Genomic DNA, 142,473 nt, shown 5'->3' on the forward strand with positions numbered 1-142,473 from the left:
AACTTGGGGAACGACTCCAACAACCCCGACAGCACTTTAGAGGGGTTTCGGAGCATTTTATTTTATATGCAATAGGAATTAGGTGATTTTGCCCACGGATTTTTTACGTGCCGGGGGGCCGTGTCAACATTTCTTGGATTCTTCCATTGTAGCATCCATGACGACTTGGGGAACGACTCCAGTAGCCCAGCGGCGCTATAGAGGGGTTTAGGAGCATTTTATTGGCGGCGCAATATCAATTAAGCAATTTTGCTACTTTTTCGTGTGTGTTAGCCTACGAATAATTTAGGTGCCGCTGGTACGACTCGAATTTTCTTCCTTTCTTCAATAGTAGCGTCTGCAAAGACCTAGAGAACGACTCCAATAGCCACGACAACGTTTTAGAGGGGTTTAGGAGAATTTTTAAGAGACGCAATAGAAATTAGGCGATTTTGCTAGTTTTTCATGTGTGTTAGCCCACGGATTTTTTACGTGCCAGGGGTCCGTATTGAATTTTCTTAAATTCTTCCATAGTAGCGTCCGTAACGACCTGGGAAACGACTCTAGTAGCCCCGGCGGTGCTATAGAGGGGTTTTTGAGTATTTTATTGGCGATGCAATAGGAATTAGGCAATTTTGCCAGTTTTTCATGTGTGTTAGCCCATAGATTTTTTAGGTGCCGGGGGTGCGGTTCGAATTTTCTTGGATTCTCCCATTGTAGAATTCGTAACGACCTGGGAACGACTCCAGTAGCCCTGCGGCGCTTTAGAAGGGTTCAGGAACATTTTATTGGCGATGCAATAGTAATTAGGCGATTTTGCATGTTTTTCGTGTGTGTTAGTCTAGGGAACTTTTAAGGTGCCGGGGGTGCAGGTAGAATTTTCTTGGATTCTTTCATACTAGCATCCGTAACAACCTAGGAATGGCTCTAGTAGCCCCGGTGGCGCTTTAGAGTGGTTTGGGAGCATTTTATTGGCGACGCAATAGAAATTATGAGATTTTACTAGTTTTTCGTGTATGTTAGCCCACAGAATTTTGTATGTGCTGAGGGTGCGAGTTGAAATTTCTTAGATTCTTCCATTGTAGCATCTGTAATGACTTGGAAAACGACTCTTGTAGTCCCGGTGGCGTTTTATAGGGGTTTAGGAGCATTTTATTGGCAACGCATTAGGAATTAGGCAATTTTGCAAGTTTTTCGTATGTGTTAGCCCACAGCATTTTTAGGTGTCGGGGGTCCGGGTCGAATTTTCTTTATTTCTTCCATAGTAACATCCGTAACGACTTGGGGAACGACTCCAGTTGCCCTGGCAGCGCTATAGAGGGGTTAGGAGCATTTTATTGGCGACGCAATAGGAATTAGGCAATTTTGCCAGTTTTTCGTGTGTATTAGCGTAAGGATTTTTTAGGTGCCGGCGGTCCGGGTAGAATTTTCTTAGATTCTTCCATAGTAGTGTCCGTAACGACCTGGGGAATGACGTCAATAGCCCCGGCGGTACTATAGAGGGGTTTAGGACTATTTTATTGGCGACGCAATAGGAATTATGTGATTTTGCCAGTTTTTCGTGTGTGTTATCCCATGGAATATTTAGATGTCGGGGGGGTCCGGGTCGAATATTCTTGGATTTTTCCATAGTAGCATCCGTAACGACCTACAAAATGACTCCAGTAGCCCTGGCGGCGCTTTAGAGGGGTTTAGGAGCATTTTATTGGCGACGTAATAGGAATTAGGCGATTTTGCCTGTTTTTCGTGTGTGTTAGCCCCCAGATTTTTGAGGTGGCAGAGGTTCGAGTCAAATTTTCTTTGATTCTTCCATAGTAGTGTCTGTAACGACCTGGGAAACAACTCCAGTAGCCCCGACGGTGCTATAAAGGGATTTAGGAGCATTTTATTAGCGACGCAATAGGAATTAGGCAATTTTGCCAGTTTTTCATGTGTGTTAGCCCACAAAATTTTTATGTCCCGGGGGTACAGGTCGAATTATCTTCCATTTATCCATAGTAGCATCAGTAACGACCTTGGGAATGACTCTAGTAGCCCCGGTGGCACAATAGAGCTATTTAGGAGCATTTTATTGGCGACGCAATAGGAATTAGGCAATTTTGCCAGTTTTTTGTGTGTGTTAGCCCACTGATTTTTTAGGAGCCGAGGGTCTGGGTCGAATTTTCTTGGATTCTTCCATAGTTGCGTCCGTAACGACCTTAGAAATGACTCCAGTAGCCCCGGCAATGCTATAAAGGGGTTTAGGAGCATTTTATTGGCGACGCAATAGGAATTAGGCGATTATGCCAGTTTTTCTTGTGTGTTAGCCCATGGATTTTTTAGGTGTTGGGGTTACAGGTACAAAATTTTCGTAGATTCTTCAATAGTAGCATCCATAACGACCTAGAGAACGACTCCAGTAGCCCCGGCGATGCTTTAGAGTGGTTTAGGAGCATTTTATTGGCGATGCAATAGGAATTTGGCGATTTTACGAGATTTTCGTGTATGTTAGCCTACGGATTTTAAAGGTGCCAAGGGTTCGGGTCGAATTTTCTTGTATTCTTCCATAGTAGAATCCGTAATGACCTGGGAATGAATCAAGTAGCCTGAACAGTGCTTTAGAGGGGTTTAGGAGCATTTTATTGGCGATGCAATAGAAATTAGGCGATTTTGCAAGTTTTTCGTATATGTTAGCCCACGGATTTTTTATGTGCTGGGGGTGCGGGTCGATATTTCTTAGATTTTTCTATTGTAGCATCCGTAATGACCTGGGGAACGACTCCTGTAGCCCCAGTGGCATTTTAGAGGGGTTTAGGAGCATTTTGTTGGTGACGCAATAAGAATTAGGCGATTTTGCCAGTTTTTCTTGTGTGTTAGCCCACAGATTTTTTACGTGCTGGGGGTCCGTGTCAAATTTTTTTGGATTCTTTCATAGTAGCATCCGTAACAACATGGGGAACGACTCCAGTAGCACCGGCGGCGCTTTAGAGGGTTTAGGAGCATTTTATTGGTGACGCAATAGGAATTAGGCGATTTTGCTAGTTTTTCGTGTGTGTTAGCCCACAGATTTTTAGGTGCCTTGGGTTCGGGTCAAATTTTCTTGTATTCTTCCATAGTAGCATCCGTAATGACCTGGGAATGAATCCAGTAGCCTGAACATTGCTTTAGAGGGGTTTAGGAGCATTTTATTGGCGATGCAATAGAAATTAGGCGATTTTGCCAGTTTTTCGTGTGTGTTAGCCCACTTATTTTTTACGTGCTATGGATCCGGGTAGAGTTTTCTTGGATTCATCTATAGTAGCGTCCGTAACAACCTGGGGAAAAAACGACTCTAGTTGCCCGGCGGCGCTTTAGAGGGACTTAGGAGCATTTTATTGGCGACGCAATAGTAATTAGGCGATTTTGCCAGCTTTTCGTGTGTGTTAGCCCACAGATTTTTTACGTGCCGGGGGTCCGTGTCAAAATTTCTTGGATTCTTCCATAGTAGCGTCCGTAACAACATAGGAAATGACTCCAGTAGCACCGTCGGCGCTTTAGATGGTTTAGGAGCATTTTATTTGTGACGCAATAGGAATTAGGTGATTTTGCTAGTTTTTCGTGTTTGTTAGCCCACGGATTTTTTAGGTGCTTGGGGTGTGGTCAAATTTTCTTGGATTCTTCCATAGTAGCATCTGTAACGACCTGGGAACTAATCCAGTAGCCCGAACAGTGCTTTAGAGGGGTTTAGGAGCATTTTATTGGCGATGCAATAGGAATTAGGCGATTTTGCCAGTTTTTCGTGTGTGTTAGCCCACGGAATTTTTAGGTGCCGGGGGTCCAGATCGAATTTTTTTCCATTCTTCCATAGCAGCGTACATAACGACCTGGGAAATGACTCCAGTAGCCCCGACGGCGCTTTAGAGGGGTTAAGGAGCATTTTATTGGCAAAGCAATAGAAATTAGGCGATTTTGCTAGTTTTTCGTATGTGTTAGCCCACAGATGTTTTATGTGCTGGTGGTTCAGGTCAAATTTTTCTATTGTAGCATCCGTAATGACCTGGGGAACGACTCCTGTAGACCCGGTGGCATTTTAGAGGGGTTTAGGAGCATTTTATTGGTGACGCAATAGGAATTAAGCGATTTTGCCAGTGTTTCTTGTGTGTTAGCCTACAGATTTTTTATGTGCCGGGGGTCTGTGTCAAAATTTCTTGGATTCTTCCATAGTAACATCCGTAACAACATGGGGAACGACTCCAGTAGCACCGGCGGCGCTTTAGAGGTTTTAGGAGCATTTTGTTGGTGACGCAATAGGAATTAGGCGATTTTGCTAGTTTTTCATGTGTGTTAGCCCACAGATGTTTTAGGTGCCTGGGGTCCGGGTCAAATTTTCTTGTATTCTTCCATAGTAGCATCCATAATAACTTGGGAATGAATCCAGTAGCCTGAACAGTGCTTTAGAGGGGTTTAGGAGCATTTTATTGGCGATGCAATAGAAATTAGGTGATTTTGCCAGTTTTTCGTGTGTGTTAGCCCACGTATTTTTTACATGCTAGGGATCCAGGTCGAGTTTTCTTGGATTCATCCATAGTAGCGTCCGTAACGACCTGGGTAACGAACGACTTCAGTTACCCCGGCGGCGCTTTAGAGGGACTTAGGAGCATTTTATTGGCGACGCAATAGTAATTAGGTGATTTTGCCAGCTTTTCGTATGTGTTAGCCGACAGATTTTTTACGTGCCGGGGGTCCATGTCAAAATTTCTTGGATTCTTCCATAGTAGCGTCCATAACAACATAGGGAACGACTTCAGTAGCACCGTCGGCGCTTTAGAGGGTTTAGGAGCATTTTATTGGTGACGCAATAGGAATTAGGCAATTTTGCCAGTTTTTCGTGTGTGTTAGCCCACGGATTTTTTAGGTGCTCAGGGTCCGGGTCAAATCTTCTTGGATTATTCCATTGTAGCATCTGTAACGACCTGGGAACGAATACAGTACCCCAAACAGTGCTTTAGAGGGGTTTAGGAGGATTTTATTGGCGATGCAATAGGAATTTGGCTATTTTGCTAGTTTTTCGTGTGTGTTAGCCCACGGATTTTTTAGGTGCCGGGGGTCCAGATCGAATTTTCTTCCATTCTTCCATATCAGCGTACGTAACGACCTGGGAAACGACTCCAGTAGCCCCGGCGGCGCTTTAGAGGGGTTAAGGAGCATTTTATTGGCAAAGCAATAGAAATTAGGCGATTTTGCCAGTTTTTCGTATGTGTTAGCCCACCAATTTTTTATGTGCCGGTGGTTCAGGTCAAATTTTCTTGGATTCTTCTATAGTAGCATACGTAATGACCTGGTAAATGACTCAAGTAGCCCCGGTGGTGCTTTAGAGGGGTTAAGGAGCATTTTATTGGCGACGCAATATGAATTAGTCGATTTTGCTAGTTTTTCGTGTGTGTTAGCTACAAATTTTTTAGGTGCCAGGGGTTCGGGTCAAATTTTCTTGGATTCTTCCGTAGTAACATCCGTAACGACCTAGGAAACAACTCCAGTAGCCTCGGTGGCGCTTTAGAGGGTTTAGGAGCATGTTATTAGAGACGCAATAGGAATTAGGCAATTTTGCCAGTTTTTCATATATGTTAACCCATAGATTTTTTACGTGCCAGGGTCCGTGTCGAATATTTTTGGATTCTTCTATAGTAGTGTCCATAACGACCTGGGGAACGACTCTACTAGATCGGCGGTGCTTTAGAGTGGTTTAGGAGCATTTTATTGGCGATGCAATAGGAATTAGGCGATTTTGCAAGTTTTACGTGTGTGTTAGCCCACGGATGTTTTAGGTGCCAGGGGTCTAGGACGTATTTTCTTCCATTCTTCCATATTAGCGTCTGTAATGACCTGAGAAACGAGTCCAGTAGCCCCGGCGGCGCTTTAGAAGGGTTAAGGAGAATTTTATTGGCGAAGCAATAGGAATTAGGCGATTGTGCCAAAATTTTGTGTATATTAGCCCACAGATTTTTTAGCTGCCGGTGGTGCGGGTCGAATTTTATTGGATTTTTCCATTGTAGTGTCCCTAATGACTTGGGGAATGATTCTAGCAGCCCCGGCGGTGCTATAGAGTGGTTTAGGAGCATTTTATTGGCGATGCAATAGGAATTAGGCGATTTTGCTAGTTTTTCGTGTATGTTAGCCCACAGATTTTTTAGGTGCCCGGGGTGTGGGTCGAATTTTCTTGGATTCTTCCATTGTAGCATCCGTAACAACTTTGGAAACGACTCCAATAGGCCTGGCGGCGCTATAGAGGGGTTTAGGAGCATTTTATTGGCGACGGAATAGGAATTAGGCAATTTTGCCAGTTTTTCGTATGTATTAGCGTAATGATTTTTTAGGTTTCGGGGGTCTGGATTGAATTTTCTTGGATTCTGCCATAGTAGCATCCGTAACGACTTGGGGAACGACTCCTGCATCCTCCGCGACGCTATAGAGGGGTTTAGGAGCATTTTATTGGCGACGCAATAGGAATTAGGCGATTTTGCCAGTTTTTCTTGTGTGTTAGCCCATGGATATTTTAGGTGCCGGGGGTGCGGGTCAAATTGTTTCGTGGATTCTTCCATAGTAGCGTCCATAACGACCTGGACAACTACTCCAGTAGCCCCGTCGACGCTTTAGAGTGGTTTAGGAGCATTTTATTGGCGACACAATAGGAATTAGGCGATTTTATTAGTTTTTCGTGTGTTTTAGCCTACGTATTTTTTAGGTGCCTGGGGTCCGGGTCAAATTTTCTTCCTTTCTTCAATAGTAGCGTCCGTAACGACTTCAGAAACGACTCCAGTAGCCCCGCCAACGCTTTAGAGGGGTTAACGAGAATTTTATTGGCAAAGCAATAGGAATTAGGCAATTTTTCTAATTTTTCATGTGTGTTAGCCGACGAATTTTTTAGGTGCCGGGGGTTCGGATCAAACTTTCTTGGATTCTTCTATAGTTGCATCCGTAATGACTTGGGAATGACTCCAATAGCCCTGGTGGCGCTATAGAGGGGTTTAGGAGCATTTTATTGGCGATGCAATAGGAATTAGGCAATTTTGCAAGTTTTTCATGTGTGTTAGCCTACGGATTTTTTACGTGCCAGGGGTCCGAGTCAAGTTTTCTTGGATTCTTCTTTAGTAGCGTCCGTAACGACCTGGGGAACGACTCCAGTAGCCCCGACAGCGCTTCATAGGGGCTTAGTTGAATTTTATTAGCGACGCAATAGTAGTTAGGCGATTTTGCCAGCTTTTCGTATGTGTTAGCCCACAGATTTTTTTACATGATGGGGGTTCGTGGAAAAATTTCTTAGATTCTTCCATAGTAGCGTCCGTAACGACTTGGGGAATGAATCCAGTAGCAGCAGCGACGCTTTAGAGGGTTTAGGAGCATTTTATTGGCGATGCAATAGGAAGTAGACAATTTTGCTAGTTTTTCGTGTGTGTTAGCCCATGGATTTGTTAGGTGCCGGGGGTTCGGGTCAAATTTTCTTGGATTCTTCCATAGTAGCGTCCATAACGACCTGAGGAATGACTCCAGTAGCACCGGCAGTGCTTTAGAGGGTTAAGGATCATTTTCTTGGCGACGTAATAGGAATTAGGCGATTTTGCCATATTTTCGTGTGTGTTAGCCCATTGATTTTTTACGTGCCAGGGTTCCGTGTCAAATGTTCTTGGATTCTTCTATAGTAGCGTCCGTAATGACCTGGGGAACGACTCCAGTAGACCGGCTGCGCTATAGAGGGGTTTAGGAGCATTATATTGGAGACGCAATAGTAAGTAGGCGATTTTGCCAGTTTTTCGTGTGTGTTAGCCCACAGATTTTTTAGGTGCCAGGGGTTTGGGTCAATTTTTATTGGATTCTTCTATAGTAGCATCTGTAACGACTTGGGGAACCACTCCATTAGCCCCGGCAGCGCTATAGAGGGGTTTAGAAGCATTTTATTGGAGACGCAATAGGAATTAGGCAATTTTGTCAGTTTTTCGTGTGTATTAGCATAAGGATTTTTTAGGTGCCGAGGGTCCGGGTCGAATTTTCTTGGATTCTTCCATAGTAGCATCCGTAACGACCTAGGGAACGACTCCAGTAGTCCCGGTAGGCACTTTATAGGGGTTAGGAGCATTTTATTGGCGACGCAATAGGAATTAGGCGATTTTGCCAGTTTTTCATGTGTATTAACCCACGGATTCTTTACGTGCTAGGGGTCCGGGTCGACTTTTCTTGTATTTTTCCATAGTAGTGTGCGTAACGACCTGGTGAACGACTCTAGTAGCCCCGACGATGCTTTAGAGGGGCTTAGGAGCATTTTATTGGCGACGCAACAGTAATTAGGCGATTTTGCCAGCTTTTCGTGTGTGTTAGCCTAGAGATTTTTTACGTGCCGGAGGTCCGTGTCAAAATTTCTTAGATTCTTCCATAGTAGCCACCGTAACAACTTGGGGAACGACTCCAGTAGCACCGATGGTGCTTTAGAGGGTTTAGGAGCATTTTATTGGCGACGCAATAGGAATTAGGCAATTTTGCCAATTTTTCTTGTGTGTTAGCCCACGTATTTTTTAGGTGCCTAAGGTCTGGGTCAAATATTCTTGAATTCTTCCATAGTAGCATCAGTAACGACCTGGTAATGACTCCAGTAGACCCTGCAGCGCTTTAGAGGGGTTTAGGAGCATTTTATTGGCGACGCAATAGGAATTAGGCGATTTTGCTAGTTTTTCGTGTGTGTTAGCCCATGGATTTTTTAGGTGCCGGGGGTTCAGGTCGAATTTTCTTAAATTCTTCCATAGTAGCATCCATAATGACCTAGGGAAAAACTCCAGTAGACCTGGCGATGCTTTAGAGGGGTTTAGTAGCATTTTATTGGGGACACAATAGAATTAGGCTATTTTGCCAGTTTTTCGTGTGTGTTAGCCCACGGATGTTTTAGGTGCCAGGGGTCTGGGTCGAATTTTCTTCCATTCTTCTATAGTAGCGTCCGTAACGACCTGGAAACGACTCCATTAGTCCCGGCGGTGCATTAGAGGGGTTAAGGAGCATTTTATTGGTGAAGCAATAGGAATTAGGCGATTTTGCCAGATTTTTGGGTGTGTTAGCCCACGGATTTTTTAGGTGCCTAGGGTTCGGGTCAAATTTTCATTGATTCTTCTATAATAGCGTCCGTAACGACCTGGGGAACGACTCTAGTAACACCAGCGGTGCTTTAGAGGGGTTTAGGAGCATTTTATTGGCGACGCAATAGGAATTAGGCAATTTTGCCAGTTTTTCGTGTGTGTTAGCCCACGAATCATTTTGGTGCTGGGGTACGGGCCAAAGTTTCTATGATTCTTCCATAGTAGCGTCCGTAACTACCTGTGGAACGACTCTAGTAGCCCCAGCAGCGCTTTAGAGGGGTTTAGGAGCATTTAATTAGAGACGCAATAGGAATTAGGCGATTTTGATAGTTTTTTGTGTCTGTTAGCCCATGGATTTTTTACGTGCCAGGGGTCTGTGTCGAATTTTCTTGTATTCTTCTATAGTAGCATCCATAACGACCTGGGGAACGACTCCAGTAGCCCTGACGGCGCTATAGAGGAGTTTAGGAGCATTTTATTAGCGACGCAATAGGAATTAGGCAATTTTGCCAGTTTTTCATGTGTGTTAGCCCACATATTTTTAAGGTGTCGGGGGTCCAGGTAAATGTTTCTTAGATTCGGCCATAGTAGCGTCCGTAACGACCTGGGGAACGACTCCAGTAGCCCCGACGGCGCTTTAGAGTGGTTTAGGAGTATTTTATTAGCGACGCAATAGGAATTACGTGATTTTGCCAGTTCTTTGTATGTGTTAGCCCACAGATTATTTAGGTACCGGTGGTCCGAGTCGAAATTTCTTCCATTCTTCCATAGTAACTTCTGTAATGACCTGGTAAATGACTCAAATATCCCTTGAGGCGCATTGGAGGGGTTTAGGAGCATTTTATTGGCGACGCAATAGGAATTAGGCGATTTTGCCAGTTTTTCATTTGTGTTAGCCCACAAATATTTTAGGTGCCGGGGGTCCGGGTTAAAATTTCTTGAATTCTTCCATAGTAGCTTTCGTAATGACCTGGGGAACGACTCCAGCAGCCCCGGCGGCACTTTAGAGGCTTTAGGAGCATTTTATTAGCGACCCAATAGGAATTAAGCGATTTTGCCAGTTTTTCGTGTATGTTAGCCCATGGATTTTTTAGGTGCCGGGGGTTCAGGTCGAATTTTCTTAAATTCTTCCATAGTAGCATCCATAATGACCTAGGGAAAAACTCCAGTAGACCTGGCGATGCTTTAGAGGGGTTTAGTAGCATTTTATTGGGGACACAATAGAATTAGGCTATTTTGCCAGTTTTTCGTGTGTGTTAGCCCACGGATGTTTTAGGTGCCAGGGGTCTGGGTCGAATTTTCTTCCATTCTTCTATAGTAGCGTCCGTAACGACCTGGAAACGACTCCATTAGTCCCGGCGGTACATTAGAGGGGTTAAGGAGCATTTTATTGGCGAAGCAATAGGAATTAGGCGATTTTGCCAGATTTTTGGGTGTGTTAGCCCACGGATTTTTTAGGTGCCTAGGGTTCGGGTCAAATTTTCATTGATTCTTCTATAATAGCGTCCGTAACGACCTGGGGAACGACTCTAGTAACACCAGCGGTGCTTTAGAGGGGTTTAGGAGCATTTTATTGGCGACGCAATAGGAATTAGGCAATTTTGCCAGTTTTTCGTGTGTGTTAGCCCACGGATGTTTTAGGTGCCAGGGGTCTGGGTCGAATTTTCTTCCATTCTTCTATAGTAGCGTCCGTAACGACCTGGAAACGACTCCATTAGTCCTGGCGGTGCATTAGAGGGGTTAAGGAGCATTTTATTGGCGAAGCAATAGGAATTAGGCGATTTTGCCAGATTTTTGGGTGTGTTAGCCCACGGATTTTTTAGGTGCCTAGGGTTCGGGTCAAATTTTCATTGATTCTTCTATAATAGCGTCCGTAACGACCTGGGGAACGACTCTAGTAACACCAGCGGTGCTTTAGAGGGGTTTAGGAGCATTTTATTGGCGACGCAATAGGAATTAGGCAATTTTGCCAGTTTTTCGTGTGTGTTAGCCCACGAATCATTTTGGTGCTGGGGTACGGGCCAAAGTTTCTATGATTCTTCCATAGTAGCGTCTATAACTACCTGTGGAACGACTCTAGTAGCCCCAGCAGCGCTTTAGAGGGGTTTAGGAGCATTTAATTAGAGACGCAATAGGAATTAGGCGATTTTGATAGTTTTCGTGTCTGTTAGCCCATGGATTTTTTACGTGCCAGGGGTCTGTGTCGAATTTTCTTGTATTCTTCTATAGTAGCATCCATAACGACCTGGGGAACGACTCCAGTAGCCCTGACGGCGCTATAGAGGAGTTTAGGAGCATTTTATTAGCGACGCAATAGGAATTAGGCAATTTTGCCAGTTTTTCATGTGTGTTAGCCCACATATTTTTAAGGTGTCGGGGGTCCAGGTAAATGTTTCTTAGATTCGGCCATAGTAGCATCCGTAACGACCTGGGGAACGACTCCAGTAGCCCCGACGGCGCTTTAGAGTGGTTTAGGAGTATTTTATTAGCGACGCAATAGGAATTACGTGATTTTGCCAGTTCTTTGTATGTGTTAGCCCACAGATTATTTAGGTACCGGTGGTCCGAGTCGAAATTTCTTCCATTCTTCCATAGTAACTTCTGTAATGACCTGGTAAATGACTCAAATATCCCTTGAGGCGCATTGGAGGGGTTTAGGAGCATTTTATTGGCGACGCAATAGGAATTAGGCGATTTTGCCAGTTTTTCATTTGTGTTAGCCCACAAATATTTTAGGTGCCGGGGGTCCGGGTTAAAATTTCTTGAATTCTTCCATAGTAGCTTTCGTAATGACCTGGGGAACGACTCCAGCAGCCCCGGCGGCACTTTAGAGGCTTTAGGAGCATTTTATTAGCGACCCAATAGGAATTAAGCGATTTTGCCAGTTTTTCGTGTGTGTTAGCCCATGGATTTTTTAGGTGCCGGGGGTTCAGGTCGAATTTTCTTAAATTCTTCCATAGTAGCATCCATAATGACCTAGGGAAAAACTCCAGTAGACCTGGCGATGCTTTAGAGGGGTTTAGTAGCATTTTATTGGGGACACAATAGAATTAGGCTATTTTGCCAGTTTTTCGTGTGTGTTAGCCCACGGATGTTTTAGGTGCCAGGGGTCTGGGTCGAATTTTCTTCCATTCTTCTATAGTAGCGTCTGTAACGACCTGGAAACGACTCCATTAGTCCCGGCGGTGCATTAGAGGGGTTAAGGAGCATTTTATTGGTGAAGCAATAGGAATTAGGCGATTTTGCCAGATTTTTGGGTGTGTTAGCCCACGGATTTTTTAGGTGCCTAGGGTTTGGGTCAAATTTTCATTGATTCTTCTATAATAGCGTCCGTAACGACCTGGGGAACGACTCTAGTAACACCAGCGGTGCTTTAGAGGGGTTTAGGAGCATTTTATTGGCGACGCAATAGGAATTAGGCAATTTTGCCAGTTTTTCGTATGTGTTAGCCCACGAATCATTTTGGTGCTGGGGTACGGGCCAAAGTTTCTATGATTCTTCTATAGTAGCGTCCGTAACTACCTGTGGAACGACTCTAGTAGCCCCAGCAGCGCTTTAGAGGGGTTTAGGAGCATTTAATTAGAGACGCAATAGGAATTAGGCGATTTTGATAGTTTTCGTGTCTGTTAGCCCATGGATTTTTTACGTGCCAGGGGTCTGTGTCGAATTTTCTTGTATTCTTCTATAGTAGCATCCATAACGACCTGGGGAACGACTCCAGTAGCCCTGACGGCGCTATAGAGGAGTTTAGGAGCATTTTATTAGCGACGCAATAGGAATTAGGCAATTTTGCCAGTTTTTCATGTGTGTTAGCCCACAAATTTTTAAGGTGTCGGGGGTCCAGGTAAATGTTTCTTAGATTCGGCCATAGTAGCGTCCGTAACGACCTGGGGAACGACTCCAGTAGCCCCGACGGCGCTTTAGAGTGGTTTAGGAGTATTTTATTAGCGACGCAATAGGAATTACGTGATTTTGCCAGTTCTTTGTATGTGTTAGCCCACAGAGTTTTTAGGTACCGGTGGTCCGAGTCGAAATTTCTTCCATTCTTCCATAGTAGCTTCTGTAATGACCTGGTAAATGACTCAAATATCCCTTGAGGCGCATTGGAGGGGTTTAGGAGCATTTTATTGGCGACGCAATAGGAATTAGGCGATTTTGCCAGTTTTTCATTTGTGTTAGCCCACAAATATTTTAGGTGCCGGGGGTCCGGGTTAAAATTTCTTGAATTCTTCCATAGTAGCTTTCGTAATGACCTGAGGAACGACTCCAGCAGCCCCGGCGGCACTTTAGAGGCTTTAGGAGCATTTTATTAGCGACCCAATAGGAATTAAGCGATTTTGCCAGTTTTTCGTGTGTGTTAGCCCATGGATTTTTTAGGTGCCGGGGGTTCAGGTCGAATTTTCTTAAATTCTTCCATAGTAGCATCCATAATGACCTAGGGAAAAACTCCAGTAGACCTGGCGATGCTTTAGAGGGGTTTAGTAGCATTTTATTGGGGACACAATAGAATTAGGCTATTTTGCCAGTTTTTCGTGTGTGTTAGCCCACGGATGTTTTAGGTGTCGGGCATCCAGGATGAATATTTTTGGATTCTTACATAGTATCATCCGTAACGACCTAGGGAACGACTCTAGTAGCCCCGGAGACACATTAGAGGGGTTTAGGAGCATTTTATTAGCGATGCAGTAGGAATTAGGCGATTTTGCCAGTTTTTCATGTGTGTTAGCCCATAGATGTTTTAGGTGGCGGGGGTCCGGGTCGAATTTTTCTTAAATTCTTCCATAGTACCATATGTAACGACCTAGGAAAAGACTCCAGTAGCCCCGACGATGCTTTAGAGGGGTTTAGAGCATTTTATTGGGGACACAATAGTATTAGGTTATTTTACCAGTTTTTCGTGTGTGTTAGCCCACAGATATTTTAGGTGTTGGGCGTCTGGGTCAAATATTTTTGGATTCTTACACAGTAGCATCCGTAAATACCTAGGGATTGACTCCAGTAGCCCCGGAGATGCATTATAGGGGTTTAGGAGCATTTTATTGGCGATGCAACAATAATTAGGCAATTTTGCCAGTTTTTTGTGTATGTTAGCCTACAGATTTTTTAAGTGTCGGGGGTCCAAGTCGAATTTCGTTGGATTCTTCCATAGTAGCATTTTTAACGACTTGAGAAACGACTCCAGTACCCTGGCGGCGCTTTAGAAGGGTTTAGAAGCATTTTATTGGCAACGCAATAGGAATTAGGCAATTTTGCCAGTTTTTCATGTGTGTTAGCACACGAAATGATTTAGGTACCGGGGGTTCGGGTCGAATTTTCTTGGATTCTTCCATAGTAGCATCTGTAATGACCTAGGGAACAACTCCATTAGCCCTGACAGTTTTTTAGAGCGGTTTAGAAGGATTTTATTGGCAATGCAATACGAATTAGGCGATTTTGCCAGTTTTTCATGTGTGTTAGCCGATGAATGTTTTAGGTATCGGGGGTCCGGGTCGAAATTTCTTAAATTATTCCATAGTAGCATCCGTAATGACCTAGGAAAAAACTCCAGTAGACCCGGCGATGCTTCAGAGGGGTTTAGCAGCATTTTATTGGGGACACAATAGAATTAGGCTAATTTGCCAGTTTTTCGTGTGTGTCGAGCATCCGGGACGAATATTTTTGGATTCTTACATAGTAGCATCCGTAACAACCTAGGTAACAACTCTAGTAGACTCAGAGGCGCATTAGAGGGGTTTAGGAGCATTTTATTAGCGACCCATTAGGAATTAGGCAATTTTGCCAGTTTTTTGTGTGTGTTAGCCCACAGATTTTTAGGTGGTGGGGGTCTGGGTCGAATTTTATTGGATTCTTCCATAGTAGCTGTCGTAACGACCTGGGGAACGACTTTAGTAGCCCCGGCGGCACTTTAGAGGGTTTAGGAGCATTTTATTAACGACGCAATAGGAATTAAGCGATTTTGCGAGTTTTTCGTGTGTGTTAGCCCACAGATTTTTTAGGTGCCGGGGGTTCAGGTCGCAGTTTCTTAAATTCTTCCATAGTAGCATCCGTAATGACCTAGGAAACGACTCCAATAGCCCCAGAGGTGCATTAGAGAGGTTTGGAAGCATTTTATTGACAACGCAACAAGAATTAGGCTATTTTGCCAGTTTTTCGTGTGTGTTAGCCTACAAATTTTTTAGGTGCCGGGGGTCCGGGTTAACTTTTCTTGTATTCTTCTATAGTAGCGTGTGTAATGACCTAAGGAACTACTCCAATAACCCCGGCGGCAGTTTAGAGGGGTTTAGGAGCATTTTATTGGCGACACAATAGGAATTAGGCGATTTTGCCAGTTTTTCATGTGTGTTAGCCCACATATTTTTTAGGTGGCGGGGGTCCGGTCGAATATTTCTTTAATTCTTCCATAGTAGCATCCGTAACGACCTAGGAAAAGACTCCAGTAGCTCCGATGATGCTTTAGAAGGTTTTAGGAGCATTTTATTGGGGACACAATAGTATTAGACTATTTTGCTAGTTTTTCATGTGTGTTAGCCCACAAATATTTTAGGTGTCGGGCGTCCGGGTCAAATATTTTTGGATTCTTACATAATAGCATCCGTAATGACCTACGGAATGATTCTAGTAGCCTCGGAGATGCATTAGAGGGGTTTAGGAGCATTTTATTGGCGATGCAACAATAATTAGGCAATTTTGCCAGTTTTTTCTGTATGTTGGCCCACAGATTTTTTATGTGTTGGGGATCCATGACGAATTTTCTTGGATTATTACATAGTAACATTCGTAACAACCTGAGGAACGACTCCACTAACCCCGACAGCGCTTTTGAAGGGTTTAGGAGCATTTTATTGGCAACGCAATAGGAATTAGGTGATTTTGCCAGTTTTCATGTGTGTTAGCCCACAAATATTTTAGGTACTAGGGGTTTGGGTCGAATTTTCTTGGATTTTTCCATAGTAGCGTCTGTAACGACGTGGGGAACGACTCTAGTAGCCCCGACAGTTCTTTAGAGGGGTTTAGAAGCACTTTGTTGGCAATGCAATACGAATTAGGCGATTTTGTCAGTTTTTCGTGTGTGTTAGCCCATGAATGTTTTAGGTGCCCGGGGTACAGGTCGAATTTTCTTGGATTCTTCCATAGAAGCATCCGTAATGACCTAGAAAATGATTCTAGTAGCCCCAGTGGCACTTTAGAGGGGTTAAGGAGCATTTTATTGGCGACGCAATAGGAATTAGGCAATTTTGCCAGTTCTTTGTGTGTGTTAGCCCATGGATTTTTTATGTGTCGCGGTTTGGGTCAAAGTTTCTTAGATTCTACCATAGTAGCATCCGTAACGACCTGGGGAATGACTCCAGTAGCCTGGGCAGTGCTTTACAGTGGTTCTGGAGTAATGTATTGGTGACAAAATAGGAATTATGAAATAGCCCCGGCGGTGTGTTAGAAGGGCTTAGTACCATTTTATTGGCGACGCAATAGGAATTATGCAATTTTACTAGTTTTTCGTGTGTGTTAGCCCACAGATTCTTTAGGTGCTGGGAATACGGGTCTAATTTTCTTGGATTTCTTCCATAGTATCATCCGTAACGACCTAGGGAACCACTCCAGTAGCCCCGACAACACTTTGGAAGGATTTAGGAGCATTTTATTGGCGACTCAATAGGAATTAGGTAATTTTACCAATTTTTCGTGTGTGTTAGCCCATGCATTTTTTAGGTACCAAGGGTACGGGTCGAATTTTCATGGATTCTTCCCTCGTAGTTTCCATAACAACATGGGAACGACTCAAGTAGACTCGACGGCGCTTTAGAGGAGTTTAAGAGAATTTTATTGGCAACACAATAGGAATTAAGCGATTTTGCCAGTTTTTTGTGTGTGGTATCCCATGGATTTTTTAGGTGTCGGGGGTCCAGGGTCAAATTTTCTTAGATTCTTCCATAGTATCTTCCGTAATGACCTGGGAACGACTCTAGTATCCCCAGTGACGCTTAAGAGGGGTTTACGAGCATTTTATTAGCAACGCAATAGGAATTAGGCTATTTTGCTAGTTTTTTGTATGTGTTAGCCTAGAGATTTTTTAGGTGTCGGGGGTACGAGTTGAATTTTTTTAATCTTCCACAGTAGCGTCCGTAACGACCAAGGGAATGATTCCAGTAGCCCCGGAGACGCATTAGAGGTGTTTAGGAGCATTTTCTTGGCGACACAATAGGAATTAGGCAATTTTGCCAGTTGTTCGTGTGTTAGCCCACAAAATGTTTAGGTGCCGGGGCTCCAGGTCGAATTTTCTTGGATTATTCTATTATAGCGTCCATAACAACCTGTAGAATGACCCCGATGGTGCTTTAGAGGGGTTTAGGAGCATTTTATTGATGACAAAATAGGAATTAGGCGATTTTGCCCATTGTTTGTGTGTGTTAGCCCATGGATTTTTAAGGTGCCGGGGGTCCGAGTCGAAATTCTTTGGATTTTCCTATAGTAGCATCTGTAACAACCAGTAGCCCCGATGGTACTTTAGAGGGGTTTTGGAGCATTTTATTGGCGATGAAATATGAATTAGGTGATTTTGCCAGTTTTTTCGTGTGTGTTAGCCCATTGATTTTTTAGGTACCGAGTGTCCGGGTTGAATTTTCATGGATTCTTCCATTGTAGCATACATAACGACATGGGGAATGACTCCAGTAGCTCCGGCGGCGCTTTAGAGGGGTTTAAGAGAATTTTATTGGCAACACAATAGGATTTAGGCGATTTTGCCAGTTTTTCATGTGTCTTAGCGCACGAATTTTTTAGGTGTAGGAGATTAAGTAAATTTTCTTGGATTCTTCCATAGAAGCGTCTGTAACGACCTAGGGAATGACTTCAGTAGCCAAGGCGGAGCTTTAGAGAGTTTTAGGAGCATTTTATTGGCGATGCATTAGGAATTAGGCAATTTTGCCCATTTTTCGCGTGTGTTAGCCCATAGATTTTTAATGTGCCGGGGGTCTGGGTTGAGTTTTCTTGGATTTTTCCATAGTAGCATCCGTAACGACCTAGGAAATAATTCTAGTATCCCCGGCGGTGCTTTAGAGGGGTTTTGGAGTATTTTATTGGCGATGAAATATGAATAAGGTGATTTTGCCTATTTTTTTGTGTGTGTTAGCCCATGGATTTTTTAGTTTCCGAGGGTCCGGGTTAAATTTTCATGGATTCTTCCATCGTAGAGTCCATAACAACATGGGGAACGACTCCAGTAGACCCGATGGCGCTTTAGAGGGGTTTAAGAGAATTTTATTGGCGACACAACAGAAATTAGGAGATTTTGCTACTTTTTTGTGTGTGTTACCCCACAGATATTTTAGGTGTCGGGGGTCCAGGTCGAATTTTCTTGGATTCTTCCATAGCATCTTCCGTATCGACCTGGGGAATGACTCTAGTAGCCCCAGTAGCGCTTTAGAGGGGTTTAGGAGCATTTTATTAGCGACGCAATAGGAATTAGGCAATTTTGCCAGTTTTTTGTATGTGTTAGCCTTGAGATTTTTTAGGTGTCGGGGGTCCGGGTCGAATTTTGTTTTATTCTTCCATATTAGCATCCGTAACGACCTAGGGAATGACTCCAGTAGCTCAGGAGGCACATTAGGGGTGTTTAGGAGAATTTTATTGGCGACAAAACAAGAATTAGGCAATTTTGCCAGGTTTTTGTGTATTAGCCCATAGATTTTGTAGGTGTCGGGGGTCCAGGTCAATATTTCTTGGATTCTTCCATAGTATCGTCTGTATTGACTTGGGGAATGACTCCAATAGACCCAGCGGCGCTTTAGAATGGTTTAGGAGCATTTTATTTACAACGCAATAGGAAATTAGGCGATTTTGCCAAGTTTTCGTGTATGTTACCCTACGGATTTTTTAGGTGCCAGAGGTCCGAGTGAAAATTTCTTGAAATCTTTCATAGTAGAGTCTGTAACGACATGGGGAACGACTCCAGTAGCTCCGGCGGCGCTTTAAAGAGGTTTAGGAGCATTTTATTGGTGACGAAATAGGAATTTGGCGATTTTGCCAGTTTTTCGTGTGTGTTAGCCCACATATTTTTTAGGTGCAGGGGGTCCGGGTTGAATTTTCTTGGATTATGCAATAGTAGCGTCTGTAACGACCTAGGAAACGACTCCAATAGCCCCGGAGGTGCATTAGAGAGGTTTGGAAGCATTTTATTGACAACGCAACAAGAATTAGGCTATTTTGCCAATTTTTCGTGTGTGCCTACAAATATTTTAGGTGTCGGGGGTCCGGGTTAACTTTTCTTGTATTCTTCAATAGTAGCGTGTGTAATGACCTAAGGAACTACTCCAATAACCCCGGTGGCACTTTAGAGGGGTTTAGGAGCATTTTATTGGCGATGCAATAGGAATTAGGCGATTTTGCCAGTTTTTCATGTGTGTTAGCCCACATATTTTTTAGGTGGCGGGGGTCCGGTCGAATATTTCTTTAATTCTTCCATAGTAGCATCCGTAACAACCTAAGAAAAGACTCCAGTAGCCCCGATGATGCTTTAGAAGGTTTTAGGAGCATTTTATTGGGGACACAATAGTATTAGACTATTTTGCTAGTTTTTCATGTGTGTTAGCCCACAGATATTTTAGGTGTCGGGCGTCCGGGTCAAATATTTTTGGATTCTTACATAATAGCATCCGTAACGACCTACGGAATGATTCCAGTAGCCCCGGAGATGAATTAGAGGGGTTTAGGAGCATTTTATTGGCGATGCAACAATTATTAGGCAATTTTGCCAGTTTTTTCTGTATGTTGGCCCACAGATTTTTTATGTGTTGGGGATCCATGATGAATTTTCTTGGATTATTAAATAGTAACATTCGTAACGACCTGAGGAATGACTCCAGTAACCCCGACAGCGCTTTAGAAGGGTTTAGAAGCATTTTATTGGCAACGCAATATGAATTAGGTGATTTTGCCAGTTTTCATGTGTGTTAGCCCACAAATATTTTAGGTACTAGGGGTTTGGGTCGAATTTTCTTGGATTTTTCCATAGTAGCGTCTGTAACGACGTAGGGAACGACTCTAGTAGCCCCGGTAGTTCTTTAGAGGGGTTTAGAAGCACTTTGTTGGCAATGCAATACGAATTAGTCGATTTTGCCAGTTTTTCGTGTGTGTTAGCCCATGAATGTTTTAGGTGCCCGGGGTACAGGTCGAATTTTCTTGGATTCTTCCATAGAAGCATCCGTAATGACCTAGAAAATGATTCCAGTAGCCCTAGTGGCACTTTAGAGGGTTTAAGGAGCATTTTATTGGCGACGCAATAGGAATTAGGCAATTTTGCCAGTTCTTTATGTGTGTTAGCCCATGGATTTTTTATGTGTCGCGGTTTGGGTCAAAGTTTCTTGGATTCTACCATAGTAGCATCCGTAACGACCTGGGGAATGACTCCAGTAGCCTGGGCAGTGCTTTACAGTGGTTCTGGAGTAATGTATTGGTGACAAAATAGGAATTATGAAATAGCCCCGGCGGTGTGTTAGAAGGGTTTAGGACCATTTTATTGGCGACGCAATAGGAATTATGCAATTTTGCTAGTTTTTCGTGTGTGTTAGCCCACAGATTCTTTAGGTGCTGGGAATACGGGTCTAATTTTCTTTGATTTCTTCCATAGTATCATCCGTAACGACTTAAGGAACCACTCCAGTAGCCCCGACAGCACTTTGGAAGGATTTAGGAGTATTTTATTGGCGACGCAATAGGAATTAGGCAATTTTACCAATTTTTCGTGTGTGTTAGCACATGAATTTTTTAGGTACCAAGGGTACGGGTCAAATTTTCATGGATTCTTCCCTCGTAGTTTCCATAACGACATGGGAATGACTCAAGTAGCCTCGACGGCGCTTTAGAGGAGTTTAAGAGAATTTTATTGGCAACACAATAGGAATTAAGCGATTTTGCCAGTTTTTTGTGTGTGTTATCCCATGGATTTTTTAGGTGTCGGGGGTCCAGGGTCAAATTTTCTTAGATTCTTCCATAGTATCTTCCGTAATGACCTAGGAACGACTCTAGTATCCCCAGTGACGCTTAAGAGGGGTTTACGAGCATTTTATTAGCGACGCAATAGGAATTAGGCTATTTTGCTAGTTTTTTGTATGTGTTAGCCTAGAGATTTTTTAGGTGTCGGGGGTACGAGTTGAATTTTTTTTAATCTTCCACAGTAGCGTCCGTAACGACCAAGGGAACGACTCCAGTAGCCCCGGAGGTGCATTAGAGGTGTTTAGGAGCATTTTCTTGGCGACACAATAGGAATTAGGCAATTTTGCCAGTTGTTCGTGTGTTAGCCCACAAAATGTTTAGGTGCCCGGGGCTCCAGGTCGAATTTTCTTGGATTATTCTATTATAGCGTCCATAACAACCTGTAGAATGACCCCGATGGTGCTTTAGAGGGGTTTAGGATCATTTTATTGATGACAAAATAGGAATTAGGCGATTTTGCCCATTGTTCGTGTATGTTAGCCCATGGATTTTTAAGGTGCCGGGGGTCCGGGTCGAAATTCTTTAGATTTTCCTATAGTAGCATCTGTAACAACCAGTAGCCCCGATGGTACTTTAGAGGGGTTTTGGAGCATTTTATTGGCGATGAAATATGAATTAGGTGATTTTGCCAGTTTTTTCGTGTGTGTTAGCCCATTGATTTTTTAGGTACCGAGGGTCCGGGTTGAATTTTCATGGATTCTTCCATCGTAGCATACATAACGACATGGGGAACGACTCCAGTAGCTCCGGCGGCGCTTTAGAGGGGTTTAAGAGAATTTTATTGGCAACACAATAGGATTTAGGCGATTTTGCCAGTTTTTCATGTGTCTTAGCGCACGAATTTTTTAGGTGTAGGAGATTAAGTAAATTTTCTTGGATTCTTCAATAGAAGCGTCTGTAACGACCTAGGGAATGACTTCAGTAGCCAAGGCGGAGCTTTAGAGAGTTTTAGGAGCATTTTATTGGCGATGCATTAGGAATTAGGCAATTTTGCCCATTTTTCGCGTGTGTTAGCCCATAGATTTTTAATGTGCCGGGGGTCTGGGTTGAGTTTTCTTGGATTTTTCCATAGTAGCATCCGTAACGACCTAGGAAATAATTCTAGTATCCCCGGCGGTGCTTTAGAGGGGTTTTGGAGTATTTTATTGGCGATGAAATATGAATAAGGTGATTTTGCCTATTTTTTTGTGTGTGTTAGCCCATGGATTTTTTAGTTTCCGAGGGTCCGGGTTAAATTTTCATGGATTCTTCCATCGTAGAGTCCATAACAACATGGGGAACGACTCCAGTAGACCCGATGGCGCTTTAGAGGGGTTTAAGAAAATTTTATTGGCGACACAACAGAAATTAGGAGATTTTGCTACTTTTTTGTGTGTGTTACCCCACAGATATTTTAGGTGTCGGGGGTCCAGGTCGAATTTTCTTGGATTGTTCCATAGCATCTTCCGTATCGACCTGGGGAATGACTCTAGTAGCCCCAGTAGCGCTTTAGAGGGGTTTAGGAGCATTTTATTAGCGACGCAATAGGAATTAGGCAATTTTGCCAGTTTTTTGTATGTGTTAGCCTTGAGATTTTTTAGGTGTCGGGGGTCCGGGTCGAATTTTGTTTTATTCTTCCATATTAGCATCCGTAACGACCTAGGGAATGACTCCAGTAGCTCAGGAGGCACATTAGGGGTGTTTAGGAGAATTTTATTGGCGACAAAACAAGAATTAGGCAATTTTGCCAGGTTTTTGTGTGTTAGCCCATAGATTTTGTAGGTGTCGGGGGTCCAGGTCAATATTTCTTGGATTCTTCCATAGTATCGTCTGTATTGACTTGGGGAATGACTCCAATAGACCCAGCGGCACTTTAGAATGGTTTAGGAGCATTTTATTTACAACGCAATAGGAAATTAGGCGATTTTGCCAAGTTTTCGTGTATGTTACCCTACGGATTTTTTAGGTGCCAGAGGTCCGAGTGAAAATTTCTTGAAATCTTTCATAGTAGAGTCTGTAACGACATGGGGAACGACTCCAGTAGCTCCGGCGGCGCTTTAAAGAGGTTTAGGAGCATTTTATTGGTGACGAAATAGGAATTTGGCGATTTTGCCAGTTTTTCGTGTGTGTTAGCCCACATATTTTTTAGGTGCAGGGGGTCCGGGTTGAATTTTCTTGGATTATGCAATAGTAGCGTTTGTAACGACCTAGGAAACGACTCCAATAGCCCCGGAGGTGCATTAGAGAGGTTTGGAAGCATTTTATTGACAACGCAACAAGAATTAGGCTATTTTGCCAATTTTTCGTGTGTGCCTACAAATATTTTAGGTGTCGGGGGTCCGGGTTAACTTTTCTTGTATTCTTCAATAGTAGCGTGTGTAATGACCTAAGGAACTACTCCAATAACCCCGGCGGCACTTTAGAGGGGTTTAGGAGCATTTTATTGGCGATGCAATAGGAATTAGGCGATTTTGCCAGTTTTTCATGTGTGTTAGCCCACATATTTTTTAGGTGGCGGGGGTCCGGTCGAATATTTCTTTAATTCTTCCATAGTAGCATCCGTAACAACCTAGGAAAAGACTCCAGTAGCCCCGATGATGCTTTAGAAGGTTTTAGGAGCATTTTATTGGGGACACAATAGTATTAGACTATTTTGCTAGTTTTTCATGTGTGTTAGCCCACAGATATTTTAGGTGTCGGGCGTCCGGGTCAAATATTTTTGGATTCTTACATAATAGCATCCGTAACGACCTACGGAATGATTCCAGTAGCCCCGGAGATGAATTAGAGGGGTTTAGGAGCATTTTATTGGCGATGCAACAATTATTAGGCAATTTTGCCAGTTTTTTCTGTATGTTGGCCCACAGATTTTTTATGTGTTGGGGATCCATGACGAATTTTCTTGGATTATTAAATAGTAACATTCGTAACGACCTGAGGAATGACTCCAGTAACCCCGACAGCGCTTTAGAAGGGTTTAGAAGCATTTTATTGGCAACGCAATATGAATTAGGTGATTTTGCCAGTTTTCATGTGTGTTAGCCCACAAATATTTTAGGTACTAGGGGTTTGGGTCGAATTTTCTTGGATTTTTCCATAGTAGCGTCTGTAACGACGTAGGGAACGACTCTAGTAGCCCCGGTAGTTCTTTAGAGGGGTTTAGAAGCACTTTGTTGGCAATGCAATACGAATTAGTCGATTTTGCCAGTTTTTCGTGTGTGTTAGCCCATGAATGTTTTAGGTGCCCGGGGTACAGGTCGAATTTTCTTGGATTCTTCCATAGAAGCATCCGTAATGACCTAGAAAATGATTCCAGTAGCCCTAGTGGCACTTTAGAGGGTTTAAGGAGCATTTTATTGGCGACGCAATAGGAATTAGGCAATTTTGCCAGTTCTTTATGTGTGTTAGCCCATGGATTTTTTATGTGTCGCGGTTTGGGTCAAAGTTTCTTGGATTCTACCATAGTAGCATCCGTAACGACCTGGGGAATGACTCCAGTAGCCTGGGCAGTGCTTTACAGTGGTTCTGGAGTAATGTATTGGTGACAAAATAGGAATTATGAAATAGCCCCCGGCGGTGTGTTAGAAGGGTTTAGGACCATTTTATTGGCGACGCAATAGGAATTATGCAATTTTGCTAGTTTTTCGTGTGTGTTAGCCCACAGATTCTTTAGGTGCTGGGAATACGGGTCTAATTTTCTTTGATTTCTTCCATAGTATCATCCGTAACGACTTAAGGAACCACTCCAGTAGCCCCGACAGCACTTTGGAAGGATTTAGGAGTATTTTATTGGCGACGCAATAGGAATTAGGCAATTTTACCAATTTTTCGTGTGTGTTAGCACATGAATTTTTTAGGTACCAAGGGTACGGGTCAAATTTTCATGGATTCTTCCCTCGTAGTTTCCATAACGACATGGGAATGACTCAAGTAGCCTCGACGGCGCTTTAGAGGAGTTTAAGAGAATTTTATTGGCAACACAATAGGAATTAAGCGATTTTGCCAGTTTTTTGTGTGTGTTATCCCATGGATTTTTTAGGTGTCGAGGGTCCAGGGTCAAATTTTCTTAGATTCTTCCATAGTATCTTCCGTAATGACCTAGGAACGACTCTAGTATCCCCAGTGACGCTTAAGAGGGGTTTACGAGCATTTTATTAGCGACGCAATAGGAATTAGGCTATTTTGCTAGTTTTTTGTATGTGTTAGCCTAGAGATTTTTTAGGTGTCGGGGGTACGAGTTGAATTTTTTTTAATCTTCCACAGTAGCGTCCGTAACGACCAAGGGAACGACTCCAGTAGCCCCGGAGGTGCATTAGAGGTGTTTAGGAGCATTTTCTTGGCGACACAATAGGAATTAGGCAATTTTGCCAGTTGTTCGTGTGTTAGCCCACAAAATGTTTAGGTGCCGGGGCTCCAGGTCGAATTTTCTTGGATTATTCTATTATAGCGTCCATAACAACCTGTAGAATGACCCCGATGGTGCTTTAGAGGGGTTTAGGATCATTTTATTGATGACAAAATAGGAATTAGGCGATTTTGCCCATTGTTCGTGTATGTTAGCCCATGGATTTTTAAGGTGCCGGGGGTCCGGGTCGAAATTCTTTAGATTTTCCTATAGTAGCATCTGTAACAACCAGTAGCCCCGATGGTACTTTAGAGGGGTTTTGGAGCATTTTATTGGCGATGAAATATGAATTAGGTGATTTTGCCAGTTTTTTCGTGTGTGTTAGCCCATTGATTTTTTAGGTACCGAGGGTCCGGGTTGAATTTTCATGGATTCTTCCATCGTAGCATACATAACGACATGGGGAACGACTCCAGTAGCTCCGGCGGCGCTTTAGAGGGGTTTAAGAGAATTTTATTGGCAACACAATAGGATTTAGGCGATTTTGCCAGTTTTTCATGTGTCTTAGCGCACGAATTTTTTAGGTGTAGGAGATTAAGTAAATTTTCTTGGATTCTTCAATAGAAGCGTCTGTAACGACCTAGGGAATGACTTCAGTAGCCAAGGCGGAGCTTTAGAGAGTTTTAGGAGCATTTTATTGGCGATGCATTAGGAATTAGGCAATTTTGCCCATTTTTCGCGTGTGTTAGCCCACAGATTTTTAATGTGCCGGGGGTCTGGGTTGAGTTTTCTTGGATTTTTCCATAGTAGCATCCGTAACGACCTGGGAAACAATTCCAGTATCCCCGGTGGTGCTTTAGAGGGTTTTTGGAGTATTTTATTGGCGATGAAATATGAATAAGGTGATTTTGCCTGTTTTTTTGTGTGTGTTAGCCCATGGATTTTTTAGTTTCCGAGGGTCCGGGTTAAATTTTCATGGATTCTTCCATCGTAGAGTCCATAACAACATGGGGAACGACTCCAGTAGACCCGATGGCGCTTTAGAGGGGTTTAAGAGAATTTTATTGGCGACACAACAGAAATTAGGAGATTTTGCTACTTGTTTGTGTGTGTTACCCCATAGATATTTTAGGTGTCGGGGGTCCAGGTCGAATTTTCTTGGATTCTTCCATAGCATCTTCCGTATCGACCTGGGGAATGACTCTAGTAGCCCCAGTAGCGCTTTAGAGGGGTTTAGGAGCATTTTATTAGCGACGCAATAGGAATTAGGCAATTTTGCCAGTTTTTTGTATGTGTTAGCCTTGAGATTTTTTAGGTGTCGGGGGTCCGGGTCGAATTTTGTTTTATTCTTCCATATTAGCATCCGTAATGACCTAGGGAATGACTCCAGTAGCTCAGGAGGCACATTAGGGGTGTTTAGGAGAATTTTATTGGCGACAAAACAAGAATTAGGCAATTTTGCCAGGTTTTTGTGTGTTAGCCCATAGATTTTGTAGGTGTCGGGGGTCCAGGTCAATATTTCTTGGATTCTTCCATAGTATCATCTGTATCGACTTGGGGAATGACTCCAATAGACCCGGCGGCGCTTTAGAATGGTTTAGGAGCATTTTATTTGCAACGCAATAGGAATTAGGCGATTTTGCCAAGTTTTCGTGTATGTTACCCCACAGATTTTTTAGGTGCCGGGGGTCCGGGTGAAAATTTCTTGAATTCTTTCATAGTAGAGTCTGTAACGACATGGGGAACGACTCCAGTAGCCCCGGCGGCGCTTTAAAGAGGTTTAGGAGCATTTTATTGGTGACGAAATAGGAATTTGGCGATTTTGCCAGTTTTTCGTGTGTGTTAGCCCACATATTTTTTAGGTGCAGGGGGTCCGGGTTGAATTTTCTTGGATTATGCAATAGTAGCGTCTGTAACGACCTAGGAAACGACTCCAATAGCCCCGGAGGTGCATTAGAGAGGTTTGGAAGCATTTTATTGACAACGCAACAAGAATTAGGCTATTTTGCCAGTTTTTCGTGTATGTTAGCCCATGGATTTTTTAGGTGCCGGGGGACCAGGTTAAATTTTCTTGGATATTTCCATAGTAGAGTCCATAACGACCTACAGAATGACTCCAGTATCCCTGGTGGCATTTTAGAGGGGTTTAGGATCATTTTATTGGCGACGTAATAGTAATTACGCGATTTTGCAAGTTTTTTGAGTGTGTTAGCCCACGGATTTTAACGTGCCAGGGGTCCGGGTCGAATTGTCTTTAATTATTCCGTAGTAGCATCCGTAACAACCTGGGAATGACTCTATTAGCCCTGGCGGTGCTTTAGAGGAGTTTAGGAGCATTATATTGGTGACGAAATAGGAATAAGGCGATTTTGCCTGGTTTTCGTGTGTATTAGCCCACAAAATTTTAAGGTGCTGGAGTTCCAGATCAAATTTTATTGGATTCTTCCATTGTAGCATTCGTAACGACCTAGATAATGACTCCAATAGCCCGGGAGGCGCTTTAGAGGGGTTTAAGAGTATTTTATTGGCGACGCAATAGTAATTAGGCAATTTTGCCAGTTTTTCGTGTGTGTTAGCCCACAGATTTTTTAGGTGCCAGAGGTTAAGGTCGAATTTTCTTGGATTCCTCTATAGTAGCGTCCGTAAAGACCTGGGAATGACTCTAGTAGCCCCGGCGGCGCTTTAGAGGGGTTTAGGAGCATTTTATTAGTGATAAAATAGGAATTAGGCGATTTTGCCAGTTTTTCGTGTGTGTTAGCCCATAAATTTTTTAGGTGCCGGGGGTCCAAGTCGCATTTTCTTGGATTCTTCCATAGTATCGTACGTAACGACTTTGGAACGACTCCAGTAGCCCGAGCGGCACTTTAGAGGGGTTTAGAAGCATTTTATTGGCGACGCAATAGGAATTATGCGATTTTGCCAGTTTTTCGTGTGTGTTAGCAAACAGATTTTTTAGGTGCTGGGGGTCCAGGTCGAATTTTCTTGGATTCTTCCATAGTATCATATGTAACGACTTGGGAATGACTGCAGTAGCCCCGGCGGTACTTTAGAGGGGTTTAGGAGAATTATATTTGCGACGCAATAGGAATTAGGCAATTTTGCCAGTTTTTCGTGTGTGTTAGCCCACGGATTTTTTAGGTGTTGGCGGTCCAAATCGATTTTTTTTGGATTCTTCATAGTAGCATCCTTAACGACCTAGGAAATGACTCTAGTACCCCCGGCGGCACTTTTGAGGGGTTTAGAAGTATTTTATTAGCAACACAATAGGAATTCAGCAATTTTGCTAGTTTTGGGTGTGTTACCCCACAGATTTTTTAGGTGTCGGAGGTTCGGGTAGAATTTTCTTGGAATCTTCTATAGTAGCATCCGTAACGACCTAGGGAACGACTCCAGTAGCCCCGGTGGCACTTTAGAGGGGTTTATGAGCATTTTATTACCAATGCAATAGGAATTAGGCGATTTTGCCAGTTTTTCGTGTGTGTTAGCCTAGAGATTTTTTAGGTGCCAGAGTTCCGGGTCAAAGTTTCTTGGATTCTTCTATAGTAGTATTCGTAACAACCTAGGGAGTGGTTCTTGTAGCCACGACGACTCTTTAGATGGGTTTAGGAATATTTTATTGGTGACGAAATAGGAATTAGGCGATTTTGTGAGTTTTTCGTATGTATTAGCCCATGAAATTTTTTTGTGCAGGGGGTCAGGTCATATTTTCTTGATTTCTTCTATAGTAGAGTCCGTAATGACTTAGAGAAAAACTTCATTAGCTTCGGTGGCACTTTAGAGGGATTTAGGATCATTTTATTGGCGACGCAACAGGAATTAGGCGATTTTGCTAGTTTTTTCGTGTGTGTTAGCCCCCCAGATTTTTTAGGTGCTGGGGTAAGGGTTGAATTTTATTTGATTCTTGTAATGTAGCATTTGTAACAACCTAGGGAACGACTCTAGCAGACCCGGCGGCGCATTAGAGGGGTTTAGGAGCATTTATTGGCAAGGCAACAGGAATTAGGCGATTTTGCCAGTTTTTTATGTGTGTTACACCACGAATATTTTTGGTGCCGAGGCTCTGGGTCGAATTTTCTTGGATTATTCTATAGTAGCATCCGTAACGACCTTGGGAATTAGTCCAATAGCCCCGACGATGCTTTAGAGGGGTTTTGGAGAATTTTATTGGCGACGCAATAGAAATTAGTCGATTTTGCCAGTTTGTCGTGTGTGTTAACCTATGTATTTTTTAGGCGTTGGGGGTCCAGGTTGAATTTTCTTGGATTATTCCATAGAAGCGTCCGTAACGACGTGGGTAATGACTCTAGTAGCCTCGGTGGCACTTTAGAGGGGTTTAGGTGTATTTTATTGGTGATACACTAGGAAGTAGGCAATTTTGACAGTTTTGCGTGTGTGTTATCCACAGATTTTTAAGGTGCCAGAGGTATGGGTCAAATTTTCTTAGATTCTTCTCTAGTAGCGTCCGTAACGACTTAGAGAACTACTCCAGTATTCCCAAAGGCGCTTTAGAGGGGTTTAGGAGCATTTTATTAGTGATGAAATAGGAATTAGGCAATTTTGCCAGTTTTTCATGTATGTTAGCCCACAGATTTTTTGATTCTTCCATTGTATCATACGTAACAACCTGGGGAACGACTCCAGTAGCCCCGGTAGCGCTTTTGAGGTGTTTAAGAGCATTTTATTGGCGACGCAATAGAAATTAGGTGATTTTACTAGTTTTTCGTGTGTGTTAGCCCACGGATGTTTTAGGTGCCGGGGGTTCGGGTCGAATTTTCATGAATTCTTCCATAGTTGCGTCCGTAACGATATGGGGAGCGACTCCAGTAGCCCCGGAGGAGAATTATAGGGGTTTAGGAGCATTTTATTGGGGATGCAACACGAATTAGGCGATTTTGCTAGATTTTCATGTTTGAGCTCACGAATTTTTTAGGTGATAGAGGTTTGGGTCAAATTTTCTTGGATTCTTCCATAGTAGCGTCCGTAATGACCTAGGGAACGACTATAGTAGACCCAGCGGCAATTTTGAGGGGTTTAGGAGTATCTTATTGGCGACGCAATAGAAATTAGGTAATTTTGATAGTTTTTCATGTGTGTTAGCCCACAGATTTTTTAGGTGCCGAGGGTTCAAGTTGAATTTTCTTGGATTATTATATTGTAGCGTCAGTAACGACCTGGGAAGGACTCCAATTGCCCCGGCGGCGCTTTAGAGGGGTTTAGGAGTAGTTTATTGGCGACGCTATAGAAATTAGGCAATTTTGCCAGTTTTTCGTGTGTGTTAGCCCATAGATTTTTTAGGTGCCAGAGGTTCGGGTCAAATTTTTGGGGATTCTTCCATAGTAGCATCCGTAACAACCTAGGGAACGACTCCAGTAGCCCCGTCAGCTCTTTAGAGGGGTTTCAGTGCATTTTATTAGCTACGCAATAGGAATTAGACGATTTTGCAAGGTTTTCTTGTATATTAGCCTACAGAGTTTTTAGGTGCCGGAGGTTCGAGTCTGATTTTCTTTGATTCTTCCATAGTAGCGTCCGTAACGACCTAGGGAATGACTCTAGTAGCCCCGGAGGCGCATTAGAGGGGTTTAGGATTATTTTATTGGCCACACAACAGGAATTACGAATTTTTGCTAGTTTTTCATGTGTGGTAGACCACGAATTTTTTAGGAGCCAGAGGTTCAAGTCGAATTTTTTTGGAATCTTCAATAGTAGCGTCCGTAACGACCTAGATAACGACTCAAGTAGCCCCAGAAGTGCTTTAGAGAGGTTTAGGAGCATTTTATTTGCAAAGCAATAGGAATTAGGCGATTTTGCTAGTTTTTCGTGTGTGTTAGCCTATGAATTTTTTAGGTGCTGAGGGTCTAGGTCAAATTTTCTTGGATTCTTCCATAGTAGCATCTGTAAAGACCTAGGAACACCTCCATTAGCCCCGGTGGTGCTTTAGAGAGGTTTATGAGCATTTTATTGGCGACGCAATAGGAATTAGGTGATATTTTCAGTTTTCCGTGTATATTAGCCCATAGATGTTTTAGGTGCCGAAGGCTTGGGTCGAATTTTCTTAGATTATTCAATAATAGCTTTCGTAACGACCTAGAAAATGACTTTAGTAGACCCGAAGGCGCTTTAGAAGGGTTTAGGAGCATTTTATTCGTGATAAAATAGGAATTAGGCAATTTTGCCAGTTTTTTGTATGTGTTATCCCACGGATTGTTTAGGTGCCGGAGGTCCAGGTCGCATTTTCTTGGATTCTTCCATAGTATCGTCCGTAACGACCTGGGGAACAACTACAGTAGACCCCGAGGTGCATAAGAGGGGTTTAGGAGCATTTTATTAGCGATGCAATAGGAATTAGGCAATTTTGACAGTTATTCGTGTGTGTTAGCCCATGGATTTTTTAGGTGCCGAGGGTCCGGGTTAAATTTTATTGGATTCTTCCATTGTAGCATCTGTAACGACTTGGGTAACGACTCCAGTAGCACCGACGGTGCTTTGGAGAGGTTTAGGAATATTTTATTGGCGATGCAATAGGAATTAGGAGATTTTGCCAGTTTTTCGTGTGTGTTAGCCCACGGATTTTTGAGATATCGGGGTTCCGAGTCGAATTTTCTTAGATTCTTCCATAGTAGAATCCGTAACGACCTGGGAAATAACTCCAGTAGCCCCAGCAGCACTTTAGAGGGGTTTAGGAGCATTTTATTGGTGACGAAATATGAATTAGGCGATTTTGCAAGTTTTTCATGTATGTTAGCCAACAAAATTTTTAAGTACCAGGGGTCCGAGTCAGATTTTCTTAGATTCTTCCATAGTAGCGTCCGTAATAGCCCCGGCAGTGCTTTAGAGGGGTTTAGAAATATTTTATTGGTGACGAAATAGGAATTAGGCAATTTTGGCTATTTTTTGTGTGTGTTAGCCCACGAATTTTTTAGGTGCCAGAGGTTCGGATGAAATTTTCTTGGATTCTTCCATAGTAGCGTCCGTAACGACCTAGGGAACGACACTAGTAGCCCCGACGGTGCTTTAGAGGTGTTTAGGAGTATTTTATTGGCGATGAAATAGGAATTAGGCGATTTTGCCAGTTTGTCGTGTGTGTTAGCCCATGGAATTTTTAGGTGCCAGGGATTTGGGTCGAATGTTCTTCGATTCTTCCATAGTAGTGTACGTAACAACTTGGGTAACAACTCCAGTAGCCCCGATGGTGCTTTAGAGGGGTTTATGAGCATTTTATTGGTGACAAAATAAGAATTAGGCAATTTTGCCAGTTTTTCGTGTATGTTAGCCCACAGATTGTTTAGGTGTCGGGGGTCCATGTCGAATTTTATTGGATTCTTCCATGGTAAAGTACGTAACGACCTGGGGAACGACTCCAGTAGCCCTGGTGGCGCTTTAGAGGGGTTTAGGAGCATTTTATTGGCGACGCAATAGGAGTTAGGCAATTATGCCAGCTTTTCGTGTGTGTTAGCCCACAGATTTTTTAGGTGCCGAGGGTCCGGATCTAAGTTTCTTGGATTCTTCCATAGTAGCGTCCGTAACAACCTAAGGAACGGCTCCAGTAGCCCCGGAGGTGCATAAGAGGGGTTTAGGAGCATTTTATTGGCAACGCAATAAAAATTAGGCAATTTTGTCAGTTTTTAGTGTGTGTTAGCCTAAAGATTTTTTAGCTGCCGGAGGTTCAGGTCGAATTTTCTTGTATTCTTCCATCGTAGAATCCATAACAACCTGGGAAAAGAGCCTAGTAGCCCCGACGGTACTTTTGAGGGGTTTAGGGGTATTTTATTGGCGGCGCAATAAGAATTAAGCGATTTTGCCAGTTTTTCGTATGTGTTAGCCCACAAATTTTTTAGGTTACGGAGGTTCGAGTCAAATTTCTTGAATTCATCCATATTAGCGTCCGTAACGACCTAGGGAATGACTCTAGTAGACCTGGCAGCGCTTTGATGGATTTAGGAGCATTTTATTGGTGATCCAGATTTTCGTTTGTGTTAGCCCATGAAATTTTAAGGTGTCGGTGGTTCGGGTCGAATATTCTTGGATTCTTCAATAGTAGCCTCCGTAACGACCTAGGAAACGAATCCAGTACCCCTAGCGGCACTTTAGAGGGTTGAGGAGCATTTTATTGGTGATGAAATAGCAATTAGGTGATTTTGCTAGTTTTACAGGTGTGTTAGCCCACGAATATTTTTGGTACAACTGGTCCGGGTCAAATTTTATTAGATTCTTCAATAGTAGTGTCCGTAACGACCTGGGGAACAACTCCAGTAGCCCCGGCGGTGCTTTAGAGGGGCTTAGGAGCATTTTATTGCTGACGAAATAGGAATTAGGCAATTTTGCTAGTTTTTCGTGTGTGTTACCCTATAGATTTTTTAGGTGCCAGAGGTTCGGGTCAAATTTTCTTGGATTCTTCCATAGTAGCATCCGTAATGACCTAGGGAACGACTCCAGCATCCCCGGCGGTACTTTAGAGGGGTTTAAGAGCATTTTATTAGCGACGCTATAGGAATTAGGCGATTTTGCTAGTTTTTCATGTGTGTTAGCCCCCAGATTTTTTAGGTGCTGGGGTCCAGGTCGAATTTTCTTGAATTCTTCCATAGTAGCGTCCGTAAGAACCTAGAGAACAACTCTAGTAGCCCCGGCGATGCTTTTTATGGGTTTAGGAGCATTTTATTTGCGACACAATAGGAATTAGGCAATTTTGCGAGTTTTTCGTGTGTGTTAGCCCATGGATTTTTTAGGTGCCGGGGTCCGAGTCGAGTTTTCTTTGATTCTTTCATTGTAGCGTCCGTAACGACCTAGTGAATGACTCCAGTAGCTTGGGCGCACATTACAGGGGTTTTGGATTATTTTATTTACGACGCAATAAGAATTAGTCAATTTTGCTAGTTTTTCGTGTGTTAGCCCACGAATTTTTAACGTGCGGGGGGTCCGAGTTGAATTCTTTTGGATTCTTCCATAGTAGAATCCGTAAAGACATTGGGAATGACTCCAGTAGACCCAGCGGTGCTTTAGAGGGGTTTAACAGCATTTTTTTGGTGACACAATAGGAATTAGGAGATTTTGCCAATTTTTCGTGTGTGTTAGCCCACGGAATTTTTAGGTATCGGGGTTCCGGGTTGAATTATCTAGTATTCTTCAATACTAGCATCCGTAACGACCTTGGAAATGACTCCAGTAGCCTCGGCGGTACTTTAGAGAGGTTTTGGAGTATTTTATTGGCGACGCAATAGAAATTAATCGATTTTGCCAGTTTTTCGTGTGTGTTAGCCCATGTATTTTTTAGGTGTTGGAGGTTCGGGTAAAATATTTTTGGATTCTCCCATAGTAGCATCCGTAATGACCTAGGGAACGACTCCAGTAGCCCCGACGGCGCTTTAGAGGGGTTTAAAAGCATTTTATTGGCGACACAATAAAAATTAGGCGATTTTTCTAGTTTTTCGTGTGTGTTAGCCCATTGATTTTTTAGGTGCCGAGGGTCTGGATAAAACTTTCTTGGATTCTTTCATTGTAGCGTCCGTAACTACATGGGGAACGACTCTAGTAGCCCCGACGGCGCTTTAAAGGGATTTAGGAGCATTTTATTGGTGACACAATACGAATTAGGCGATTTTGCCATTTTTTGTGTGTGTTAGCCCACGAATATTTTAGGTTTCAGGGGTTCAGGTCGAATTTTCTTGGCTTCTTCCATAGTATTGTCCGTAACGACCTAGGGAACGACTCTAGTAGCCCTGTGGCGCTTTAGAGGGGTTTAGGAGCATTTTATTGGGGACGCAATAGAAATTAGGCTTTTTTGTCAGTTTTTCGTGTGTGTTAGCCTAGGGGTTTTTTAGGTGTCGGAGGTCCGGGTCTAATATTTTTTTATTCTTCCATAGTAGCATCCATAATGACCTAGGGAACGACTCCAGTAGCCCTAGAGGCGAATTAGAGGGGTTTAGGAGCATTTTATTGGCGACACAACAGGAATTAGGAAAGTTTACCAGTTTTTCGTGTGTTAGCCCACAGAATTTTTAGGAGATGAAGGTTCAAGTCGAATTTTCTTGGAATCTTCAATAGTAGCGTCCGTAACGACCTAGAAAACGACTCAAGTAGCCCCAGCGACGCTTTAGAAGGGTTTAGGAGCATTTTATTTGCGACGCAATAGGAATTAGGCGATTTTGCTAATGTTTTATGTGTTAGACCATAGAATTTTTAGGTGCCGGGGGTCTGGGTTTAATTTTCTTGGATTCTTTCATAGTAGCATCTGTAACGACCTGGGGAAGGACTCTAGTATCCCCGACGGTACTATAGAGGGGTTTAGGAGCATTTTATAAGTGACGAAATAGGAATTGGCAATTTTGCGAGTTTTTCATGTGTAACACCCATAAATATTTTACGTGCCGGGGGTCCAAGTCAAAGTTTCTTGGATTCTTCCATAGTTGCATACGTAACGACTTTGGAACGACTTCAGTAGCCCCGGTGATGCTATAGAGAGGTTTAGGATCATTTTATTGGTGACGCAATAGGAATTAGGCGATTTTGCCAGTTTTTCGTGTCTGTTAGCCCACAAATTTTTTAGATGCTGGGGGTCCAGGTCGAATTTTCTTGAATTCTTCCATACTATCGTACGTAACAACTTGGGAATGACTCGAGTAGCCTCGGCGGCGTTTTAAAGGGGTTTAGGAGTATTTTATTGTGACGCAATAGAAATTAAGAAAATTTGTTAGTTTTTTGTGTGTTAGCCCACGGATTTTTTAGGTGCCGGGGATCCAAGTCAAATTTTCATGGATTCTTCCATAGTAGCATCCGTAACGACCTAGGAAACGACTCCAGTAGCCCCGGCGATGCTTTTGAGGGGTTTAGGAGCATTTTATTTGCAACTCAACAGAAATTAGGTAATTTTGCCAGTTTTTCGTGTGTGTTAGCCCATGGATATTTTAGGTGTCGGGGTCCGAGTTGAATTTTCTTTGATTCTTCCATTGTAGGAATGACTCCAGTATCCCGAGTGCACATTTCAGGGGTTTTGGAGCAATTTATTTGCGATGCAACAGGAATTAGTCAATTTTGCCAGTTTTTCGTATGTGTTAGCCCACAAATGTTTTAGCTGTCGGGGGTCTGAGTCAAATTTTTTTGGATTCTTCCATAGTAACATCCGTAAAGACCTGGATAATGACTCCAGTAGACCCGGCGATGCTTTAGAGGGGTTTAGGAGCATTCTTTTGGTGACACAATAGGAATTAGGAGATTTTGCCAGTTTATCATAAGTATTAGCCCACGAAAGTTTTAGGTGTCGGGGCTCTAGGTTGAATTTTCTTAGATTCTTCAATAGTAGCGTCTGTAAAGACCTTGGAAACGACTCCAGTAGCCTCGGCGGTGCTTTAGAGGAGTTTTGGAGTTTATTTGCGACGCAATAGAAATTAGTCGATTTTGCTAATTTTTCCTGTGTGTTAGCCCATGTATTTTTTAGGCGTTGGGTATTCGGATCGAATTTTCTTTGATTATTCTATAGAAGCGTCTGCAACGACCTGGGGATTGACTCCAGTATCCCCAGTGATGCTTTAGAGGGGTTTAGGGGCCTTTTATTAGCGACACAATAGGAATTAGGCAATTTTGCGAGTTTTTCGTGTTTGTTAGCCAACGGATTTTTTAGGTGCCGGAGGTTCGGATCAAATATTTTAGTATTCTTCCATAGTAGCATCCGTAACAACCTAGGGAACGACTCTAGTAGTCCCGACGGTGCTTTAGAGGGGTTTAGGAGCATTTTATTGGCGACGCAATAAAAATTAGGCGATTTTTCTAATTTTTGGTGTGTTAGCCCATAGAGTTTTTAGGTGCCGAGGGTCTGGGTAAACTTTTCTTGGATTCTTTCATTGTAGCATCCGTAACTACATTCGAAATGACTCCACTAGCCTCGGTGGCGCTTTAGAGGGGTTTAGGAGCATTTTATTGGCGACACAATAGGAATTAGGCAATTTTGCCATTTTTTCGTGTGTGTTAGCCCACAGATTTTTTAGGTTTCTGGGGTCCAGGTCGAATTTTCTTGGATTCTTCCATTGTATCATACGTAACGACCTGGAGAACAAGTCCAGTAGCCCCGGTGGCGCTTTTGAGGTGTTTAGGAGAATTTTATTGGCGACGCAATAGGAATTAGGCAATTTTACTAGTTTTTCGTGTGTCTTAGCCCACGGATGTTTTAGGTGTCGGGTCAAATTTTCTTGAATTCTTCCATAGTTGCATCCATAACGATCTGGGGAGCGACTCCAGTAGCCCCGGAGGCGCATTAGAGTGGTTTAGAAGCATTTTATTGGTGACGCAACATGAATTAGGCGATTTTGCCATATTTTCGTGTGTGTTAGCTCACGAATTTTTTAGGTGCTAGAGGTTCGGGTCGAATTTTCTTGGATTCTTCAATAGTAGTGTCCGTAATGACCTGGGGAACAACTCCAGTAGCCCCAGCGGTGCTTTAGAGGGGTTTAGGAGCATTTTATTGGTGACGAAATAGGAATTAGGCAATTTTGCCAGTTTTTCATGTGTGTTACCCCATAGATTTTTTAGGTGCCGGAGGTTCGGATCGAATTTTCTTGGATTCTTTCATAGTAGCGTCCGTAACAACCTAGGGAACGACTCCAGTAGCCCCGGAGGCACTTTATAGGGGTTTAAGAGCATTTTATTAGCGACGCAATAGGAATTAGGTGATTTTGCCAGTTTTTCATGTGTGTGAGCCCAAGGATTTTTTAGCTGCCGGGGGTCCGTGTCGAATTTTCTTGGATTCTTCCATAGTAGCGTCCATAACGACCTGGGGAACGAATCTTGTAGCCTTGACGACGTTTTAGAGGGGTTTAGTAACATTTTATTGATGGCAAAATAGGAATTAGGCGATTTTGCAAGTTTTTCGTGTGTGTTAGCCAACGAATTTTTTTGGTGCAGGGGGTCCGGGTCGAGTTTTCTTGGATTATTCAATAATAGCATCTGTAATGACCTAGGAAATGACTCTAGTAGCCCCGGAGGCGCATTAGAGGGGTTTAGGAGCATTTTATTGGCAACGCAACAGGAATTAGGAAATTTTGCTAGTTTTTCATGTATGTTAGCCCACAGATTTTTAGGTGTTAGAGGTTCGGGTCGAATTTTCTTGGATTCTTCCATAGTAGCGTCCGTAACGACCTAGGCAATGTCTCTTGTAGCCCTGGAGACGCTTTAGAGGGGTTTAGGAGCATTTTATTGGCGATATAATAGGAATTAGGCGATTTTATCAGTTTTTCGGGTGTGTTAGCTCATGAATTTTTTAGGTGCCGAGGTTCCGGGTCGAATTTTCTTGAATTCTTCAATTGTAACGTCCGTAACGACCTGGGAAACGACTCCAGTAGCCCCGGTGGCACTTTAGAGGGGTTTAGTAGCATTTTATTGGTGACGAAATAGGAATTGGCAATTTTGTCAGTTTTTCATGTGTGTTAAGCACACGAATTTTTTAGGTGCTAGAGGTTCGGATTGAATTTTCTTGAATTCTTCAATAGTAGCGTCCTTAACAACCCAGGGAACAACTCCAGCAGACATGGTGGCACTTTAGAGGGCGATTTTTGAGGCTGGTATTATTTACTTTTTTTGGAGTTCTGAAATCAGGAAACAGAAATACATGGCTATCTAAACAAACATATGCACACATTCTTGTTATATATTGTAATTCATCCTCAAATTATAATGTAAGCAATCAAGTAATTTGGTATGCACATTCTAATGTAGCCCTGGACTCGAGAAGAAACTCAACTAACCTCTAATCAACTATCATTGCCCACTATCAACGAACTTTGTGTCCTGGACTCGAGAAGAAACTCAACTAACCTCTAATCAACTATCATTGCCCACTATCAACGAACTTTGTGTCGATCTATTCGAAATCTACAATAAATTGTTAAGCTTGTTAACCTGACTTCTTATTTAACCTAATTCCTTAATTGAGGTCTGTTTTGACCAATTTCTAAAGATACTTTTGATATGTGCTGAAAGGTCTTCCATGGTTATTAAACTCGACACTAAAACAAGCATAGACATGCAAAGGAGTAATTGTTTATAGGCGGACACCAATATTTATTAAACTAAATAAACAAAATTAGGCAGTATAGTGATTGATACTCGATAGGTCAAGTGATCTCTTTATAAGTAGCATTTGGCACATCATGGTAGCTGCTTTTGTCAGACAGAATTAATCAAGGAAAAATCCACACATTTGTAACAGTGCTCTGTTTCAAATTCTGTGCGCTCTGAAATGAGGTGATAAAAATCTAGTGAACCTGAGACAAAAAAATATCAACAAGGGAGATATTACTACGTTGGCAAGAAATGGTATCCAAAGTAAGACTTTGGAACCCTGACTTCTGAAAACCCTACACTGTTCTCATCCTGTTCCTATAATCTAGGACTCCTACTTCAGTAATATGCAAAATCCTCTCACAAAACTAATGTGCAAATATATCTCGTGTCAAGTCACAGCTTGTTAGATACAGCAGCTGGAAGAATATGAATTTGCTATGTAAATCAACGCTCGGGGTAACATCACCGAAGGAAATGACTTTCCCATTCTTCCTCCTTGCACCATCATGTACAAAAGCGTACCGTCAAACTCGTGCCAGGGAGATAATCAAATTGATCAGTCACATAAATCCCAGAAGCAGCTCCAAGATCCAGTAAAGCCCTCTCCATAGTGGAAGGAGAAAAAAAATGAAAGAATCACAAGAAGTTAGCAGCTGAAATTCATATGTACTACAAGCGCAAGAACAGCACCTGCTGACATGCACACAGGATAGCAGCTGAAGTTCATGCGTTGCGAATAAGAACACCACCTATTGACAGGCACACAGATCACGTTATTGAGGATGATCTAGAATCTTCACTCTTGTTACTCCGACACATGCAATCTGGGCAAGGGAATGAATATATTGAGTCATTTGGTCTTTTAATCTCAATTCCTTTTGAATCACTATGTGCTCGTATATTAAGCATTTGCCGCTTGAAGCTCCTCCACCTGGAAGATGAGCATATGGAAAACATACATTGGTCAAAGCAATGCAAAACCAACATACAGGACTGCATACAGTGTCTAACTACATTTGAGTCCACGTATGAAAAATGAACCTTCAAATTAAGATCAACAGGTAAAGTTACCAAAACAGCAATGAAACACCTGTATGTAACAGTAGCTGGCATTACTGTCTTGGCCATGGGCCTTCATTATGAATCCGAAGCCTAAAAGGCCACAATTTGAAGTAAAAATTCCAAATAGGCCGCTTAATTTTGGAGTTGACCAAAATGGAATCGTACAATTCCCATGATTTATCCAACATTAACATCCCAACCAAACGGTTGTTTGGTGTGTGGGCCCTTTTTTAAAAAAAAAATGAAAATCATTCAACATTGATAGAGGTGCCCTTAGAATTTTATTTATTTATTTTCGCAAATCATGCATCCTCAAACCAGGTGCCCTCCAATTTTATGTTATTTTTAACAAATCGTGCAGCCTTAAACGATTTGCAAGTATTCATTATAAATTGAAAAATAGTTTTTTCCTATTACCGAACACTCTAAGTATTCATTATTAGCTACTTCCATATACTTCTTTTAAATTGTAAAACCTTTTATCCTCATTTTTTAGAGAAATACATCAAATCACATGGCAAAATTATATTAAGGATAATAAGCATTATGATGTGCTTGTAATATAATTTCTCAAGTGGTCATTCAATTTGCAACTTTTTCCGCAAAAGCCACTTAAAATAGTTTTGTTACATTAAAATCATCCCACTTACAATTTATCGAAAGGAGTTACTAAACTATTTTTATCACACTTTAAAATCTCTGAACTTATGGATAGTAGAAAACCCATTAAATCTAGTATAAAAAACAAGTAGGCTAAACTACCAAGGTGACATTTTAAGAAGGATTTTGGTCTCCATCTTCATTATTTTGTTTTGTCAAGAAAATAAGAAAAGTTCCATTGTTTCTTTTTTCACTTCTTATAGTAGTGGTCTTTTTACTACTTCCTCCTATCACTTTGGGCAATATTATTACTATTTGAGGAATAAAACAAAAATTTCTTTGACTACAACTTTTTTAAAACTCCTCTTAAACATTTTGATCTATTAAGTTGTATATTGGCTTGTAGTACTCCTGTTGTTACAATACTATCGTACGTAACAACTTGGGAATGACTCGAGTAGCCTCGGCGGCGTTTTAAAGGGGTTTAGGAGTATTTTATTGTGACGCAATAGAAATTAAGAAAATTTGTTAGTTTTTTGTGTGTTAGCCCACGGATTTTTTAGGTGCCGGGGGTCCAAGTCAAATTTTCATGGATTCTTCCATAGTAGCATCCGTAACGACCTAGGAAACGACTCCAGTAGCCCCGGCGATGCTTTTGAGGGGTTTAGGAGCATTTTATTTGCAACTCAACAGAAATTAGGTAATTTTGCCAGTTTTTCGTGTGTGTTAGCCCATGGATATTTTAGGTGTCGGGGTCCGAGTTGAATTTTCTTTGATTCTTCCATTGTAGGAATGACTCCAGTATCCCGAGTGCACATTTCAGGGGTTTTGGAGCAATTTATTTGCGACGCAACAGAAATTAGTCAATTTTGCCAGTTTTTCGTATGTGTTAGCCCACAAATGTTTTAGCTGTCGGGGGTCTGAGTCAAATTTTTTTGGATTCTTCCATAGTAACATCCGTAAAGACCTGGATAATGTCTCCAGTAGACCCGGCGATGCTTTAGAGGGGTTTAGGAGCATTCTTTTGGTGACACAATAGGAATTAGGAGATTTTGCCAGTTTATCATAAGTATTAGCCCACGAAAGTTTTAGGTGTCGGGGCTCTAGGTTGAATTTTCTTAGATTCTTCAATAGTAGCGTCTGTAAAGACCTTGGAAACGACTCCAGTAGCCTCGGCGGTGCTTTAGAGGAGTTTTGGAGTTTATTTGCGACGCAATAGAAATTAGTCGATTTTGCTAATTTTTCTTGTGTGTTAGCCCATGTATTTTTTAGGCGTTGGGTATTCGGATCGAATTTTCTTTGATTATTCTATAGAAGCGTCTGCAACGACCTGGGGATTGACTCCAGTATCCCCAGTGATGCTTTAGAGGGGTTTAGGGGCCTTTTATTGGCGACACAATAGGAATTAGGCAATTTTGCGAGTTTTTCGTGTTTGTTAGCCAACGGATTTTTTAGGTGCCGGAGGTTCGGATCAAATATTTTAGTATTCTTCCATAGTAGCATCCGTAACAACCTAGGGAACGACTCTAGTAGTCCCGACGGTGCTTTAGAGGGGTTTAGGAGCATTTTATTGGCGACGCAATAAAAATTAGGCGATTTTTCTAATTTTTGGTGTGTGTTAGCCCATAGAGTTTTTAGGTGCCGAGGGTCTGGGTAAACTTTTCTTGGATTCTTTCATTGTAGCATCCGTAACTACATTCGAAATGACTCCACTAGCCTCGGTGGCGCTTTAGAGGGGTTTAGGAGCATTTTATTGGCGACACAATAGGAATTAGGCAATTTTGCCATTTTTTCGTGTGTGTTAGCCCACAGATTTTTTAGGTTTCTGGGGTCCAGGTCGAATTTTCTTGGATTCTTCCATTGTATCATACGTAACGACCTGGAGAACAAGTCCAGTAGCCCCGGTGGCGCTTTTGAGGTGTTTAGGAGAATTTTATTGGCGACGCAATAGGAATTAGGCAATTTTACTAGTTTTTCGTGTGTCTTAGCCCACGGATGTTTTAGGTGTCGGGTCAAATTTTCTTGAATTCTTCCATAGTTGCATCCATAACGATCTGGGGAGCGACTCCAGTAGCCCCGGAGGCGCATTAGAGTGGTTTAGAAGCATTTTATTGGTGACGCAACATGAATTAGGCGATTTTGCCATATTTTCGTGTGTGTTAGCTCACGAATTTTTTAGGTGCTAGAGGTTCGGGTCGAATTTTCTTGGATTCTTCAATAGTAGTGTCCGTAATGACCTGGGGAACAACTCCAGTAGCCCCAGCGGTGCTTTAGAGGGGTTTAGGAGCATTTTATTGGTGACGAAATAGGAATTAGGCAATTTTGCCAGTTTTTCATGTGTGTTACCCCATAGATTTTTTAGGTGCCGGAGGTTCGGATCGAATTTTCTTGGATTCTTTCATAGTAGCGTCCGTAACAACCTAGGGAACGACTCCAGTAGCCCCGGAGGCACTTTATAGGGGTTTAAGAGCATTTTATTAGCGACGCAATAGGAATTAGGTGATTTTGCCAGTTTTTCATGTGTGTTAGCCCAAGGATTTTTTAGCTGCCGGGGGTCCGTGTCGAATTTTCTTGGATTCTTCCATAGTAGCGTCCATAACGACCTGGGGAACGAATCTTGTAGCCTTGACGACGTTTTAGAGGGGTTTAGTAACATTTTATTGATGGCAAAATAGGAATTAGGCGATTTTGCAAGTTTTTCGTGTGTGTTAGCCAACGAATTTTTTTGGTGCAGGGGGTCCGGGTCGAGTTTTCTTGGATTATTCAATAATAGCATCTGTAATGACCTAGGAAATGACTCTAGTAGCCCCGGAGGCGCATTAGAGGGGTTTAGGAGCATTTTATTGGCAACGCAACAGGAATTAGGAAATTTTGCTAGTTTTTCATGTATGTTAGCCCACAGATTTTTAGGTGTTAGAGGTTCGGGTCGAATTTTCTTGGATTCTTCCATAGTAGCGTCCGTAACGACCTAGGCAATGTCTCTTGTAGCCCTGGAGACGCTTTAGAGGGGTTTAGGAGCATTTTATTGGCGATATAATAGGAATTAGGCGATTTTATCAGTTTTTCGGGTGTGTTAGCTCATGAATTTTTTAGGTGCCGAGGTTCCGGGTCGAATTTTCTTGAATTCTTCAATTGTAACGTCCGTAACGACCTGGGAAACGACTCCAGTAGCCCCGGTGGCACTTTAGAGGGGTTTAGTAGCATTTTATTGGTGACGAAATAGGAATTGGCAATTTTGTCAGTTTTTCATGTGTGTTAAGCACACGAATTTTTTAGGTGCTAGAGGTTCGGATTGAATTTTCTTGAATTCTTCAATAGTAGCGTCCTTAACAACCCAGGAAACAACTCCAGCAGACATGGTGGCACTTTAGAGGGCGATTTTTGAGGCTGGTATTATTTACTTTTTTTGGAGTTCTGAAATCAGGAAACAGAAATACATGGCTATCTAAACAAACATATGCACACATTCTTGTTATATATTGTAATTCATCCTCAAATTATAATGTAAGCAATCAAGTAATTTGGTATGCACATTCTAATGTAGCCCTGGACTCGAGAAGAAACTCAACTAACCTCTAATCAACTATCATTGCCCACTATCAACGAACTTTGTGTCCTGGACTCGAGAAGAAACTCAACTAACCTCTAATCAACTATCATTGCCCACTATCAACGAACTTTGTGTCGATCTATTCGAAATCTACAATAAATTGTTAAGCTTGTTAACCTGACTTCTTATTTAACCTAATTCCTTAATTGAGGTCTGTTTTGACCAATTTCTAAAGATACTTTTGATATGTGCTGAAAGGTCTTCCATGGTTATTAAACTCGACACTAAAACAAGCATAGACATGCAAAGGAGTAATTGTTTATAGGCGGACACCAATATTTATTAAACTAAATAAACAAAATTAGGCAGTATAGTGATTGATACTCGATAGGTCAAGTGATCTCTTTATAAGTAGCATTTGGCACATCATGGTAGCTGCTTTTGTCAGACAGAATTAATCAAGGAAAAATCCACACATTTGTAACAGTGCTCTGTTTCAAATTCTGTGCGCTCTGAAATGAGGTGATAAAAATCTAGTGAACCTGAGACAAAAAAATATCAACAAGGGAGATATTACTACGTTGGCAAGAAATGGTATCCAAAGTAAGACTTTGGAACCCTGACTACTGAAAACCCTACACTGTTCTCATCCTGTTCCTATAATCTAGGACTCCTACTTCAGTAATATGCAAAATCCTCTCACAAAACTAATGTGCAAATATATCTCGTGTCAAGTCACAGCTTGTTAGATACAGCAGCTGGAAGAATATGAATTTGCTATGTAAATCAACGCTCGGGGTAACATCACCGAAGGAAATGACTTTCCCATTCTTCCTCCTTGCACCATCATGTACAAAAGCGTACCGTCAAACTCGTGCCAGGGAGATAATCAAATTGATCAGTCACATAAATCCCAGAAGCAGCTCCAAGATCCAGTAAAGCCCTCTCCATAGTGGAAGGAGAAAAAAAATGAAAGAATCACAAGAAGTTAGCAGCTGAAATTCATATGTACTACAAGCGCAAGAACAGCACCTGCTGACATGCACACAGGATAGCAGCTGAAGTTCATGCGTTGCGAATAAGAACACCACCTATTGACAGGCACACAGATCACGTTATTGAGGATGATCTAGAATCTTCACTCTTGTTACTCCGACACATGCAATCTGGGCAAGGGAATGAATATATTGAGTCATTTGGTCTTTTAATCTCAATTCCTTTTGAATCACTATGTGCTCGTATATTAAGCATTTGCCGCTTGAAGCTCCTCCACCTGGAAGATGAGCATATGGAAAACATACATTGGTCAAAGCAATGCAAAACCAACATACAGGACTGCATACAGTGTCTAACTACATTTGAGTCCACGTATGAAAAATGAACCTTCAAATTAAGATCAACAGGTAAAGTTACCAAAACAGCAATGAAACACCTGTATGTAACAGTAGCTGGCATTACTGTCTTGGCCATGGGCCTTCATTATGAATCCGAAGCCTAAAAGGCCACAATTTGAAGTAAAAATTCCAAATAGGCCGCTTAATTTTGGAGTTGACCAAAATGGAATCGTACAATTCCCATGATTTATCCAACATTAACATCCCAACCAAACGGTTGTTTGGTGTGTGGGCCCTTTTTTAAAAAAAAAATGAAAATCATTCAACATTGATAGAGGTGCCCTTAGAATTTTATTTATTTATTTTCGCAAATCATGCATCCTCAAACCAGGTGCCCTCCAATTTTATGTTATTTTTAACAAATCGTGCAGCCTTAAACGATTTGCAAGTATTCATTATAAATTGAAAAATAGTTTTTTCCTATTACCGAACACTCTAAGTATTCATTATTAGCTACTTCCATATACTTCTTTTAAATTGTAAAACCTTTTATCCTCATTTTTTAGAGAAATACATCAAATCACATGGCAAAATTATATTAAGGATAATAAGCATTATGATGTGCTTGTAATATAATTTCTCAAGTGGTCATTCAATTTGCAACTTTTTCCGCAAAAGCCACTTAAAATAGTTTTGTTACATTAAAATCATCCCACTTACAATTTATCGAAAGGAGTTACTAAACTATTTTTATCACACTTTAAAATCTCTGAACTTATGGATAGTAGAAAACCCATTAAATCTAGTATAAAAAACAAGTAGGCTAAACTACCAAGGTGACATTTTAAGAAGGATTTTGGTCTCCATCTTCATTATTTTGTTTTGTCAAGAAAATAAGAAAAGTTCCATTGTTTCTTTTTTCACTTCTTATAGTAGTGGTCTTTTTACTACTTCCTCCTATCACTTTGGGCAATATTATTACTATTTGAGGAATAAAACAAAAATTTCTTTGACTACAACTTTTTTAAAACTCCTCTTAAACATTTTGATCTATTAAGTTGTATATTGGCTTGTAGTACTCCTGTTGTTTAAATTTACGTGACACACTTTCTTTTTTAGTTTTCTCGGAAAAAAAAGTCACATTTCTATAATTAGGAACAACTTAACTTTAAAATTCTTTCACTCTTAATAAAATGATTTATACACACACAAATGTCTAAAGTTTACTTTTGACCACAAGTTTCACGAGTTCTCTTTTTTTCTTAAATTTTATGTCAAATCAAATGGTGTCACATAAATCAAGACGAAAGGAGTAGTACTTTTCACATAATAATAATAAGGCTGAACACATAGATAGGCGCCTGAACTTGGTTAGATTTTCCTCTGAGACACCTCAACTATGTTGCCTTCATATTGAACCCCTTAACCATACATAATTTGTACCTTTTAAACATTCATAGTGCATGAATTGGATTTAAAGGGGCTGATGTGGAATTCATTTTGGGATGTAACGGTCTTCCTTTTCACGTGCTCTTCAAACGTGATAACACATTTAATGGATTCCACATCAGCCCCTTACATCCCAAAATGAATTTCATATCAGCCCCTTCAAATCCGTTTCATGCGTTTTTCAAACATGATAAAATGTTCTATGCAATGTCAGCAATTAATGTTTAAAGGATACAAATTATGTATGGTTCAGGGGTTCAATAGAAAGACAGCATAGTTAAGATACATGAGAGGAAAAACCAACCAAGTTCAAGGGCTTATCTATGTGTTTAGCCTAATATTAATAATAACATCGTCGTCATCATCATCATCATCATCATCATCATCATAATAATAATAATAGTAATAATAATAATAATAATAAATAGCCTTCATTTATATCTTTACGACGACAACGATGCCCGTAGAATGGAGATCGAGCATCATGATCCCGCTTTACAAAAATAAAGGGGATAGCCAGAGCTGTGACAACTATAGAGGTATTAAGCTTCTAGGCCATACTATGAAAGTGTGGGAAAGAGTGGTAGAGATGAGGGTGAGGAGAGGTGTCTATTTCAGAGAACCAGTTCGGATTTATGCCGGGACGCTCAACTACAGAAGCCATCCACCTTATGAGGAGACTAATGGAGCAATATAGAGAGAGGAAAAGAGACTTGCATATGGTGTTCATCGACTTGGAAAAGGCTTACGATAAAGTCCCACGAGAGATACTATGGAGATGTTTGGAGGCTAAAGGTGTACCTGTAGCGTACATAAGGGTGATCAAGGACATGTACGAGGGTGCCAAAACCAGGGTAAGGACAGTAGGAGGGGACTCAGAACACTTCCCAGTTATGATGGGGTTGCACCAAGGATCAGCTCTTAGCCCGTTCCTATTTGCCTTGGTGATGGACAGATTGACGCGACAAATTCAAGGTGAGGTGCCATTGTGTATGCTTTTTGCGGACGACATAGTCCTCATCGATGAGACTCGTAGCGGAGTTAACGCTAAGCTGGAAGATTGGAGACGCACCTTGGAGTCTAAGGGGTTTAAGCTGAGTAGGACCAAGACAGAGTACCTAGAGTGCAAGTTCAGTGAGACACCTCAAGAGGTTGGCACGGAAGTTAGGCTCGGGGACCAAGCCATCCAAAAGAGAAGTAGTTTTAAGTACCTTGGTTCTATTATGCAAGACAGCAGAGAGATCGACGAGGTTGTCACACACCGTATTGGGACAGGATGGATGAAATGGAGGCTCGCCTCCGATGTGTTATGTGACAAGAAGGTGCCACCACAACTTAAGGGCAAGTTCTACAAAGTGGTCGTTAGACCAGCTATGTTGTATGGGGCGGAGTGTTGGCCAGTTAAGGTCTCCCACGTGCAAAAGATGAAGGTTGCCGAGATGAGAATGTTAAGATGGATGTGTGGGTATACCAGGAGTGACAAGATTAGAAATGAGGCTATTCGAGAAAAGGTAGGAGTGGCCTCGGTGGAAGACAAGATGCGGGAAACGCGACTGAGATGGTTTGGACATGTGAAGAGGAGAGTCCCAGATGCACCAGTGCGGAGATGTGAGAGGCTGGCCATGGATGGTTTCAGAAGAGGTAGGGGTAGGCCGAAGAAATATTGGGGAGAGGTGATCAGACAGGACATGGCGCATTTACGACTTACCGAGGACATGACCCTAGATAGGAGGGTGTGGAGGACACACATTAGGGTAGAAGGCTAGTACATAGTGGTTTTATTCTCCCCTATTCGTAGGCGTATTAACGCACTATGATTTCTTGTACTCTGATGTATGTTATTTATGGTATTTATGTTATTATCCAATAATAATATCTACTGTTTTTGTACTTTGATTATACTATTGTTTGGACCATTTTCGTCATCTACTTATTTACTCTAATATTCTTGTCTGACCTTTTTCTATGCTTTTATTGAGCCGAGGGTTTTTCGGAAACAGCCGTCCTACATTGGTAGGAGTCAGGTCTGCGTACACTCTACCCTCCCCAGACCCCACGATGTGGGATTTCACTGGGTTGTTGTTGTTGTTGTATTTATAATAATAATAATAATAATATAAATATATGGCCTTCATTTCTAACACTAAATAAATGGATATAATCAACAAAAGAAGAATTTTCTGCATATGGACACCCTATAGCAAATTATATATTAGTCGAAAAATAAAAGGAAAAGGAAAGGAACAATTCGACATAGTGTAGCTCCGCTGTACTTAAAGTGAAAAAGTTTATTTTATGCATCTCCATGTGACAAACATCATTAGCCTTAGTGCCCTATGAAATTACCAGCACTATGACATTTCTAGTCATTGTGACAAATTGAAGGGCACCTCGTTCAAGGTTGCACGAATTGCAGAGAACTATTTTTTTAAGGGCACCTCATTCAACGTTGAATGATATACAAAAAAAAATTAAAAGGGCTCACACACCAAACAGCCGTTTGTGGTGGGCTGTTAATGTTGGAGGAAATTGTGGGAGCTTGGACGATTTGTCCGTTTTGGTCAACTCCGAAATTAAGTGGCCTATTTGGAAATTTTGCTTCAAATTGTGGACCTTTAGGCTTCGGACTCCGTCAGAGTGGATATTATTAAAGGGATTTTCAATCCCCGTAACAGCTTTTTTCAATTTCTCCTTTTTTTTCTTGGGCTTCTTTCAGTTTATATACAGGCACACTAGAGAGGTCTCACGTAAGATGGAAAAAGATGGCAGAAATGTTAACCAAAAGCTTACTCGATATTGGGATTATCATATAACAAAGCTAACTTCCTCTTGTCTGGTCTGATGGTCCTGGAGTGCCCACCATACAAGTATCTTCTATGGCCCAACAGAAAGTGGGGGAAATTGCCTCCCTGAGTTGTCACAAATACTTCACTATGAAGGCAAACAGTATAGTCTAAGGCAGCCATCCTGGAAGAGTAATTCTATAAGCAATAACTTGAGTCAGACAGTAGCCAAAGAGAAGGGGTGAGAGGGGGATAAAAAGCATGAAAGGAAAATCGAACAATTTAAACCTGAAATGGGCTTAATTCTTCTGGGGATGCCAGCATTTCTTTAGTTTGTAAAAGAGGAAACATTTCTAATAGTGGTTTCATATGTCGCTCAGAGTCGTATATTTTTCCAGATGCTAAATAGATGGATGTAATCTTGTCAAATCCCATGCCTCTTAACATCAGACCAACCTGATAAAAAGTATACAGAAAATTAGCAAAGAAATTTTTTTAGTACGGTAACTAATTTTATTAACAATTAGGGGAAACCCTGTATACAAGCCATATGCTAAAAAAGGAGAACCTACATCAAAATATGGTTATCAATGAAAGAAACCCAATCTTCTACACAAATAGGGATGTCATTGACCAATCTTCTATACAAATAGGAATCTCATGGGTACACTGAAAGGAAACCAGAAACAAAAGACTACTTTTCAAATTTATAAAAATTTTGTTCAACCCATTTAAACGCTCTCCTATTTCTCTCTTTCCAAATAACCCACATAATTGCTAAAGGGGCAACATTCCGTGCCCTTGGACTTCTCTCTCCCCTTCTATAAGCCCTCAGCTATGCAGCATCTCCCTCACTAACTTGCATCACCCATTGCAGCTCAAATCAGTTAAGAACCACCCTCCAGAATTGATTAGCCACTTGACAATACAATAGAAGATGATCTATATCTTTGCCCGAACAATTGCACATGAAACACCAACATAGATGACCCTCCTATTTCTAAGGCTTTCCACTGTTAAAATCATTCCCCATGATTTTAACATTTCTCTTTTCCTCCAAAAAGAACAGATCATTTCCCTTGCTTTCAACTACGCCAAGAAAAACACCTACCTCAATGCCCTGGAAACCCGTATGGATCAATAAGGAAAAATACATTCCTCTCTTTGGTAAACTCTTGTAATAAGATTAAGGAGTGAATAGATCATCTCTACTCTCTCGCCATTTACATACATCTGATTTATCGTTCGATATATCTTGCCCAAACTAAAAACCTAACCACATTATGAAATTCTCCCCCCTCCCTATCATGTAGATTCCTCCAAAATCTCAAATCCAAATGAACTTTCCCCTCATGAGACCTACCAATTTGTTGAACTGTCATCTCACTGTGGCAAGTATTCTGTATATGTTAGAAAAGACTTTACTCAACTTGTTCTCCCCACACCACTTATGCCTCCAGAAACTAACCATGCTTCCATGTAACACTCCGAAAATTCGGGCTGGACTTGGAGTACTAAATTTCTTGTGGTTCAACCCGAACTATGTTAAATCATGTATGGCGATGTGTTAAAAGTTGATATCTTAGCATGTACAGAGTGTACAAAAGATTTGGAGTTGAAAGGAATTGAGAAGTACTCGAAGCCAATATGCAGACCACTATGCAATCGCAGAATGCCATATACAGTCCGCCTATCAACCGCTTATAGAGTCCAAAATAAATCAAAAATCCGTCTAAGTCCCAGGTATTCTGTTTAAGTTGGATTTGTGGTCGCAGATGGTGATATGCAGTCTGCAAATCAAACGCAGATCAACCCTGGTTATAAATTTGCAGTGACGATTACAAATACGTTCTTTGTATGCCAAAAGAGGTTATGAACTAGTACCACATCAGATGACCATGATAATAAGTATAGGAGGTGCATTGGGAGAGATTTTAGGAGCTAAGGATTGTCGTACCACAAAACCAAGTTGCACGCTATGCAACAGACTAATACTTGTATGCGCTCGCACAAGGTCCAACTTCAAACAAGCATATCTCCCTGGGTGTAATGATTTATAAGGTGAATTACCTATTCAATTAAAGGTCTTTGAGTCTAGTTTCCAACATATCAAATTTTTCGTCATTTGGACTTCCCTACAAGGAGATATGATCCTTTACTGAATGCAGAGCAATTCGCTGGACCAATATGCAGCCGCAGAATGCCATATGTGGTCAACATTTTGGCCCTGAAATTGTCATCATTCTCTTTCAAAATGTGTTTGATATGCAACCAGCATATATGATATATCCCAATATGTGGCCGCATATCATTCAGCAGAACTGGTCCATCTATAAATACGTGGTGATGGAAAATTTTCGATCCTACTTCGTTTTGGACGACTTTTTGAGAGAGAAAACACTCTATGGCTTCACCAAACCAAGGTGAGTTCCACTCAATTTCCATAATTATTACGTAGAATTAACAAGGATTAACGCAGTATTCAATATTCTAACCCCAAAATTACGAGATATCGGTTCAAGATCATTGAAGGAGGAATTATTGGGGAATCTTCGAGAATTTCCTTGCTTAATTACAACAATTAGTGGGTTAGTTGGGGTTTTGTGTACACTTTTGAAAGGATAGGTGATTCTTGATTTATCTAAAACATGAATTCTAGAATCCCAGTTTTTCAAAAAAGGGTGGGAATTCATGGGATTTGAATAAAATTCTAAACTTTATCATCATAATCAATAGTAGAGCAGTGTTATCAAAAGCAAAAAGCGCGAAAAAGCTCTGAGTCTATTGGGGCTTTAAGCGCAAAGCGCTACTAAAGTATGAGCAACAATTGGTATTTCACTTTTTTCACGATAAAGTAAAATACCAATTGTTTAGTGTCGCCTTTTCAAAAGTCTCATTAGCAACGAAAAGTTTGTCTTGGAGCCTTAATGATGGACACTGACACTCACATTAAGGGAGACAAAGTGCTCGACATGTTTTAAGTCTCGCTTTAGGGCTTAAGTGTGCTTTAAGTGGGCCTTTGACAACATTGTTGTAGAGCGGTTGTTAGACATTGGGAATCTCGTTTAGAAGAATTTAGCGGGATTCGAGGTATGTATCTTTTTTAACATACTTTCACTATAAAGTGATTTGAACTAAGGTTTTAGGCGTGTGAGTGACAAGCTCACATCGAGCCTTCTTAAAAAAGCTATGATCTTTAAAGTGCTAGGTCTTCAAAAACATGTTTTTTTCTCTATGAACAAGCCGACAAATTGAAACATGATTTAATGACTTTAAATATGGCTTCTCAATTAAATAATAATTTTTGGGTTACCCGGATGCCAAATTTGAACGAATTCGGCTATTATGCCTTGACTAATGATTTTGGCTATTATGCCATGATTCTGATTGTGTGTTGTTTGGAGCCTGTATGGACAGTCTTACTATTGGGGAGGATGAATAACCATTATGGATCCTAACACATCCCCTTTGAGGGGTTGTAACAATCCAGAGGACGATTGGACGTCGTGAGTCATAATCTCCAGTGCAACCATTTTGAGCAATGGGAACCTATCAATGGCTCTCCCAGTTTGGATTACACCCATGAGTTGGCATGAAATTACTATTTGGATTACGCCTATGAGTTGGTATGAAACTTCTGTTTTGGTTTTCGCCTTTGAGATTTGACATGATAATAATTTGATTGACTTGATTTTGGAATTAATTAAGAGCCCGTTTGGATATGCTTATAAGTTACTTATAAGATGTTTTCGGCTTTTTTGAGTGTTTGGCTAGCCAACTTAAAGTCATTTTGTGCTTAAAATAAGCCCCAATAAATAACTGAGTTTGTTTGGATGGACTTATTTTAAGCAGCTTATAAATTGAAAACAGCTTATAAGTCAAAAAAATAAGTTGGGCTGCATCTACTTTTTTTAACTTATAAACAATTTTCTACTTATAAGTTACTTAAAATAAGTCCATCCAAACAGGTTCTAACTATTTCTTCATTGATAATTTCTCTGAGTTTTCATGATTTCACTCTATCTGTGGAATTAAACTATTTCATTATGATTGTTTTACCTTACTAATTATTATTTTTATTATTGGGTTAACTATTGCCCCAAGGGCCAGGACGTGTCACTAAGTATCTAATAGTCAGCCATATCACTGTTGTTTTTTATGATATTTTAGGTAAGGGGGAGGAGCAAATTCAGAGGATTGAAACGCTTAGGAGGGACTTGGTGAAGCCACATTCTTGCTCGTGGGGCTCCATTGACTCTTCACAGTTTTATTAGATTTCGGGTTGTCTTGAATTAGTCATATTCTTTACATAGAAGCTCCATATACATATTCATTTATATATCATTCTTTATTTCATTTAATAATTATTTGGCCTTAATTATGCATAATCAGTTTAATTAATAATAACGGGGAAAATGCATGAACTATTTTCTTTATAAGGTGCTCTTAATGTGGTTCTGTAGCATCGGATGCTTGTTACACCAGGATTAGGTTTGGGGTGTGACATTCCATCACCAACCCTGAAAAGAAATATGTCCACTAAAGTTTCACTCCTTCACATTACTTCCTCATAAGCCACACCCCAACGATGTTGTGATATTTCTAGTCCTTCGTCCCCCTTTCATACCTTCTCCACCCACACCTTCCTATTCACTTCCCTAACAAAGCTTTGTTGAAGACCTTGACATCTTTTACACCAAGTTCTCTCATTCCTTCGAAGATATGATATATCTCCAGTTCACAAAATGAAACCTTCTTGTTCCTCCCATTGTATCTCATAACAAGATTTGTTATTGTCTTTCCAACCTCTCAGCCACTTCACGAGGAGCCTACAAAAGCGACATGAAATATATGGGATGCTAGATAAAGTATTTGAATCAATAAATCTTTCCTTCTTTCACAAGTATCTTTTTTGCCATCTTACTAGACATTTCTTTACTCTATCAATCACCAAATTCCCACATGGCCACGTCTTTGTAGTAGTGTTTTGAAAGGCGAGAGCCATATCGCCTTTGGCGAGAGGCAAGGTGAGGCCTTGTTGCCTATTCCCTTTGAGGCGAGGTGAGATCAAAATGGCGAACAAAAGGCAACAAAAAGGCGAGTCGCGACGCGGCGAGGCGAGGCGACAAAGGCGCACCTTCTTTTTTTCAAAAAAAAGAACTGATTTAATAATTAAAAAGCAATATTAGGGTTTATTTGGTGTTTTGGCAAACCTCCGACTCTCTTCTCTCTTTCACGACGAGCTGACGACTCTCTTCTCTCCTTCGCGCGACTCTTCTTCATTTCTTCTTTCTTCTTTCTTCTTCAGTTTGAGTCTTCGAGACATCAGCTGCTCAACGGTACGTTTACAGTTCTTCAGTTCTTTGTTTTTTTCTTCTTCTCTTCTTCTCTTCTTTTTCTTCTTCTTCTATTCTGTTCTTCTTCTTCTTCTTCTTCCATATGCAGTCAGCAGTCAGCACTCAGCACTCAGCACTCAGTACTCAGTACTCAGTACTCAGTACGGCATTATGCAATGTGCTCTGTTTTTTTATGCTCTGTTTTTGTATTTCTGGAGCTACTAAGTATTGACTGCAATCTGCCAAAATTTTAAAAAAAATCTTCTATATTCATCTCTGCCCTACTCAATTTTAGAGTTCTAGTATTGTTTATCAATTGTCTTATGAATTACTGAGTCATTCAAGTTCTAGACTTTTAGTATCTACTATTAGTTTTTGAATTGAAATATTTGCTAATATATGTTATTGCTATTGAGATTTCGGATATTTATATATGCAATTAAATATTTTAAGTTTTTGGTATTTATTGGCGCCTCAATTCAAAAAGGCGAGCGCCTCGCCGCGAGGCGAGACAGAGTCGCCTTTCGTTGTCCAAAACACTACTTTGTAGAAGCACCCAACGGTAGACACGAAAAATGATAAAGCACCAAGGAAAAGAAAAAAACAAATAATTGTGGTATACAATAGCAATGCTTGAAAAGTAAAGCCCACATAAGCAGGACATAGAACTGCAATAGATCTTATGAAAATAACATATGGTTCTTGGAATCTTACTAAATACCAGTCACAATCCTTGCAATTGAACTATGACAGTAGATATTGACTAAAGAAGACTAAGAAGAAGGATACTCCACTCACATTTCCAAGGCAGCCTTTTCCCACATGATTGAACAAGGAGAAGAAATTTTCAAAAATCACCACCAAGTATACTTACTAATGTCTCACGAGTCACTTTGAAGTCACTTCTTGGTGAACTAGGGGAAGTCAACAAATTTAGGAAAAATTACCTAGCTACACTTCATTACTTACTATATTTACTATTATTCCCTACCATTCTAAAATATTTCAAAAATCCCTATGTTTCTTTCAAACCCACCTTCATCTGGATACATCACTTATGAAACCCCCAAGACACGATTTTCTCTCCCTATTTTCACTCCATCTTTTCCTATTTTCACTCCCTCACATCACTGTAGTTAATTAGCATTTTGAATTTCAAATTTTGTGCTCTCTCCACTCTATCTCAACTTCTTTTTCCTCTAAAGGTAATTTTCGTTCTTCTTCATCTTTAGTTCTTCTTTTCCAAATTTTTTTTGTATATCCAAACTTCTGATACATATAGATTATGCACCTTCATTTAGCATTGGTATGACCCAGTTAAATCTGCTTAATATTGACTGTCTTCATAATTTTGATGATAATGAAAAAAATCAAATCCGAACCAACAAAATATCAATTACATATGGCAAAGCAAAATTCTAAGAAGGAGAAGTAGAAGAATGATGTATCTTCGTCTTCTAAAAGCAATGTGGAAAAAGTGTAGGAGTTGATACAGAGCAAAGGAGAAAGTGTAGGAAGATTTCTTCGTCATTTCTTTTTGCTTTCAGCAGATCAGATTGTTGATTTTTTTTTATTTACTTTTTGTTGTTCATCTTTTCAGATACATATGGGTTCAGATTTTAAATGTATCTAATTGATTTTATTTCTTAAACTAATGTATAATGTCTTCGTTTCAACATTATGATACATTACAATTTTAACATGCACAATGTATCATGTTTAAATATTAATTTTGATACATAACCTTAATTAGTTTTGATACTTAATACAAAAATTCTACCAAATGTATCATTTATTATGTATCAGGTGTTGATATGTATCTTCTACCTTATTAAAATTTAAAAGGATATGTATCCATACAAAGTACCAAATCATATTCGTGATACATAAACCTTACTATTTTCATATTTAAACATGTATGTCTCATGCCTTTAATTATTTATCTGATATCTAATTATTACAAATTGCATAATCTATCATGTATCAGTTGTTATGTACTTTAACTTTTGTTCAAACTTATTCAACTTAGAAGGTTATTTGTTGTACGCATTACCCAATAAATACTCTTGATACATAAACCCTAATGTTCTATTAGCTAAAATATTGTGTATCAAATTAATTGACATGTACATGATATATAACAATGTTAAATTTGACAAATTCACTATGTATTAGATTTATATACTACCAATTTAATTAGTTGTCTTTTATGTATCAAGATTACACAATGTATCAGATTTAGATACTATCAATTTAGTTGTATATATATCTATCATGTTTTTAAATTTGAATATATTATGTTAGTCACTCCAGGATGTTGCATGTAATTTTGTATCTGAAACATATTCACTGCAATGTATTTGATACATATTAACTGCAATATTTCATATTAATAGGTACTTTGTATTACATGTATCTGATACACATTACTAGCCATGATATATTAATACAAATTATTGTTACTTACCCATTCGTTGGTAATGATACATCCATACAAAAATAATATTACATGTATCTAATACTTAATAATGTACACATCTAAAAGAAAATACATTATGGGCAACCTTTACTTCTCTAATGTATCTAGTAGTATTACACTACTTAGCAATTTACGACTTATGTTAGGAATAGTAATGTATCATGTCTTATATATCCAGATCGAAAACACAAATCTAAAAAATCTTTGGGCATTATACATTCATAAAAGTTACGGAGCATGTATCGGATACCTAATAACTACCACTCAGTAATGTATCAACCTAAAATCAAACACCTTATGGACAAACTGATGTATACATTATCGAAACAACAATGTATCATCATTTATGTATTCATCTCGACGTCATAAATAAAAAAAATCTACTACACAGTATAATACAAATGTTGTATTGTTCATAACTCAACCTCATTTTCCCAAATTCCTGAATGACTCAACAAAATTGAGATATTCATGATGTATCTCTACAATTCTCAATGATTTTGAAAGAAATTTTTACAATTTGGGTGAAGTCGTAGTTTGTCCAACAACTATTTCATCACTTTTGTATTGTTCATAACTCACATTGCTTTGCCATATTCCTGAATGTCCCAACAAAATAGATACATTCATCATGTACCAGATAATATTTTCAATTTTTTTTGAATCTGGAAAGATTTGGGAGAGATGTGAGAGAAGAACATTTGAAATTTGAATTGTTTGAAGTTGTCATGACTTGGGAGAGATTGACATCAACATGATTTGCGTGATTTGTGGATTTCATATTAATGCTTATGATTTGTTTCCTTTTTAATCGCAACAGAACAACTAATTAATGTATCAATTGTTATGTAACACGCATATTGGGATGTATCCGGATGGCTCATATTTTAGGGGATTTTCGTAAATTGAAAAAGGGTAGGGATAGAATGTAATTTGCTGCTTACACTAAGGGATTTAGGTAAGCTATACACAAATTTAATACTTGTAAAGCTAATGGAATTAATCCAATTTTACGCCCTAATCATCTCGTCAAAATCCTTGTGCCAAGCATAAGTATACACTAAATCTCAGACGAAGGTATGATGCCAGGAATTGAAATTAAGGTCAGGTACAAAGAAGTGCCATCTCCAGAAAGTATTCTAAACCATATGTTTTATTCTATACCATATGCTTTCTGAACAAAACTTGTTCTTTACGAAGGAAGTCTCACGAAGGATCAGAATGCTTGATCAAGCCAAGAAAGTACAGACATACAGCTTATCTGAAATATGACGTGTTCCATTAAGTCTAAGTCTCTTGAAAAGATATGAAAATGACAATATATTACCTCTAAAGGAGTCAAGGGACACTTGCCGTTAATCCTGATAGCTCCAGGACGAATCACGCGACCAGGTTTTGTAAATTTTCCCTTCCATCCTCTCTCTCTTGCAGCATCCATGTCCCTTTTTTCTTCTTCACCACCATCATACATGCAACAAGAGAAAGCCACCATATCCTGCAAGAGAAAATGATCAAGGCTCAATACCCTTGGAAATAAGATATGGAGCACATAAAAAGTCAAAATATAGCAGTTTGCACCACATGAAACTAACCTCCTCAAAGCGGAGATGCACAGAGATATACTTTCCACTATTATTGGCACTCCGTTCTTTCATTCTTGACACCAATGTTTCCCCCAAACTTAAAATTGGATTTGAAAATCTAAGGGCTTCATAATTTGCCAGGCACCTAAGCCGTTGAACTGCTGGAGGAGCATCAAATGATAAACGGTTTGCAAATGGGGATATTCTGATGAGCCTGGTGAATGATTAGAAACACTTAGCAAACAGAACTGCAGCCATAAATATCAAAACAAAATGCTGCAAATATGAAGAAACAAACCTACCAATTAAGCATCAAAGAACTGGCAAGGAATATATCCAATTGACAGAACATGATAATAGACTCATTTTTTTAGAATAGAGCATGATAACAGACTTAAATATTGGAAGTCTAGCCATTTACACTTCTAGAGCTTGTTAGCCAAGCTTTCAAAGTTCGCTTCTTTTTTTTTTCAAAATTGGTAACTGTATATATATAACAAAGAACCAAAACAGTACTTAGGTAGTACTTAAACCATATTTACATGAGAACTCTAAAAATCCAATGTCTGCTTATTTTTTAAAAATGATTTTTGCCCAATCAGGTTTCAGAGAAAGTATTTTTGAATAGTAGCAGCTTGTGTTTGGTGAAATAATTTGAGAAGCACTTTTAGTATTAAAGAAGCAGTTTGTGTTTTGCCAATCTTTCCGGAAAAAAATGCTTTTCATTGTCAAACAACGAAAGGAGCATGTAAAGATTGCTTTTACAACTAGTTTTTCCCAATGATAAAACAATTTATTGTGAGAGATTTTAGTTGGTTCTTCAATTTTATTTAATTACATGTAAGAGAATCTCAAAATAGAGAGGCGGGTTATGAGATTTCAATCATAGATGTGTTAACAATACATGAGTTTAATGTTTTGACTGTGTTATTAGCTAGTTTGGAGAAAATAAACTTTTGAAATGGTGTTTTAACCCAAAAAAAATTGAACTTCTTTTGCTTAGGTTATACGCTATTTTTTCAACTTCATCTCCACAGCAAAAAACTTCGGATACTCACAAAACCACTTATTTTTTTCCGAAAAACTTGATCAAACACCTTAACTCTTCAAAATAAGTACTTGTTTTAAAAGTACGCACTCCTAGTTTATATATATATGTTGTTGTTGTTGTTGTTGTTGAGGGCATAGACAAGGTGACTTGGCACCTCTCTTTGGCCAAATTTTTAACGGATGACATAAATGAGCCTTTTCTCAAAGTTCGATGGCTTATATGAGGTCATAGACAAGGTGACTTGGCATCTCTCTTTCGACAAGAAATTCACTTATCTTTTTTCTCCTTTTTTCTTTTCTTCTCATCATTTTTCTGCTTACCTTAATAGTCCAAAAATGTCTAGATAATGTTGGAAAAAATGTATACATAATTACTCAATTAAAGGGGAAGGCAATCACCAAGTACGTTACAATTCGAAACGTTTTTTTTCCATCTTCCTCTTATTAATTGTATTACATGAACCCACAAAGATTATTAAGAGAAATGGCTCATCTATGTCATCCGTTAAAATTTTGGCTCATCTATACCATCCGTTAAAATTTGGCTCATCTATGCCATTTCCATTTGAGAAAAAGGCTCATCCATGTCATTATGCGTTAACTGAAAACCCATCCGACTTTGCAAAGCAGGAAGTTCATTGAAAAGTTCAGAATGGGATCCCTCAAGAAGATCTTTTTTTTGAAAGTCAGGCCAAATTAATGGCCTTCATTAGAGGCAAGAGGTCAAGCTGTTTCACAGACCAAGATCAAATCGAGATGGTAGCCAGCAATTCGAACTTCCTAAACAAGTGTTTGTTAGGAAGATTCAATGACTCTCTCAACACATCTCCTAACCATGACACAATGCAAAAGTGGTTAAGCAATAGATGGAAGGTGACGGCCGGTTTGAAAGTCACTCCTTTGAGCCACAATATCTATCTTCAAAATGCCATCATGACAGGAAGCAACAAGGGTTAAGGCTAGCGATTGGTTCTGGAATGGCAGGTGATTAACGTTGGACTGGTGGTCACCGGACTAAGAATTCTGGTTACGAAATAGCAGTGATTTCTGATGCCCGCACAAAACTTTGGGTCACCAACGCCCGACAACATATCAACGTGCAAAGCAATGAGATGACCAGAGATGAGGGGAAGCAGTATCAAGGTCTGATTTTGTCATTGATAAACCTCTAGCACAAAACGTGCCTAGGGTTTTTAATTCAAATTTGTCACCTGGTCACTTAATGGGTTCACAACTTAGACAAACACACAATAGGGCCAAAAATGTAGTTGGGCCTTTAAAAATGTGAATACCAATTCTGTCTGCTACATCAAGGGCCCAACAAGAAGGAAAATTGAAGGGTAAGTGTGGAAGGCTAAGGCACAGGGCCCTTGCATTATTAATTCAAAGACTGTCTTATTCCTTAGACCCTCAGTCAATTAAACTGCACACTTTAGAACTCAAGTGTAAGATCAGGAAGATGTAGCCAGTCAAAGCTTGTGTGACGCTAATGATGAAGGTGATCAACATCTGGATACAGAAGTTTCATACCTCCACAGATGTGGATTTAGCCATTGGATCTGATTCTGAAATTTCTTCTCAGCCATGCAGTGGCATCGGTGATTGGTTAAAGCTCTCTAATACCAGCAAGGCAGAGCAGGGAAGAAGGAATTAAGGAGAAAATGATTGGAAGAGTAGTGAAGGAGAGAGGATAGTGATCAGTGAGTGAGGTCTTCAAAATCTTTAGCTTTTGTCAATAATTGGAGAAGACGATAAGCACAGTGAAGAAGTTGAGAAGGAACGGTTTTGATTGACAGTTTTTGAAGGTTTTTTCATTTATAAATGAATTGAATATATGGTTGGTTCAATCGCACCTGTGGCCATTTTTTGCTCCTGCAGAGATGCTGCTGCAAGGAGAAGCCCGCTTCTGCAGAGCTCGCGTGGGATAGGGCACCCCACTTTGACTTTTGATATAAACATGGGATTTTTAGTAAATTTTTACTTTTTTTGCCCTACCAATTGTCTGCATAGAGTCACCGTCACTCATTTAAAGGGCAAAGTGGGACTGTGGGAGAACTGTGCACAAATGAACTGCAGGAAAGATAAAGGAAGCTAAGCAAGCACCAAAATAAAGAATGAGAAACAAAAACAATGATTGGCAACTCAATTTCCACTTACTTAGACAAAAATAATATTTAAGTTCTCTAACAGGTCTAAAACATATCCTACATTTTTTACATCCCATGAGAAGGGCAAGTTTACAAGTGAATCCCAACTGATTAAGGGAAGACAATCAATTATAATAAAAGAAATTATGTTATTCCTATAATTACAATAGGTGCTAGCTAATATTAGCACTAATAACATAACAAAGGGCAGTTCGGCCTAAGAGTCAATAGTGGTGACCAAAAAAAAAAACCAGAAATGTCCAAAAACTCACTTTTCTTCAAGCAGCTTTGGATGAACTGTATCCCTGTAGTAACTGATGGAGGACCAAGCTTTGATCTTGAAGTTGTAAACATTGCTCATATTGTAATCAAACCTTTGCATAATATAATCAGGAATCTTGTTCACCACTCGCACATCATTGGCTAGTGTTTTAACAAAAAAACCTTCATCATAAATATCTCCGAACTTGCTGCAGAGAACAACCACCGAGCATTTTTATGATTTGAAATGAAAGGAAGGTGTAGAGATGGATATTAAACTAGATTGATCAAGCGAACAGCCATGACTAAAACGAACACCCACTATCCCAGAAATAAATTTACGACAATCCACCACCAGATTGACAAGAATGGTACCATGTTGCATGAAGTAATTCATATTTTAGTTTGGTTCATCAATAACTCAAATGGAAACGGCCATGAACCTAAGGTACAGATTCACCAAACCACTGAATCTGTCCAAATTCTAGGGTACTCACATCTTATCGTGGTCATTTGTGATATATTCAATTAAAGGTAGTACACATTTCTATTAAAAGAGAAACCAATTCTAATGCTATAAGAGCAGGTAAAGCATCTCCAGAGCCTGTCATTAGAAAAAACTAGTCTAGGTAATGATAGCAACAATTAAAAGCTATTGATGCATCCACCAAATTTCAGTATACAGTATATAAATGTCCCGCTGTGGAAGTACTGCATTACTCAAACAAACAAAGAAGATGAAATAGCAGCCAACCTTGGATCCCTCCAAATGCTATGAAAATGGAAGTGTGGGATGACCAGGGTTGCATTAAGAAAACCTGCCACAGCAACAGCATTGCATATCTGGACGCACAAAAGCAACATTAGTGATCTTAAACTACCACTGTCATCCAAACAAAACTTCAGCATTTCAATAACAATTATCTTTGGAACTAAAGGACATACCGATGTCCTTTGCTGATTGAGACCACCATTTGCCTCAATATAAAGGTAACCATTTGATTCAGGAATCCCTGAAGATATGCGATACAATCTTAGTCCATCGATCATCAAACCTTGTCTAAATTAAAAAGAAAAAAGATAAAGAAACAGGATATCATTGCATATTATTTCCAAAATCTGTACAGCAAGAACCTTAAAATTGCCAATCTAGCAAGATAGGCTTTTGAATCTTAATAAATTATACATGAATTGTTTGTCACGTCCCAAACCCTATTGGGACGGACCCCCGGTGCCATAACTTTGACTGAGAGAACCAACCTTACATGACTTATGAAACGTGATACATGCATGAGCGGAAAAATAATCTTTTTATAAAACCCCTCTTTCGGTCTTTCCTCTTCAAGAGAACACTTCCCTTTAATAAAACATCCTCCTTTCATAAAATTGTAATACTACATATTTAAAATAGCAATATATGCGTGCAAGAAGAGACATCAATGAAAAGGACAATGACATAACAGTATGCACCATGTCTATGAAACCTCTATCACGATAAAATGAAAGAAACGCTGGCACAAGTTGTTATTTGATAAAGGATTATTCATCAAAAAGCACAAGAAGATGTAGAAAAAACAAAAGTTACAAGAGAGATTTAAGTCTGCTCATATACAAAAGTTAGACTACAGTTAAAGATCAGACATAATCCAAAAAATTGTCATAACTAGATACAGGGTCCTAGTTAAGCCAATTAAACCAATTCAATAAGAATTTGTCTTTAAGTACGTGATAAGGAGTTGAGATTCCATAAAACATTTGCAAGCAGGAACCATTAGCCAACTTATTTTTTGATGGGTTCTCCAACTCTCCATGAACATCAACTTTCATAAGTTTCATTATATTGCTAGGCATAACCCCTGCTAGTCTAGAAGTAGAGAAAAACTAAGTTGTTCGGACTCGGGTGCGGGTGTCTGATAGGGGTGCTAATTTTTAAGATTCGGGGATATGGATCTAGTTACAGATACGGGTGCCGGGACTCGGAATAAAAAACACTAAAAATATAGCTATAAAAATATACATAAACATGAGACATTGTGGAAAACTAGATAGATAAATCAAACATAATATTTGGATCAATGTTATAATATTATTTGTCATTTAAATAAATATTGTATCTATTTTGACGTTTATTACTACTTTACGTATTTTTGATTTTTATATAGAATTTATAATATACCGTCGAAGAGACCTGGTCTAATTTATTTTTCATTTAAATAATACTCAAATTTCGATTTTATTTTGATAAAAAGACTCCAAGGGTCCTGGTCTCACTCATGTTATGGACCACTATCCATGTCCAAATATTCAGCCAAATTTGGCCCAACGTTCAAACTAAATCTAGCCCAAAACCATGACTGACCCACACCTTATTCTCCAAACCCCCACACGCCCCTCTTCTCCATTCACACCTAAAACGCAGCAGCCAGAGAAACAAAATGATGAAGAACCCAAGTTCAGTTCCAAAACGGCGCGGCATCTCCTCTCTCGCGAATTCATACACCAAGGTGTTCTTAGCATGAACTCTTGTACCACGCGAAGATTCTCGAAACTCCTCGATGGTATTATACTCTAATTTACCAAGAAAAAAGCTTCAAAGAAGACGCAGGACTAGTATAACTCACTGTATAGTAGCAAAATTGAAGGTATTTTGTTTTCGATCTATTCAAATCTTTTACTTTGAGATACCAAAATTTCAATTTTTTCCTGAATTGTTGGTCAACACACCCGATCTCGTTTGACCGGATCTGACACAGATCCCACACCCTTACCCGTGTCAGTGTCGTGCCGACATGGGTGCGACACCAAAATTGCCGAGTCCGAGTAACTTACGAGAAAAACGTATTCCACATATGAGCTGCTACCCTACATTGTAGAAATAGATGTCTAACACTTTCAGATTCCAACTGGCACATCTAACACCTGCTCACTATTTGTATACTTCTTCTGCTGAGATCATCATGAGTGAGGCATCCTTGTTATCCAGCTAAAGCAATCGCTTTAGTAGGTAGTTTGGTTCTCCAGAATAAGAGGGTGTTTGGATTGGCTTTTCAAAAGTCGCTAATAAGTTCAAAGTTGTTATAAGTTGGGAATATCCTATTTTTGGCTTTTAATTAATTTTATACTATTTTAGCCTAAAAGTCAGTGCTTAAAAACACTTTTTATCTTTCTCAAACACCACAAAAAATAAGGAAAAGAGCTTAATAGCCAAAAGCACTTAAAATAAGCAATCCAAACACCATCTAATCAGTGTTAGTTATCAAAAGTGCACTTTAAGCGCGCTTAAGCCCCGAAGTGAGGCTCAAAATGTGTTTGAGCACTTCGCCTCGCTTAAGGCATACTTTTCCTTGCCAATGAACCTCTTCTTAAGAGACGACACTAAACAATTGATATTTCACTTTATCGTAGTTATTTTCCAATTTCTTTGTTCATACATTTGTCATTCATGCTTATAAATTATTAGTCTTGGACTAAACATATATATTGTATTCTTTTCTCCCTTTGCGTCTTTTTTTTTATCAAAGTCCACACTTTATTTGCTCTTTGCGCTTAAAGCCTCAACGGACCTTAGAGCTTTTTTGCACTTTTTGATTTTGATAACATTGGCTTTAATTTCCATGGCCAGTTGTCTATCAAACTCATGTTGGAAGATAGTTGCGCTATATGCTTCCTTCACTGTAAATTTCTCATCCTTTGAATCCCCAGACCCGCTTATCCTTTACCTGTGGTTTGACAAAAATCCCAGCTAGTTTAGCAAGAAATTTTGTTAGTGCATTCATTTCCCCATCTGTTTCTCCTAAAGTTTAGGTCCCATGCATTGTTCTGCTAGCATTACTCTACAAAGGAATCTTGGTCACTTGCCATTTGATAAAGGTGTGGATATTCATTATCTAGTGCCACTTAACCAAGCCATTGTCCTTTCAAAGTTTTATATGACCCACCCCCTACCTTGAGTTTTGACTTTTGAGTTTAGTTGGTGGAACTCATCCCATTATTTAGAAATGTGCTTCCAAGGGCCCATCCATGCTTTGCTTTAGTTTCTGCTTTTCCATAAACCAGGATCTTCCATACTATATCTCCATTGTCATTTCATTAGCATACTCTTCCTTGGAGTAAATGGTAAAGTTGCTCCCATGTGACCAGGAGATCACGGGTTCAAGCCTTGGAAACAGCCTCTGGCAGAAATGCAAGGTAAGGCTGCGTACAATAGACCCTTGTGGTCGGGCCCTTCCCCGGACCCTGCGCATAGCGGGAGCTTTAATACACCGGGCTGCCCTTTACTCTTGTTGTGAAGTACCAGATCTTTCACACCCAGTCCTCCATGCTTCTTTGGTAAGATAACTCTTTGACATTTAACCAAATGAAATTATGACTCTTTTGCTACCTTCCCATAAGAAATCCCTTCTCAATTGGTCTTTCATCTGAACTTTGTTTGGAATTGAAAATAAGGACATGAAGTATGTTGGGATACTATCTAGTACACCTTTTATGAGTGCAAGGCTGCCTCCGAAAGAGAGATACTGCATTTTCCAAGATGCAAGTTTGTTTTCAAACTTCTCAATAACCCCATTCCGAATTTCCTTTGACTTATATCTTGCACCCAGTGAAAGGCCCAAGTAGGTTGTGGGGAAGGAGCCCACATTGCAGCACATTGTATTAGAAAGTTCTTTCAGATTAGGAACCGCGGGTAAATGGTGATTTTTTAAATGTTCATGTGCAGTCCCGATATGGCTTCCAAGATCATAACTTTGAGATTCAAGTTGAACACTTGTGATCTTTCATCCCCCACAAAATATAAGTGTCATGAGAGACTGACAGAATTCCCAGCTTCATTGCCAACCTTAAACCCTTCCATCCAGTGTAGTTAGTAAGCTTTGCCAATCATCTTGCTTAGCCCCTCCATAGCTAAAATAAGTAGGCATAAGGAAAGAGGATCACCTTGTCTGACTTTTTGGAGGAAAAAAAGAACTACCGGTCCAACATTAACCAGGACAGAGTATTTAACAGTAGTGATATTGAATTTCATCCACCTTATCCATCTTTCTCCAAATTTAATTTTTCTCAGATTGTTGAGAAGATACGACCAATTTAATTGATCACAGTAAAAGCTTTGACCAGACAAACATTAATGCTGCCAACTAATGAAGAGAAGTTGCTTAGGTCTTTACCAAGATCATAGAGTTGGGGGTACCATATGAATAGAGATATCAAGAGGGAAAAGCTTGTCGGACTGGTCATGAAACAAGAGTGTGCTTATATAAGATATTAGTCCATTGGAAACAAGAAAAGCTTAGACTACATGAAAAAAAAAGATAAGTTATTTAAATAAGAAAACTTAACTGAATACGGAGTTTCTTTGTTTCCAAACTAATTAGAGAAGAATATTTTGTGCTATAAACCTAAACACATACAATGAACATAAAACTCGCAAGCATATAACAACATTAGTTATCTTGAAATTCAAATTACGATAAGTTAATGCATTGGGAAACCTCCAATATAACATGAACGCAACCAGAGAGTTGCACTTACTATATGACTAATAATTAAGAGAGAGAAAGAGAGGCATTATAGCAGACTAACAAGGATAAAAGATAAGTTTGATTTTTCAAATTTTGTACCTCCTGAGGATTTGTTAATGCATGGTCTCCATTCACCACCTCTATAGGAATTTTTCCATATTGTTGATATCTACAGGAAATATGCACCTCTACTTGTAAGATTTTAGAAGATAAAAGCAAAAAAAAATTAAAAAAATATATATATATACACAAGTTGTTGTCAGCAAATACATTTCATGATCAGCTACATGACCAACATTAGCATCATGAAATAATGGAAATGCTTCACCATCTTTAGGAGAATTTGAACTAAAATACCAGAAATCATATAACAAGATCAAGTTACAAAGTAACACACTAATTGACAGAAACAAAACGGGAACATTCAAGGGGGCAACAAGAACCTATTTAACAACAAAAACAACATACCCAATGAAATCCTACAAGTGGCTTGAGAGGGTGGTGTGTACGCAAACTTACCCCTACCTCGTGAAGGAAGAGAGGTTGTTTCCAATAGACTCTCGACTCGCCTCAAGTAAAGCATATCAAGATAGATATGAAAAAGAAATACAGTATAGAAGATGTCATGTTGAAAATAATGGAGAAAAGAACAGCAGTAACAATAAATAATATGGTAACTGTGAGAAATATAGGAGAAAAGTATTATTGAATTGTGTTTCTACAATGTTACACAGAGACCCTATTTATAGACAATACAATATAATCTTTTACCAAGTAGGATAATATTTACTATTTCCATTGATAATATTTACTACTTCTATTCCTATTAATATTCCTATTTCTATTCCTACTCTAAGTAGGATTTTATATATCTATTCCTATCCCCCTCAAGCTAGTGCATACAAGTCATAGGTCCCTAGCTTGTTACAAATGTAATTAATACGAGGACCGGTGAGGGACTTGATTAGATATCTGCAAGTTGATCACTCGACTTCATAAAATTGACAGTCAATCACAATGAACTTAGTTTTCTCATGAAATACTGTATTTGATGCATAATGCCAGTCAATCTCAATGTGCTTGGTCTTTTCATGAAATACTGGATTTGGGGCATAATGTTGATGAAACATAAAGTGATAAATTCTTGAATTGCAATGTTGAACTTTCCAAACCAAGCTTGAGAAGACTGTTTTAGACCATAGAGTGACTTACACAATCAAAATACAAGGCTACCAGACTCCCCCATAGCAACAAAATCAGTTGGTTGCTCCATATAGAGCCCGTTTGGATTGACTTATAAGCTGTTTTTAGCTTTTTTGAGTATTTGGCTGGCCAACTTAAAGTCATTTTGTGCTTAAAATAAGCCCCAATAAATAGTTGGGTTTGTTTGAATGAACTTAGTTTAGGCAGTTTATAAGTTGAAAATAGCTTATAAGTCAAAAAAAATAAGTTGGGCTGCACCTACTTTTTTTTTTAACTTATAAGCAGTTTTCAACTTATAAGCTGCTTAAAATAAGTCCATCCAAACAGGCTAATAGACTTCTTCCTAGATATCACAGTAGAGAAAAAATTCTTAATGTCCAATTGATTAAAATACCTATGGAGAACAACAACTATAGATAGAAGAAGGAGGACATACGCTATTTTAGCCACGAAGAGAAAATATCACTGTAATACAGCCCAAATATCTGGGTACACCTTCTTCTTTCTTTTTTATTTGTGAAAGTAAATCTGAAACGAAAAGAAAACACTGCAGGAAAACTCAAATCTCTCGTAAACAATGCAATGGTTGCTAAACAGTGCTCGGAATCTGGTATATATAATATATGGAACATCTCAAAATCAAGAGATGAGAAGATCTTAAACAAGAAAGTCAGCGTAAAACTGGCCGAATCATACTCATGCATTGGAGTATTAGATTTGATGTGGTCATAATCTGAGAAATAAAATTATATGGATAGGGTCGGAATGATGGCACGACCCTATTAAGAAAGAGAATTATATGGGTAGGGTCGGAATAATGGTACGACCCTACTGAAAAGAGAATGATATGGGTAGGGTCAGAATGATGGCACGACCCTACTAAAAAATAGAAATTACATGGGTTGGATCGGAATGATGGCACAACCCTACACAAATAAGAAAGCAGTCACCGGAAAGATGGCACAGTGTTACACAAATAAAATATAAAAAAGTAGTCACCGGAATGATGCACAGTGCTACACAAATCAGATGAAAAAGTAGTCCAAAAAAATGCACGGTACAACGCAAATTAAATATGAAAAAGTAGTCACCAGAAAGATGCACGGTGCTACGCAAATTAGATATGAGAAAATAGTCACCAGAAAGATACGCGGTGGCCCGACTTTTGCTAACATAATCATTGGCTAGATGGGCGGCATATATGGTAATAGCCGCTAGCCAGCAGCGGAAGCTCTTTGATTTTCTACCAAGATCGTAGAGGCTCTGATATCATGTGAGAAAATATAGGAGAAAAATATTATTGAATTGTATTTCTACATTATTACACAGGGACCCTATTTATAGACACTACAATACAATCCTTTACCAAGTAGGATAATATTTACTATTTTTGTTCCTATTAATATTCATATTTCTATTCCTACTCTGAAGGGGAGCCTTGGAGTAACTGGTAAAGTTGCTGCCATGTGACCAGGAGGTCACGGGTTCAAGCCTGGAAACAGCCTCTGGCAGAAATGCAAGGTAAGGCTGCGTACAATAGACCCTTGTGGTCGGGCCCTTCCCCGGACCCTGCGCATAGCGGGAGCTTTAGTGCACCGGGCTGCCCTTTTATTTCTATTCCTACTCTAAGTAGAATTTTATATACCTGTTATTATTCTAACAGTAACAAAAGCAAAGGAAACAGCAAGTAAAAATAAAATCAAAAAATAAGAAAATAGGACAAAAATAATGGTTATATTGATTAGAAAATCTAGACAACGCACGACTATCTACTAACCTTCTATCATAATCCTTGACCTTTATATATTCCTACTTAGGGTCATGTCCTCGATAATCACCACTCCTCAATATTTTTTCTTTCCACTTCTATCTCTCCTCAGACCCACCGTACCAAACCTCTCACACCTCCTTACTGAGGCATTTGGGCATGTTTTACATGCATGAATTATTTCAGTCTTGCTTCCCTCATCTTATCCACCAAGGACGGTACCCCTACCTTATTTCAAATATCCTCGTTCCTAATTCTATCTTTTCTATTATGCCCACACAACCATCTCAACATTCTCATTCCGCTACTTTCCTCTTCTGGACGTGCAAGTTCTTGGCCGGCCAATACTCTGCCACATGCAGCATAGTTGTCCTAACAACCAAATTATAAGAACCTAAATTTATCATTAAATATTTCAAGATTGAACAGAAACTCGATGTTTCTCAAAACATAAGGGACTCGACAACAATAACACTAATCACTTGGGTTTGTGCAGACGTCAGTGGGATTTCTGATTGCCTCAAATGATCACAGACAAACTTATGCCTTTCAGACTATTCAATATCAAAAGACTACTTACTTGATTCTCACAATTCTCAGTAATGTTTTGACATGCCACTGAAAGCAAACAAAGGGTCTTGAACAATTAAAAAGTTTTTTTTGGAGAACTCATCAGTCATATGTTTTCTCTAACATTTCTGAACACGTATCACAGACAAACTGTTAAGAGGACTTTCACTCGAGCACTGTAGGTGAAAATTGGAATTGGGAACACTTATTGAGTTCAAATAAATCACTGTGCATGTTGCCTAGAGTCTCAACCCCTAGCAGCATTTCTGCTCTTCTCCTATCCCCAAGAGCTCTTGACATATGAAACCAGGTTATCACCATTCATCTCCATCCAAGAGCCAGAATTCTACCTTCACATGCAACAACACAATTTTTTCCCTGAGAAATTCATGCAACATGTCAGAGTTCTGGTTTCTATATGTAATCAGTGATTATTGTACTTTTGGCTATATGCACCTCATACATCAATCTTTCAAATCTTCAGACAAGGAAAATGACACTTCAACTTCGTTCAGTAAGATAACATGTTAACAATTTTCTAACTAGCAGCTATCATATACATTTTCTACCGAATACTCAGATGTACTGCTCAGTAAGCACTAGAAGTAAGAGATGATGAAACAAAGATGAGGACATAAGGAAAAGGAAAGAAATTCCATAGGACAACAGTAAAACAAACATGATCAATGGCATTGATATACAGCAGAGGAGAACCAAATACACTCAGAATGCAGATCTGGACGAAACATCTCAAACTTGACCAATCCTAATTGAATAAATTTGCAACGGAACTAACTCAAGTGATCCAAAAGTCAGCAAGAGAAAAGAAAAGAGTTTGTTTTTCAGTTTCACCCAAACCATAGAAGGCACTATCATTTTGATTAAAAAGTAAATAGTCTAACCGCATCAGCAGTGGAATTATCAATGTCCATTTCGGGTCGAAGCTTGTCATAGAGTTGGGGGCTCCGGTAAACAGACCCGGGAGCCAGGCGGTGCCTGATAATAGGAACAACATCAAATGACACTGTCCCCATGTAAAACAACATCCCTGCAATATAAAGCAAAGGAGCAAAGAGGAAAATCCCTTGACGACGAAGCAGAACAGATAGAATAACCCAAGCTAGACGATGTGCTAGGGTTCTCTGGGCCGGTTGACCCGGAGTAAAACGGGCGCTGGGTTTGACCCGTCCACCACCACCACTATTACTACTGCTTCGTAAACGAGGCGACCTGGAACGTGGCGATGACGGCGTTGATGGGCTGCTATGTCCACTACTCGGTAGCCTATTATAAGCGTGCATAGCTCTCTGTTTCTCTCTTTCTGCTTCACACCATCATACAATATATGAAATTTAAAAAAAATAAAAAAAACTTTCACCCAATCCTTTGATCCAAAAGGGTTTTCTACAAATTATTGAATTCTCAAGAGATCTTTTTTTGTTTGTTTGTTTGTTTTTCCTCCAACCCTTTGTTCCTCTCTCTCAATGGTTTTCAAGATTTGATATTTCGGGTAGAGAGAAGGCGTGGGAGGGAGTGAGGGAGGTTATAGACTATAGTAGAGAGTTGAAGACGAAGCTAAAGAGGGCAAAGTGTTAAAAATGGTGAAAAATCGTTATGAGGAGAAGGTGCGCACGTGCTGCAACGTAAGGAGGGAAGAGACTCACGTGCCTCTGGAATAGTGGACTCTGGGGAGACAATTACACTATAAATAAATTATTTTTTGAGTTTACATTTTAGTACCAAACTTTAAGGTAATTTGCGTATTAGTTGTATAAATTGTCAAAAGGGCATACACAGCAAAATTTGCAACCCCTTTACAGCACCGAGCAAAGCTCAGACGGTCAAACATGGTTATTGAAGGAAACCTCAGTTCAGAGCAGCTTCAGTTCTTCGAATCTCATGGTAATTTTCTTGTTATGTGAAGAACTAATTTGATGATGGTTATGTGAAATACAAGTTGCTCAATTTGAATGCAACACAGGGTATTTGGTGTTAGAATCATTTGCAAGCCCAGAAGAGATCCATTCTATGAGAAAGAGAATGGAACAGTTGCTTGATGAGTTTGATTACTCTTCCGCTGCTTCTATTTTTTCTACCAAGAACCAAGTAAAGATTCAATTTTTAAACTCTGCAATTTGATTTCTCAACTCAATAGCTTAGTTTATTTGGTTTTGAGATAAACCCATGTTTCCCTTTTTATTTTTTATTTTAATTTTGTGTGTTGTGGCATTTGGGTTCAGCAAGAAACGACTAATGACCACCTCTTTGAAAGTGCTGAGAAGATTTCATTCTTCTGGGAAGGTATGCTTGTGATAAATTTCTTCTTGTTTCTTTGTGGTTTGTACTTTCATTTAACTGATTAGTAGTATTTATTAACAAGTTTAATTTAAATTGCAAAAGAACCAAGTGAATGGATGTATTAATGGCTTTGAGTTTGCATATCAGTCTTTTCTCTTGGTTCTTGATTTTCAATTATAGCTGAGGAGGCAGTTGTCAGTTTAGTATTGGCTTTCAAAGGATTGAAAAACTGTGGAGATGTTAATTTTTTGTCACCATTTTTGGTGTTATGTTGATTTGGATGTTAATTTTCTGATCCTGCTGTTGTTGAATCATTTTAGCAATTTGCATATATGTCCATAACTTTCAATTCCTTTCATAGGCTAATTATGTTTTAAGTATTTGCTTAGGATGCTTTATTGATGTTTGTGGTCTTGGCAGAGAAAGCATTTGATGAAGATGGCAACTTAAAGCAGCCAAAGCAACTCTCAATAAATAAAGTTGGGCATGGTATGGTTCTGTTGATTACTTGTTGTCAACAGAGTTGTTTCATTTTTCAACCAACGTTTCTGGTCTCTAGCTCAACAAGGTTGTTCTTAGATATCTCTGACCTGTGCTATTGCAGCTCTTCATGAAAAAGATGCTGTATTTAACAAGTTCTCTAGCTCAGACAAAGTCTCAAGCATGCTGCGATCCTTGGGTTACCAGAGGCCAGTAGTCATTCAGTCAATGTACATATTTAAGGTAAATTCTAGTATTCTTTTATCTAGTAATGGGGTTTCTCTGCCCTATATCTTTGTGCAGCCCTCAGCTAAATCATGTCCAATCCTTGGTTGTTCATCACCAGTCAGATAGGTGAGTGTCATTCTAGAAGATTGGTGCCTTAGTAAGGCTAGGATGTCTCCCAGTTGAAAAGTGATATGATTTCTGGACTTAATGTACGAGAAAAATCTCAATTTTTATATTTAACGAGGTCAATGATATTATCTAAAAGAAAAGTATCCAAGGGTGTTAGGTCTTCTGTACAAACGAGGTATATGTTTACCAGGAAAACTGTACAGTTAAATTTATTATGAGGTCAAGGACACGTGTATCAATTTAACTTGTTAGGTTCACGTATTAGCAGTTAAATATGTTCATAAACGAGCTAAGTAAAAGAGTGAAGAACATTAAATAATCATAGGAAGCAGTAGAGCTTCGATGGTTGTTGCACTGGATCCCAAAATCCATACTTGAGTAACCCTACATTCCTATCTAATTTTATATTTTTTGGATGAATCATGTACTCAATAGCATATTAGTTTTTAAAATAAAATATGTTTGCTCATGTCGTATCACTTTGCTCGCGTTATCCAAGCATGCATCTATACCACGTTCACGTCTTGTCACTTTAAAAAATTCGAAGCCTCACTATGATGAACTACTAAATGCTCTTTAGCGGTGCATATCCCCTTGTGTCCCTTGAAAATGTTTTTTCAATTGTCTCTAATAGTATGATGACATCATAGAGGAGAGGGGTATTCTCATGTATACGTGGAGTCACCACACTCTTTGCAATTGAACAAATTACAGAAAAGAAACAAAAGCCATAAGGTAATGAAGTTGTAATTACTATTATCTGTCCTTCTACGAGTGACTTGTAAAACCCTGCTTTCAGCAACCAGGTATTGGGGGTGAAGTGGTGCCGCACCAAGATAACTCTTTTCTGTACACTGAACCAACAACATGCACTGCCTTGTGGCTAGCTTTAGAGGATGCAACAATTGTAAATGGCTGTCTATGGGCTATACCAGGGTCCCACAAAAGTATTGTTTCTCTCAACTCTTCTTTGCCTTGCTACCTTTAAATCATTGAACTCAATTCTTATAACATAAATAATGCTCTATTTCTTTAGATGGCCTTGTAAGGAGATTCGTTAGAGATGAAAATGGAGTTCATTTTGATAAGCCATCTCCATGCTATAACCAGAAGGATTTCGTTCCACTTGAAGTAAAAGCTGGATCTTTGGTAATCTTTCACGGAGATCTTATTCACCAGAGGTCAGTCACTTTCAGAACTTCTCTGGGACCAACTGTCAGTTATGCTACCATTTGTATTTGGCTCGTTTGGAATGTTTTTTATCCATTCAGTCTTCATAATGTATGGTTGCAGTTTTGAGAACCAGTCTTCAAAGTCACGACATGTATACAGTTTACATGTAGTGGATACTAATGGCTGCAAATGGGCAGAAGACAATTGGTAAGTGGCCAGGGTTTTGTTGTTTAATTTGCTCTGTTGTTTTCTTCTTAATGTCATATTTTACTGAGAGGCAAAAGCAGCAGAGTTGTGCTAACTGTAATTATCAGGAAAGACCTCTAATGTCTAATCTGGAATCTGCTAAGGTCCATACAGTGTGTTCAGGGTGACTTGTAGATTGTCAGGAACTTTGCAGAGTTGTTCTCAATAATACAGCCTAGTATAGGTATTAGCACATTATATTTCGTGGTTCTGAGTGACTGAAAACGACACGATATTTGCAAGGTAAGATTGCGTACAATAAGACCCAATTTAGTCTGATCTGTCCCCAGATCGGCATAGCGGGAGATAAGTGCACCAGACTTCCCTTTGCAATAGCTACATCTCCACTTCGAGTCCATTGCATGGCTCATTTATTTGTTTTATCATCTAGTGGGAACCTATTTAATTTTGTTTTATCCTTTTAACCACTTGAACTGGTACTGAAGTGCACAGGTCTCCTCTTTTGACTTTTGAAAACTATACTTTTAACTAATCTTTTATGATATGGCTGGATACTCTTAGTCTTCTAGTTGTAAAGTTAAGGCAACGATTAAGAATGTCCAGAATGCTATGAAAGTTTACCTGATTTTCTTTTATCTGTATTAGATCTGCATCTGGATTGAATCACATGTACCTCTTAGATGCAAGAAATCATTGGATTTATATCCAGTGATGTGTCTTAGTATCAGGTGACCTCCAGTATATCTTGTTAGATTCCGAAAATTGAGTATTTTTCTCCCTTGGATTATGACAGGACGGGGGTGGAAAAGGTATATGTACGTAGGGTGATAGTTTATATAAATGGACCGAATTTCTGAGATGTAGCTTTCATTCATAGAATTCTTACCAAACAATAAGCTAAGTTATGTTGCCAAGGGAAAAGGGTCAAGAGAAGGCATGTTATAGCTAATATACAATGTTTGTTGAATGTGACTAAAGATGTATAAGTTTCTACTTTTTGATTTAACTTACATGTTGCTTTTGTTTTTGGAAACTGTTCAGGATTAGAAGAAATGTAGATCCAGAGCCCTTGTTCAGTTCGTGAATCAACTGCTAGTTTCTTACTGAAATACCAAGTGAACCTTGGAGTGAGCGACCTGTTTAAGTTTCTTAGCTCACTTTATTCATGTCATTGAATATGTTTTGTTTTTCAAGTATAAAAATAAAGAAGGTAGAAATGGCACCAGGCTAAACTTATAGCTTGTTTTGACAAATTTTGCATCGCTCATCCCCTTCCTCTGGGGGTTTGAAGTTTTGATTTGAAAGAGCCTAATTTCATATGGGAGGTTTTAAGTTTGAGCCTAATATACTGTTGTCATTAATTACAAGATTTGTTCAAATATGCTCACAATAACGGCAGAAGTTTTCCAACACGCATACCTCTTTTACTAGGGAAAATGATCAATGCAATGCTAGGGCTCAACAACATCAACCTCTTAGAGATGATCAGTTTTATGAGAGAGTGTTTGAGTCATACCATAGAAAGATGGAAGTTGAAGGATGTGTGTGTATTGATTGTCAACAAAATGAGTGTAAAGTTCCCCCATCTCGTAACTAGATTAGCCACATGCTTCATTGTGTTTGTGATCAACAATTAACTAATTTTATTTATAACTAAATGCCCATTATATGAGGAGAGTTGAAGTTTATAATTGATATAGTATGTAACATGTACAATATAGAGGTGCACACTTCCTTCTCCTTGTGAAGTTAAATGGCATATTGTATGTGACTTGTTTCGTGATAACCTCCAATAGAAAACAGCCAAAATTGGAAATTGGTCCAATATGGCAATAAGAATGGTGTATAGAAACTTGGCAGCTAGCTCCAAAAGCTAACACCTTTTTTCAGGGTGGACCACACACTAGATCAGAACTCACTTTCAAGAAAGTACATAATGCACTATCTTATCTTGAATGCTAGATCAACTAATAATTATGTGTGTGTATTTCTTAAATTGTATTAAATATGTATGTCTTAAATCGTCTATCCTATGTTACTTTTTCTTTCTTTTTTCTTCGTTATATTAATTTTCTCTCGATTCAGACGCTTTTGTAAATTACTTGTTTAAACTAATTAAGCTAATAAGAAATGAAACAAACCAAAAGAAAATTAAATCTCGATAAAGAATCAGCAGGGATTAGGTTATGAAGTATTTTGCTCATATATCTTCATTCTGCACATCGATCTCTGTCGGAAAAATGTACAATATTCAAAAAATATTTACCACATAGAGCAACATAATTATTTTAACCATATATAACAAATTATTTGAATTAAATTAAGTGCGTGTCTTACTCTTCTAAAACTCTCACCCGCTATTTTCTCTTCCCCTGTTTCTCTCCAAATTTACTACACCAATATTCTCTTCAATCTTCTCACGCATAATTTTCTCCAAAATTAGGGCAATACTTACCTTCATAGCTTCTCAACCACGACTTTCTACAACATTAATACTCCAATTTTGAAATTAAGTGATGTGTATTCGGTGGTTATTGCAGAAGAATGACAAAATTTAGGTGAATGCAGATTTGAATCAATTGAAGAATATTGTAATTTCTGAATAGAGATCTGTGATTACTTAAAGGTTTGAATGGTTGAATGTTTGAAGGTTTGATTTAGATTGCATACCTGTTTCACTTGAATCCCCTCCTAAATGAAAGCACCTGGAATATTGGAGGCTTTTTCAATAGCTAATTCTCTTCTAATTCAACTTTAGTGTGTATGTAATTCATTTTTAGTTCAATTCTAATTCATTTTTGTGTTCTATGGATTATGGGGGGCTTTTTCAATATCTACATTTTTCATTAGTATCTAATTCTCTTCTAATTCAATTTTAGTGTGTATGTAATTCATTTTTAGTTCAAGTTTAATTCAATTTTGTGTTTCTACAGGTCACTGAAGGTTTTTTCATTAGCTACACTTTTCATTCGTGTCGAATTCACTTCTAATTCAACTTTAATATGTATGTAATTCATTTTCATTCAAGTTTAATTCATAATGCAGGTTTCAGTTTGATAACACTACTGAAACACTTTAACATTAACGTAGCCATGTATTGCATTATAAAAAAAAAGATACAATTTACATGAACAAAAAACTACATTAAAAATGTATTTTACATGAACAAAAATCATCTTTAAAAAGATAGCTATGTATTGCATTATAAACTTTAATATGTATGTAATTCATTTTTCATTCAAATTTAATTCATAATGTAGGTTTCAGTTTGATAACACTACTGAAACACTTTAACATTAACGTAGCTATGTATTAAATTATAAAAAAAAAGATATATTTTACATGAACAAAAAACTATATTAAAAGTGTATTTTACATGAACAAAAATCATCTTAAAAAAGATACTACTGAAAACAATCTTCAAAACCTAACTAATACATCAGTTATAAATTGTTTTTAGACAACATAATTTTCATAGACATTTTAACTAATATAACTACCTTTCAACAATTCCCCCCCTACCCAGCTATGACTATGAAGAAGAGCAAGTTTTTGCCTCTATTGTTGACTTGAAGATCGCTGAAAATCTATTCTAGACCGGCTTGTCGGCCCTAAATCATTTTTACTCTTCCTTGGTTTCTTCAAAAAAAACTCTTAACTGAATTTTAGAATATTGTTTCTTGATTAGTTCAATAAAAGTATAGACATGTTATAAAGTTCTGTCCAGGACATGCCTCTAATCTGGTTCAAATCTAACCTACCAATATATCTATCAAAACGAAAATATCCAACCCAATCATTTTATGAAAAAAAAAATGATAATAAGGAACAGATTTGCGTTTAACCAAGAAACTAAGCACATTCAGCCAGAGAAACAGGCACTTGCTATCCAGCTTCATACAAATCTCACCAAGCAAACAACCAAATGATAATATTATCATTCATCAATCAAGAATAAGACAGAGTTTATCCAGAAATCATCTTAATATTTGTTAGAATTTACTGATTGTATCATAACATAGAAAAGATAGCAATTGATACACAAAAAATATAAAAAAATATATGTCACGATCCAACCCCGTAGGCCGTGACGGGTGTCCAAGCTAGAAACTCGCGTATACCCCTGTTGACCATAAGTAAACCTATCGTATGTTCACATATTGACACAACTTGTCTCCTAAGGGGGTCACAACCTATCAATAGGCAACATAACACATAAGCCGACGAGGCTATCGTATCATGTGGAGTCATCCCATTATAAACACATACGCGAGACGACAAGGCTGCCACGACAAAGGAAACGTCCCAAAACATAAGTCATATAGACACAACTAAACACACATGTCTACAGACCTTTAAGAATATTAACGGTAACATATGGCGAAATAGGGCCCCCGCCATACCCCTAAATAAACAATTATATACATCAAAGGTTCAGTACCAAAAGCTAGGCTCTGATACAATGGAGCTCTTCTCAAACTCGTTGAGTGGAATCCTAAGCTGGTGGATCCCCAAAACGTGTGTCTGTACCTGCGGGTATGAAACGCAACCCCCCGAAGAAAGGGGGGTCAGTACGATATATGTACTGAGTATGTAAAGCATAAAATACCACAAGAGATTACAGCTGACATAAGGATGCAGGGGACAAGTATAACAATTAGTAAATCATTGTACCTGCATCTTATGAAATAAAGTCATGTATACCATCGTCACATACCGTACCCGGCCCGCTAGGGGACTTGGTGTTACAAATACATCAGTCCATCATCATAGGCATATATATACTATTAGTGTTGTGGAACGTACAACCCGATCCATGTATATAACAGGTTAGTGTCGAGAAACGTACGGTCCGATTCATATATAGTATAGTAATGCCGAGGAATGTGCGCCCAATCCTTATATCATATAATAATATCGAGGAATGTACGACCCGATCCTTATAGAGTAAAATAATACTGAAAAATGTGTGATTCGATCCCTATATAGTAAAATAATATCGAGAAACGTTTGGCTCGATCCATATACAGTATGCACGAGCAGAGTAGTGCGTAACCATATGCAAATTAAAGCATTATCTGAGACTCAATAGAGTAATCAAGTGAACTATCACTTGAAGATCAGGGTAATGATCGTCTTAAGTACCGTCTAAAGGTCATTAGGAATCATATCAAGTGGAGCCTCAAGCATCATTGACGTGCATCAAGGTAATGCCACACAGCTTATGCAATCAAATACATTTATCATCATAGAGCCTTTAGGAATAGGAGCTTACGTATCCAATTACCACTCAACATATATAAGACTCGAGGGTAGTAGTTCAACTACTTTAAGACCTTTAACATTCACAAGTGAGTACGAGTCATGAGTTATACCCGGAACTTATAAATGGAATTACCTCTAAACTCATATCATATATCATCTCACTTACATTTAAGTCATTCCAAAAGAAAGAAGAGATAGGATTTACATGTACTACTTTTCATCACATATAAGACTTGAAAGGCAATAACTCAATTATTGCAGGAGTTCTAACATCAAGAAGTGGATAAGATTTATGAATCATACTTGGATTTCTATGAATGGAATTATCCCTACATTACATATACCAACCACTTATGGCTAAGACATGCCAAGAGAAAAAAGAAAGATAGCTTTACATATCTCTTATGAATTAATCGTAACCACGTTCGCTTCGTCGCCCTCTAAACCTATTTAACACGAAAGTAATACTAATATTAATAACCTTCAACTTTCCAGCTTCTAAATCTACAACCAAGCATCCATAGGAATGATTTCCTCATTCGCCTTTCTCGACTAGTCTATTAGTTAGTTAAGAAGTTAATGAAAATCAGACAGCATCTCCCTTATAACTCGCTCTATACGAACTTTCAATTACACCTCCGATTGGTACAGCCATATCAACAACAACAACTAGCAGTCATGTACAATTAAATCACTTCAACATTACGCAATACAAGCTCCAAACAACTTGCCCAAAACCATGACATCAAAATAGGGTTTTCAATCTTTATTTTTTCAAAATCTTAACCACACAAAACGGAGTATTACGTGGCTGCAACCAGCAGCATGTATATTCATTCATAGCCACGTTTTCAGCCCTTTAACACACCCAAACTAACTTCAAACACAATACCATGTTAATACAACACTACTCGACTTTAATCCAATTAAAACGACTTCAATTCTGTTCATTTACAAGTCAATAATAATTATGCAATTCTCTTATTTCCAACTTCATTTAATCAAGTAATCTTTCCATTACAACACCATTAACTCTAATTCGAAAGGAGGAACCTTACCTTGCCGAAAATCGACCTCGAAAGCTCCTTAACGTGGCTGAAAATTAGTGGGCTACTCGCTTCACTTCCTTGCTTCCCCAACGAGTAATTTATGCTATTAAACACTCTTACCTAATCGAAGAATACCTTAGATAATTAATTTATGGAGCAAAAGTTGAGGGCTTACCTTGGAGGAACCCTAGCCGTAGCTCTCTTTTCTTTCTCTCAAGATTTTTCTCTCAATTTGGCTAAGTGTAGAAGATGAAGAAATGAAGAATTAATCATCAACATATATATATATATATATATATATATATATATATATATATATATACCCTTCCTTAGAGGGTGACACGTGTTATCCCCTAAGGGTGACACGTGTCCAGCCCTCATTGGGCCACTACATCCATGCGTCCACTCCAAGGCTGCCACATGGCGGGGTGGGGTCCACCCCAAGCAGGTGCGTCACCTACTTGGTCCAAGTAGGTGCATCACCTGCTGCCACGTGGCCTCTTCTCCTTTTCGTAGATTCGTAATCTCATCTTACTTTAAGAACCTATGTAATTCTTGCTACGTAAGCTCGGTATGTACTCAAGTAGCTTAAGTATGTAAGGCATTCAAGTCGATAGCTTACGTAAGTAGATCGATTACCACCACTCACTACTTGGCCTCCAACTTTTTTCCAATCCCTCTAAACTTATTTCCAACCATCGCTACTCACATAGAACTTCATAGCTAACATTGATCACATGGCAATCTTTTAGAAATAAAGAAAAAAAAGCATGCTCCAATGTACAAAAGTGCGGGGTATAACAATACAACAACCTGATTTCAAAACAGCAAGATAGTTAGGATTTGTTTAATGCGGAACAAATGCCTACACAGTCAAGACTACATAAGTATAATACACAAATTAAAATAAAATAGACTAGAATGAAAGTATAAAATACACAAAATTTTTCATTTTTGTTCTTTACAGATCAATGTCTCTAATTCTCTTCTAATTCAACTTTAATGTGTATGTAATACACATTTTAGTTCAAAGTTTAATTCATTTTTATGGTGTACAGATCACTAAAAACTTTTTTCATTAGCTATAGGTTTCATTCGTCTCTAATTCTCTTCAAATTCAACTTTAATGTGTGTGTAATACACATTTTGGTTCAAAGTTTAATTCATTTTTGTGGTGTACAGATCACTGAAAAAACTTTTTTTAATTAACTACAGATTTCATTTTCTCTTCTAATTCAACTTTAATGTATGTGTAATACATTTTAGTTCAAATTTTAATTCATTTATATTTATTTATTTTAAAAAAAATTGCAATACAAAAGATCTAACAATTCCCGGCAAAACTTCCAACAATCACTAATATAATAAACTTGAGCAAATAAATTTAGACTATAATAAAAGTATCAAATACACAAATTTTTCTTCAACATTTAGCACACAAGTTCGAAACAACAACAAACTAAGAAAATACACATAAACAAATTGAAAATGCTATCAGTTAAATAATGTGTTGGTAGAATGACATACCAGATATAGACTCTCCGGAAGAATCGTATTTTTGCAGAATTGATTTCGAGTTTTTGGATTCTTCTCCTGAGCAACAGTAGGTCTAACTTTCTTTGACTGAAATTGAGGAGGTAAATCCTCAAAATCATCATCACTGTCAACAACTTTCTTAGATGTCGATGCAACATCAACTCGTTTTCTTTTCGATTTAGATTTAGAACTCAACTCAGTGGTTTTTTTCTTACTTCTATCTCCCTTTTTATTCACATGCATTGCTTGAAAATTTTGATTAACTCACCACCAGCTTCTTCTAGAGATTAATTTGTAGAAATTCTCAAACTAAAAGTAGGACCGGCATTCACTTCACCACCACCGATTGAATCAACAATTCGAATTCGTAGGCTTCTTCTAGGAGATTTCTAACCTTCCATTACAATTATGCACCTAAAACCTACGAATTTCGTCTGAAACAAACAAAAAGATGAAGGAATAAGGAAAGAATGAAGAAGCCCTAAGAGAAGAGGAAGAGAGAGAGCCAGAAAAATGAAGAAAAAGCCTAAGAGAAAGAGAGAGATAATGACGCTCTTTTCCTTTTCCCCAAATAAAAAAGTATATATAATGTTTTATTTAATTAAAGTATTGTTAGTAATTGTTAAAAATGATAATAAAATAAAAGTATATTTAAAAATGGTAAATATTTTTTAAAATACATTCAATTAAGTAATTTTTCCATCGGGAAACTTACATAAATATACAATATTAAGAAAATATTTATCATCTATAGCAATAAAAAAAATTCACTGAACACTTATAATACATTTATAATACAGTTTTAATACATATTGCAGAGAACTATTTATAAAACATATATAATACAAGTTTTATAGATATATAATACATTTATCACATACTTTAATAGACTTATAATACATTATGTCAGTTTCTTACTACACAAACATAATATATATTTTAAAATACTTATAATACATTTATATTGTATACATAATTCACTTTTAATACAAGTGTAGATTTATCATAATATTGCTATGTATTGCTATAAATGGTAATAAATAAAAAATATCGCTAAAATCAATAAATAATTTTTAAAAAGCACTCAATCAAGTAATTTTTCCTTTTCTATCTCTCTCAGCCCAAGCCCATTATTTTCTTAACCTGCTTATTTGACACCTATGGACACGTACAAGATTATATTAATATCAGATTCTCGAGAAAGTTTCACTGGGCAATTTCTGGAGAATGCTAGGTAGCAGAAACTAGCTATATGGTGAAAGCATAACTAATAGGGAAGAACACTATAATTAATTAATTAATAGTACTCAATTGTTAGCTATATATATGATTGTGATGAAACCATAACCATCATACAACGCATGAAGAAAACAAATAAGTCAACATAAAGGATTTTGTGGATAAGTATATACTTGATATGATTCCTTGTTGACATTATAGAAACATATGGCACTCAATTAATTAACTTGACGCCTAGCTAGCCATATATATAAATAGTGATTTCACATCCAATTTTATGTGGGGAAAAAACGAAGTAATTTTAAGAGTCCACGGAAATTAGTGAACCTAGTGTTCTATATAACTTGAAGTAACTCCTATTTTTGTTAGGAAAAAACGAGGTTTGAAAGGAAAAGGAGAAAGGAAGAAAATAAATTAAAAGAAAACCAACAAAAAGGGAGGAATGATGTATCGGGGATTGAAGTTTCTAAAATAGCTAGCTATATATATATATATTCATGACCTGATTATTATTCTTCCAGCTAATTCAATTAAACTCACTTGCTACGACAATTTAATATGTACGATAATTGTATTTAATAAGGAATAATTTGGCTGACAGATAATTAAGGGTAAAAATTAAATGGACTATAATGCTGTCTTTTTGTTGTGTGTGGGGTGGGTGGGTATGGTTTCTGCTTTCTACCTATTTGTCTACAAATCTAAAAAAAAGTAAAAAAAAAAGTATTTCAAATAAAATAAAATAAATAATGTGATTATCGAATGAAACCTGTATGATTATAATTTGGAGGAAGGAGGGATTTTGGACGGTAGGTTTGTAGAAAGATTTGAAAAAGTAGGAATGAGGGGTCAAATCCATCTTAATTAACTATGATAGTGGGATTAATTTGAGATAGCTTTCTACGACATCATGGTAAGATGAAAAGATCAATATATAAAACCGTTAACCTATAAAATCATGAGATGGTCGATTTGTTTGAGTTTGCTATAGTGTTAGACGACAAACTAAATTAATTTAAGTAAATATATAACGTACTTTGCCCATGGATTCTTCTTTGCCACATGTAGGCATGCATGCATCTTTTTTTCTTTTCTTGCGTCTAAATATAAACCATTTATTTTAGTAGGGGGGGCAATTAAACATACTAGTATATGCAGTCTACAAAGATGGATGAATGACAAGTCACCATATATAGTGCGCCTATATATGCATGACTGCAGTTCCTTTGCTTTTGGACCTTACATATTCAAAAAGGACCTACCACCTCCACTAATATAATTAACACCCACACCTACTTAGCATTTCTGTCCGATCTCGATCGATCCGGCCACACTACAAAATCCATAAAAGCTAATCAGATAAAATTGGATATCCATGAAAGCTAAATAGACAAAATTGGATGATTTTTGAAACACAAAACAAAAAAAAAAGTCTAGTGACTTTGGTGGCCAATCAATATTCACAGCTTTTGACTCAAGGTATTGGAACATATTGAAGAATACTATATATTAACTACGTACCAATATTAGAGAGAACAATGTTATCTAATGTTGGGCAAAAAGGTGAAACAACTAATGAAGTTGGTGAAAAGTCCGTCAACAACAATATTATATTTGGAAGAATTCATTCTCAAAATTGCCTACCACATTAACCCTTTTTATTTAATATAATTAAATTAATTACTATATATTACGTTAATCACATATTAATCATGTAGGATGTGCTGCTATTCTTTTTTCTTACCACACAAACCTTGTGGGCTTTTAACTATTCAAGAGCCTATATATACCTTAATATATTAAACAAATATCTTTTGTTGTATAATTCATTGGTTTTTGGGTGTCTCATTATCATTGGCCTTGAGAACAAACACATATATACCAGGAATTTTTTTTTTGTTTTATTTTTGGTTGAATTATTAATAGGATGCTTGGACGTTCGATCCCTACGCTAAGTTTTCTCTCCTGTGTGTGCATCGATAATTTAAGGTGTTGCAAAACTTTTCAAGTTATAACTGCAAGGCTTTTCAGAAGCTACTTGCAAGTTGTCTACTTGAACTACTTATAACTATCAACTTAATTGCAAGTATGCGAAAACTGTTGCAAGGCTTTTTAGAAGTTGCTTGAACTACTTGCAACCTGACTTCTTGAGCTATTTGCAAGCTGTTTGATTGGTTTGGCAAGTCTAAGGAAGTTATTGTAAGCCTTTTCAGGAAGTTGTCTGCTTAATTACAAGTCTGAGGAGGTTGTTGCAAAGCTTTTTATTAAGCTATCTGTTTGAGCTACTTATAACAACCTGTCTGCTTAAGCTACTAGCAAGCAGAAAACTGTGTAATAAACATTTACAATATAATGTATTTATAACATCATGCTCATTGCTCCCTATGCCAACTACAATCTTTTCCTTTCTCTAAAAATAACCAAAAAGATATACAGAGAAGCTGCAGTTAACAGAAACCACATATTGAAACCGAAAGTGCACTAGCTATACAATCAATTTTATTGAAGATAACATGAGAGGATAAGGATCATCCTTATTAGTTAGGTTCAACATCATATCATTTTCCATTCTACTTTACCAACGTTACTTTTGTTTAGTTCTCCCTCAACCACTACATACTACTAATCATTATTTTCTTTTTTTTTACTTTGGTGTCATTATTTCTGCTTTGACACCATTAATTTTATCTTTTGTTCCTTGCCTTCGATAATTACTTTGCTGAGGTAAAGGTTTGTAATTGATTGAACCTTATAATTACTTTGCTGAGGTAAAGGTTTGTAATTGATTGAACCTTATAAGCTCTGCGTGGACACGAAATCTCTTAGTCGCTTATAAATTCAACAGAAGAAAATATTTTTTTTTTAGATTTTTGATGTATAAAAATGTCATAAAACATAATTAGAAAAAGAAAAAAAAAATTATAAGTGGCGTACTAAACCAATTCTCCCAGAGTCATCTCTAAAAGCCACTTTATATTTTGAGCTTTTATGTTGTATGGATAAGCATGACATACAGTGGCACTATTGAGCTTTTTAATTTGGCGTCAAATTAAGCAAACAAAAAGGAAAGAACGACATAACATGTACATTAGACCAGCAAAGAGTAGGAATAGCCCGTGAAGAATATTAGTGTAGATGCACCATGTATATGTGGTTTTATTTATGAATTAGGGAAAGACAAGTGAAGAATATTTAAATTATGAAATATGTGCTAGACTAGATAGAAGAACATCATGAATTATAATTGAACTGAAACAAAACATACACAAGGACAAGACACATTATTAGTCCAACAAAAAGTAGGAATATTATCTGTATATACATATACAGATTCGATTTCATTCCAAATTGAATACTTATGCAATGTATCAATATTCATTTACATGAGAGATCGATAAATAGGGTTGAGATTCCCGGGATTATATATATATATATATATATATATATATATATATATATATATATTCTCTCTTTTATTTTATTTATATGACGTTAATTTGCTCCGTCTTAATTAAACTTGCTATGGCGCTGTTGGATTTACAACAATTGATATACATGTATGGTTCTTAAATATAAAATACACAGAATGATTCAAATCTGAAAGGATTAATTTAAAAAGTGATCAGAAGGGAAAACCAGAGTACAAAACAAGCTAAAAGGTATCACGAGAGGATATAAAGTTGCCACTTGAACAAAAACTCCAATATTATGATTGGAAAACACCAAAATCCAAGTGGATTGGCTATCGAGTGACAAATGTTAGTAGGGTCACAGTAAAGACATTTTGAAAACTTAATATTTCGATATATGTATGAAAAATAACATTTAATATTATAAATATAGTATAATTTTCCGCCGAAAAATTCTTAGACATACATATATAGCTACACCCTTCAGCACATGTGTGTGTCGAACCAACAAGAGAGATCACTACCCAACAAGAGATGTCTCTACGCATATCTGATGAACAAGACAATTAAAATTCAAAAATGGTCTCTCCGCCAAACTCATATATAATTTAGATGGATGAGAATATATAATTGCATTTCAATATATTTATAAGGGTCCTGCCAAATTTATGAAAATATTTATTTACTACTTAATAGCCACAGAACATCAAGAATCTGTGCCCATGTGCTCGACTCTAATTAGCTTATTGCCTGACCTATTCTCTAATTGCTACTTCCAAATTTGCTTTTCTCTTATATGTAGTGCTTCTTCCACAGTTAAAACAAATTATTACTCCCATTTTAATTATTCATTTTATTTTTTCACGCTCATTTAAAAAATACAAGATGTAATATTAAACTGATTTATCTTTTAAATATTAATAGGCATATTTTTTTAATGTTAAAAGTATAGTTGGAACAATTGTCAACTTTAATTTAAATTTTTTTAATTAATAATTATTTTGAGATAATTTTTTTAAACTAAAATGACTGTTAAATTAGGATAGAGAGAGTAATAATTATTATTGAACAACAAATTAAAGTATAGAGAATGTGCCTATTTGGTGTATACTATGTCTTTATATACAAAATGATGAGTCTTTGTTTCCTAACTCGTGACTGATCAAAAAAGTTAGAATAATTAGTATCTTATTCGAGCCTATAATTAGGCTTTAATCTACTCATCTTTGACTTATGACTTCTATATAGTGTGAAACAACTTTAAACTCCGAAGAGTTAGTTAGGAATTAGGATATTTGCATTTTATTTACCTGTTGGGAATAATTTGCTATCATACTTTATTGGATACATGTTATTTGTTATCCGTATATATATATAATTTTGTTTATCAAAATCTGAACCTATGCTAACAAATTACTTAATATATTTGTCTATGTTTATTTGAACTTGAAATCAACTAATACCGTAAAATAGATAAACAATTCATTAAATTATTAATTTATAGTAAACCATCTATTCCCATTGGAGGGGGGGGGGGGGGGGCAACTCCCATTGCCTCTGATGTCGATAATCTGATATATTGGCTGATGCTTTGTGTTTGGGATTTTTGTTTTTATAATCCAAATCGAGTCAAAGATTTTATTACCACTATAACATAAGAAAAATTATTATTTAAACGAGTCATAGAAGTTGAATGGGACATTAGAAAACGTGGTTTTAGTTTATTGAACATTAGAAGAGAAACAATCATCAAATTGATCAAAAAAAATGTAACATCCTAATAATCTTTCTTTTTTTAGAGTCAAATAATATAAACTTTGACTAATATTTTTTTTTATCAAGTTAGTCAAATTCACTCTGAAAAAATACAATTTGCCACAATACCGACCTTACTGTTGTCATCTAAAAAGAAACTCCTCTGACTCTCTATAAATTTCCTAACCTTCTTAGAGAAGTGTACCCTTCCATTTAATGAAATTTCCATTTCCCCATTCTCCACACATTTACATTTACTTGTAATGTGTACCCATACCAAATCTCTTTCACCATCTTAATTTTGGACAAGAATACTTACCATCACCTTCCATACAAATTTCCAAGTCTTGTTCCCTTTTTAGAGTCAAAACTAGTATAAATAAAGCAAGTCTCTCAAAAATAGAATTATTCAAGAAATGGAAGAGAATAGAGTTATAGACATAACAAGAGGTGGTATGGAGGTGCACAGAGTTGTATCTCCACCCCATAGAAGCACTCTGCTGAAACTCAACAACAGGCTTAAAGAAACTTTCTTCCCTGATGACCCTTTAAGACAATTCAAAGGACAGACACTGAAACAAAAGCTGATTCTTGGTGCTCAGTATGTTTTCCCTGTACTTGAATGGGGTCCTAATTACAGCTTCAGCTTGTTCAAATCTGATATTGTATCTGGACTTACCATTGCAAGTCTTGCAATTCCTCAGGTTAATTGTTTTTTTAAAAAAATTATTTTCTCTGTTTTAAAGTTAAGTCCAAGGATTAAGTATGTCTTAACACTCTGTTTTTGTGGTTGCAGGGGATTAGCTATGCAAAATTGGCTAACTTACCTCCAATTGTTGGTCTTTGTGAGTACTCATGTTTTCATCATGCAATCAATCGTTTATTAGTATTAGTTAGCTTTATTTCTCCACTGTGGTTTTCCCTTTCTGTCTTATCTCTACACTCTATATGATCTCCATTAATTTATTAAATTTTACTCTATATTGTAGATTCAAGTTTTGTACCACCTCTTGTTTATGCTGTTCTTGGAAGTTCAAGGGATCTTGCAGTAGGTCCAGTTTCAATTGCATCACTTGTTTTAGGATCCATGCTGAGAGAAGTGGTGTCTCCTACAAAAGATCCAATCTTGTTCCTTCAACTTGCTTTCTCTTCTACTTTCTTTGCTGGACTTTTTCAAGCTTCTTTAGGATTTTTAAGGTACCTAAAATCAACAATTTCATCGAATATATATTTGGAAATTCTCTTCTGTTTTTTCTCAAACAGTTTTTTTTTTTTTTGATGAAATTGCAGACTGGGGTTTATTATTGATTTTCTTTCAAAAGCAACACTGATTGGGTTCATGGCTGGAGCTGCTATTATAGTGTCACTGCAGCAACTCAAGGGTCTTCTTGGCATCACTCATTTTACCAAACAAATGGCAATAGTCCCTGTTCTAAATTCTGTTTTCCATACAACTAATGAGGTGAATACTTTCTCTCTAATCTACTATAATAGTCAATGTAACTGAAAATTATGCTTTGTCTTTCTTGGGATTATATAAAACTACATTTGTCTTTAGTCTTCCCTTTTTGGCACAAACTTTCACAGAATTGTATTGTTGTGTGTCTTTTCTTCATATGGTATATAAGAAAATTCACATGCTCACTTGGCTTTCCATGCAATCATGTGAAATCAAGATTATAAAACTAACTAGGTTGACTCCACACAAAATTTTAAACATAAAGAAGTTTTCTTGAACTTGGTCTTAAATTAAAGATTTGTGTAATACTTTAAATCCTGTGATCTTAAACTTGATATTTTTAAACATAAAAAAGTTTTTTTTGAACTTGTAATCTTAAAGATTTGTGTAATCCTTTAAATTTTGTGGTCCTAAACTTGACATGTAAGATATTGAAATTGAAAAAACTTACTAAATTGAAAACCCCTTGACTGCATTTGAAGTCAAGGGGTTGACTCTTGAGTCTAAAAATGTTTTAAGGGAAAAGATAGAAAAAAAAAATAGTAGGTGCTTTACTTCACTTACATATTTATTACTCCCTCTGTCCCAATATCTTAGTTTGACTAGATAAAAAATTTAAGAAATAAAGTAAGATTTTTAAATATTATAATTTTAAATTAAAGATGTATGCAATCACTTGAACATATCATATTGAAAATCTTAATAAATATAGAAATAAATTCTTTTTCTAAGACATAAAAAAAAAGTAAGACACTTGAATTGAATTGGATCGAAAAAGTAGTTGCTTTGAGGGGCTTGACTGATGCAATATTGTATGTGCAGTGGTCTTGGCAAACTATATTAATGGGATTTTGCTTCTTGGTGTTCCTCTTATTGACCAGACACATTGTAAGTATATTCTTTTCCCTGCCCTTTCACTTTTTAAATGAAGGAAAATAAATGTTCAAATTCCCTTTTGACTGCGGTTTCAAAGTTTTACTGATGTCCAATACTATACTACTGTGCCAAAAATGTTACTGCAAAATAGATCACAAATAATATAGAAAAAAATATTACAGTATTTGATAAAGGTAACAACACAAAAATAATAACAAACACTTTTGGTTCCAGGGGATGAAAAAGCCAAAGTTATTTTGGGTGTCAGCCGGTGCTCCTCTTCTTTCTGTCATTATCTCTACCCTTGTTGTCTTTGCAATCAAAGGTCAGAATCATGGCATCAGCATTGTAAGTTTCTAAAAACCAAACAATTTATTTATTTATTTACCTATATCTATATTTGTTTGTTTAATCATGTTCATTTATTGGTAGATTGGAAAATTACAAGAAGGATTAAACCCTCCATCATGGAACATGTTACATTTCAGTGGAAGCTACTTGGGACTTTTAATCAAAACTGGAATTGTCACTGGCATCCTTTCACTCACTGTAAGTTGAGTATAATTTGAGATGTTCCCAGAAAACAAAAATCATGGTAAAACTTGATGTGTTTGTTAAAAAAAAATAGGAAGGAATTGCAGTGGGGAGGACTTTTGCTGCTTTAAAGAACTACCAAGTGGATGGAAACAAAGAGATGATTGCTATTGGGCTCATGAACATTGTTGGTTCCTCTACTTCCTGTTATGTCACAACCGGTACTTACATGACCGAATCAGTAGTGTGTATATATATTATACCAAAGAAACAAAATTTACACTTGTGATCGATCAGGTTCATTCTCGCGGTCAGCAGTGAATCACAATGCAGGAAGCAAAACAGCAGTGTCTAACGTAGTAATGGCAGTGACAGTGATGGTGACACTCCTTTTCCTCATGCCCCTCTTCCAATACACTCCCAATGTTGTGCTCGGGGCCATCATCGTTACTGCTGTTATTGGCCTTATCGACATCCCTGCTGCTTTTCAGATATGGAAGATTGATAAATTTGATTTCCTAGTCTTGCTATGTGCATTCTTCGGTGTCATTTTCATTTCTGTTCAAGATGGTCTTGCCATTGCAGTAAGTTTCCTTCTTTCATTACTTGCTTTTAATCAGTGTTGTTGGCCTTATTTATGTTCTCTCTCTTTCAGATTGGAATATCAATTTTAAAGGTGTTGCTGCAAATTACAAGGCCAAAAACAGTGATGTTAGGGAATATACCTGGTACTGGAATTTATAGAAATCTTGATCATTATAAAGAAGCTATGAGTGTTGCTGGTTTTCTCATTTTAAGTATTGAAGCTCCAATCAACTTTGCCAATGCTACTTATCTTAAAGAAAGGTTAGTACCAGAACTGCCCTGCATTGCATTTTTCTTCCTTCCGTATTTGTTTATTGAGTTTATTTGCCAACAAAAGGATTTCAAGATGGATACAAGACTATGGGGAAGAGGGAGCCAAGAAACAGTCGGGGCTTAGATTTGTGGTCCTTGATTTGTCTGGTAAGTCCATCCATTCTTCCTTCCTTCCCAATCAAGAAACACTTCCTTCCACTGTTTTCTTATCTGAACTGTATATTATCTGTCAGCTGTGAGTGCCATTGATACAAGTGGAGTCTCATTGTTCAAGGATTTGAATATGGCACTGGAAATGAAAGGACTTGAGGCAAGTACACTGTATATTTACTTCTCAGATGAAATCGAAACACTCTTTAACACCTTTTTTCTATTCTATTGCAGTTTGTATTGGTCAATCCAATAGGAGAAGTACTGGAAAAACTACAGAGGGCTGATGAAACCAAAGATATCATGAGACCAAATTGCCTTTTCTTAACAGTTGAAGAAGCAGTAGCTTCACTTTCCTCAACAATAAAGTACCAGATACCAGAACATGTTTAATATTTCCTATTCTATAAGGCATAAGCTTTGTAATTCTATTTGGTTCCATCAACCTCCTCTTAGAGTCATACTTGAATTGTACAACCAAAACATTAGCTAAGAAAGCATTATTTATATCAATACAAATAATTTGTCTAACCTACCTCATCTATCTTGAAATAAGGGATACTTATCTTTGTTGTTGTTTATGGTAAATTCAAACTTATCTAAAACTGGGGGTCCATTGACACCAATCTACTCTGAATAATAATACATAATCGTTATGCAACACATAATAGAGTTACACGAAGACTACTAGCCGAGAAATAGAAGATCTTAGTGCTGCCGAAAACTAAATGCAGTATAAAAATCAGTTGAAATTGAAATACTTCCTGCTTTCCCTTTCTTATAAAACTTCTCTCTTCCTTCCATTTCCTCCCTCCTTCCCTCCACCCTTTTCCCTTTTCTTGGAAATCTTTTCTCAGTACAATTGATTCAAACCATCACAGCCACTTTACTTGGTATGATATTGTTGTTGCAGGTAAATGTATTACATTCATAAACATGGCCACAAAATTGGCCGTATGCAAAAGATAAACCAAAAAGTAGAGAATTTACAAAAAATATGACTCTCTACGACCTCCACCCAATCTTCTATACAACAAGGAACTATATGGGTTCATCAAAAGAAAATAAGGGATCGGAGACTACTACTCAACTGAGAGCAGCTCAACTCTACTTCCTTAAAAGCTCTCTCTCTCTCTCTCTCTCTCTCTCTCTCTCTCTCTCTTTCTCTCTCTCTCTCTCTCTCTCTCTCTCTCTCCAAACAACCCACATAAGAGTAACCCTACCCTATAAAAAAGGAAGTCAATGGGTGCGAGTTAGCTGGAATCATACATTAAAACACACATAATTGGCAAGGACATAACAATATTTACTTTTGATTAGAAAACTTTGGAAATATTTATTCTTACTCTACGTATGACTCGGTTTTGTTGAGCAGTCGCAAATTAGTATTTACAGAGATGGAGCCACAAATCATACATTTAAAGGGCATTAAATCGGAAATCAGTTAGAAGAAGATCAGTCACCCAATAAAAATGTGACGATCATAAAAAGCTATGACATTGTTCTTTATCAATGCCTGTGGTTAATGTTCAAATGAGCCAATCACTGATGGTCAAGAACCTTTACTATTGCCTCTTCCTCTGATAGAGTGAATAACCAACAAAAGCAGACATAAAAAATGTCCATAGAACCTGTGATTACATGATGGAATTTAAGTCAGAACTATAAGTTTTACAGGGAGGGAGGGAGGGGGCAGTCAAGAAAACAAGATGGGAAAAAGAATACCGTATTAATCATTTGCCATCGTTCAAGCCTTTTAACTCTTGACTGCATGTCTTCAATTACACCATCCAATGGTGAAATCTCTCTACTGGGCGAGGACTCTGAAGATGAACTGCTTCCCTGTTTGCAATACACAAAACACTAATCAATAAGAAACTGACTAATCATTAAACTTGATTTCCTGCAGTAAGCTCAACCTAGATGTTATAACCGCGTAGAAACATACCACAACATCGAAGTAGTATGTGAGTGAGCTCAATCTACATACTATAAACTATAGAACCATACCATAATGTCAAACTAGTAGATGAGGGAAATACATGGCGTATCACATGAAGGCGTATATGATTCATGAATTAATGGGAAGCACGTGAAAAAGCTTCTTTACTGGAATCGTCAGGCTGTCTTCCATATGGCTTTTGTTGTTAAAACTCGGTACTCCTTCAGCAATTCCCTTGTGTGTTTGGTATGACGGAAAAAATTTCTCCAGAAGATGACTTATATTCTGGAAAATATTTTTGGCTGTTTGGTTGGACAGTTGAAAACATTTCCAAAGAAAATTTTATCAAAGACAACGATAATTTAGCAAATCGGATAATGTCTTGATGAAAACTTAGACTATTAAGGATTGATAACAATGTATAATATTGTAGGAGCAGTGATACAAAATTAGAAGTTGAAATAGTTGGGAAGGAAAATGGCTTCTGCACAAAGGGAAGTCAATTTTCCATTTGTTGGAATGTTTTTCAGTAACACATAACATACTTTTAAAATTCCTTTTATCTTTTGGGGCAAGGTTTTTCTTTTTCCACGATGAAGAGGGGAAAAGGGAGGACAAGAATATCGAAATTGGAAAGACTTCATAAGGAATATCGAATCTGAAAAGGTAACTTTCTAGAGTTGTTTTGTGTCAACCCCATATCGGTCGGTGTTTGTGTTTGTGTAGCACTGTACCATGTTTCCGGTGACTACTTTCTTATATCTAATTTGTGTAGTACTGTGCCATCTTTTTAGTGACTACTTTTTTCATATTTAATTTGTGTAGCACTGTGCCATCTTTCTGGTGACTACTATCTCATATCTAATTTTTGTAGCACCATGCATCTCTCCGGACAACTTCGCATATTTAATTTGTGTAGTACTAATTTTTCCGAACTACTTTCACATTCTGAGTTGCATAGCACCTTGTGTCTTTTCAGTCTCCTCAGATTTGATCTGCGTAGGGTCGTGCCATCATTCTGACCCTACCTATATAATTTTATTTCTCAGATTGTGACTACTTTCAGCCATCAAATCTAATAATCCAGCGCATGAGCATGTTCCGGCCAGTTTTATGGTGACTTTCTTGTCTAAGATCTACTTATCTCTTGATTTCGAGATGATCCATATAATTATACCAAATCTCGAGCACTTTCCAGCGACCATTGCATTGTTTTCGACAGATCTGAGTTTTTCTGCAGCATTTTCTTTTTGTTACAGATTACTTTTGCCAAAAAAAGGATATACTCAGATATTTGGGCTGGATTAGAGTGATGTTTTCTCTCCCGTGGCTAAAATAGCATATGTCTCTGTTTTCTATCTATGGATGTCGTTCTCCATTGGCCTTTTAATCAGTTGGACATTAAAAATGTTTTTCTCCATGATGATCTCGAGGAAGAAGTTTGTATGGAGCAACCACCTAATTTTGTTACTCAAGGTGAGTGGTGGCCTCTTATGTCGATTGTGTAAGTCACTCTATGATTTGAAACAGTCTTCTCAAACTTGGTTTAGGAAGTTCAACACTGCAATTCAAGAATTTATCACTCAGTGTTTTATCGATATTATGCATCAAATAAAATATTTCATGAGAAGATCAAGCACATTGAGATTGACTGACATTATGCATCAAATCCAGTATTCCATGAGAAGACTAAGCACATTGAAATTGACTGTCAATTTTGTGAAGTCGAGTGATCAACTTGCAGATATCTCACCAAACCCCTTATCGGTCCTCGTGTTAATTACATTTGTAACAAGCTAGATACATATGACTTGTATGCATTAGCTTGAGGGGGAGTGTTAGAATAGGAATAGAGATATACAATCCTACTTAGAATAGAAATAGAAATTGTAAATAGTATCCTACTTGGTAAAGAATTGTAGTGTAGTGTCTATAAATAGGGTATCTGTGTAATAATGTAGAAACACAATTTAATAATATTTTTCTCCTATATTTCTCACATGGATTAAAGCATAGCAAATTGACTTTTGATTAAACGATACTTTCTTGTTGTAACCCTCATATATCTATACAAATTTATGATAACTTTAATTTATTCAAGTTGACAGTTCCGTGCAGATTTTTTCCTTTTTTAAAAACAGTAACTTTGTATTATAGCAGGGATCAAAACAGTACTTGGGTAGTACTGAAACCATATTTACAATAGAGCTCTAGTTCCGTGCAGTTTTTCATTCATGCACTACTTTCATATCAAGTTATTAATCGCCATTAATGCTAGAAAGTGCTAATTTGCATACTAAAAGAAGTGCAGTAAGATGAAGTCCTTTTCCTTCATTTTAGTCAAGTTTTAAACTAAGAAAATATTTCCTAAATTTCAAAAAGAAAATGATAGTTTTGGTCACTCAAGGATCATATGTTTTTTGGTGCTTTTGGACCTTGAATACTTTTTCAGTGTCTCTTGCAGTAATAGAAACAATAACTGCAGCTATGCCTCAGTTCCAAACAAGTTAAGATTGATTATATGAGTCCCCAGTGATCATGCTAATCCATTTAAACGCATCTCATGCAAATATTATTAAAATAAAAATAAAAAATACTAAAAATTATTTACATTTTCTACAGGCATATAAATCTCTGGAGCGCTAAACAACTCCTAGAAAAGCATGACGTAAGGCAAATAAAGATCTCCTATATATAGATCTTATTCTTCCATTGTGCCATATCTTTCACTAAATTTGTACAGATCCCTAGAAATTGCAGGTCCTTCGACACAACTTCCTTCGAAATGATTTTATGCTGCCCCCATTTAATAACTTCACTCACCATGATTTTACATCTACATATCGGTGCATTTGGCGGTCGATGCAAGACATGACCATTTATCTCAAGTGAGCTTTCATTTTATCCTCGATATGTACTACTCGATCTTTCTCACAAATATACTCGTTTCTAATCTTGTGTGACCACATATCGCATCCACACTCTGCAACACTCATCTTGTGGATGTATTGGACCTTTGCCGTCCAACACTCACCATATAACATTGTTGGTATACATCTTTCTATGATATAACAACCTATTTTGATTCTATGCATACATCTTCATTTGTCATTCCATTCTCTTGGAACAGTAAACCTAGCTATCTGAATTGTTTATTTGGGCATCGCAATCCCGTTTAATCTCATGTTGTATTATGTTGGTTAGCTCATCCATCCAAGGTTAAGAAGTACGGGCGCAATGCTGATCTGTGGTGTAAACTCAAGGTGGTTATGGGAACCGCTTTTGTATACCCTACTACTGTTCTCAAGCTAATGACGACTCCTTCATGTCCTCTACTGAATTTAAATATGTATGAATTTCTTTTTTCCTTCAACACCCACCAAAGGACCTTTCTAGGTACTAGACATTTGGCAAAGTTTAACTCACTTGTGATTTTTTTTTCCCCCAAAGTTGATCAGAAAACAAGACATGCAGCCACATAAATGATACACCTATGGGCAATTCTCAAGTTTTTTTAGTGCATAATGTACCCTAAAGTGTACTCCCTCTGCCCTAAAAAGTGATGATATTCGAAGTACGAGGGTCAATGCACCTTATTTTGCTATTATTTGGGACATCGATTTCTTAATTTTTTCAAATTAACTTTCTCAAAAAAAAAATCAAATTAACTTGAACACCTTAGTTTGCAATTAATTGGGTCAATACACCTTATTTTGAAGTACGAGGATCAATACACATGCATAAAAGGTACTACGAAGTATGTATCACAATTTCTATAATTAAAATGCTAGAAAAAACCATATTTACTGTTGATTTCCAAAATAGTGATTGTACCATTCTATTTGGTAAAGAGGGAGTATAAGACCCAAACAATAGCATAGCAGAGAACTCCATCATACCTCAAAATAGTGAAAAAACATCAGCTATTCACAAACCAAACCAAACCAATTGAGGAATTGGCAAGTTCGTAGCATTAAGAAAGGACTGAGTTGGGGTTTTAACCCAAAAATTGAGTAAAAGGACAAATCTGGCCAAATTGTTTTAGTTGGAGGAACAAAAATGAAACAAACAATGGTCAAGGTTTAAAGCTTAAAAAAAAACCATAGTAGAAGGACCAAAAATGTTAATTTTCATATTAAAGGTAAAAGGAAAAGTTAAACCAAGAAGGAGCTTTATATAGTTTGAAGAAAAAAGAGAAATAATAAACAAAACAAAACAAGAAAATGAAACCTCATGGATAGCCTTGAAGATTTTCAAGCTTGGAGGAACACAGAACTATCAGCAGAATTTCTAGTGGAAGCCAATCTCAACAACGGTCTTCTTTAATTAAGAAAAAACAATTCCAACAACAATGTCCAGACCATCGTCCAAGTCAACAAGTGGGACCTACCATCATTAATCCAACAGCCTAATCAAGTTTTCAGATTAAAGGTTAAGTCAGATCTCGTGAGTTGTTCACAAACTCTTATATTTGTATCAAATGCTAACTTGAGCCAATTTCCATTTTAAGTTTAAGACTTCTCACATTCAAAAGATAAAAGTTGTTGAGATGAGAATGCTGAGATGGATGTGTGGGCACACCAGGAGCGACAGGATTAGAAATGAGGCTATTCGGGACAAGGTAGGGGTGGCCTCGGTGGAAGACAAGATGCGGGAAATGCGACTGAGATGGTATGGACATGTGAAGAGGAGAGACACAGATGCCCCAGTGCGGAGGTGTGAGAGTCTGGCCATGGATGGTTACAAAAGAGGTAGGGGTAGGCCGAAGAAGTATTGGGGAGAGGTGATTAGACAGGACATGGCGCAGTTACAGCTTACAGAGGACATGACCTTAGATAGGAGGGTCTGGAGGACCCACATCAGGGTAGAAGGCTAGTTCATAGTCTCGTTATTCTTCTCTATTCATAGGCGTAGTAGTGCATTACGATCTCTTGTGCTTTGACTTCTGATTTCTGTTATTTCTATTATTATTTATTGCTTTCTATGCTTTGATTACTCAATTTTACCTGTGATGCTTTCATTATTTATTTAATCGTTATTTGTTATTTGTATTTATTTATTTGTATTTCTTTGTTATCTATTCGTTATTTGTTTGTTGTTTTTCTCATAAAGCTTTTAATTTTCTATTCTTATCTAACATTTTTATGCATTTATGCTTTTACTGAGCCGAGGGTCTCCAGAAAACAGCCGTCCTACCTTGGTAGGAGTAAGGTCTGCGTACATTCTACCCTCCCCAGACCCCATGTTGTGGGATTTCACTGGGTTGTTGTTGTTGTTGTAGTGGAAGGTAACACTAACGGTATAGTTGAGCACAATATTTCTCAGCAAATGCATGAACAATGAGGAACTCAGAAACAAATGATCAAAGTAAATATTGGCCTCAACCACTTCCAGTTACTAAACCATAACAGGGAAGGGCATAGATTATCATGTAGTTAAGCAAAACCAAGCTTCAGTGCTTCTGAAGCTCCCTTCAACATTCATCTAATATCAATATATCAATCAAGAGAAACCAAAAAATTGAGGTATGCCAGCCCACCAAATAAGATTACCTGAGATTGTATATATTCCACAAGTTCTTGCAGCCTAGCTGCCTGCTGGGAATGGATACCACTTGAACTTCCCCTTAATGCAGGCAACCTTTCTAGAACTAGTTGAAGATAACTCTGTGAAGAAACTTAGAAAAGTAAGCTATCAGTTTGGACCTATCAGTTTGGACTGTTTCTCACGTAAAACAGAACATCCGCCTGATAGTAACAACAATGTCAAATCAGGAAAAAAAATAGGCGGTAGTCAAAACCTTTGTGGTATATGAACCATCTAGTTTGAGTGTTGAGCCAGTGGCTGCCACAACCTCTTTATTGATCCCTTTAATTTGTATGTAAGGACTAGGAACATCTTGTAGATGATCAACCTCTATAAGAATCTGCAAAGAAGAAGCCTTTACTTCCAAGAAACCAAGTTGCATATGAAAAAGTGTACCTTAATATGTAATATCAACCATACATAACACAAATAAACAAGAGACGGAAAGTGTTAAAGGGTTTAACGTTGAAACTAATTGTGCAGGAGATAGAGTGCAGCATCAGGAATCAGTCCTGAAGCACATCAGATAAAAGGTAAATCGGGTTCAACAAAATTACAGTGAAACACCTAGGAAGACTACTGAAGACCTGCAATAGCAACTATAAAACCTCATATCAGTAGTCACATAGGGATCGTGACTGTCTATTATATGCTACAGGCTATCAAGTACTCACTGATCATCCATCTACTTATTGGAAAAGCATTCAAATACATATTGAGCTTCTTTTTTTTTTGAATTGGTAACTCTGTATATTTCTATAATGATCAAGATCAAACAGTACATTGGTTGAACTTGCACCAGATTTACATATTGAGCTTTGAAACCCAGTTATGACAAAATAGTGAGGAACACCACAAAGATCTAAAGCTGAAATTGATTCAAGAAGTTCTCGAGAAGCTTATTTGCTTTGTACTCCATGATCTAAACCCAGTTATGACAAAATGTGAGTTAGCCCAAGTGTTATTACTAAGCTGGTCTTTCGTCAGTTTAAGATATAAATTGCCTCTCACATCTAGAGATAGGTGTCTTGTATTCCATGATCATTTAAGTCATCAATACATCTTCCTTTTCTCTTATTTCTCACAGAAGACAATAGACAAGTCTTTAGTAAGATAAAATAGTATCCAGAAAACTGAGAATACCTTTCCATCTTGGTAGATATAAGCTGAAGCTTCAATATACGCAACTGCTTGATACCTGAAATTAAAAGTTGTGAAGCATAAGAATTTGATTCAAAATAGACTGACTAGGAAATAACCTCCAAAAGATATAACTGTAGAGTAAGAGACAATTCACATTTGAATTAGTGTTAAGCTTACTAATACTTATGAGAAAGAATGAGATAATATGGACTATGAAGTGTTAAATGGAAGGAGGGTTAACCATCACAGTGCAGATAGATTGGACAGGTTTCTCTATTCCATGGAATTGGGAAAAACTTTTAAGAATATCATACATATCTGATCATATCCCTACTATGCTAGAATGTGGAAATTGGGATCAGAAGAGATCCTATTTCAAGTTTGAAAATTGGTGGCTCAAGTGGAAGGTTTCAATGAATTCATAGATGATGGAATTGTTTCTTGGTAGAAGGCTGCCCTGACCTATGTTGCTCAGATTCTTCAAAAATGGCATCGGGTGCGTGTTGGATCCTCCAAAAGTAGTGCATTTTTGAAGGATCCGACACGGGTGCGGCAACATTTTTGAGAAGTCCGAGCAGTACAGGCTCTGACTACAAATTATGCCTGAAGCTAAAGATGTTAGACAAAAACTTAAGAAATGGAGCAAAACAATCTTTGGGGAGCTAACTAATAAGAAAAACTGTCTTCTCAATAAGTTGGCTGATTTTGCACTGGATAACAGAGATTTGACTGAGGATGAGATGATGATAAGAGCAACAGTTCTGGTGGAGTTGAGAAGCTGTCAAAAAAATAGGAGACCAGTTGGAGGTAAAAGTTCAGGCTTCTATGGCTGAAACAATTGAGATAATAACACTAAATTTTCCCAAAGAATGGCAACAGCCATAGAAGATACAACACTATTGATAGACTGGTGGTAAGAGAGGAAGAAATCCAGGTGGCCATGATATAATTTTATAAAAAGCTCTATTCAGAATCTTTGGACCTCCTTTGAGGTTTTGAATTGCCCAAAAATCTCCCTGGAGGAATAAGAGAGGTTACAAAGGCCTTTCACCAGAAGGCAGAGGTGTTACATATTGTTAAACAGTGATGGTGATAAAGCACCTGGGTCAGATGGGTTCACTATGTGTTTTTTCAAGGCCTATTGGGAGACCCTGAAAGAAGAATTTATGCAGACTATTCAAAACTTCCATCAAAATGAATTCTTTGAGAAATCTTTGAATACTGCTTTTATAGCATTAATCCCAAAAAAATTTGGAGCAGACGAGTTGAAAGATTTCAGACCAATATGTTTGAATGGTTGAGTGTACAAAATCATATCTAACCTTATTAATGAAAAGATAAAGACTCTTATGCAAAGATTGGTGGATGAGCACCAAATGGCATTCTTGGATGCAGTTTTATTGTCTAATGAATTGGTGGACTATAGGGTGAAGTAGAATACATGAGAAATTCTCTATAAACTTGACATTGTGAAGGCATATGACCATGTCGACTGGGCATTCCTTCTTAAAATACTGAGACACATGGGTTTTGGCAACAAGTGGGTCAACTAGAATAAATTCTGCATATCCAGTGTGAAATTTTCCCTCATCATTAATGGAAGCACAGAAAGTTTCTTTCAATCCCAGAGAGGCCCGAGGCAAGGGGATCCTATGTCACCTTTTCTATTCATTTTAGTCATGGGAGAGTTTTGAACTACATGATCAGGAAAGTAAATGCAAATGAATTTATGAAAGGTTTCGGGGCAGGCACAAACAGGGCAATGCTAGGGAGGTTATACATCTATTGTATGCAGATGATAACCTATTGTATGCAGATGACTCCCTAGTTTTTTGTGAAGTAGAAGTGATACAAACAAGGCATTTTAGGGCAATCCTAACCATATCTGAAGGCATCTCTGGACTACATGTTAACGGGCATAAAGCTTCCTTTACTCAGTTAATCAAGTTGATGATATGCAAAGCTTAGCTGAGAATCTAGGATGCCAAGTAGACTCCCTTCCAACAAAAAACCTTGGCATACCACTGGGTGCAAAGAACAAGGAGATAGAAATTTGGAGTGAACTGAAGTGCTGGAAAGATGTGAAAAGAAGCTGGCAAAGTGGGAGAGTCAATACTTATCCCGGGGGGTAGACTGATACTCATAAAATCAGTGATGGATGCCCTTCCCACATATATGATGAGTTTGCTCCCTATACCAAAAAGCTCTGAAAAGAAGTTTAATCAACTGAGGAGGACTTTCCTCTGGCAAGGGAACAAGGAGAAGAAAGGTTACAATCTAGTAAAGTGTGATGTGTTAACCCTTAGCAAAAACCAAGCAGGCTTGGGCTTAAAGAAACTGAGTCTATAAAATACTAGTCTATTGCAGAAGTGGTTATGGAGATTTTGCAATGAAGATATGGCCCTATAGAGGAGAGTCACTCCACAAAAGTAAGAGCTTCTGAATCACTGGACCATTGAGGAGTTACTGGAACTTTTGGTTGCAGTGTGTGGGAAACCATCAGAAGAATGTGGCCCCTTTTCAATACCAACATGTCCATCAAAGTTGGAGATGGTTTGAAGACAAACTTCTGGAATGAACAATGGATAAGAGCAGATACGCTGAGAGTTCTCTTCCCAGATCTATACATCATAAGCCTACAAGAAAACGCCAGTCTCTCAGATGTGGGATCCTCAAGGATGGAACCTAATTTTAGGTTGGTAGAGTAGAAAGTTTGCTTCAGGTACTGAATGCTTTCTCAAGTATTTCCATGGGCCCTGACAAGCCAATTTGGAATCTGCAGAGCAACGGAGTGTTCACAGTACAATCTTGCTACCGGAAAATGAATAACAACCGGTCACTGACAGTAGTTTGGCTTTGGAAGTTAATTTGGAAAGTCAAATTTCCACACAAAGTCTCATGTTTCACATGGCTGGTGATCAGACGAGCCTGTTTAACCCATGAAGTGTTACAAAGAAGAGGTGTACAAATTTGCTCGAGGTGTTTTCTGTATGGCCTTAGAGGCAGAGGTCAATGTTCATTTATTATTGCACTGCAAAACAACTGTAAATCTGTGGAACATGCTCTTGTGTATACTAGGGTGAGTTGGGTAATGCCCAAGACTACTTTTGAATAGCTAAACAGCTGGAAAGGAATTGGAACACGAGGGGCTAAGGAAGACTGGTAGAAGATTATCACAACATGCATTTGGTGGACATTATGCAAGATAAGAAATGCAAGATGCTTTTGAAGAAAAGAGCAGCAACATCCAGAAGATCAAGATGAAATGTCTTTGCTACTTTATTTTTGGTGTATACACGATATGGTGGGGGAAATAGAAGCTTTAGTTGATTTCATAGGGCAACTGTAATGTTTTTATTTTTTTGAAGATACTCACTGTGGGTTGTAAGATCCCATCTCATCAGTTCGAATGATAAGTTTTTTGTGTGTATACATAGTTACCTTTATCTCAAAAAATGAAGTGTTAACTGGAAGAAAAAGGGTATAAGGAGCGGATTGCAGAGACATTCAGTATTTCCTAGGGTCATTTTGAGAAAATTGAGCCTGGGTTTGTTATCCTTTTGGCAATCTGTATCTTGTTCCTTTTTTCTGGCTTTCTCCATGCAATTTTGAGGGCTTATCCAGTAAGTAGGTTGCATCAGATTGCGTCCTATTTCTGAGAAGAAGTATTTTATTTACTCATCACCATAAGAGGAAAAAACAAGTACAATAAGGCTAGGCCCAACTATTGGTGAGAAAAAGATAGATTAATGCCCTGAACTATTGATACAACAAAAGTGTACACGTTATCTGCCAAAAGCAAATGAAATTATGGAACATGGAAATGAAGGTGCATGAGCAAGAAATGGCCCAATAAAAACTAGCTTCCATAGTCAAATATTCCACATACCCAAGATTAAGGAGTCCCGCAACAGTACTAATGCTGATATCGAAGTCCACTTTCGGCTGAATAATATAGTTTCCTTCTCTTATAGGCTTCATATGTAGCAGTAGAAAACATAAGCCGGTATGTTCAAACATTTGCACATAATTTTCAGAAAAAGAAACTGTACAGGATGTCCTTTGATAAATACATTTGTATGCATTTCAAACCACACACCTCGCGTATTAGCAATGCGAACCTTCCTTCACATATTCTGACTCTAATGGAATCACTCTCTGTTAATTGGCCATTGGCGGGTATCCCAGGAAGCCGCAAGTATATATCAATAAAATTCTGGACGGAACTACATATCTTGGTAGGATCAAGAATTCTCAAAATGTCTTGGTATGCCACCTGTGAACAGTTTGCTAGTCAAAGCAACAAAGGAAATTATTCTAGGTCCTTACTAGTAGCAGAAAGGAAGCAACAAACCTGTTTATTGCTTTTCAGCACAAACAATGAACTTTCAGGGGAGAGCACAGGATCAAAATCATTCCTGATTTTTAGCTGCAGAACAGTAAAGGCAAAGCACCATGAATATTGCTAGCAATTTACTAAATAACAATAATCGGATTTCTATTGCCATTTTATATTAAAAGCCACTTTAATTTACATGATATTGTATAAAACTTATCTCATGCACTGTTACTTATTACAAAGTATAAAGTCATACATAATGTACCCAAAAAAATGAAGTAATTACATAAACCTCCACATTGTAGCCATGCAAAATTAACATTATTGAGAGTTGATGAGAAAAGAACAATTACTCAAATTTCTAGTAGCAAATTCTTCTTGATTTGGATGATCATTAAATTCCAAAGCCCAATTTATTGCCAAATTTAACTATCTAGTGAATGCTATGTAGGAAATGTGAAAAGTAAACATATTTCCAGAATAGACTAACATGTGCATGAACAAGATGTGGCTCAATGTACTGTTGGAACATTGGAAACACTGTTGTCATAATTTCATTTTGGGACATAAAGCAGCCAACTCTACTTTTGTCTCTTTGAACTCGAGAAAGAAGATGTGAATGAACACCTCCAACCTGTTCCAAAACAGGCAATAAGATCATTGGTGATAAATTTCTTAGCTGACTGCTTTTAAAAGAAAAGTGAAACAAATTCAGTATTATCATGTATAACATCATCATACTTACAACAGCAATCCACAAATCCAGTGATTTTCTGATGTCGGGGTGCAAAGCGTAAACACCTTCAAAGATGACCTAGCCAAATTAAGCAGACCTTACTCAGCTTGCCTAATTACTTTTTTTGGAGAAAGGTAATGTTGTATTCATCAGCATTAAAGACATGCTGGAGACCTCCAAAAATTGGTTTCAACACAAAAACAAGAAGAAAAACCTAGCTTTCCTAATTACTATAGAAGGTTAAACAGCAAAAGCCAATAGCTAAACCCACAATAAACTTCACAACTTTTTAAAGGAAATCAATTTTACTTACCTGATTTGACCTATACCCTCTATTTTTTTTATTTAGATCATACAAAAACTTACTCAGTAAAAGTAAGAAAAATCCACACTTATCACCACTCCTCATTCTTTTTTTCATGTCTTGTTCTCTTTTCTTTCTTCTACTCTTCTTTTTTTTTCTTTTTCTTTTTTTTTTTGGGGGGGGGAGGGGAGGGGGGGTTGCTACACATCATACCACTCCACATTCTTCAGAAACTTCAACCTCCTTGAAGCCACTACGAGCACCTGTTTCAAGGTCAAAGATAGGTACTTTCGTTCTTCGGCAATTTTTGATGTCACCGATATTCTACAAATGACAAAAACAAATTCAGGAACTGAGAAGCATGGCCAGGGAAGGAAAGCATACAGTACTATCACAAGCTATGCCAAATACAAGTAGTACAAAATTATTACTCAAAAAGTAAGACTTCCAAAAAATTTCACTCGGGTCTTTTTAGAAAGTAATATGTTCTCGGCCTTTTGACTAAGATCAAGTGTAGTCTCTGCTCTTATCATTTCTTTTAAATAACTTTCAATGTAAGTAGAACGTGCAATGGATACTATATAGTGAACAACAAATTACAAGCTTCCTGAAAAGACAGGACAATCTCAGTGCAGAAGAGAGTAGCTTTCCGCTCTTCTATACATGGACTACAATTTGGCCTTAGGTATTGGATCTATCACAAGACAACCAAATAAGAGTCTTAACAACTTCACTGTACCAAATAAAAGCTCTCATACACTGGAGAAAAAGGTTTGTACTAAGACAACTAACTAATCCCAATACCCTAACAAATCCCCCGTAAAAGCATATAGAAGATTCAAATGTTCATCCATTCTATTCAGTGACGTATGGAAAAGAGGAAAGACATGTTATATAAGTGATAACCAGCAAAAGCAATGTAAGAGTCGATAAGAAAGTTGAAGTTCCCAACCCAATGATCACCAATAAAAAGCTAAGTGAAGCACCATAAACTATTTCTACCAATATAGGGATCAACTTAATGGCACATGAAAGCATTAATTTATTGTTTACTTCTATAACAACTTTAATAAAATTTATTAAGCAGTCATGAAAAATCCTCAAGGATTTTCTCATAGTACTTATCCAACAATTTGGAGATTACTGTTTTGAGTCTTTCAGTCAGCACCTTATAGATTATCTTATAAACAGAACAAATCAGGCTAATAGGCCTGAAATCTCTCAACTCTCTGCTCATTTATCCATGGAATAAGAGCTATATACGATGCCCAGACCTCTTCCTCTTCAAAGGATCTTCTTAGTCATTGCTTCTCTTCCTCATTTACGCATACATTCCACAAAGTTTAACTCTGGCCTACATCCACATGATATTTCCCAAAGCAAAACCCTAAGACTTGAATTTCTTAATAACGCAATTTATTGATCTATTTGGAAACTCGGTAGGGAAAAAAGAAAAGAAAAAAGGACTCTGTTGGTAACCTTATTCACCTTCCATCTTCATTCAAAGTAACAAACGGAGCTGCAATTTCAAGAAGAGATTACAGAGCAGAAGAGAAGAAAGGATGATATTGTACCTTTGACAGCAAACTGAGATCAAGCGAGCTAAAATCATCATACTTGAAGTTCTTTACATGTTCAGACTTGTAATAGCTTTCAAGGGAAACAACTTCACAGCCAACAATATTTGCCATCTTACGAGCCAAACTTGTTTTCCCAGATCCACTCGGACCTCCTATAATGGCAACAAAAGCGGGGGGAAAAGGGAGGCTAAATAAGATACTACTCAATATAAAATATATTGATTTTTTTAATTTAAGATACCAGATGACAATTTTGACTGAAGATAACACTTCTCAACATTTATTCCTAACAAAGAATCCATAAGCAGTATAGCAAAAACTATATTTCCGGGGAGCCAACCAATAATAGAAATCAAATTACCATCATAGTCAAATTTCAATGTTAAATAACTGTAATTTTCATGATCAAACTAAAACATTGATATTTTTAAATTAAGGGAAAGAAGCATGTTATCCCTTTTGGGTTTCTAAAATTAGCATATCGCCTCCTTGTGGTATGGAAATTAGTTAACAGACACCTTCTGTATCGAAAACCATCAGTTGCCTCACCCTATTACATGTAAACACTGAATACATTTGTAATGCAAAAACTAAGACAAAAGCCCTAATACCCAATAGCAATTCTCTCTATTTGAGAATACAGAATAGCTTTATTCTTGTCCAATTCATTTTAATTCGCCCTTGTAAATATTTAGATAATTTGATGATGATTTATGGAAATAGAATGTGCAGTTGCAGTTTAGGTATAAGACAGGGTGGTAAAATGAAGTTCCAAAAGCTGTGTAGGGGTAAAATTTATTAGTGCAGCAGATTCTGGCTAATTAAAATCACATTTACTTCAGTTAGGATGAATTTCAGTATATTTTGGAGCGAGGGGGAGGAGAGAGAACTTTGTTGTTCATTGTACCAATTCCAACTATAACTGGAAGACCTTTGTTTTCCAGCAAAGCCTGCAAAAGAAACCAGTAATAAAACTAAATTTCTGTTTGTGAACAGAATGAGCAGATGTTCTCAGATTTAGATGAAAATGTTAAAAATGGCTAATCACATAATATGAACCTGGATTGCTTGAACAGAAAGAAGTAATCCTCTGTCTAAATCATATGAATCAGGCATGGGAGCAAGCTGCATGGCATCCCTGGAAGAAGTAGGATCTGTTGCTGTTTTATGAGCGGAATCGAAACAAATGGACAATTGATGACATGTAGGTCACAGCTTACTGCCAGTAAGACAAACATACCAATAACAAAGCCATGAGCAAGTGCTGGATCCAGAGAGACAAAACGCCATGTTGCTAACACAGGTTCCATTTTGGACTTCGTGGGGGAACGCGTCCAAGGCTGGGATAAATCTTCTAGCCGGTTAGCTGAGTTTGAACTAACACGAAGTGGCTTTGGAGCAGTGATCCTCTCTTGGTTGCTAGCTAAAACAGCATTAGGTGCATTAGACAATGGTGGTGTATTCAGACGTGGTACCCCTACGAATGCAAAATAATTTATCAGAATGCAAATATCTGCTTGTTGAAGTCACATCACCAATTATGTACAAGAGTCTCACAGTCATCCTAAAGTTAGTCAATAACCAATGAATGTTAACTTTTTCTTTGATGAAATAAGAAATTTTATATAATAGGCATCAAGAAGATGCAATGATGGTAAACTTTTGCCATGTTTAAGTTTGTGGAACCCAGGAATCATAATTAGGCAACACACATTAGCCTTATCCATGATATTCTAGCCTGTGATGATATCACGAATGATGGCTTTTTAGGATTTGCTTATACTATCCAATTGTTGTATACTATCCAATTGTTGTATACTATCCAATTTTCCTTTTTCACCATTTTCCTTGGGAGAAATATAAATTTTCTATTGCTCGATAGACCCCTGCATGCCAAGGGCACAGTAGAGAATACATGTCATCACCCCCTTCTTCCAAAGAAGAGTCATGTCATTCACATTCTCTGGTTGCAAAAGGTAGGGATTTTAAAGAAATTCCGTGTATAAAAAGAATATCAAAGAGCTCTTGATGCCACCATAAGCAAACAACAGTCAAAAGATTAGAAGTTGGCATTCCCTCACCCACCATTAATTTCCTAAGAAAATCCCTGAAAAAATGCATAGACATTGTTTGACAATTTGTCATTGCAAATAAAAGCTATGCCAAAACCCAAAAGTATGGAAGTCCTATCTATAACATAATGTTTGAAAAGATGGAAACCCAACATCTTAACCACCATAATCAAACTCAAAAATCTTTTATACATTCACAAGCACTCTGGATTCAAATTTCACTATCTTAGAGCCCGTTTAGATGAACTTATAAGTTGGTCAAACCAACTTATAAGCCCTTTTTAGCTTATTGTGGTGTTTGCCTAATGTTAACTTTAAGCCATAAAGTTCTTAAACAGCCAAAAATGAAAAATTAGGATTCCTAACCTTTTTTTTTCCAAGTGCTTAAAGCTATTTTCTTTGACCATGGAAATTACTTTTATATCCCTTATATTTTAACTAAATTCCCAAACTACCCTTTTTATTCTTTTAACCCTAAAATTCACATCATTTTCCTCATAAGCACTTTTATCCAAACACTCAACTGCTTATTTATAAAAATAACTTTCAGCACTTCAAAGTTCTAAAAGCATTTCATACATAAAAGTTACTTTTTTTAAACCCATCCAAACGGGCTCTTAGTAGATAAGACAGATTTTCTGCCAGATTCATTACTATAACTGACCAAGAGTTCAAACGATTAAATTTTGAACTGATAAATCAAGGGCTACTCTTAAAATGGAGAAACAAAACAACAATAAAACTGCATCCAAGAGATGACCTTTCCTCTCCAGAACCATCTCTAAGTATGATTTAGTAATCCAAGGTCCATTAATACCCATCCTTGATGCTTCAGCTCCAACCATCTAAAAAGACAGTAAGAAAACAAAGAAGAAGAATACAATGGGTTAGACATCCTAGAAGCAGGCACTTCAGAGAACGAGATAAAACAATACATACTTTTCGATTTATTCCCCTCAAAACTAGATATGTCTCGCCAAGTGTATCGATGGTTTCCAGTGAAAGTGATAAGTTGCCTTCAACAACCGATGTTGATGCCCTTTTGTAACTTACTACTACATTGTATCCCAAAGTCAGTAATCCACCCAGAGTCATTCGTCCAACCTACAAAAATTTCAATATAGTAAGAGTAAGAAAAATGACAGATGCTTTTAGGCAATAAACAGAAAGGATTACACTAAGAAACACTGAATGAAATATTAAGACGACTAATGAACCTAGATCATCCGATAGAGAAGGGTAATGACAGACAATTCATTTTGAAAGAGATGTATCTTGAGTTCATTAAAGTTCATTAGGATCACTCTAATGCAATAAGCAAATAAAACTACATCCTTTACCACAGTCCGCTCAACAACATATCCATGAAACAGACAGTTCAGTTCTGCAGACCTTTATTTTTAATGAAATCTTTGCTGCAGTTGAATAAGTCTAATATATGATCAGTCCTTAGTTGCATTTAATTGCAAGTGGTGACTAACCTTTCCTTAGGCCAAAAGTTAGAAAAGGTTCCTCCTCGAGCTATTGCAAATATTTAAAAGCCACATAAAAGGAAAATGGTTGTGTAACCAATTGGAAGTCGACAAATTAACCAATACACTCCTGCAAGCAAACTCATGTTCTAATCTGGGTTTTTTTTATCAAGTAAAAAATATATTTATTTACACTGGAAAATAAAACTCCATATACAAGATCTATACAAAAAAGAGAACCTACAAAACTAAGTGGTTCTCTACACAAGACATCCTTCGATATAAAAAATACCTCATGGGTGCACCAAAAAGAAATTAAGGATGAAGGTTATTCTTAAAATGTACAAAGATAACTCATTTCCATCAAAAGCTCTCATATTTCGCTCTCCGAAACACTCACATAAGAGCTAAAGGAGCAATATCCCATGCCATGTATCTTCTTTTCTGCCTTCTAAAGACTCAACTGAATAAAGCATCCTTCAACGTTCCCAGAGTGGTCCATGATAATCTTCCCTCCGCTTCCTTTTTCCCTACATGACTGGCTCACCCCATTGACCTCCACTGACTCTATAAAGTTCCTCTTTATTTGCTACTGCCACCCTGTGAAATTTCTTTTGTATTAGAGTCCCCCTCCTTCAACCATAATGTTCTCGATTTTTGCCTCCAACTAACCTCTTAGGGCCAAAGCCAAATCAGCTAACCCGCTTTTCAAACCTTTTTTCCTCTCTTTCTCCCTCTCTTCTAATTCCCTCCCCACTTCTAACCTTATCAAAATGAGAACCCAACTATGCTGCAGACGCTACTTATATGGAAAGGAAGCTGAGACAATCAATCATCATGTTTTGCACTATGACATGACAAATTAGATATGGAACAACAACAACAAACCCAGTGTAATGCTACAAGGCGGAAAGAAATGGATCAAAGATGTTCTGAAGATAAATGTTGTTCTATTCAGACACTGGAGATAAATTGCCTAGTTCTTTTTTACTTTTGGTGTAAGCCAAAGCACCTAGAAGATCCACACTCATCCCGAGATTATTTTAGATGTTCTAGAATCCTTGTGAGACTAAAGAGGTTTAGGAAACTTTCTCGTACTCTACATTGTAATCATGGATAGTACCTTGGATTTTGGGCAGTGGATATATATACACACCAAAATTGTTACCAGCTCAACAAAAAAGTTGTCAGAATTTAGAATCTCAAAAATTAGACGTCTCTCATAGTTTAAAGTTCCCTTATTTATGTAGTCTAAAGTTTCCTTATCTTGTGAAGCTAAACTCCTATACAAGGAGCCTTCTTGTATTGTACAATTCAATTCAACAAGAGTTTTCTTACCTAGTGGAATAATCGAGATGTGTGCAAGCTGGCCTGGACACCGACATTGTTAAAGAAATAATCAACAACAATTTTATCTCTTAATTTTCTCTTTTCATAGGTAAACAAATAATCCGTAACAGCAACCAAAAATATCAACAGGGGCATACAATACATATTTACAGGGAAGCAAACAAGGAGCTCAAAAATGAAAGATAAAAGAAGCAAAAATGTGCCATATAAATCAAAATGAATATTGTAGGATGATACTCATAATGAATGTACAGTCATAAAAGATTAGATGATCATTGCATTAGACTAAAGGTACATGTAGCACAATTAGAGGATAAAACTAGAGGTCACCTGAGATAGAGGGTGTTTGGATTGGCTTTTTTAAAAATAGTTTATAAGCTAAAAACTAAAAGTCATAAGTTGGGAATACACAACTTTTAGCTTTTAGCTTATTTATGTACTTTTTGGCCTAAAAGTAAAAGCACTTTTTATCTTGCCCAAACACAACAAAAATTAGAAAAAGAGCTAAAAAGCCAAAAGCACTAAAAATAAGTCAATACAAACACCCTCATAATTTGATCTAAATAAGAACTTCATATGCAATGGTCAATAGGTGTGTGATTTTATGATGATTGACCGTGGTGAATATTGATGAAGTAAACCTAAAAGCACATGGGGAATTTCCGCCAGGGATTTTGTATAATGTGTGTGACATGTGGGTTAGCCGCACACCGAAGTTCGAACCTTGTGGCAGACAAAAGTCAAGTATTTAAGTGAAGAATGGTAGAGAGGCTGACCCATTATCCTCTGAGTTTCGAACCACTGGCCTCAGGTATTTCTCGATTATCAAAAAGATCATGTAGAGAATCTGAAAAGGCCTAAACTCTCTCAAAATCAAGGTGGACTAAGCTCAGATAAAACCAACAATTTTGAGTAAGGCTTGTTCTTTTTACACTTACACTAGGTCTGGTGTTTTCTATAAGTCTCTTTATCCAAAATAAGGATCTTTTTATTTTAAATAGACTTATATATTTGTGTAAGTATAAGTGTGAGATTTAGAGAACGTCTAACTTTAAGAGAACCCATCAAAAAAACTCAGGTTTTCTTAAAAAACAAATTGTTTAGTATTGGAATTTAAAAAATGGATCTAGATAGTCATAGAATACAGCGCATATAGATGATTTGTATAACTAATCTTAACTAGTTTAAAATTGAGGCATAGATCATTAATTAAATATCAGAATAAACCACTTACCTCAAATTCAGCTTTGGGACGAATGATGAAATTTTTGTCAACTATCCGTTGATCACCCAGAGAAAGATAGTATCTGATACCTGACTGCCGTACCTTAATCCAATCATTAATGCGTGCTTCTTCACTGGCAGATGGAGGTCTTAGGTACATCTCAATAAAACTATGAATAAAGTTCCAGAAGTCAGATGTGACTATCATTACAAAGAAAAGTACAAGCACAATGGAGGAAATAGTTCATATGACAAAAAATACAAGCACAATGGAGGAAATAGTTCATATAATTTGTTATGGCAATAATGCAGCAGTGCTAGGAAGAACCTAGAGTTTAGAACTCACTTGTCCACTTGTGCTTCCTTTCCATGAAATACATGAGATGCATGCTCACCTTCAATTTGCTGCACTAAGGGAATTTAATCAGAGCCAGATTTATGTTTCTTATACAAAAAACGCAGCCAGTATATAAAGGTAGAGTACTTAAGGAACTATGAAAAGTTCAAACAACTTAAACAAGAATCTTTTTTGGATTACACCATCAAACAAGTATACACGTCTTCATATTAAAATACAGGTCCAAAAATGAATGATTCTAAGCAGCATACCCTTCATTTTGTAGTAGTAGTCTCCCAAACTGGAGGTCTATTATACAAACAAAACACTGCATCCTGAATTATCAGTTTAATCCCCTAAGGTGGATAGGTTATTTACATTTAATGAGTGACCAACTGGTGTCACTAAAAGTTTTTTGAAACTTTTTTTTTTTAAACTGGTGTTGTCAATAAAAGTTCTAAAAGGTCATATGTAGCAAAAAAGCTATTCATAGGGTCATTCGTTCTAAATTCTACATGAAGAACATAGGCCAGATGACAATACGGGAAGACAGGATGTAAAGAAGCCTATTAACTGAACACATATCTTTGAATGACCAAATGTATAATCCGCACATAAGACCTTGTGCACATCCAAGGTAAAAAGCACAAATCAGCTACAGAAAAAGTATTATCATTGGAGAGGGGGTAAATTACCATTCAACACCATCAACAAATGCTTAACAAGATTTGCAATTTTATCAGGGCCAGCAACACTACAACAACAGCATGCCCAGTGTGATCCTACAAGTGGGGTCCGGGAAGGGTGGGACGTATGCATACCTTACCCCTACCTTTGTGGGGTAGAGAGGTTGTTTCCGATAAGACCCTCGGCTCAAGAAAAATGTTTTACAGAGCCAGCAGCACTGAGGAAACAAAATGTCAACGATCATGTCAACATGACATTACATATTCAGGTAGTGTGGACTAGACAATCTCTCTCATGAAAGTAAGAGCTCATACCATTAAATTCCATAAAGCAACATTTAGAAATCAGAAGTGAACCTTACACACCTCACTTTTGCATTTGAGCTTGTAGATTGGCTCTCTAAACGATGACACAAAACTGTTGTTAATTCTAATCTGCATAAATACATAAGGAATCAAGAATAAGCTTTCGCAAGTAGACAAATTAGCATGGGAAACTTCAAATTTACCTGAGCATGATGAAGGTCTGGTTCAATATGCTTCCTGAACAGAGGGAAAATACTGTCGATTAGGGAATCCAGCGGGCAAGATTCTCCTATATCGTACTGAACTTTAGAAAGAAGACTGAAGTGAACACCGCCAACCTAGTGACAGGTACACAGTATACTCTATTTGTATGAGTCATATAGAAGTAGTTGCTCCATGGTTAAACAGAATGCAGCATGAAAAGATATTAGATTTTACCACAGCAACTCGTATATCTAGCAAAGATCGTAGTTTTGCGTGCAAAGCATAAGCACCATCAATTACTACCTACAGAAACAATGATCATCAAAACACAAATATAAAAAAGACTGGGAAACAAATAGTAAGCATTCTCACCACTCCTGATGAGCTACTTTTTATTGATTTGGTACCAATGCGTCTTCTCCCTTGGAAATCAAACACTGGGATAAATGTATCACGGCCACTTATCAAGTCCTGCCCAAACAGGAATTTATTTAACGTGATCAGATAAAGGACCACAACACAAATTTAAGGAGATTAAACTGTTCTAAAAGATTATTATTTTTTATGAAGTAAACTGTTTGAAATTATTAGGCCAATTGAACAATTTGTTGAGGAAATCAATATATTCCAAGGCTGTTGGGACTGAAACCTACAGACAACTGAACTTTACAAAAAAAGCTATTAAGTAAAATTCAACGTTTATAGATAAAGATGGAAAATGGGGAAAAAAAAGCCTATACCTCAAGATTGTTGACAAGAAGATCAAAGTCAATTAAATCCATATCATTCCCATCGTCCACTCCAGTGCGATAATTCTCCATTGACACAACAATACAACCAAGCACAGATGCTACTTTCTCTGCTAAGCTTCAGAAATGATTGAATTCACATGATTATTCCAAGCAAAGTAGCTAATTAGTAATGGATAAAGCTCCTCTTCAAGTCTAGCACTCTCAATGACACGCAAACAGAGGACTATCAACGAAGCTTACCTGGTTTTACCTGACCCACTTGGTCCACCAATGCCAACAGTTACAAGACCCTCTTTCTTAGAACGAAGTTCTTGAATAGATTTTACCAACAAGAAATAGCCATGATCAAAGGACTGCAACATCTCAAAAGGATAACCATTTCTATGTCATTTGATTATTCATAAGTGCAGGTGAAAAATAAATAAATTAAAAAAAAGGTTCCTCCTTTATATTCATACTTTCAAATTACAAAGAAAATATAGTAAATTGAGCAGGATCATTTAAGGGATTAATAAGAAAAATCATACCACGTGAAGAGGAAGCGATTGAAGAATGGAAGGGGAAGAAGATGAAGTAGAAGGCTGTTGTTGGTAGTAATCGCGGCCACCTTCTTGAAGTACTCGCTGCACCACATCGTCATCCATAACCACAAAAAGTAATTTGCGATTTCTTCTCTAAAAAAGGATTCAGCTTTATCGTTTTGGGGCAAATTTCAAATTGTAAAACCCTATAGATTGGGGGTTTGCTTTGTAAAGTAGGTAAGTATTGTAGAATAGAATAGATGAACATTCAAGTCTTGTATTCTATTGTATGTATTGCGTGTCCTTAGAGACACACTCTCCCGCTACGGATTTAGCATTTCAAGAAAATGGAAGGTATTGCTACTATTTTTTGCTCAAACAAAAAGTTTAATTATTAGAGTTACTTTTTAACAAAACACACAGGAACAAGTTGATTAATGTCAAAAGAGTTACAAATTAGAAATTCTAAATTTTGAAAACATGCAAATTATTCAACACTGAGAGAAGAAAAAAAAAATACAATATATGATTCTATCTAGTTGTAAAAGTAAGATAAAGGTACTTAGATTTAATTGTGTTATTCCTAACTTGATAAAACATCTAAACCATTATTCATATTCAATTGCTTCTTATTTGAAAACAGCTTCTAAAAGAAATTTAAGGTAAGAATGCATACAATAGACCCTTGTGTTTGAACCCTTTTCCCGAATTTTGCGCATAACGAAAGCTTAGTGCACCGGACTGCCCAAATTGCTTCGTACGAAATGTTATTTTAAATTAAAAAATAAAATATTTCTTAACAATTCACAAACAACTTGATAAATTTCAATATTTAGCAAAATATATAGGTTATTGATTAGGCATATGAGGTAAGATTATGCTTGATAATTTGTTAGAGGTATAAAAAAATTATTTTTCATAATTATTATCTTTCTCTTTAAAACATGTATTTAAAAAGGATATTATAGAAAATCAACAAATGGTTTGTGTTAGCATTTTTTTTTTCACAATTTGCTAGCAATTTAAGCATTAGTATCTTTGTCTTTAAAACATGTATTTAAAAGGGATATTTAAGAAAATCAACAAATGGTGTGTGTTAGCATATTTTTTTTCACAATTTGCTAGCAATTTAAGCATTAATAAAAAAAAATGGCAGGTTTTGAAAATGTGATGATCAAATTGGAAGGTGAATTAATCGAAGGATCATCAAGCCTTGAGAGTATGCTCTCACAACTAACACTCGATATGGTCTCTTACTATAGCAAGTACAATGAAGTACAAAAAATAAAGACACGAGTATTTTACGTGGAAACTCCCTTGCTCAAGGGAAGAAAAATCAAAACATGTCTCACAAGATTTTATCTAGATTCCATTATCAAACAAGGAGCAACAATGATTACAAACTCATGCAATTCCAAGGATTAAACTTTTAATCCCTTCTCCTTTACTATAATAAACTGAAATCTTCAACCACTAAGCAACAACTCTATCGTCCACTAAACTAATCCCCTCAGAATAATTTAGACTTCAACAATACTCCAGGACTAACTCTAGCTACCAACTCAGATCTCAGAGATAAGAGAAGAAACGAACAATAACTCTACTGCACCCAACATCAACTAACTCTAGTTGATACTCCTAGACAACTCTACCCAAGAGAACACCTAACAAAAATGGTGAATAGAAGCTTGACTAAAACGCAGATGATTCGATCAACTAACTCTAGTTAATCCGACTCAAGCTAAAGACTTAGACAAGCAAATGATCTACTATCCTTTATAACTTAGGAGTAGATTTACGATATAAGAGCAAAGACACAAAACTCAAAACCCAAATAAAGATGTTGCAACGCTGGATCAGGTCCCTGTTGAGTATGAGCAGTGTTCTTCCTTGCAATGCCTTTTTTTTCTGTATGGACTTGATTTGCAAAAGCTTGATGTTTTTTGTCACAGTGTTCTCTTTATAAGAGTGACTAAAAAACCTAGGAGCAATGCCATTGATCGAGGCAGTCTGCGTTGCAACACCTCTGCTGCAGTGCCACCAACTTCTGCAGTTTTACAACTGTCACTTTCAGTTTGCACAAAACGATTCTATTATGAAATCAGATTCCATACCAGATCCGAGTTTGTCAAATCATCAAAATTATAATTTAACATCAATAAAGAAGTATTGATAAGTTTTGGTTATCAAATAGAGAGGTAAGCCTAGTATTAAAACATATAATTGACTCAATTGAGACTAAATCAAGTGTTTTGCGTGTGTAAAATTCTCAAAATTGAAAAACATGAACGACACGTTGCAAATGAAAAATATGTGAAAAATAATTGACATCACTTTTGTTGTTTTTTGGAATAGAAATTGTACTATATGTTAACGTTATTATTGTTTTGCTTCCCCGGTTGATCATTTAATGTGACTTTGTATGAAATTAAAAGAAAAAAAGAGCAACGACTTCATTTTGTTTTATCGCTACTCAAGCATAAAACACATTTTTTAATTTTACAAAATATATTCAAATTTCGATAGGAAGAACTGATCATCCCATTATAAATATAAATATAATAATGCAATGGTTTATTATAAGCTTAATACACAATCAATTTTTTTTATATTTGTCAGCAATTTTTTTAGACGCTCAAATTATTGTTTGCTTCAGTTAAGCAATTGAACATATGATAAAGCATTTCAATTAGATAATTTTGATTCAAATTTTGATAAATTATTGTCGTGTGCTCAAGAGTCTATTATGTAGTTAAGTTAACAATATAAAATAAGAGAAAATATTTTATCTCTTTTAATTATACACACATCAACCTCAATTAGGAAACGTCTCGAATTATACGACTTATAAATGAAGACGAATAATCATATATATTTTTTAAAAATAACTTATTTTATGTAATTAACTCTTAACTATCTATATTTAGATGCTCAATTGGAACATGTCATAGTTCATATGATTAATTGAAACATATTCATAATTTGAATATCTTAAATGACACATTTAAAAAATCAAATATATATTTAACCTATATTATACCACTGACTATATGATAGCAACATTTTTTCAACATCGTAAAAGCATCGATTGAAAAAAGATGATCAAATTTAGGATGAAAAGCAATTAAAGTGGACTTTTGGATATATGGAAAGATTATAAACAAAGGAGAAAAAGTGACTATATAAGTGGACTTTTACCCCTCTAATTATGCATTGGATTAAGTAGTAGTACTCATCACATATGCTATTAATTATATTAATGACAAGCTGCTTTTTAATTGAGTCCTTACATAATGTCAAAACTAAAAAGTAGGGTGTGGATATTAAGGTTATGTTCTTTTCTTTATGAAATAAAAATAATGACAAATCCACCTGAAGATGATGCCACACCCATTATTAGATTCTTTTTTCCACTCAAAAGATTTAAAAAAGTCAACGTACCTTTTCCCCCTCCACTAATTATTTTTTCTACTGTTTTTGTCCCTTTCTTTTTGTCACGAGGACTCTCTTATTTAAAAAAAAAAAAACTTTTCTTTTTTTCCCAACTCTTTTTTTTTTCAATCATAATCAACGTGAATAGTAACTCTTTTTGACATTCATCCTTCTGTCATATAAAATGAAAACAAAAACAACAAAAAAGGATGAATTGTCAATGAAATATTGCATGCGTTGATTATGATTGAAAGGAGGTTTAGAGAGAAGAAAAGAAAGAAATAATTTCAATTTCTAATTGTTAGAAAAAGAATAAAATAATCATATAATTACATATGTAAAGTTAAATTCATATAAATAATGTGTATTTATCAATTTGATACAATAAAATGAATCGGTCTACTTTTAAATTCCTTTATTCTAGCAGAGATAACATGGACCCGTGGGATATATATCATTGACATGAGCTAAATAATTTAAACTCATAAAAGCGGAAAGAAAACAAGAAAATAATTTACGCAACAATAAAATAAATTGGTTATTCACATCATAAATAATTATCAATAATTGTCGTCTAATATGGTCGACACTTTTGTACGGTAAAAAGCTTATATTTTTAATATATTCTCATTTAATTTGTTCTTAACGACCAGATCTTGATTTGCGGCAAATATTTAATTTAATTTTTGTATTAAAATGATTTCTTTTCCATTTCTATCTGAACACTATTACTACTATATTAATAATATAAAATATCAAAATTAATTTATGTTTTTTATCGGATATTCATTTAAATTCACCTTTGAAAATCTCAAATTGAATAGATCTCAATATAAAATCTTTTATTTATATATAATTAAATAAATTCTAGAGATAGATCGTCAAAGAATATGGTATAACTAATGAAACTCCGTCATCATCACCTCATTCCTTCCACTAAATGCATAAACTCTTTTTTAAAGTAGCAGTAGTACAAGTTTTGACTTTTATTCATATAAATATAATACATAGTTGCATTTTCTGATTTCTGATAGTGATCTTCTTCTTCTCTCTCTTTGTATCTCTCAAACTTGTCAGTTCTGACTTTCTTTGAAAACCCAGAAGAAACACATATTCATCAATGGAGAATCTTCCCTGTGGTTATCGTCCCAACGTAGGAATTTGTCTCATCAACCATGATCATTTGGTAACCTTCTCATTTATTCAACTAATTCTTTCATTTTACTACAAATAAAAGGCCTAAAGCTACTGCTTTTTTAACTTCTCTTTTTCTATAGGCTGTTTGTTGTTTACTCTGTTTTCTATGATGTGTTGGTTTCTCTGCTTGGATCTGACCAACAAACAATTATGGAGTTGGTAAAATTAAATTTAGAGAGTCATCACTGATGTTTGTACTAAAAATGCATCAAAAGGGGGTATTTATGTTTGTTAGTAAATAGATACAAATAATGAGTGTCCATTCATCTAACCTCTATCTATTTTTAGGGAAATCTATTTTCTTATTTCTGAAAAACAAAATAGAAATCTTTTAAAGGATGCTAAAAATGAGCCTTTTTTACTTTATGTTGATAATTATCATGTATCAAATAGGTGTTTTTAGTATATGAGTTGTAGCACAAGGTAGTTTTACCCTTCTAATTTGTCAAACAAGAGTAACTTTAGCCCTTAGGCTGACAGAGTGATGACCCTCGATTTAGAAAACAAAGGACTATTAAAATTAGACAAGCCTAAAAACATAAAGAAGGAAAGTAAAGGAACATGGCACCCAAGGTCGTGGCCTCGTGGTCAATGAACTGGGTTGATAACCATGAGGTTTCAAGTTTAAGTACCAACAGAGTAAAAGATATTAGGGGATTTCTTCTGTTCTATTCGAGCTTGGTGGACAGAGTTACAGCTACTTGGTACCATTGCTGGTGAGGTGTCATGTATCCTGTGTAATTATTCGTGGGCTCGGACACCACGGTTATAAAAAATAAAGGAACATTAGGGGCGAGCACCTGCACAGTATGTTAAGTTGAACTAGTTTTCGACTGAAGTGGATTGTGGTTTAAATCTTGTATGTAGTCTGGAATGAGAAAACATGGGGAATAGAACAGCTCAATCGAAGGAATCAATAAAGGGGAGAAGAAAAAAACGAGTCCTCTGATTGTCATTGTGTTACCGTTCCATAAACAAAGTTATTAATTCCAAATAGCAGTAAAAGCAATATATCTCAGCCTATAAAGTACTTAAGTTTTGAAGGGAATGACTTTGCAACAGTAGGATGTATGTTACATTTTCACCTCATACAGTTCCCAACTAATTATATTTTCAACATTTTCATGTATTGATTTTCTCTCCTTAGACAGTTCCGTGTTGGTTAATATTTCAAGTATCGGATGCATTTTGTCTTTCACTTGATCAGAAATTTCATATTATAACTTCCTCCTTTTCCGCCTTTGTTTACATCCAATAAACGTAATCATAAGTTAGATAATTACTTTCACTTGTATTTTGATCAACGAAAAATGTTGTAAATGGTGTCTTTACTAATTATAAATACGTAAAAACTGGGATCTTATCTGGTTTTGATGCAATGGCAGGTCTTTGTGGCTTCCAGATTGAATGTACCCGGAGCATGGCAAATGCCACAGGTAACATTGTTATAAATATCTTCTCCACTTTTAACATCTGATTGATTTATTCACTTTAGAAAGTGGCTCACTACCAGCTTTTGTAGGAATAGAGTTATATTCTAGCCTTGATTACTAATATAAGGATACAGTGTACTAAATTTGTGAAAGCAGGAGATTCAAGATTATCGTATTAACTATTATGGTTCATCCTTCGGTGAAAATCTATTGCCTGTATTTGTCAAAATTAAGTTGTGGCACCTAGTTGCTAAGTATTTTAGCAATCTAAGACACTGATTTGTACATTTGTCACTCAATATTTATATCTGTGCTGGTACTGTTTAGCTATCTTATGGTAATTAACTTGATTAGGGGGGCATTGAAGATGGAGAAGACCCTAGATCTGCTGCCATTAGGGAATTGCGAGAGGAAACTGGAATAACATCTGCTGAAATAATTGCAGAGGTCCGTTTAATGTAATAAGTTTTCATTATATAGACATATATGTCTAGATTTTGTCATGTTAAATACTAATTTCCCTCTAACCCAAAGTATTTATCCTGCAAGAAACATGAAACCTTTGGTGTCCAAAGCTCAAATGATCAGATCATATATTTATAATGATTGTTTAATATTTTCAGGTCCCACAATGGTTGACATATGACTTCCCACCAGCCGTAAAGGCCAAAGTAAACCGTCTTTGGGGAGGAGAATGGCATGGACAGGCACAGAAATGGTAGGTATCCTATGGTTTTCTTGATATAATTGTGCTTTGTTCTTTTAAGGCAAAATATATCTCCAAGAGGATAGGTATACTGATTCGGCATACTCTAAAGACGCCCCCGGTACAATATTGACGATCTCACAAAGATGAAATTTCAGTTAATTGTCAGAAATTGGAACACATTGATTCCACTCGTTCCCGTCCTTCGCTTCAGGGCCTGTCCCTCGGTGTGGTCAGTAATCCATACTGCCAGGCAGCGAAGCGTACACTTGTTCACTAATTATGACTGTTCACCAGGGCCTCTTTCCTCCTCCCTTTTCTGCTCACTCCTAGGGCTCAAGACCCCCACAAAGTACATTGTGTCCATAAAACACCTTTTTCCTGGAGGAACCTTGTATGTTTGCATCATCAAACTTAAAAGATGTCTTATTCATATTTCGCCTATGAAACAACGTTTCAAACTGCTGCCACCAGTCTCCTTCCATAGTTGAGCCTTATAAAGTAGATCACATAGGTGGATCAGAAAATATATGAGTTAAACTCTTTATTCGACACCAAATTAAGATGTCTATCTAATCCTACTTTTTTCACTCTCCTTATTTGCTTGTTTGCGTGCATTCGTGTAGATATTTGTACTTGTCCTCCTCCTCCACTGGTAAAAGATAGCGTTCTTTTGTTTTCTGTTAGCTGTGGGCATTAGAAGCAGATACTCTGAAGGTATTAGTGAAAATGTATATGTGATAAAGAAACCGATTATTCTCTGAAAGAACACCTCAGTTAGGTTTCATTCCTGAGTAAGATAGTGTAAATTAACAGTCTATTAGAGTTCTCTTGTTTTCTTGTTGTTTGCAGAAAAGGAACAATGTTAAGTAGTTCTTCCATCTATTATTAACTTTCTCATCGTTCCTCTTGGTCTCTACTGAATGTTTTCAGCTTCATACAACATGTTTCCGAATTCCATGTGATGTAAGAAGTCAGTGGATTTCTTCTGGTATTGGGTTTAATGTCCTAAGGAGTTCAAATAAATGGAAATACTTTATCATTTGATGTGAAAGAAAAACTGTGCATTTTGAGCACAGTATTGATAATTTTCTGCTGTATATCCTCTCTTTGAATATGAAATGATGCCAACATATCTCATGTCGGGAGAAGTGGTCTTTTTGGAATTCGCCTACATCCAATGCATCATTCTGTCTTGATCTTGCACCGAGAAGATATTAGGAGGATTTATCTTTTAGATTGAGTTACATCTTAGTGTATCCTCTATTGAATTATGTCAACCCAAGTGTTGAAGAATCATGGAGAGTTAGAGCAGTATATAGATCTTGTACACACTCGGGGACTTGGAGCTTATGTGAGCAGTGACTTTGAGTCTAATACTTCTTGACTCCTGAATTTCCAGGGCTTAACTATGTTGCATCTACCTGGAAGCGAGTACTTGTATTTGATAAGAGTGTGTAGATATCCAATAGGGGTACATGTAATTTTCTGCTGTTTTAATATTTTGAAGAACCGAGGGTCTTTCGGAAACAGCCTTTCTACCTCCATGAGCTAGTGATAAGGTCTGCGTACATCCTGCCCTCCCCAGACTCCACTTGTGGGATTTCACTGGGTATGTTGTTGTTGTTAATATTTTGAAGAATTGCACGAAGTACCCATGCCCTTGTTGAACTCATTCGACCCAAGTATGTCAAGGCAAGTGACAGATCTATGCATCATAGGTAGCTAATGGCATAATTACTCGTAGGTATTGGTTCTGGTAACAGAAGCCTGCAATTGGATCTAGATTTCCCGCTTCTGCTTTTGTAATATGAAGATTCTGCATCAATTTCTTTCACACCAAAGCAAGTACTTGTACTAAAAGATCAGCGCCGGATGCTGCTTTTTCTACTTGGTTATGTTTTGGATTCACCCATCAGTTGATGAAAGAAGTATAACAGCATATACACAATTGCACTTAATAAGCTTTGTCTGTTCTCGTGAATGAATAGTAGTTTTTCCGGAAACATTGAAGTTAACTATAACATATAAAAAAGGATTTTATGTGGCTGGCAGGTTTCTTATGCTATCTACCAATGCTGAAAGTGAAATCAATTTAGCAACTGGTGAAGCAGAAGCAGAATTCTCAGAGTGGAAGTGGGCAAAACCAGAAGAAGTAATTGAGCAGGTATTTTCCGAAGTGGATAGCCAGTTTTAAACTTCAAACATATTTATATATGTCAAAAAACTAACTTGGAACCTTGTGGTCCTAAATAATGACAGGCTGTAGACTACAAGAGGCCAACATATGAGGAAGTTGTTAGGACTTTCCAGTCTTACCTCAATGACGGTAGCAAAGCTGCTAAATGCCAATCAACGAAATGGTGAATCCTGTGCATGTTGTTTGCATATAGTCTTCATTCCTTACACAGGTTACTTGTAACTGGGATTCAGAACTTCTTTAGGTTCCTTGTACATGAACTTGTCTGCTAAGATCTGCAAATATAGGTTGGTGATCTGATTGTAATAAGATACTTCCTTCCAAATTTTAATTGATTGTCTGAAAAAGTAGATGCCATCGAGTAGCTGCACTATACTTCCTACAGTGAAAGACCAATTTCTAGCAGTCAAGCTAAGTTCCTTTGTGCGATGATCAAGTTGAGCAAAGAAGTTATTTTTGTGGTTGATGACCAATTTATTTGAACTCGAGTTGTATGGTTGGATGTCTGGACTTTACTCACCATAACCATTCAAATCTTTCTTGTCTCTTGGCTTTCAAATCTTTTCTGTCAATTTTGCCAACGTATTCTAACCGTTACTGGAAATTGTAGTAATATATGCCTCATCTATTTGTTCTCTCCTTTTAGAATCCCATTTCAACATATAATTACAAAAAGAGAACCTACATTTATCCATCGTCGTCAATATTTTTGTCTATCACTGCACCAAAAAGTTCATCAACTCTCGAAGTAGGTTTGAAAAAATCAAACTCAACTCGCCCAACCCCACCCATTTAAGTTTAGGTTGATTATTGACCCGCCCATTTATTAGATCAACCCATTAAAAATTAAGTTAATATATAACCCAAATTGACTCATAAAAAATCTTGTTAAACTTTTTTTAAAAACTTTTTTTTTTCAATTTGATATGTTATATATAACCATAATAAAAATAAATAAATTTATAAGGTACTAAAATAGTTTAAAAGAATAAATAAAAGGGAAACTTACATAAATATACAATATTAAAAAAATATTTACCATCTATAGCAATAAAAAAAAATTTCACTGAACACTTATAATACATTTATAATACATATTGCAGAGAACTATTTATAAAACATATATAATACAAGTTTTATAGATAGATAATACATTTATCACATACTTTAATAGATTTATAATACATTATGTCAATTTCTTACTACACAAACATAATATATATTTTAAAACACTTATAATACATTTATATTGTATGCATAATTCACTTTTAATACAAGTGTAGATTTATCATAATATTGCTATGTATTGCTATAAATGGTAATAAATAAAAAATATCGCTAAAATCAGTAATTAATTTTTAAAAAACACTCAATTAAGTAATTTTTCCTAAATAAAACAATCAAGCTTAAGAAAAATTGGATAGAATTGAATCTAGACCCGTTATATAACCCATTTTGACCCAAACAAATTTAAATTGGGTTGGATCTTAATTCAATTGTTGCCTTAACCCAGCCCAAACTTGACCCAACCCGCCCAATTGCCACCACTGATATGAAGCACAACCAAACTCAGTGCAAAATCTAGAAATCCCCAAAATACTTGCATGGTCGTATACGGCAGAAAATTGGATCTCGTAGGCCCAAGGCGCACGATATAAGAATCTGAATTGCATAGTAGACCATATAATCCAAGAACAAATTAAGTTTTCAAACAAAATTGATAATTTTCAAATGAATCATTTGTCTATCGCGCTCCACTACTGATAGCTTAATCTTCATCCTCAATGATCTTGGTGCCAAGCCCCTTCAATCCCTCGGGTGGGATCTCTGTTACAGTAACCAAAGAATAGAGCTCCTCCTTAGCATCTTCGTCATCATTCCTCTTGCGAGCAATACGAACTCTGACCCTCCTGGGGACACTTCGGATTCCTCTGCTCCAAATGTGCTTGTTCAACTTCACGTCCACTCTGACGTCCTTTGTGCCCATTGCTTTCACTGCAAACTTCCGGATCTCCTTGATGGCTGTGGGGGCCTTCTTCTTGAATGTGCTGTTACCAAATCATTGCATTCTAATGTTAGACCACTACTCAGCATGGAGCAGCATATACTAAAACTGAATGTCTCTGTTAACAGTTCCACCAAGCCAAAAGGAAATATCAACAGACTAATCTCCTCCCACCAAAAAAATAAAGCTATAATCTTGGCCTAGGATACCGAAATGTATAGTTTCATAGAAGAGCATCGAGGGATTCAACAGATACACAGCACACATCATATTAATAATGAGAATACCAAAAACACTATGAAAATAATGGTAGTTTGATCAATTAGCAACAGAAAATCTGTTGCAACAAATGAAATTATTATAACCATAGCAACAATATGAAATATCAGGACAGTTTCTATTCCACAAACGGCAGTAGGCCAAACTATTAAAGTGATAAATTAAGCTTGACCTAAGTGATTTAGTTGTACAATAGTTATGAAGCAAGTCAACATTCTTTTCCTAACAGCATACTTGAATTTTTTTTAAAAACAATTCTTTTCCTAACAATACCTTGAATTAAATGGGTATTTATTTACTTGCTATTCCATTTTCATTTTTACAGTAAGCTTACAATTTGGCCCACTGTTCCCAGATTTTTAGCAAACTCTCACACGCTAACCTGGTTATCTATATAGTTGTCGAGCGCAGAATCTAAATTACTTGAAAAAAGTTAGTGGGGGACTTTCATGGCCGTTAAGGCCTGGTGTTCAATGGAAATCATATAGAGCATTAAATTGGTAGGCTATAAACAGTTTTCATAAACTTTTTTTGCACATTATTTTGGTCTTTTTTCACGTCACTTAGCTTCAAAGCTTTTAGTTGTCGAATGAGCTAAGTGAAACAGTTACTCGGTTACTAGAACTCAAAAGCCTCAGTACTATCTAGAATTTACATAATACACATAAAAGATAAGCAAGCAGCATTGAATTGAGAAAAGTAATCAGCTCTATTGAATAAATACTCCAACTCGACACCTTTTCCAAATAAAAGATATGTTTTTGGTACAATAACCAAACACTGATTCAGATTATGAAAGTGATTATCAAAATTTGTAAGAAAATCGGATTACACAGAATTCCAAAACAAAAAGAGTGGTTACCAGCCATGCAAGCGCTTGTGTAGGTTGATGGTGTACTCCCTGGTAACCACTTCCTCTTTTCTTCCTTTGGTTTTGTCCGACATTTTCAACTCCTTTGAGTGTAAACTTACACTTTCCTGCAAACAATCAACAAAAATTCCTGTTTCAATTTGCTTAAACCCTAAACAACAATTTGAATAAAGGAGGAAAAGGAACTTACTAGGGTTTCAAAGGAGAAGGCAAGAAGGGAGCGGGCCGTAATGCTGCGCAAGTGCCATTTTGTAGGCTGTACTCTCTAGATGGGCCTGCCTACTCATATTATTTGGGCTTCCTCGGCCCATACATAGCAAATTCCCAGAGTGGTCCATATGGGTAATTACTAAAAAAAACATAATAATTTAAAAAAGCAAAAAATATTTTGGAAATAAATAAATGGCGTATTCAAGCAAGTGATCTCAAATAAATAAAATATCAAGGAGAGACTATAAAATTATAATGTTCTTTGGTAAGTGGAAGAGACAAACTATTCAATTTGAACTCCAAATTTCCCATAAATTTGGCTCAAGTATATATAACAATTTGACTTTGCAATTTCTTAATACAATTTATTTGATTTTAGCAAGAGACAAACTACATACTTCATCCACCTTGTTTTCAAAACATTATTTAATTGTCATGACAAGCAAAAGGAGTATAAAATAACCATTTTACTTTATTCAATACATCTAATTTATCTATGGTTCAAAGTCGACCTTTATCATATTAATTAATTAATTAAATTAAGAGTCTCCTAATAATTATGTCTACATCAACTGGACAACTAAACTAATAACATCAAAGGTAGCTGTCAAAAGAATCCCAAATAATCTAAATATTGGAGGTTTAATTTGCCCACATCTCATTAGCCAGAAAAAAACAAAACAAAAAAAAGTGTATATTAACGAAGTCAATATCACTGTCAAAAATATCTTGACGTTTAGCTAAAGCTAAAAAAAATGCAAGTATTAACTGTATGTATGCCATTTTTCAACCCCTAAAAATTATATATAACCGACCGACATTGTTAGTCAAATGCTAGCAAGAAAAAGAAATATAAAAAAAAATGGAATAATATTCTTTCTCTACATATATGGAGGTTGGCTAGACTTTATTGAATTATTTTTGTAATTATCATTAGAACTGGGATATAAATTATTATTTTTGCAACTCGTTATAAATATTATTTTATCTATATAACATTTTTTTCACAAAAAAATAACACGTGAAAAATATAATAAAGTACATGAAATTAATATTTTTGTAAGACAATCTTTTTCTATGCAAGTTACAAGTGAGAGTTAAAGACTATTTCCTTAGAGTTTGAGGTCAACCCTTTGTATCATTGAATCTAAATCAAAAGGGATAACACGTTATTTGTGGTTGGTTTAATAAATAACCTCTGGTTGTTAGATTAGTGTAACTCATCTGCGTTATCAGAAATGTTTTAAAGATCAAATCAAACAAGTTAACCCATTGATCTGCTAATTACACATGTACTTTGTTAGAATATTTTATAAATTATTGAATAATAATTTGTAAGGTTGGAATGACGTGTTTCCACAAAAGTTAGCAATTTGGACGTCTTTTTCATCATTATGGAAACTACAGAAAGAATATTATATAATTGGCTTATAAAATTTGAATTGTGAAATTCAACGTGATGAAAGTTATATAATTAAATAAGCAATTTGTCAACTAAAAATGTTGTCCTTGTCCGTACCAAAAATAAATGTGCATAGGGTTTAGTATATAAATTAAATGCACATCTTATGTCGAAGATGCTTATTCATTTATTTATATATTTGGAAAAAAAAAAAGAGTATCACAGTATATTATACATAAATCTAGTTATACTCTATCCAATAAACCCAGTTTTGACTAGTATAAAGAGTCTCAAATTCAATTTCAATCAAAAGCATTTATAAAATTAAGCTTTAAGTTGATGGATGTGTGATTGACTGTTTTTCTTTTATCTGAACATTCATGTTATCAGTCTCATCCATCCCAAAATAAGTATTGCTTTAGGAATTTATGAATAAAAATACTACTATTATTGTTAACTATTGCCTTATATTAAAGAACTTTTTCTTTTTCTAATAGTGCTTAATTCTCAAAAAGCATCTTATAAATATAAGCAACTTAATATAGTATATTAAAGTATCTTTTAAATTGGACATACATTTGTAAAAACTAGATAAAAATATATATTTAGTAAGTAAATAGTTCAAGATAAATTATAAATGAAGATGGATGGAGCAGAAATAATGGAATGGATCCTGAAGAACAGGTAAATGTTGGCTATCATAATTTTGGGTACCTGACTAAAGCTCTCTCTCTGCTTTCACTGAACAAATTCCTCACTAGTAACCTCAGTTTAAAAAGGTCTGTTCTTTCCAATGAACTTACTTGCTTACACATTCTACTTTCATAGTTTCTGCCTACAATATTAGTTTACTTGATTATACTTTGTATCCGAATTAGCTTTCGCGCACCCATCATCTGCTCTGGTAGTACCCCAATTCTACTACTTTATTATTATTTGGTGATGCCTTGTGTTTGCCCTTTAATTTATCTTCAAAAAAATACTGTAAAGCTGTTTGTGAAACATTGTGATATGGACAACAAGCTCACATATTCTAATGTTCCCTCTTTTTTTATTATAGTAGTAGTATTTTAATACTATTTACTGATATAAATATATAACAGCTTTCAACTGGGGTTACTTTCTTTAGACGTGCTTCACCTTTCATGAAGGTATAACTATAAAAGTCTACCAGAAAGTGTGGAGAGGAGTCATATAATTATTATCTATCAGCTGTTTTCTCTAACCATTTCAGAGGAATAATCTTTTGTTTTTATTTTTCTCAAACCTTCATGCAAGTTGAAACATGATCTAAATGGGCCAGGGGAGGGTGTTCAAAGTTGGATCTTGGCATTTGCTTGTTAAAAAAGTTGAGTTTTTTCTTCAGTAACTAGTGTTTTATTTCTAACTTTTTCACACATTGTAGGTCTTGGATGTGATTTAAACAGCTGCATCTTATATACAAGTCTAAATACTAAAAAAGATGGTAACTTTACTTTTTTCTTTTCATTTTTTGTTTTGAGAGATATTTGAAAATTGTGATTGGAAGCTTGTTTTTCAATCTGAAACAATTCAGTCATTCTCATCATCATGTTTATTCGCGTGTAATGCCGTTTCTCTTATTGTTGTTCATCTGCACTATAGTTGTGTCAGTTTCAGCTGTTGATTTGTGACTGCTCCTTGTTGTCTATCTCTGTCAAAGTATGAATGTTATCACTAGTCATCCATTCCCCATGACTACCTTATAACTCTCCATATTCCTTAAGCATTTCCCCTTTGTGAAGCAAACGGCCTGATTTACTTTCCCTCCACTTGAGTCAGTATTACCTAGAGTGGTGTCCATCAAGTTTGCATCTGATTCTGTATCATAAATGATCGCCAAATCCCCATCATATCATTGATCTCTATCTTTTTCTGACACTTAAGAGGAGTCTTCCATTCTAATAGTGTCTTTTAATATCTCAGACAATGCCCTTTAAGGAATTCTTCACTGAATATGGTGAAGCACATCAATATGAAATCCAAGAAGTTGTTGGCAAGGGGAGCTATGGTGTTGTTGCATCAGCAGTTGATACTCATACAGGAAAGAAGGTAGCGATAAAGAAGATCAATAATGTTTTTGAGCATGTCTCTGAAGCCACCCGTATCCTTAGAGAAATAAAGCTCCTCCGGTTGCTTCGACATCCAGATATTGTGGAAATAAAGCATATTCTGCTACCTCCATGTCCGAGAGAATTCAAGGATATATATGTTGTTTTCGAGTTGATGGAGTGTGACCTTCAGCATGTAATTAAGGCCAATGACACTCTCACGCCTGAACATTATCAATTCTTTTTGTATCAGCTTCTTCGAGGTTTAAAATATATGCACACAGGTGGCTGTTCCTAATTTTTTTTCTTTCTGGTTTTTTAGTTAGATTTTTTCTTTTACATATTTTATGACTTATTCCCTCATTTATTGATTCAACAGCAAACGTGTTCCATCGAGATTTGAAGCCAAAGAACATTTTAGCAAATGCAGATTGCAAGCTGAAAATTTGTGATTTGGGGCTTGCCCGGGCAGCATTTGGCGATACCCCGTCTGCTATTTTCTGGACTGTATGAAGAATCTCTCTACTTACAATTTTCTCGATATATCTTAACCACAATATCAAGCCAGAAGGTCTCATTGCTGTCATTAAAATGTCAAGATATTACACCTGTGATGACAAGACCTTGATTCTTTTTTGCTTTCAAGCTATGTTGCTCAGACTCTTCAAAAATGTTGACAGGTGCATGTCGGATCCTCCAAAAGTAGTGCACTTTTGGAGAATCCGAGCAACATAGCTTTCAATAACCTCATACTTCTCTTTGTTTCATAGTCTATCCCTTCCTTTTCTAGAGAAATATATCTAAACACTATTTTTGATTTATTTCAAGTAAGATTCTTAACTTCTTTGCTCTGTATAGGACTATGTGGCAACTCGTTGGTACCGTGCTCCTGAACTTTGTGGTTCTTTTTACTCCAAAGTAAGTATTTCATTTATAGGTAACTCAAATGCTTATATACTTTTGCTTCTTATCCGGTAAAACTTCATTTTTTATTTTTTTGCATTTTAGTACGTAGTAGATACCAGTCTTCAAGTGGTGAAACTCTGTACTTAGCTGCGGAATTTGTCCACTTCCATGATTTCTACAATCTTTTCACTATTAGATAATCTCATGCCTTAAGTTACAGTGCTGCAATAATAAATTTTACTTGTCTGGGAAAGAGCTCAGTTTGAAGTCACTTATATTTACTTTATTGTGCTGTGATCTTTCAAAATTTTGTATCAATTCTAAAACAAACTACTTATTGCAGTACACCCCAGCAGTTGATATATGGAGTATAGGATGTATATTTGCAGAAATGCTTACAAAGAACCCATTATTTCCTGGGACGAATGTCGTCCACCAATTGGATCTTATTACTGATTTGCTTGGTTCTCCATCCACTGAAGTTATTTCAAGGGTTTGTCCTTCCCTTTTCTCAGTCAAAGTCAACTAGCTAGTGAATTATAACGAATACCAAAGTAATCTGATCCATTTCCCTCATATGTGCAGGTTAAAAATGACAAAGGAAGGAGATATTTAAGCAGCATGAAGAACAAAGCCCCTATTCCTCTCTCTCAAAAATTCCCAAATATTGACCCATTAGCTCTAAGATTACTTGAGAGTTTGATTGCTTTTGACCCCAAAGATCGCCCTTCTGCAGAAGAGGTAGGACTTAGAAAACATAGTAGATTGTTGTACACTCATGCAAGTTCTATTCCTCTCATGTTGTCCTAATACTGGCTGGTTGCTAATCCTCTCAAGGCACTAGCACATTCGTACTTCCGTGGTTTAGCAAACAAGGAGCATGAACCATCTGCTAGGCCTATTTCAAAAATTGAATTTGACTTTGAAAGAAGAAAACTGGCAAAAGAGGATATTAGAGAGCTCATCTACAGGGAGGTATGAGTTGTCAACCATTCTTATTTTTCCTGGACCTTCTTTTGTGCTGCCTCCGCTTTACTACAACATTTAATATTCCCTGGATAGATTTTGGAGTACCACCCTCAGATGCTGCAAGAGTATCTTCATGGCACTGAGCATACTAGCTTTTTGTACCCAAGGTACTGCCAATTGTTCTCCTTATTCATCCACAGTTGTTGGTGGCTATGACCAAGAACTAGTTCTTTCTAACGATATAACTCGATTGTATGATCTTGTGAAATTTGTTCATGTCTGCTTTCCGTTCACCTGCTAACAACGTGCATTAAAAATAAACGTTTTGATCCATGTAGTGCGATTGAAATTAATATCTAATTGGATCTCATAAAGGAGCAATAGGAGATGTATTGGCGGTAGAATACACAACTAGTTCAATGATATTTGATGTTCCCTCTGGTATCTACACTTACTTTTATCTTGGATTAAGATGATATACTTAACCTTTGATGCATAAAACATGCAGTTATATCTACTGATAACTTCATGAGGGTCACAACTCACGGGTATACTGAATATGATTGTGTTGACCTTTCATTTTGTGAACTAACTGTGTTATAATACAGCTATTCATGGCGTATGACTGTTAAATTAACCATTAGTATGTTATGCATACATCAGTAGATAATTAGATCTTTATTATGGTTCTAGGGATGTTCAATTAGTGATGGGGCAGGCTTGCTTGAGAAATCCCGTCTGCTTTTTTGACATAGGATGATATTGGCGCGAATTCCGAACTACCATATTTAAGTTATAAGTCATTCCATATGAGGAATTTAGATAGATATATTAGTGAACATTGCACATTATTTCTGAGGGACATGTTTACTAGTTTTTACCATTCAACTAAACAACATTTCTGTTGCACAGAAATAAGCATGGGACTGTCATATAGCTAGTGTAGCTTGCAGAAATTGTGTTGAGAAGTGATCCTTTTTCCTATAAACCAGTGGATTGCTTGTGTTGCAACTACAGCCCGGGCTCATACTTGAAGCAGTGTTCTTCCAGTTTTGAGCACTGCACTCAGTTTCAGTCCGTATGATATCCGCCATCTGGTCATGTTTAAGTAGAAATTGTTGTAATGGGTCAAAATGAGCTTTGAGAATATTTCCAAAGTCTATCACTCGAATTGACACATATAATAGATAAGTGTCTTCCATCAGGAGTTTGAGAATATTTCTCTCATAATTCTCTTGATCATTCTGAAGTTTTCCCAATTTCTATTGTGTGCATTAAGCTATAGTTTTAAATGCTATACTAACATGAATTTTGATATGCATTTAGTGGTGCTGATTGCTTTAAGGAACAATTTGACCTACTTGAGGGGGACTATGGCAGAGGTGGAAGAAATGCTCTCCATCCAAGGCGATATGCCTCTTTGCCCAGGTTAGTCGACCCTGATATTTGTTATTACTTACGTTTAAGAGTAGTATCTGATAAAGTTTGCTTACTCTCAATACCCTTATTATTTTTTTCTACAGAGAGCGGGTCTGTGTTCCAATAGATGAGGAAACTGATCAGCATGGTGATTTGGAAAGGCATTTTGAAGCAGCTGTTGCTCATAAATGCCTTCCAAGCCCGAGAGGATCACACGAGGTCAACAAAGCTGATTCTAGTAATGAAAATGAAGGTCATAGCCAGAGTGAGCTTAGTCCAACAAGCAACACCGCGCGCTGTTTAATAAGAAGTGCTAGCATTAGCTTTTCCAAGTGTGTTGGGGCAGTGTGGGAGGACTGTGAGGTAAGTTCTCATATGTAGCATTTTAATCTTCCGGAAACAACACTCACAAAATAAAGCAGCACTTCTCTAGAATGGGATAAAGAACCTCAGTTTATCACACGGAACTTATTTTATTGTAGATATGAATCATCATTCTCAAACACTGCATGATAAAAACACTCTTAAGTCTTAGTTCTGCCCTTGTCGTTCCTGTTTTCTCCTTCACATGTCAGGATAAATGCAGAGAAACGAAAACTAGTTAATCTACAAATGCATGCTTTGCATTGATGTATGTCATTAAGTTGTAGCTCAATAACTTAATGGTGATAACAAGGATCATGTAATGGTGCTCCAGATAATTTGCTTTTTACTGTATGACCTTCATTTCTCCTCAGGATACAACTTTCAAACGATATGATAATGGGATTAGTAGATCGTCCAAGGAGCCAGCAACATTGTATGCTTGACTTCTTCTGGTGCGGATGAGCTAGTGGTGGATTTGTGGCTAGTAACACTTGCTAGAATGTAACTGTAGGTGTTCTATTATTGGATGTGTGTAAAACAATTGATAGTTTGGCTACCAAGAGGTCCAAGACCAGCCCATTTCGGATGTATGACGTGCTAGATTAGTTTTATATGCTTTGACAGCTTCATCGACTACAAATGAATGCAAATAGTTTTAACTACCTGAGCAACTATTTTCATGTATAGTGTCCACTCTATTTTGTTCTCCTAAAAATTCTTTGTCAATTGTCATCTCTTTTTAGAGGTGAAGTTGTATAAGTCTGTCAGAAGAATTTGGCATCTATTCTCTAGTTCAAAGTTTTACTTGTTGAAGAGTTTACATGAGTATTTGGACTGGAGGAGAAAGTGTTCTTTTTCTTACTTGAAATTGACGAAAATTCTGCTCCTTCAATACCAACATAGAAATTGCTATTGCAAATGAAGGAACCTTAAATCATTTGAGGATTCTAACAATTTAAAACTTGGTATGCGAATTTGGAATACACTAGTTCGATTAATCAGATTCACGTTTACATTGCGCACTATTTTCCTATCAAGGGGTTTGCCCATTCTCAAGGCTCAAACTCGAGAGCTATTGTGAATTGTGAATTGTGAATTCATCCATCCCACTAAGTCCCTTGACAGTGAAGACTCGTTAGTCGTTACTATTTGTTTGGCTCGCTATGTAAAAGTTTAAAATTAACATTCAATATTTTATCAAAATATGAATTGTTTAATTTAGAGAAAGAAAAAGGAATCTCTTTATGGTGTTCATTGACCTTGAAAAGGCTTATGACAAAGTTCCGAGGGATGTTCTCTGGAGGTGTTTGGAGGCTAAAGGTGTCCCGGTGGTGTATATTAGGGTGATAAAGGACATGTATGCTAGAGCCAAGACTCGGGTTAGGACGGTGGAGGTAACTCAGAGCATTTTCCTATTGAGGTGAGACTACATCAGGGATCTATGCTGAGCCCTTTCCTTTTTGCCTTAGTGATGGATGAGCTATCACGATCTATTCAGGAGGAGGTTCCATGGTGTATGCTATTTGCGAACGACATAGTTTTGATTGATGAGACTCGGAACAGAGTTAATGATAGGTTGGAGGTTTGGAGACAAACGCTGGAGTCCAAAGGGTTTAGATTGAGCAGGACCAAAACAGAATAGTTGGAGTGCAAATTTAGTGTTGCGATGGAAGAATAGGGCAGGGAAAGACAGAAAGCTTTAAATATCTTGGATCCATCATCTAGAGTAGTGGGGACATCGATCATGATGTCACGCACCGCATTGGGGTAGCATGTTTGAAATGGAGGCTAGCCTCTAGAGTTCTGTGTGATAAGAAGTACCACCTAAACTTAAAGGTAAGTTTCTACAGAATGGTGGTTAGACGTGCATTGTTATATGGAGGGGAGTGTTGGCCAGTAAAGAACTCTCATGTTCAGAAAATGCATGTTGCGGAGATGAGGATGCTGAGATGGATGTGTGGACACACTAGGAGTGATAAGATCAGGAATGAGGTTATTCGGGAGAAGGTGGGAGTGACATCCGTGGTCGACAAGATAAGAGAAGCGAGACTAAGATGGGTTGGGTATGTGTAGAGGAGGGGTGTCGACGCCCCAGTTAGGAGGTGTGAGCGTTTGGATTTGGGGGCTATGTGGGGGTAGGGGTAGACCGAAAAGGTATTGGAGAGAGGTGAATAGACAAGAAATGACGCTACTCCATATTACCGAGGACATGACCCTAGATAGAAAAGAGTAGAGGTCGTGGATTAGGGTAGAAGGCTAGTAGGGATAGAATGATGTCTTGTCGTGTGTCGATTTAGGGTGGTCGTAGGTCTAGGCTTGCTTTTATAGTTGCGTTGCTATTGCCTTTGATTATCATAGTACTTTGCTATAGTTATTGTTCTTGTCTTGTAAATTTTGCATTACATTATTTTTTAATTTATTTTTTTCATTATGCTATTTATTTTATTTTTTCTGTTGTACTTGGAACTGTGACTTTTGAGCCGAAGGTCTTTCGAAAACAACCTCCCTACCTTCATAAGATAGTAATAAGGTCTGCGTACATCATATCCTACCCAAACCCACTTGTGTGATTTCAATGTTGTTGTTGTTGTTGTTATGAATGGTTTAATACAAAGGATTAAAATAGGGTATTTTACTTAAATCCCATAGTGAAAAAGTCTAATTACAATTTATCCTAATTTTTTTGGTAATTACCCGAATTCTCTCTTTTTTCCAGATTTCTGATACATACGAATGACGCTGATACATCGCAATTTAATACATAAGTCCTTTTTTATGATACATCGCTAGTTGATACAAACCAAACACAAAATGTATCAGTAAAACATAAGTTTTACTGCTATTTTTGTTGATATATTATGTGTTATAAGCTGATTCAAATCGTGATGTATCAGCATCATTCCTATGTATCAGAAGAGATATTTTTAAAATTTTTACAAATAGTAAAAAATAATTAAAAATATAAAAATATAAGGTGTGTAATTTGATAATTTTTCCATTAAAAATGAGATACTAACTCGAAGAAAGCACTTAGCCCAGCCTAAAATTATACTTAAGACCATAAAAGCCCAGCCCAACAATATTCTCTTTCTCTCTATAAATAAAAGAAAGCATCAGTAGGGTTTTATATTAGCAGATGTAAGGTAACACAGCGTCCAAATTTTCTGTTCAATTTACGGTGAAATGCTTCTCAATTTTCTTCTCTTTTTTTGTTTTTGTCTTTGGGCTTTTGGATTGCAAAACAGGGGGGAGCTTATGAATTATAGTTCTGAAATACTTGCAGGTTTTCTGTGGGGTGCCCTGCAAATCCAAAGCTTAAATCAAACATGGCATCATAGTACGAATTTGTTGCAGTTTTAAGTGGGGGCTTTTTCTTATCAAAGTGATTTTTAGTCACTTTTTTGAGTCAATTTCTCACTTTAAGACTCTTTCCCTTCACAAATTCGCCTCCAAACGCCATTACATTTTTATTTTATGAGAACCAGAAGAATTTAGTATGTTTTGCTTTCTGGAAATTACTCCTATTTTGCTATTTGTTTGCAAATAATTTTGGAAAGACGCGACTTTTTCCCCCAATGAATCTCTGCTTAACGATAGATATACAACATGAAAGAATTAGTACAATTATTCATTTATATATACGTCTTTTAGTAAAAAAACATGGTGATTTGAGTAAGCTTGGAAAATGAAATTTTATCTCTTAG

The 142,473-nt window shown here is 37.3% G+C and overlaps 7 protein-coding genes across 15 annotated transcripts; 4 read left to right on the plus strand and 3 right to left on the minus strand.

Annotated features, from left to right (window-relative positions):
- Nucleotides 1-45,006: 45,006 nt before the first annotated feature.
- Nucleotides 45,007-73,795, minus strand: LOC129879852 (protein ESMERALDA 1). 4 transcript variants are annotated; one of them, XM_055953574.1, is made up of 11 exons: nucleotides 73,008-73,091; nucleotides 72,116-72,483; nucleotides 68,664-68,733; nucleotides 63,991-64,105; nucleotides 63,800-63,888; nucleotides 63,057-63,254; nucleotides 59,597-59,801; nucleotides 59,332-59,499; nucleotides 50,478-50,645; nucleotides 50,197-50,387; nucleotides 45,007-45,896 (listed from the first exon to the last, which is right to left on the minus strand). In XM_055953574.1, the coding sequence occupies exons 4-11, from the start codon at nucleotides 64,093-64,095 to the stop codon at nucleotides 45,734-45,736; spliced, it is 1,287 nt and encodes a 428-aa protein (XP_055809549.1). In that variant the 5' UTR covers nucleotides 64,096-64,105; nucleotides 68,664-68,733; nucleotides 72,116-72,483; nucleotides 73,008-73,091; the 3' UTR covers nucleotides 45,007-45,733. The 4 variants fall into 4 exon arrangements, with proteins under 4 accessions (XP_055809549.1, XP_055809546.1, XP_055809550.1 ...); XM_055953571.1 differs by lacking the exon at nucleotides 72,116-72,483 and having other exon boundaries at nucleotides 63,991-64,058; nucleotides 73,008-73,795; XM_055953575.1 differs by lacking the exons at nucleotides 72,116-72,483; nucleotides 73,008-73,091 and adding an exon at nucleotides 69,084-71,174.
- Nucleotides 73,796-73,864: 69 nt separating this feature from the next.
- LOC129879853 (phytanoyl-CoA dioxygenase) lies at nucleotides 73,865-78,001 on the plus strand. The gene is made up of 9 exons (XM_055953576.1): nucleotides 73,865-74,007; nucleotides 74,087-74,211; nucleotides 74,346-74,406; nucleotides 74,824-74,892; nucleotides 75,008-75,126; nucleotides 76,040-76,187; nucleotides 76,277-76,421; nucleotides 76,534-76,620; nucleotides 77,662-78,001. Exons 1-9 carry the CDS (start codon nucleotides 73,953-73,955, stop codon nucleotides 77,702-77,704), a joined length of 852 nt encoding a protein of 283 aa, XP_055809551.1. The 5' UTR covers nucleotides 73,865-73,952; the 3' UTR covers nucleotides 77,705-78,001.
- Nucleotides 78,002-91,073: 13,072 nt separating this feature from the next.
- Nucleotides 91,074-95,282, plus strand: LOC129879854 (probable sulfate transporter 3.3). Its single transcript, XM_055953577.1, has 13 exons — nucleotides 91,074-91,578; nucleotides 91,671-91,719; nucleotides 91,864-92,071; nucleotides 92,165-92,336; nucleotides 93,156-93,221; nucleotides 93,444-93,557; nucleotides 93,642-93,758; nucleotides 93,838-93,964; nucleotides 94,041-94,327; nucleotides 94,399-94,589; nucleotides 94,666-94,748; nucleotides 94,835-94,911; nucleotides 94,986-95,282. The coding sequence occupies exons 1-13, from the start codon at nucleotides 91,291-91,293 to the stop codon at nucleotides 95,142-95,144; spliced, it is 1,938 nt and encodes a 645-aa protein (XP_055809552.1). The 5' UTR covers nucleotides 91,074-91,290; the 3' UTR covers nucleotides 95,145-95,282.
- Nucleotides 95,283-96,036: 754 nt separating this feature from the next.
- LOC129879855 (uncharacterized) lies at nucleotides 96,037-119,675 on the minus strand. 5 transcript variants are annotated; one of them, XM_055953579.1, is made up of 26 exons: nucleotides 119,312-119,674; nucleotides 119,025-119,137; nucleotides 118,773-118,899; nucleotides 118,405-118,503; nucleotides 118,267-118,335; nucleotides 118,032-118,166; nucleotides 117,889-117,957; nucleotides 116,846-116,904; nucleotides 116,603-116,669; nucleotides 113,393-113,557; nucleotides 113,214-113,298; nucleotides 111,622-111,858; nucleotides 111,441-111,535; nucleotides 111,289-111,331; nucleotides 110,376-110,533; nucleotides 109,015-109,125; nucleotides 108,507-108,575; nucleotides 108,252-108,395; nucleotides 107,777-107,851; nucleotides 107,522-107,698; nucleotides 107,312-107,397; nucleotides 103,423-103,477; nucleotides 102,494-102,619; nucleotides 102,246-102,359; nucleotides 96,477-96,593; nucleotides 96,037-96,382 (listed from the first exon to the last, which is right to left on the minus strand). In XM_055953579.1, exons 1-26 carry the CDS (start codon nucleotides 119,426-119,428, stop codon nucleotides 96,317-96,319), a joined length of 2,778 nt encoding a protein of 925 aa, XP_055809554.1. In that variant the 5' UTR covers nucleotides 119,429-119,674; the 3' UTR covers nucleotides 96,037-96,316. The 5 variants fall into 5 exon arrangements, 4 of the variants coding, with proteins under 4 accessions (XP_055809554.1, XP_055809553.1, XP_055809555.1 ...); XM_055953578.1 differs by having other exon boundaries at nucleotides 116,510-116,669; nucleotides 119,312-119,673; XR_008765305.1 differs by lacking the exon at nucleotides 96,037-96,382 and adding an exon at nucleotides 100,924-101,079 and having other exon boundaries at nucleotides 96,475-96,593; nucleotides 116,510-116,669; nucleotides 119,312-119,675.
- A 4,080-nt stretch (nucleotides 119,676-123,755) lies between these two features.
- On the plus strand, nucleotides 123,756-128,756 carry LOC129873907 (nudix hydrolase 25). The gene is made up of 6 exons (XM_055949096.1): nucleotides 123,756-123,923; nucleotides 125,320-125,370; nucleotides 125,722-125,814; nucleotides 125,991-126,085; nucleotides 128,129-128,240; nucleotides 128,336-128,756. Exons 1-6 carry the CDS (start codon nucleotides 123,858-123,860, stop codon nucleotides 128,438-128,440), a joined length of 522 nt encoding a protein of 173 aa, XP_055805071.1. The 5' UTR covers nucleotides 123,756-123,857; the 3' UTR covers nucleotides 128,441-128,756.
- A 1,172-nt stretch (nucleotides 128,757-129,928) lies between these two features.
- LOC129879856 (60S ribosomal protein L31-like) lies at nucleotides 129,929-131,592 on the minus strand. Its single transcript, XM_055953583.1, has 2 exons — nucleotides 131,420-131,592; nucleotides 129,929-130,321 (listed from the first exon to the last, which is right to left on the minus strand). Exons 1-2 carry the CDS (start codon nucleotides 131,500-131,502, stop codon nucleotides 130,042-130,044), a joined length of 363 nt encoding a protein of 120 aa, XP_055809558.1. The 5' UTR covers nucleotides 131,503-131,592; the 3' UTR covers nucleotides 129,929-130,041.
- A 2,067-nt stretch (nucleotides 131,593-133,659) lies between these two features.
- LOC129873914 (mitogen-activated protein kinase 9) lies at nucleotides 133,660-139,544 on the plus strand. 2 transcript variants are annotated; one of them, XM_055949114.1, is made up of 12 exons: nucleotides 133,660-133,724; nucleotides 134,446-134,505; nucleotides 134,985-135,393; nucleotides 135,489-135,616; nucleotides 135,968-136,027; nucleotides 136,359-136,508; nucleotides 136,601-136,756; nucleotides 136,853-136,990; nucleotides 137,078-137,151; nucleotides 138,311-138,412; nucleotides 138,508-138,766; nucleotides 139,141-139,544. In XM_055949114.1, exons 2-12 carry the CDS (start codon nucleotides 134,503-134,505, stop codon nucleotides 139,210-139,212), a joined length of 1,551 nt encoding a protein of 516 aa, XP_055805089.1. In that variant the 5' UTR covers nucleotides 133,660-133,724; nucleotides 134,446-134,502; the 3' UTR covers nucleotides 139,213-139,544. The 2 variants fall into 2 exon arrangements, with proteins under 2 accessions (XP_055805089.1, XP_055805083.1); XM_055949108.1 differs by having other exon boundaries at nucleotides 133,702-133,819.
- The last annotated feature ends 2,929 nt before the right edge of the window (nucleotides 139,545-142,473 follow it).

Source organism: Solanum dulcamara, chromosome 2 (genome assembly GCF_947179165.1).
Source record: "Solanum dulcamara chromosome 2, daSolDulc1.2, whole genome shotgun sequence".
NCBI lineage: Eukaryota > Viridiplantae > Streptophyta > Magnoliopsida > Solanales > Solanaceae > Solanum > Solanum dulcamara.

Coding starts and splice junctions, on each gene's coding strand:
- LOC129879853 (XM_055953576.1), top strand. CDS start 73,953: ATGGTTATTGAAGGAAACCTCAGTTCAGAGCAGCTTCAGTTCTTCGAA. Junction 74,212..74,345: donor TTTTTTCTACCAAGAACCAA/GTAAAGATTCAA, acceptor ATTTGGGTTCAG/CAAGAAACGACTAATGACCA. Junction 76,422..76,533: donor GGAGATCTTATTCACCAGAG/GTCAGTCACTTT, acceptor GTATGGTTGCAG/TTTTGAGAACCAGTCTTCAA.
- LOC129873914 (XM_055949114.1), top strand. Junction 135,394..135,488: donor TTTAAAATATATGCACACAG/GTGGCTGTTCCT, acceptor TTGATTCAACAG/CAAACGTGTTCCATCGAGAT. Junction 138,413..138,507: donor CGATATGCCTCTTTGCCCAG/GTTAGTCGACCC, acceptor TTTTTTCTACAG/AGAGCGGGTCTGTGTTCCAA.
- LOC129879852 (XM_055953571.1), bottom strand. CDS start 73,406: ATGCACGCTTATAATAGGCTACCGAGTAGTGGACATAGCAGCCCATCA. Junction 63,889..63,990: donor TCAATCAGCAAAGGACATCG/GTATGTCCTTTA, acceptor TTGTGCGTCCAG/ATATGCAATGCTGTTGCTGT. Junction 59,500..59,596: donor TGCATCTCCGCTTTGAGGAG/GTTAGTTTCATG, acceptor TTTCTCTTGCAG/GATATGGTGGCTTTCTCTTG.
- LOC129879856 (XM_055953583.1), bottom strand. CDS start 131,502: ATGTCGGACAAAACCAAAGGAAGAAAAGAGGAAGTGGTTACCAGGGAG. Junction 130,322..131,419: donor CACAAGCGCTTGCATGGCTG/GTAACCACTCTT, acceptor ATTTGGTAACAG/CACATTCAAGAAGAAGGCCC.
- LOC129873907 (XM_055949096.1), top strand. CDS start 123,858: ATGGAGAATCTTCCCTGTGGTTATCGTCCCAACGTAGGAATTTGTCTC. Junction 125,815..125,990: donor CTGCTGAAATAATTGCAGAG/GTCCGTTTAATG, acceptor TAATATTTTCAG/GTCCCACAATGGTTGACATA. Junction 126,086..128,128: donor CATGGACAGGCACAGAAATG/GTAGGTATCCTA, acceptor TGTGGCTGGCAG/GTTTCTTATGCTATCTACCA.
- LOC129879854 (XM_055953577.1), top strand. CDS start 91,291: ATGGAAGAGAATAGAGTTATAGACATAACAAGAGGTGGTATGGAGGTG. Junction 92,337..93,155: donor TTTTCCATACAACTAATGAG/GTGAATACTTTC, acceptor TTGTATGTGCAG/TGGTCTTGGCAAACTATATT. Junction 94,590..94,665: donor GCTACTTATCTTAAAGAAAG/GTTAGTACCAGA, acceptor TGCCAACAAAAG/GATTTCAAGATGGATACAAG.
- LOC129879855 (XM_055953578.1), bottom strand. CDS start 119,428: ATGGATGACGATGTGGTGCAGCGAGTACTTCAAGAAGGTGGCCGCGAT. Junction 107,398..107,521: donor TCGCATTGCTAATACGCGAG/GTGTGTGGTTTG, acceptor CTACATATGAAG/CCTATAAGAGAAGGAAACTA. Junction 96,383..96,476: donor GATGGCAAATGATTAATACG/GTATTCTTTTTC, acceptor ATGTAATCACAG/GTTCTATGGACATTTTTTAT.